Source organism: Borostomias antarcticus, assembly GCF_949987555.1.
Source record: "Borostomias antarcticus genome assembly, chromosome: 4".
In the NCBI taxonomy this organism is placed as follows: domain Eukaryota; kingdom Metazoa; phylum Chordata; class Actinopteri; order Stomiiformes; family Stomiidae; genus Borostomias; species Borostomias antarcticus.
The window spans coordinates 17,294,726-17,438,904 of record NC_140237.1 but is presented as its reverse complement, the minus strand read 5'-3'; the positions used below and the strand labels follow the sequence as shown (position 1 = coordinate 17,438,904).

The following is a 144,179-nucleotide window of genomic DNA, read 5'->3' as shown; positions in this document are numbered from 1 at the left end:
CTAATAAAAAACATACAAATCTAGTCAAAAAAGAAAACGGCAAAACACCACCTACAATTTGTCTGCCTATCATTATACAAATTTGGATCCAGTCCTTGACACCGTCACCAGAACAGAGGATTGAAGGATCTCCCAAAACATATAATCTAGGAACCAATGCAAATTGAACTCCTGAGATCTCCTGCAGGTGCTCATGAACCCCTCTCCAAAATTCTTGAATCTTAGGACAGGACCACAGCGCATGTACTGTACCAAGTCCCCTTCATCACTCTCACACCGCCAGCTTTTAAGACCATTCTGTATAATCTGCTCGGCTTCCATTAAAATCGGTGTAGGATCTTAAACTGTATAAGGCGTACTCTAAGATCCCTTGACATTGCTTTAGAATTTTGACAGATTTTATCCCATTAACCTTCCTCAAAGGTTACATTCAAGTCTTTTTCCCACACCTTTTTAAGAGCGGTGTTTGGTCATGGTTCAAAAGTCTTGCATAGTAAATTGCCAAACTGTAAATATCTCCAGAACTGTGACCTAGCAATACCAAACTGCTGAATCAATTGATCAAAGGATTTTAATATGTCATGGTCATAAAGATCTCCTAGCGTAAGAATGTTATTTCCAAGCCATTCTTTCCATAAGAAGGGGGATATCCCAATACACAATTTTGGATTTGACCAAATACTGGATGCCGTGTTTGTATAAGGGTTTAGGTTAAACAAGCATGCTATTTTTTTCCACACATTATGTAGATGAGATATAATGGGGTGGGTCTTAACTTCTCGGGATAGCTTAATAGACAGAGGGTGGGAGCGGAGCAAGAGCAGTAGACTCAATACAATACCATGGTGGGGCTCTTTCAGGGGGAAGTGGCCAGTGTGCCAAGTGTCTTAGGCTAAAAGCGTAGTAATAATATAAGAGTTAAGGTAATCCTAGGCTGGTCGCTGTAATTTCCCTAGATGCATGCGTGGGCGTTTACCACTCCAAATAAAGGATCTTGTTATCCCATCAAATTGCTTAAAATAGGAAGGAATGTCTAATGGGAGTGATTGGCGCAGATAATTAATTTTCGGGATACAGTTCATCTTGAAAACATTTATCTTTCTCCACTTAGATAAGTAAAGGGTGGACCACCTGCCTACATCACTCAACATTTTTTCCAACAACAGAGCAAAATTTGCCCTAACTAGTTCCTTCAATTGCGGGGGAAGAGAATACCAAGATACCGTATACCCTGTTTAGGCCATTGGAATGGGCCAGGTAGAAAGAAAGAGGCTGGGCAATATGTAGACATCTGAAGAGCTTCCGATTTGGTCCAATTGACCTTATACCCTGAACATTTAGAAAATGAGTCAATGATTCTTAGTAAGCAAGGCACCGATGTATGTGGTTCTGATACAAACAATGAAAAAACAACAATAGATTAGCTACTCCAGTGCTAGACAGAACAGTAGCGGGGAGAGTGGAGATCCTTGCAGTGTTCCTCGCCCAAGGGTAAAATAAGATGAAATCAGGCCATTGGTTTGCCACTTCGGGTCTGTGATATAATAAGTGGATCCACGAAAGTCTTTCCAAACCCAAAAGCTTCTAGTATTTCAAACAGGCAGCCCCATTCCACTCGATCGAATACCTTTTCGGCGACTAATGAAATGGCAGCAACTGGAGAATTTTTATCAGCGACTGACCACATGTTGATAAAGCGCCTAATATTGTCAGATGAACTACGACCACGGATAAATCAAACCTGGTCAGTGTGTATTAAAGTCACACAGAAATGAAAAAAGCATTCTGTCCCATTTTGGTTCACATAATTGGTCATAGTGTTCACCTATTCAACGATGTATGCTAAAAAATTTTTAAACAAAATTCTACTTTTGTTGTAATCTTATATCAAAGTATATAATTTCTTACTTCCTGGAAAATGGTAGGTCACATGCAATTATGACAACAGGTACCTTCGATTTTAGGCCAATAATCTCATGACATCCACCCGTCAATCAACGCTATCCTTCTATCGAATCTGTCTAAAGTTCTTAAAACCCGTCCACTTGTCAATGTTCCAATCAAATTCCTCTAAACATTATGTACCACCCTCATAGCTTGTTTGCGTCGGAAATACGTCAAACTACGGAAGTTAGATGATCTCAAACGTCCGTTTCTGTGCGACTTACACTATCCAATCTATTTGCCAAGATCTTAGAAAGTATTTTAACATCCATTGGGATCAAAGAGATTGGGCAATAGCTCCTGCAATCACTCGAGTCTTTATCTTTCTTTACTTTATTTTTCAGAATTAAAGTGATCAAGGCTTGTGATAAGGTGGGGGGTAATTCCCCATTCTCAACTACTTCTAAGTACTGTACATGTTAAGGAGAAGTGGCGCCAATTCAGCAGTGTAACATTTAAAAAATTCTGCAGTGAAACCGTCTGGTCCAGGCACTTTACCCGTGGGCAAGGCCTCCATTAGATATTTGATCTCATCCAGTGTTATAGGAGAGTCAAGAGCCTGTTTTTGTTCTTCCTTCAGTCTGGGTAGACCTAACGGCGCCAATAATTCCCCCATTCCCTCTTCCCTGGAGTCTGAAGATAATGCATATAGATCCACATAAAACTCCTTAAATGTATCATTGATGGCTTTAGATCCAGTCAGTGTTGCCCCGCCAGGACCTCTGAAGGCAGGAATAATGGTGGATAGTTATCTTTGTTTAATATACCATGCCAAAAGCCTGCCTGCCTTGTCCCTAGATTCGAAATATCTTTGTCTGGCCCTAAATAACCCAAACTCAACTTTCTGTGACAGTAGCGCATTGTATTTATAATTCAATTGGGTTAATATCTTCAAGCCAGCATTTGATATGTTTTGTTTAATTTCCGTTTCAACCCTCTTCATTTCCCCTTCCAAATCTGACATTTCCTTTGCATTCCGTTTTTTTTATATATGAGGCATGCTGAATAACATAGCCCCACAAAACCGCCTTAAGGGCCTCCCAAGCCACTCCTGCTGAGGGCACTGTAGGTAAGTTGGTCTCCACATAGACATTCATTTGAGTTCTTCTTAAGACTTAACGCTTCCCTAAAACCAGGTTCCTGTAGAAGTGATGAATTAAATCTATGTGAGCTTATTATATCTCTATGGGGAACCAACTCTAAACCTACCCAAGCATGATCTGATACTATAATACTCCCAATGGAGCATGTGGAGCAAGGAATGAGTGATTTTGATATCAGGAAAAAGTCAATCTGAGAAAATGTCCTATGCATAGAGGTGTAAAAGGTGTAATCTCTCCCTGATGGGTTTAGCAAACGCCAAATATCTACAAGCCCTAACGCTTTGCACAGTTTCTTTACTGACAGGCCTTTGGGGTACTAACCTTAGTTGAACTGCTGCGGTCAAGTGCTGAGTCCAAAACCAGGTTAAAATCCCCTCCTAGGATAATATCATATGCCCCCATTTCTTGTATTTTACCCTCAAGATCCGCAAAGAAGGTTGGTTCATCCCCATTTGGTGCATAAATATTGGCTAAAATAAAATTGTGTACCTGTATTTCAGCTAAAATAATGATCATTCTTCCTGCCCTATCTTTGATCTGTTTGAGAAGCTTATATTGCACCTGTTTATTTACCAAAGGTATTACCCCCCTACTGTTGCTTGTGCCTGTACTATGGAACACATGACCAACCCAGTCCCTGCAAAGTTGATCTGACTCCTCTGGGGACAGGTGCGTTTCTTGGAGAAAAACCACATCATAATTTTTAGCCCAGAAACTAGACATAACTTTCTTTCTTTTTACTGGGTGACCCAGCCCGTTCACATTCCATGTGGCGAAACACATATTGCTTAAACTATAAGATGCCATAACCTACTATGTGAATTAGAATTTCCAAGCCCTTGATGTTAAAATCAACACCGTATTCTGACACTGACACAATAACCCGCCCAAGAACAAAATAACAAAAAAGGTGCGCCTGAACGATAACACTACGCACTACATCCCCCTCCGCCCCTGGCGGTCCACGACTCCCAGATGCTGCGTGACATCACCACCCAGCTACATCCAACAGTCCAATATCTATATATATCCATTGGTACAACACAAAACAGTATAATTAACAAAAACAAATGACTGATTAACTAAACAATAAGTAGGCTACGTTTTCCAGTATTCAAGCTTTACATACCACTTAGATCGGATTCCATCACCTTTTCAATTAGCTACAGAAGTCAATCAAACGGTAAATAGTGTGACATGTCAGGGCAGTCCGCAAAGAAGTCCGACTTCAAGCTGTTCCCTCCGCACCTGTGACGTTCTTTTTCTCCAACGTCCCAATGTATCTCAAGGCCTCCTTTGGGTTGTCAAAACTCCTGGGACCCTCCCAGAACTCCACTCTCAGGGTCGCGGGATACATCATTTCAAACTTCACTTTCCGCGCATGCAGCTCTTTCTTGCATTCTCTGAACCTCTCGCTTCATTTGCGTTGCTCTCGAAAAGTCCGGGAAAATCATGATGCGAGAGTCGCCCCAATACAGCTCACTCTTCTCTCTTGCAGTGTGCATCACAAAGTCCTTGTCCCCTGATCTCAGATATTTTACCAGTATGGGTCTGGCTCTCTCTCCAGGGTTAGGCCGTGGACCAAGTGCTCTGTGGGCTCGTTCAACCTCCAGCTGCCTATCCGACGTGTCGATGAGAGCAGGGATCAGTTCTCCCATAAACCCAATCATGTCCTGTCCCTCTTTCCCCTCAGGAACACTGACAATCCGAAGGTTGTTGCGCCGATTGCGATTCTCCATGTCCTCTATTTTCTCCCGCAGCAGTTCTACATCTGCCTTAGTTGCAGGTGCATTAGCTTGTTGCTCCTTGTCTGCTGCTTCGAGATATTCCACCCGTTGCTCGACGTCAGTAATTCTTGTGACCATAGATGAGAGTTTGGCCTCCATAGAAGCTGTGTTATGGCGTACGACATGTTCACCACAAACGTTCACGGAATTTTAATTCAGCCCTGGTTGCCGTCGATGGTCCACATACCACGCATGCATGGAGGCAAACGGGCAGTGATCATACTGCAATTCCTATGCAGAGGCATCCACATAGCGCTGTCCAAGTATGGCAAGTAAAACAACATCCCGTCTCGCTGGGGAAGAGCAACATGAGAGACTGAGAGAGGCCGTAGCCTGGCTGGCCTCAGCTGGCTATGCAAATGAGCTGGCAGGGCTCCAGTTTTCTGTTGTGTGTGACGTCATTGCTTGGACAGTGACACTGTTTTGAATGGCAGTGCACTCACTGTCTCTCACGGAGTGCATGAGTCGGCTAGTTTACGTAACGTAGCTTCTCTGCACAGTGACTGTGAAAATCTGCATGCTGGTAGGACATGGGCAAGGTTTGCCTTTTTGGAACTCGATTGCTCCTGGTCCCCATTTTGTTTCACCGATGCCAGCAGTGGCGGCTGCCTTTCCGGCTTCAGTTGCATATGCAAACGAGGTGACAAGACTCCCTGTTTCCACAATGCATGATGTCAGGGGTCTGCATCTGTCTCGAGGCACCGCCACTGAGTTTGAATGGACAAATTTGTGGAAGATTGCCTGTGATGTGAAGGCGGCTGGTTCACTTCCTCTTCTTATGAATGAAGTGGTTCCCGGCCGGAATGTCATTCACTCTTGCTCAGAGGCACAATCCTCCGAGATGGAGCTGTTCACTTCGAGAATGCAAAGTGTCCCTTGTGGTTTTCCCTGAATCAGCGGGATCAGCTTCCATTAGGGGTGGATGCGTTCGCTGGCCCCCTGGCCAAAGGCGCCAGGCCGATGGCACTATTGTACGCTTTCCCACCAGTCGGCCTAATCTCACTGTTGTTGGCCAAGGTGCGGTGGTCAGAGGGCTTATCAGTGATTCTGATAGCGCCAGACTGGCACTGGGTGCGGTGGTATGGGGGTTAGGGTTAGGAGGAGGTGGCTGAACGCGCTGTCCCAGGTGGAGGGCTCAATTCGTGTGCCCCTGACACCGGGGAGGCCGCTGGTGGCTCAATGGTATCAACTGAACAGCTGAGACTGTCTAGTAGAGGCCTCTCTCCAGCGGTGATCAGGACTATTCAGAGCGCGCGAGCAGTCTCCACTGCTGAGGTTTACTCCGGCAAGTGGACCACTTTTTCGGCCTGGTGTTGAGAGAGGGATGTTGCTCCCGAGTCTGGAGTTTCTCCAACACTTGGTGTATTATGAGAGTGGTTTAGCAGCATGCACTATAAAGTGTATATGCTATTTCCGCATGTCATGAAGGGTTCACTAGGATTACGATCTATGGGCAATTCGTCTGTGCTGGGCAACGCTGGCCTGGGACGGGACTGTCGGGTTAGCGGCGGTCTGCCTCTGTCCCTTTTGGGTTTGGGTGAGGATTTGACTGGTTGTTACAGTGCGTAACCGCTCCCGGTCCGGCTCTCCCCTATCATGCCTTTCCTTGCCCTCAGCTGGTTTAAGTTTAGTGTGGCGGGTAAGGGCCAGTGCTTGGGTTGTGCCAACCTTCGGTATGGTCATTACCTTGGAGCCCTGGCTTACGACCTGGTTGGACGGTTTTTGTTAAAAGGCTCAGCAAGAGTGTATGGTACGGTCGTGTAGCTGTGCTTATGCCAATAAGCTCCACGAAATAGAACAATGGTGATGCATCATAACCCTAGTTGAGCGGAGCAAAGCCGCACAGGGCGCAGAATTGCTGACCCCGAGTCTGCTCGCTGAGCATTTTGGGTAAGAGCAGATGAACGGGCTTGGTTCCCTTTTTAAGAGGTGCACTTGTTCTGAAAGGTTGCAGGTTTTTTTCTTCAGTCAATGTACAGGTTAGCTATGATTGGTTAAGCCAATAAGGAGTTTGCCCTGTGGGGCTTTGCTCCACTTATAGAACTAGGGTTACGATGCGTAACAATCGTTAGCAAGTTGCTAGTAACACGGTGTTGTTGTTAGTTAGTTTTGCTAGCTAGTTTTGCACTCAGTGTTGTCTCGTCAAGTTGTTTGACCCACCCTACACACCATCAAACACACTCGCAAATATATACCCCTCTTGAATCATGTGTTTCCAGGTGAACAGCCAACCACATAATGTTTTCAGTGTAAAATAGAAGCTCTAGCAGCGGAGGCAGGCTGGATCTCTGGAACCGGAACCATCCAAATGAATGTAGGTGAATGGGCGGCCATGTTTGGGCGGCTCTGTGGCGCCTCCCTCGGGTTGGAGCCGGTGGGGGGAGGGGGGGCAGTTTGCTGCACTCAGGGCTCTCCCCCTGCACATCTCAGTCCAAACCCTGTGTCTCTAGCCCCCCCACACGGGGAGCTGGCTTGACTCAAAGTTTTGTTTTGGCTGTGTACGTGTACATGTGCGTGCGAGCGTGACATGTTTGGTGTTGCTGCATTGGTTACCTCGAGAGCTTTCTGTCAGTCCAAACCGTGTGTCTTCCCACGTGGAGTGCCTAGTCGACCCTACATACCCCTACCCCTACATACCCCTACCCCTACACACCCCTACCACTAAGCTTTGAAGCGAGGTAGTCGTTGCTGCACTGGTGGTCGGTCAGAGGTATTAATAAATCCTATACACATAATGAAAGAGAAAAATTATTTGTGGATCTTCCCCGTAATTTGGATCCACTCCAAAATCTAATCAGGTCCAGGGTACTTACTGTAGGGTGGAATGGACATATGAACGTCATAGGGTTATTTGTTTTTGAGTTATGATGCAAACAATTCCCATCCAGCCACATACCCACATACATAAATACACACAGACAGCAGTGAACACCCTGCTGGGCACCTTGCAGCACAAGTAACAAGACAGTAAGGTCAGAGCTATACTTTCAGTAAAATGTGCTTAGTAAGCAACTCTGGATGCCTCTGCGCTGCCTGGCCCCATTCTATTTTTAATAGACAAAGCAGTCAGTCAGCTTTTCCCACCTCTCAGCTCCAAATAATGACAGGAAGCAGTGCACTGTGGATCTGTTTGTGGTGGAGTGACAGCTCTGGCAGAGGCATCACCGGGGGTTAGAGGGCCGCGCTCCCCAAACCAAGCGGGGAGCTGCACGTCAGCCTTTTTGATGTTGCCGCAACACACAGGAAACAAACAACAACCACTGCTGTGCGTGGCAACTGAGGACACTCCCACTCATCAAAGCTGCAGAGCTAGTAACCATACCAACCGGACCTCCAGAGCACCTGCTCAAGCGTCCTAATGGCACCAGGAGTCACTGGGGAATGCCGACACCCGCACTCTAATTGATTTCCTCTTTTTTTCTCTGACTTAATGAAATCAGCACTAGGTCTGGAAGGCTCAGTGTCTCCCTCTCCTTCCTCCAGCCCCTCTCTCTCTCTCTCTCTGGCTGGTTGCTTTGAAGTGCAAATCAGATTCTACTGATGTATGAAGGCAGAGAGCTTCTTCGACTGCACAGCAGAGACCTTTTAAAGCGCAGAGGGCACCTAGGGTGGTCAGCAGATGTCAGAGTGTATCTATTCCACCAGAAGAATAGGTCACAGAGTCGACAATGCACCATCAGCAGAGCACCAACGAGACACATGCTGCTGTCAAACATGTTACTTCCACTAAACACTAAACCTCATCCAGAAGGCCTTACTAAAGATCTGCTATAATTGCTTGAGTTTAGTCTCTCAATATGGATAGTTAACAATTTACAAGCAATGCTGAGGGAATTACATAAATATAAGCTGGTATTTACTTATATTTTTTATGAAGTCATATAAGGCAGTGTACACTGAGCTGCACATAATGCAAACCTCTGTCCCTGATATTCATGAGACATACGGTAGGTAATTATTCTGCAGAGCAAAACTTTCAAGTCAACAGCCCTGCAGGTCTCCTCCTGCTGTGGCAACTTATAAACATCAGCAGAGGACTGAGATGAACTTGCAGATGACAGAGACGTCGTCACAAGAAACCCTCTGTGGCAACTACATGGGAGCTATCAATAATTCCTGGTTGCGTTGTATTGTTCCATCTGGTAACACACACACGCACCCTTGCACACACTCACAAACACACGTATGCACACACACACACACACACATACACACACACACACATACACACACACACACACACATACACACACACAGAGTAAACACACTGACATCTGCATGCTGAGTGACAGGAATCCCCATCTGACTGATAGGTAAACATGAAGCTCTGTGACATCGCCAAACATCAATCCGCACTGGTGAGCTCCTTCAATCCCCGGAGAGGGGCACGTCACTACCAGTTATCCATTCACAATCTGGCCTGATTTAGATTTCTCTCAGGCCTAACACCTGCTGATACGTCTGATCCACTGATCCCTCCTGACAAACCCATCAGCACGTATCGAGTTCTACTGCTATGGACATGCTGGGAAGGTGTTCTAGATCACACACCGGATCTGTTCCTAATGACTAGTTAAAGGGGAAGGCTCTTTTTTCGACAACCTGGACCTTATTTACGGCATATTATAAGACGTTTGACTCACCGAGATAACTTTGGTGTAATTCGGAGGCTTGTAGAACAAATGTAAAATCCAGTGCGAACCAAGTATATCCATGTAATGGCGGCGGACGGGGCACCGAGAATGTAGCTTCTATAAAATGTGTTTTCTGCGGCGAAACGGTTGTTTTCATCAATCTATTTTTATGAATCACTAGTTGAGCTAGGGCTTGTTGTGGTTTTCACATGCCTCTGTAATATGATCTTTAGAAACGAAATAAAGCTTTCCCACTTGCTCCAGCACGCATGCGCAGAGCAGAGTGCGCAGACTGGCTATTCTCCGTCTGTAGGCTACACTCGCGGCTCACATTCTCTATGCTACGATCGTTGCCAGGAATATTGTGTGCAATATAGGTGAATATTTATCAGATTTTGAGGATATAGAAGATGACTTAGAATATGATGGAAGCCGATCGTAGCGTAGAGAATGTGAGCCGCGAGTGTAGCCCCGTCCGCCGCCATTACATGGATATAATTGGCTCGCGCTGGATTTTAAATTTCTTCTACAGGCCACCGAATTACACCAAAGTTATCTCGGTGAGTCAAACATCTTATAATATGCCGTAAATAAGGTCCAGGTTGTCAAAAAAGAGCCTTCCCCTTTAACTAGTCACTGATGTTCCTATGTTGAGTCTGTTCCTGTGACCTTTTGACCTTTAGCCCCCAAACAACCGTCTACCCATATGGAAGAACGCTGTCTTCATTAGTAACTGTCCGATGTCTCCTGGGCTTTGCCTTTAGCTTCACGCTGAGCCATATTATTGCGTGACCTCAATTTGCACCGGTCAGGTACACACTCCCTCTCTGTGCCTGGGGGGATTTGGTCTAAATAGGTTTGACATTTTAAAGTCAAAAACCTGTGTTAGTTCCCTCAAAAGGGACCTTGTGGAATGGCTGGGTGAACGCCTCCAAACGAAACTAATGTTGACTTACATAACGGCCAGATGGACATTTGGCTTTAGAGGTTACTGGCGATGACTGAGATTGTTAATGTATTCATGCATGCAGCCAATCATTCTCCAGTGTCTGCCTCTATTTGAAAAAATATTTGAATGCTAATTGAGCACATAATACATAGCAGAATCACCATGCTTGGAGACATTGTGTCGTGCACCTTCTATCGATCATGTTTAGGATTTGGTGCCACAAGTGTGCGAGTGTAAGACTCTTCTGCCATGAGTCAAAAGACTAATCATGTATCTCATATTACTGTACAGCCATGCTCGTGCATCTGTCGTCATGATGTTAAAAATGCCCGAGTATAAATCTGGTAGAAGGCTAGATGTAGGAAGAGGTAAAGAGAGATGAAGATGAGGTAAGAGATAGTATTAGAGATAGTATTACAGAGGGTAGAGCAGCATGGGTGCCCCATGCCATCTGGGATTAGCCATGAGCATGACACTGTCCTGGTCAAGTGGGTCAGGTTGGTCACAGCTATGAGAAAGAATAATAGTATCAATATAACACAAAAGAAACGTGTTCCCCACTGTGTGCTCTAAATAAGATGATTGCCTCCAGAACTGCTTCTACTGTAGCACAGGCTCATTACTGGGTGTTGAGCCCAAAGACGGACCGTTCTCTCTACACAGCCATTTGTAAATGCCCCACTTCAGGTACATCATTTCTTCTTGATACCCTTGCTTCCGCTGGCCAGTGAGAACATGGATATATATTAAAGGAGAAAGCTCTTTTTCGACAACCTGGACCTTATTTACGGCATATTAAAAGACGTTTGACTCACCGAGTTAACTTTAGTGTAATTTGTAGGCCTGTAGAAGAAATTTGAAATCCAGCGCTAGCCAAGTCCATGTAATGGCGGGGCACCGAGAATGCAGCTTCTAAAAAATGTATTTTCTGCCGCGAAACGGTTGTTTTCATCAATCTATTTTTAGGAATCGCTAGTTGTGCTTCCATAGAGCGAGAGCTTGTTGTGGTTTTCACATGCCTCTGTAATATGATCTTTAGAAACGTCTTTAGAAACAGAATAAAGCTTCCCCACTTGCTCCAGCACGCATGCGCACAGCGCGAAGACTGGCTATTCTCCGTCTGTAGGCTACACTCGCAGCTCACATTCTCTACGCTACGATCGGCTTCCATCATATTCTAAGTCTTCCTCTATATCCTCAAAATCTGATAAATATTCAGCCATATTGCACACAATATTCCTGGCACCAACAAGCCGATCATATGTGTCTATGGATATCATGCGTTTTTTAGCTCAATGATATCATTGCGGAGGTCAGAAAACCGAAGGGAAACATCAGGAGGAAGCCAGAAAAACAAAAAGACAATCTGATAACTTTACGACAGTGCACTTACTCGCAGAGCCTGTGGGGGCGCAGTTCCGAGAAAATCGGCGAAAACGCTATGTATTGCTTTAAGTGACAGCAACAAATTGGAGTGAGAGATGGAACGGGCGACGGGGGGCAGACACACTCTGGGGAGCCAGGTCTCTATAACCCTGACCCTAACCCTAACCCGTCTGGGGACCAGGCCCGGCAGGGCAGTCGTTTTTCTGGAGGCAGTCATTTCCCGGTGGGGCAGTCAGCGTTCCATAGAAATACATGGGCTAAAGTTTCGTCCAGTCCAGAGTGAAATTGTTATGAAATTCGCTCTGTGTATAGCGATTCAATAGATTACATTTCGTTTTTGCTGGAACGAAAAGTTGTGATATACACACACACACACACACACAAGACTCATAACAGCTGCGCAGATGAATCGTCACCTATAGCGGCTGTATGTAGAACGTATGTAGAACGGCGAACCGTGCGATACGAATCTCAAAAGCTCAGTGACCGAAGAAGGAGCAAAAGTCGGATAAATATCGGGCCAGCCTTTGCCGTTGGACGGAGTTTATGGAGTTTCATGGGATAAAGTCGCATGGTGACATGGCTACTTTTCTACTAGACCGGTAAGCTAGCTGACTAGCTATCGTTATCTTTCTTGGAATCTGCATAGCCAGACCTAACGTTATCTCCACACTACAGCATCTAACGTAACTTATTACATGGCACTCTGAAATACTTGATTGTGATTACTGATTAGTTTAACGTTATATTCCTCTCGGAGTGAAGATCTTATCACAGTATGACTGAAACAGTGCATCCTTTGGCATTTTGACAACCAATATGTTGTGTTGTTGCAGTTCTTATCTTTAGACACTAGATGGGGGAAATAATCCACATACTACATATTATACCTTTAAGACACGTAAGAAAACAGCATCTGTAATGCTGTCAAAATCATTTAGAGGGATATGCTAAGTGTCCTTTAATCACATGCTCGGTTATACTGTTGGGTTCAGGAACGATCAAGATTGAAATTAAAGTTCAACTGAGCAGGAAGTTGTTCACGGACTTGTCAGCAACGACAGTGAGGGTTGGCCTACAGAGGATTGAGGGTTAACCTACAGAGGGATAGGAAATAATTGGACCTGATCCCTGAGCACACCTGTCTGAAGGTTTAGACCTGAAAATGTTGAAATGGTACATCTCTAGCTACACCGAGGACAGTTAGGTCCAGAGAGGCCCGGGAGACACAGATTGTTTGGAGAGGTTACTTGTCAAAGCTCTACAGGCCTGGTCAGGTCCAGAGTAGCTCTACAGGCCTGGTCAGGTCCAGAGTAGCTCTACAGGCCTGGTCAGGTCCAGAGTAGCCTTGCCCTTGTTACATTCCATTCCAGTCATTGGGCAGATGCTAAATGGATAATGCATCTAAAGGACAATGCATCTGGACAGTGCATCTGCGTGATCTGTGTTACCAAAGGCTTGCTCACCACCCACTCAAAGAGAGCAACAGTACAGGGAGGAGCACGTTCATTCCGGGGGCCTCATTGATAAAACTGTGCAGAGAATCCACGCTATTAAGCTTGCTTACTTAAGCAGGTTTGAAAAATATGCACAAAGAAATCTGATTTATAACAGTGCATATCACGCCCCACATCGACTTACGCCAGACAACGTCCACGATTGCCTATAATCCGTCAGTGAACCGCCCTGTTCATCCATTCATAAATAGTGACTGCATGGCGGCAACGAGGGTGATTTCAGTGTAAAATAGAAGCTCTAGCAGCGGAGGCAGGCTGGATATCTGGATCTCTGGAACCAGCCTGGGGGTCCCCCTCCGGGGCAGGATCCTCCCTGGATGTCCCCCTCCGGGGCAGGACGCTCCCTGGATGTCCACCTCCGGGGCAGGACCCTCCCTGGATGTCCACCTCCGGGGCAGGACCCTCCCTGGATGTCCAACTCCGGGGCCCGCATGGAAAACCAGACTGGATGGAAGACCAGCCAATACCTCCTCTAGCCTGGTGTTGCCATTCTGATCACGTCAGTTCACATTTTGCTCTCCACAGACCAGTCTGGACTTGATTGGACTTGATCCATATCAATTTACAGAAATTACATTTTAACCGGACCAATCAGGGACTGCATTTTAAATGATGTTCTGTCCCCCAGTGGGGAGGCAGCCACTAATTGGTTCCCATACAGTTGATAACGTTAAAATGTAAATGTAAATGCATTAAAATACAAACCGTTGGCAAAACAGTCTCCCGAAGCAACGAGTGGTAAGTTAACTAGTAGAATAAACACAGCCATAAATTAAGTTATTGCGGAAATAACTTCATTTAGAACAACAACAATTAAACAAGAGCAAGAGTAGTAGTACTAGCGGAGTTTCTTGGAGTAAAAGACATTTTTGCCATTTTTTCGACTGGATTTGGCATAAGTTTTGCTATGCTGATTGGCTGATGGAGTCTGTCAAGGCAAGTACTCCCACCCACTGAAATCGTTATAGGCCGCTAGAAATCGAGACTGCATTTCAAAAGAGATGAGGAAGTCTGGCTTCCATCAATACCTCCCCTTTCTAGCCTGGATGTTTCAAACCCGTTCCTATCATGTTAAGTGAAGAGTGGGCAGTGTACCACCATCATCCCCTCTATTTCTTTTTATCTTGTCCTTAACAGTTCGCTTTCCAAAGCTGAGCTTTGTTTGATGAAATCTTTTCGTCTCCCTCTCTCTTTCTCTCTCTCTCTCTCGCTCTCTCTCTGTCAGTGAAGAAAGCAAACACATGGTCAATTGATATGTGAATAACGGCCTCTGCTATAGTTGCAATGGAAAAGAGGGGACTTTACACTTTCAACAGGAATTTCAACCATTTACACATTTCATTGACAGCTTATCAGTCTACCATTGGAATTAATAATGAAAGCCCATCCTGCCCCTAACCCTCCCATCCAATCACCGGAGCCGTGCTCCAAAACTCGTTCCATGCCCTCTGATCCAATCATACCAATCGGCGCAAAATTGCATAGTTGGTCCTCATAAAGCAAAATATAGCTAGTTAACAAAGAAAGGGTTCATATCTCGGTTACCACAGTAAGTCAGCCAACTTTAGTTATATAACGTTAGCACTAGACTACTTAGATAGCTATTTTAACCAAGCTAGTTTACCTAAGCAGCCTGGAAGATGGCCAGTACCACATCTAACGAACTGTCTTGCAGTTATCTAAAACCAACTGGTTGCCTGATAGTTAGCTGGTAAGCCTGGAAGACAACCCCTAATATTATCATAACAATGAACAACAACCTACAATCACTACCTACCTACCATCATGTCTACTTGCATGAAATGTATCAAAAACTAAGCTACGTTTCATGGCAAGTCAAATGGCTATCTGATGTGAAGTGCTCAACATTAACGTTAGCGAGCAGCTGGATTTAATTTGTTTTAACCAGATTAGTTAGGTTGACTGCATTACTTTGCAGTAAACTAGCTTGGTTTAAATAGTTAGCTAACGTTAACTAGATTACATTAGCTAGCAATATATGACGTTATATAGCTAGCACGCGGACAATGTTTGAATTAACTACATTAGCTTTAGCTAGCAACCGTAATGCTCACTTAGGCTTGTTCATTCATTGTAACGTTACTTCATGCAAGTACAGCCGCTGCCTCTTGTTAATAATAATCTCGGGGATGAATGACATAGAATTACAAGAAGCAAGCAAGCAGCCCACACTGAAATTATTTAGTAGTTTATAAGTTACCTGGCTCGTCCGCTGACCTCCTCCACGCTTGCTTCAGCCTGTAGCAGGTGCTTGACTTTGGTCGGCCCACAAAACACAGCGCGTGCGTGAGTGCGTCAATCAAATATCGTCTATGTGGAGAAGAGAGGAGTCACTCCATCACCTTCCCTCGGTCCTCCCACGTAATTTCACCACACAAATGAAATGGTTTATTTTTATTTTAGGTCAGAAAAAATACCGAGGTCATGACCTTGGTGTCCTCAATGGTAGTTACAGCCATGGTCTTGTTGCCTGGACACATCAGTTCCAATGCTTCCATTGCTAATCCAGCACAATAAGAGCGGGATAGCCAGTTAGCTCATGAGCTCATAACAACTAGCAGCAGCTTCCATAACATTAATGGTAGCGGTCAGTGGCTAAAGCAGTTACACTGATGATAACATAAAGTCATCCCCACTGGGTCTTGAACCCCGATCTCCTGTGTGGGAGTCCAATGCTTTCACCGCTACTCTACTTGTGCAGTGGAGATCGGCAGGCTGATTTTGGTGTCCTTTATTTTGGTGTGCTGGGGATACTGCCTCTTGTGGTTCCAACAGCGAAATGCAGGCCAACATTGTCCGGAGTGACAGAGTAAGGGAGGGAAGGAGGGAAGGAGGGAGTGATAACCTGATAAACGCTATCCTAGGTGCGCTGGCTTACAGCCACACACAAAAACAGAAAAAACTAAAATGTAGGCTATTGCTGTTTCTTGTATTTGGTGCTTTATTAACTAAATATCCTAATTTATGTAAATGGTTGGATTTTGTTACAATATAGGCCTACATGTATTTTTTTATTTCAAATGAGCTAACTGGAGCCACTTTTTGACCAATTTTGAATTTTCACTTGTTTCATTAAATATGTTATTAATGATTATGCTAATAAAGGCAACAATGAGGCTAGAAATATTTTTGTCACAGATATCTGGGTAAATCTGTGACAATTTTCCATTTTCTTCATTTATTTACCTGATAATTAGCTAATTATGCTAACTGCGCAAATTGCATGCAACTCTTAGCAACTAAGTTGAATTCCATGCACTAGGCCTAATAAATGACAATGATAAAAGTTCATAAGAAAGAGAATTTCTGTGTCGAAGAAATTTCCAGTAGACTAGCCTTCTATTATAGTGATATTATTGTATTGTCATTATTATTGATATTATAGTGATATTACTTCTCCCATTTTACAGGGAGAGTGGACCAGAATTTTAACATTTGTGAATGCAAATGGTTGGGTCATAGAGGGCCTTACAGACTGTACAATACTGCAATATCAGTGACAAACAGCTATGCTTGATAAACCCTATCCTATCCTATATTCCTTAGGCACTTAGCCACCACTTCATATATCTCCTTCCCCATATACCACTAGCTGTTTTTTGTCAGGATTCCATATACCAGCAGCAACAACAACAACAAAATAAACATTGCCCCCAATAAAGTTTTGCCTTTAATGTACTGTATAAGTCTTGTGTTCAACTCAACCATATCTCCAACTAAGTTTAACTCTAGAGGATACATGTGTTTTCAAAACAATCTGCTGTTCTGTTCCATTGGAGGACATGCTGTGGTTCAGTAACTCAGAAGAGTCAGCCTGGCGTCACGTTGGCAGCATTCTCCCTGGCTCTGGCACATCACGGCAGCTACTGTACCCCCCTCTCTCTCTCTCTCTCTCTCTCTCTCTCTCTCTCTCTCTCTTTATCACTGGCTCTGTCACATCACGGCAGCTACTGTACCCCCCTCTCTCTCTCTCTCTCTCTCTCTCTCTCTCTCCCTCCCTCTCTCTATCACTGGCTCTGGCACATCACAGCAGCTATCCTCTCTCTACCCCCCCCACTCACTCTCTCTCTCTCTCTCTCTCTCTATATATATATATATCACTGGCTCTGTCACATCACGGCAGCTATCCTCTCTCTACCCCCCCACCACTCACTCTCTCTCTCTCTCTCTCTCCCTCCCTCTCTCTATCACTGGCTCTGTCACATCACGGCTATCCTCTCTCTACCCCCCCACCACTCTCTCTCTCTCTCTCTCCCTCCCTCTCTCTATCACTGGCTCTGTCACATCACGGCTATCCTCTCTACCATCTCACATCACAACAGCTACGGTGTCCTCTCCTCTTCCCTTGTCCCTGTTTCCGTAGTCTCAGCGAGGTATTCAAAACTGTTCAACCAATTCAAGTCCTAATATACTCCACAACATTGCTGACTATCGAAGGCACGGGGACTACCAGGCAGCAAAGACCAAGCTCTCCACTGTTGTTCTACTGTGCCCAAAAAGATGATGTTTCCTGTTATTTTCCAGAATCTGCACGGTTATTAAAGGGGTAGTGCGCTATTTTGGAAATTTAGCCCTATTTGTAGTGTGCCTATCATGAACCAGAAACATAAAGACCATAATTTCATTGATCATTCCAGTATTGAGTTAGTTTTCATGCAGGCTCTCACTGGGCTACAATGGAAGTCAATGTGGCATAGTTAAATGCATTGGAAAAAACAATGGTTAAGTGGTTTTACAAGACAGGAAAAACAGGGTTTAATCTTACCAGTCTCAGTATGCTCTCATGTGAAATGTATCGTAATCTGAATGCTTTTACATGTTTGGCATGACTTGGACATGTTCCCACAGAGGATTATGTACAAATATTCGGATTGCGATACCTTTCACAGGAGAGCATACTGAGACTGGTAAGATTACACTTCCCATCTCAGAAAAGCACATTCATCATAGTTTTTTAACACATATTCTTATGCTCCATTGACTTTCATTGTAGCCCAGTGAAAGCCTGCATAAAATGTTCTTAGCCAATAACCCCGCTGGCCACAGGGTTAAACAGTTTTTCTGCTTCCCTCTGGAATATGTAGGAGTGGGACCTATGCCCACCCTCCCATTGCTTCCTGTAAACCACATTGTGTTGACTCTGTGTATAACATGTGCCATACAAATAAAAGTTTGATTTCATTGATTTAAAAACTGCAGCTAGCTCAATACTGGGACTATCGGTAAGATGATGGTCTCTATGTTTCAGGTTCATGGTAGACGTGAGTAAATGGCACACTACCCCTTTAACCTGCATAGTTATTTTCCAGAATCGAAAAGAAAATCATTCCAAGAGGCTCACATCTGGCCCCTCCGTGTCTCCCTGTGGCGCATGAAGAGAAAATGATGTCACCGGCTGACTCCTCCTCACCGATGACCGACAGTGTCTGCTCTCCCCCGTCTGCTCTTCCCCGTCTGCTCTCCCCCGTCTGCTCTCCCCCGTCTGCTCTCCCCCGTCTGCTCTTCCCCGTCTGCTCTCCCCCGTCTGCTCTCCCCCGTCTGCTCTCCCTCGTCTGCTCTCCCTCACCTGCTCTCCCCCGTCTGCTCCTGCTCTCCCCCACCTGCTCTCCCCCGTCTGCTCCTGCTCTCCCCACCTGCTCTCCCCTGCCTGCTCTCCCCCGTCTGCTCTCCCTCACCTGCTCCTGCTCTCCCCCGTCTGCTCCTGCTCTCCCCCACCTGGTCCACTCCATTCTCTGGGATCATTTACTCCGCACTAATCTGATGCCAGTTAAATTAGGAGAGCCCAGCCAGGGGCAGGGAGTTTAATATCCCTGTTCCACCTTAATCTCATCTGTGATCACCCATCTGATGGGTCAGCAGAAAGTGGCATGGCCTGTAATGAAAAACAAACAGGCCCTCCCAGCTTGGTCCATTTCCAGCACGGCAGAGGGTGAAGTGCTGTTAGTTCACACCTCTGATCTGATCACAGAGAGTTATGACATCTCGGTGCTTCAGGAAATGCACCGTGAAAACCTTTTATACAGCAGGTTTTTCAAAACATTGCAGTGGTGAAGAAGTATGTCACACCTCCAAAATAGCACCCACACACACACACACACACACACACACACACACACACACACACCACATTTACAAATACCTCACAATTCTTCATATTCATGCTGGAAATCTCAATTCACTGCACCACAGATGGATGACTAATGTCATGCAGCTTTTAACTAAGGAATCAAAATGATTTATGGCAACATAATGTGTAATTGATAACTACTGTATAGCCTACACATTTTCAAACACATCAAATTATACAAACTCATAGGGTTGATAACATATTGAAACCAAAACAATTATAAGGCTACTTGTGCTGATAAGCAAGTCCAGTTGAAAACATGAAAACATATTTGAAACGTCAATGTTAGGGTTGATCCGTCCGTGCTTTGTTTATTGGCCGTTCTTCAGGTAACCGTGTTTCACGTCACAATGATATGAACTGTGGATAATTCCCTTAGGCAACGTTTGCATAAGTGCAGACTTACACTCTATTTCGTGGAGGTCCGCCCCACTAGTGAAACCAGCTACAATGGACTGAAGAAAAAAAAACATACACGCACCTGTGTCCAACCAGGTCCACTGCGCCACTGTATAAGTGTGCTTCTCCTGCACATCTGCTCCTAGAAACGTTCAGCTCGCTAGAAGACTGCAAGTGATAAGAAGAGAGAAGATGACTTTGCAGTGACAAACCGGGACACTGGTTCCAACTTCCGACTGCCAGGCCTGCGCTCGCCTCGACCCTGGAGAGGCTCCTTCGAGCACACTTCCTTGAGCGTCCGCCACCGCCGCTGAGAGGCGAAGATCCTACTCCCATGGAGGGTGACTCAGACAGGGGTGAGGAAGTTGACGTGCCCTTCCACCAGTCAGCGCTGATGTTGTCCCTCCCGCCGTCTGACGAAGAAGACGATGGCTCTGGGGCAGATGAAGTTTCAGCCTCAGAAGCTCCAGATGCTAGCGGTTCTTCGTCCAGTGGGCTCTGGCACGGGTCCTTTGACTGTGACCTCCCCACCTGCTGGAGAGAGCAGCGCATCACCTCCCGGAGCCTGGAGCTGTGACGGGGCTGCAAACTTAGCGGTGAGTAAAGAGGGGTTGTTCGGTTCGGCCGTGTGTGATATCCTGGAGCAAGACCGGCTGCTCTGAGGGGAAGAGGGAATGTTTCCATGCGAGGTGACGATAAAAATGCAGTTGATTGGTATTTCGGTTGTCCTGCGCTTGCTTGTGTTAATGTACAGTCTGCACCTCATGTTGTGCTTAGTGTAGCTAGCACACGGAAGAGCCGTGTTGTAGCTCCTTTGCACAGAGAGAGAGATGGGGGAAATGGTTGTGAGTACAACAAGACCGGCTCGTTCAGAGCTTTCGGTTCCCATCGGAAAACTTTGATGCGTCCGGCATCATGTGATTTGATGTGACAACCGCCGGCACCACCGGCAATGTAGGAACGTGGCGTTCAACAGGACTCGTTGGCCCGCCGTTGCCCTGTTTGAATGTGTCACATCCCTCACTGTGGCCACCGGCGGGATTTAGCATTGCGCTCACGCGTCCGGCACCGGTCAGTGACTGGACTCTAGTGGTTGAGCCCTTCCCTGTTGTTCCAACAGGCTACACGCCCAGCGAGCACGGAACGTACTTTTGGGGCTTCTGGGTCCTCGGTTCGAGTGGCGTCATGTTTTTCTGTTTCTACAGAAGTTGAAAGTGTGAGAAGGGTGCTGTTAACGCTCTGCGTTCATTTACCGGTAAGTCTGTTGTGTACAGCGGTGTTCGTACTCTGTCTCACGACAGGCATGAGTCAACTCGCTGACGCCTGTTTACTATGCATGGCGTTGTTGACACTCTGTCTGGTTCTCATGCAAATGAGATGTCAAGTTTCCCCAAGAATGTTGAGAGTGAACGTGTCTGGTAGAGGACTCTCTGGCAGTGATCAGTACTATTCAGACTGCACGCACGGCATCCACTGATACAGTTTACTCTGGCAAGTGGGACGCTTTTGCACAATGGTGTGGGGAAAGAGACATCGCTCCCGAGTCCTGCTCGGTTGAGATGATTCTGGGATTCCTACAACACCTGGTTGATCATGAGGACGGTCTAGCGGCATCCACAAAGTACATGCGCTATTCTGCGTGTCATGAGGGCTTTGCCAAAACCACGGTTTATGGGCATCCCCTGGTTAAGCGTTTCCTGATCGGCGTGCGCCGTCTGTGCGCAAGGCTATGGCGCCGCCTTGGGATTCTCTATCAAGACCGGGTGATAGGAAGGTGATGGGAGCCAGGCTGCTTTGTGCACGGATCCATCTTTCATTCCCAAAGTGGTCCGGGACGTGTTCAGCGCACATTATTTGGAGCTGAGAGCCTCCTATCCTCCGCCACATGTGAGCGAGGAAGAGGCCCGCTTACATTTATTGTGTCCTGTGTGTGTGTGCTGACTTATTATGTTCAGCGCACGGCTACGGTCCGAACTACTCCGCAGTTGTTGGTTTGTCACGGCCCGGGGAAGGTGGGTGCAGCGCTAATCAAACAGAGTCACTCCCAGTGGATTTGTGCGGGCACCTCCCAGTCTTATGAGACGACAGGTTGCCCTCTGCCTGGGGCTGTTCGGGCACACTCTACGAAGGGGTGTGGTCACGTCGGTTGCCCTGTTCAATGGTGTGTCTGTGGAGGACATTTGTGCGGTAGCGACTTAAGTCACCGTCTCCTTTAGTCCGTTATTATATTTTGTCCATGTCGTCTGTCTCTGTGGCGTCGTCTCTGCTGGGCACAGCTGCCAGCGGGAGTCAGCGCTAGACATGTTGTTCTAGGGCAGGACCGTCTGGTGAGTGGCGGTCTGCTCATACGGGCTGTGTTACAATGTAACCACTTCCGGTCCAGCTCTCCCTTCACGTACCTCTCCTTGCTTGTGGCATGGAGGGGTCAATGCTTGGGTTGGGCCAACTTTGGTATGGTCTCACCTTGGACCACTTATTGACACAGAACTCTGTACTGCACAAAGCAGAAATATTTTAACCTGTACTAGTCAGATACATGCCAAGGAAGCCAGGAATAGGGCTAAACTTACGTACTTATACTTTAAGGGCTCAAAAGTCTGCCAGAGAGCCCTTGTGCACTTGATGATTTGACAGTTGGACAGCCGTAAGCCCACATGCACATATGTAGTTGGAACGTGCCTCAAAGTGTGTGAGTCCATAAAATTGGGACTGGGCCTCTGTCTTCCCAACAGGCTTGCTATATAAAAATGTGCAGTGTGAAAAGCCAGTGGGTCTAATAAAACTTTTCAAATGCCCGCAAATCTCTCTAAAGGTGCTAGGGATATCAAATGAATGTGTTATTATCCCAAACACAAAGCCTTAATCCCCACAGATGCACAAAAGGGAGAACGAGCAAGCTGCCGGCTTGCTTTTAGGTTTTACACACAGTAATAACCTGCTGGCTCATTAACGGAGCTGTGTGTTTGTGTTTACTATAAGGAGCATCCCATTTCAGATCTCCAACACCCCACCCCCCATCCGCCCTGTCCACTCTCAATAATTAATATGTACCCTCGATGGGAAATATAGCCCATGGAGGCAATCTGAAAAAAAGACTCAACGGTATTTAGAATCTAGGGTTTGTTAAATCTCTCAGCGCCTGTGGCATGTAAACTAGACGGACAAGCATGCATGCAGAGAGAGGATTATGAGCATGAGAGCCATGATTTATTCCATGAATTACTGCTGAACATTCTCTGGGAATCAATGGCTTGATTACTGCAGAGTCTCACGGGACCCAGGAGGACAGTCTGGTCTCTGCCCTTCTCCGTAATCAGCCCACTGTAAGAGAGGGGCTGTGCTTTCCAGTAGCCTATCGATCACAGGGATTGGCCAACGCTGAACATCATCTGTCTTGGCGACTGACTGTGTCCACAGGGGCTTGAGAGCTAATATGAGTGTCTGTTGTTTTTTGTGTTTTTTTTCTTTGTGTGTGTGTGGGGGGGGGGGGGGGTTGTTGTGAATTCTTTAAAAGGGTAAGAACTTCAAAAACACACCGGTGAATTTTGGAGTAAGAAGATAACTTAATTAACAGTGCTGCAGGGCCCAGAAGGCAATTCAGAACAGACACCAGATTGTATCTGAGGAGAAGTGTGATGACCAGTTTTCAATGATAGCCTTCTATACAGTATTTCACATGACGTTTGAAAATCAAGCATGCAGGTGTCTTTGCTCTAATGAGAAATGCCCATCTACAAAAGCAACAACAGGAAAATGGTACCATATATGGGCAGCCCCGCTTTAAGAAATTAAACTCATCTCATTAAAATCAAACATGGTGAAGTCTGTCTAAAACACAATGCTCTTTCATCAGGCTATGAGCAGGGGGCAACTGCACATTCACTGTTAAAAGGAATAAAGAATAAAGTATTATTAAGTATAAAACAATGTCATGAACACAATTTCCCTCACAGGGCTATGGGCTGTTTATTTTCCAAAAGCAATGTCAGATAGCTAACAAACAAACAAACAAACAAACATATTTATCACAACAGAAGTAAACCCAGCAGTTGTCAGTTGGATAATTCAAATACAATACTGTAGGCCAATATTCAGAGGCCTTTTCCTTCATACTAGAAAATAAACAAGGTGTGAGGTCATGCATTGCCTTATCTTGGTGAATAAGCAGCCCATTCACAGATTTCTGGGCATACTGCCAACTTAGCCTTTCTGCTCTTTATTTTTTTTTTTTTTTTTAATTTCTTTATTGAGTTCCAGGCATCAAAGCAAAATAAACAGTACAATGATCCTGGGCAAAGTTGTTTTGTTTGTTTTTTTTACCACAAACTGGAAACAAACCAACACAGACATGAAATCATATGTTTCGAAATACTCTTTGTAAAATAAAAAATATTAATATACTAAAATAACATTTAAATAGAATTGACCTAAAACCAACAGGAAAAACAACAACAAACCACACAAAAAAGACAAGTGTATGTGTGGGTTCAGTTTCCTTAACTTCTGTGGCAAAGCATCAAACAGAATACAATTTCACAGCAAGGCAAGCAAATATATAAAAAGGGTTGCCATACACTGGTGAAATTATCCTTTGGCCTTTGTAGGGCAAATCTGATATCTTCTAGCTTTAAGAATTGTAGTGTATCTCTTACCCAATGTTTAAAAGAAGGAAGCGTAGCCTGCTTCCAGCTAAGCAAGATACAGTAAGCTGTCTGCCGAGAAGGGTGAGATATGCAATACAATTAGACTGTGTCTTAGGTAAATTATCATCCTCACATCGGACACTAAAAAGGGCTGTAAGAGCGTTCGGATAAACTAGCCTTCCAAATATATCGGACAGGGTCTTATAATAGAAGACCAGTAACCTGATAGCCTTGAGCAAAACCAGAATGTATGAGGTAATGTTGCAGGTTAGTGTTTACATCTATTACAAGAATCATCAACTGCAGGGTACATCATTGAGATCCAGGCCTTAGACAGATGAAGCCAGTGGTAGCGCAGGCTGCCACCTCGTCCACCTTGTTCTGAATCAAGCTGTCTGGCCCATATTGATGAGGATAGTCTTGAAGCTATATGTGACCATTCAGTATCAGTGAACTGTTCATTTAGATCAGCCTGCCATGCCTCTCTCCCTGCATCTACAGATGTTGTGTGCGTGGATGAGAGCTTAATATATATGCTAGATATTGCACCTTTGATAGACGGACCCGATGGGGATAACATATCTACAGGTTGCTGTTGGGGAATTGTAGAAATGTTCCTGCATTGTTAGGAGCCCAATCCCGAACCTGTAGACATCTAAAGGAGTGCGTTCTAGGAAGATACCATTTTCCTCTCAGTTGATCAAATGAAGCAAAAACACTCGGCCATAAAAAACGCTAGGCCATAAAGAGGTCATCCTGGGTGAGGGGGGACACCAGTGATTTGTGGCATTTGGGGACCAGACCAAGCCAGCATGCCATCTGAAATATCTCCACATCTGAGCCCACAATCATAGAGAGTAACGAGCTGGAGGGCCGACTGAAGTGTGGTGTGATGCAATAGGCAATGCTCAGCACAGCACAGCTGGGGGGGATGATGGCGAGCAGGTTTGAGCCTGAATTTGTACCCAGTCAGGGACCTCTGTTCCCATGGACTGAGCACGGTGGCTCAGTGGTTAGCACTGTCGCCTGACAGCAAGAAGATCCTGGGTTCGAATCCCGGTCGTTCCAGGTCCTTTCTGTGTGGAGTTTGCATGTTCTCCCCGTGCCTGCGTGGGTTCCCTCTGGGTCCCGCTGATTGGCAGCCATGCTTCTGTCAGTCTGCCCCAGGGCAATTGTGGCTACAGATGTAGCTTACCACCACCGTTATGACTGTGTCTGAATGAATACTGGACTCTGTAAAGCGCTCTGGGTATCATGAAGGGCGCTATATAAATGCAAGTCATAACAATAATAATAATCGTTGGTGTCTGAAGCCAGTATGCCATAGCACTCAGATTGGCTGCCCAGTAATATAATTGAAAATGGGGTAAAGCCAAACCCCCAACTGATCTAGGTCTTTGAAAGAATTATTCATGGATAGGAGGTGGTTTCTTATTCCAAATTAAATTCCAAATTTGGGCAACGTAATTATTTTAATTAAATTAGTTCTGCCTACTAATGAGACAGGAAGCATTTTGTGGTTAATTTGTGGAGGACTACCTTAGTACGCTCTGAGAGGAGCCAAATTAAGCTTGAAGAGGTCAGAGAAAACACCTAGCTAAATAAAATTATCAGCGGCCACCTTAAAAGGATAGGACTGAAATGAGAGCGATTTGGCAGCAGAATTAACCGGAAAGAGCTCACACTTTGACATATTGATCTTATACCCAGAGAGTTCGCTAAAATGACGTAGTAGGGTCATGATATGGGACAAGGTATTCTTGGATCAGTTATGTATAATAACAAATCGTTAGCATATAAAGATAACAGGTTCCCTCCCACCTATGCCACTCAGGCAGCGCCGTTGTTTAGCGGTGAAAGGTGATGATGATTCTAAGGGCCCACAAGCAAGCAGGGCCCACAAAAAAAACAAGAGGTCCCTCTTTCTATGATGAAATTATTCTGCATGTAGATCAGTCACACTAATGCTGAATCAGAATTCAAATGAAGCCACAAATAATGCAATACAGATGAAAAAAGTTTTAATTTACTGAGCAATATCCCCCTTCTTAAATGGTTTGGTCCATGCCATGGTTCATGCTAGCAAGTCTCACCTCTTTTGACATTAACATCACTATACCGGCTGGCTGTCAAATACTAGCACTTATAGCCTAACGTTAAATCATAAACATCAAGCCCATACATAAATCCGGGCACCAGAAAAGAGTGGAGAGAGAGGCCAGGAGAAAAGGCAGCAGACTGGGAGCCCATCATAAGCATTTTTTTCCACAAGAAAGCTGAGAGTAGCTATGTTAAGACGGTCGGTCAGTTGCCCGCCGTCTCACATTAACCATGACAACGAGAGCCATTAGCCTAGTGTGTGAAGAAAGTGCTAAGCTAGGTAGCTAACGTTAGCTAGTAAGCTTATGTTCTGGTAACAACTCGATCTGGTTAGCTAGCTGCTAGCTAACGTTAGCTACCATTAACTAGACAGCTACATGCTAGCTACAGTTCTAGCAACCAGCCAACTGCTGTAGGTAAGCTAGCTGCTAGATAACGTTAGCTACCATTAACTAGACAGCTAGCTATGCTAGCAACCAGCCAATTACTGTTCTGGTAAGCTAGCTGCAAGATAACGTTACCTATCATAAACTATACAGCTAGGAGCTCCAGTGCTAGCAACCAGCCAACTACTGTTCTGGTAAGCTGCTAGATAACATTACGCTACCATTATCTAGACAGCTACTACAGTTCTAGTAAGCTAGCTTTCACTAGCCAGCCTCAACCACTGCACTGTTCTAGTGAGGTGGCTACTGTTAGCTAGCTTGCCAGCTGGCACACTTGCAAATACTTCCTGTCCAAATAAATACATAAAAATCCAGTAGCAGCAGCCAGTACACATGTTTCCACTCGCATGAATGCTTAAATTATAATGTGCTATGCTAGCTAGCCGGTCCTGTTGACATGTCTTTTTAAAACCTTTATGTGCTGCTACTCACAGAATCAGCTGTGCCCCCCTCTGATCTAGACACCCACTCCCAGCCCCAAGAAGATCCTTTAGTCTGGTGAGTGAGTGACTCGTAGACACTGGTTGGCTATTAAACTTATTACTAAACTACTGTACTGCTATGAATAGCAAAATGTAGATGTAAGTTAACCCAGGTTAAGATAGCCTACATATGAAACAGTTACATAAAGAAATCCATGGTTAATAAATAAATAGTGTTAATTAATAGAAATTCATATAGAGTTTATTTCTTTTTAAATCCTTTATGTCCTGCTACTCACAGAATCAGCTGTGGTCTTGTCTGACCTAGACACCCACCCCCAGCCCCCAGAAGATGCTTAGACGGTGAGTGAGTGAGGTAGACACTGGTTGGCTAGTTAAACTTATTACTGAACTACTGTACTGAATAGCAACATGTAGATGTAATCCAGGTTAAGATAGCCTATATATGAATGCTCTTAAAATAAGAGAGGCGTTTATTAGCTAATCAACAGCCGCCTAGCCAGCTTCCTGTAAACTCTACAGTGCAAAATGGATTTATTCACAAGTCTTAAGAAGACACTGTTCTGGTCTTACTGTCTACAGAGCCAGGTCCTAGCCAGTTAGAAACAGAGAGTGAAGGGAGTGAAGAGGCTCATAGTAGTTCCAGTCATGAAACTGCTACAGACAGAGACAGTCCAAGCACAGGAGGTACACAAGTAAATGTCTATGGAGAGGTAAATTGGAAAAAGAACATAGAGAAACAGACAAATTAATACAAAATGATACATAATAAAAAATAAATAAAGGGAAAAAAGTGTTGACGAAAAGTGGGAGGGGTAGGGGCCCACACCAATATTCTTTAAGGGGGCCCAAAATTCCTAGCAACGGCCCTGCACTCAGGTGAGGAACGCAATAAGATTGCTAAAGGCTCAATAGCTATAGCAAAGAGGAGTGGGCTGAGGGGCATCCTTGATAAAGATAACCCCATTCAGTTCTATCAATGCTTTCTCAGCATCTAGGGAGATAATCACCTCAGGTAATGGCTGATTGGGCTCTGCGGAATAAATTATATTTAGAAGCCGTCTGAAAGTAAAAGAAAAAAAAAGAGGCTTATTTTAATAAAACCAGTCTGGTCTGGAGAAATTATAGATGGCAGGGTGGATTCTAAGCGATGAGCTAAGACCTTAGCTAATAATTTACAATTCACATCAAGAAGCTATATAGGATGAAATGACCCACAACACGGAGGGTCCTTATCCTTCTTCAGAAGAACAGATCTAGAAGTCTGACAGAACGTTGGTGGAAGGCGGCCTGCGACAGAGGACTCCTCAAGGACAACGGGCAAGACTGGCAGCAGTTTATCAACTTTTTTTTAATTCAGAGGTAAACCCATCAGGCCCTGGAGCTTTCCAGTTATGTTGTAAAGTGCAGATCTGATCCACTAGTGATAAAGGTTCTTCAAATTCTTCCATGAATGATTCACTTATTCGGGGTAAAGTTATGCCCTGAAAGAATGAATCAGGTTTTGAAGGGTCGTAGACCACTTCAGAGGCATAGAGACAGAAGTAAAATCTCTTAAACTGATGGTCATGAAAAATCTGACCATCATGCTTACGGACACTTGTGATCAGAGTAGAGGCTGTGGACTGTCTAATCTGTTGGGCAATAACCCTACCTGCCTTGTCTGAGTGTTCATATTGTCTAGAGCCAGAACAGAGTAGCTGTTCTGTATGGCGGGTGGTCAACAAGTCAAACTCTGTCTGCTAGGTTGTCCTCTCCTTAAGAAAGTCATGAGGGGGGAAGATGAGTAGCTGTAGTCTAATTGTCAAATTTGGTTAAAGGGGTCCTTAAGGTGTTTCTTCCTAGCCCTGCTCTCCCAAGAGGTGTATGAAATAATCTCTCCCCTCAGAAAAGCTTTAAGAGATTCCCAAAGGGTGGATCTGCTGATGTCTGGAGTGTCATTTATGGACAAGAAGAAATCTATTTTGTATTAATACAATTAACAAATGTCTCATCAGAAAGTAATGCATTGTCAAATGCCCATGGGCGATGAGTAGGTTTCTTTTGGAAAGATATTTGCAATAACACAGGCCCGTGATCAGAAATGGCAATGCCCTCATCTGCAATCTCAAACCAAGGCCAGTAGTTGGTTCAGTTGGTTCTATCAGTTATAAAATAATCAATGCATGAGTAGGAATGATGCTCAGAGGAGAAAAATGAATACTGTCTCAAATCAGGATATAAAATGTAAGGGATCTGACATAGTATACATTTGTAGGAAGGAGTTAATAGTCTTTGCAGATTTGGTTATATTATAAGGGACGTTAGAAGAGCGATCCAACACTGGGTCTAACCCACAATTGAAATATCCACATAGAATTACTGTAGCCTGTGTGTGTATTTAAATTAGGTAGTGAGGATATAATTGTTAATAAATTGAGGATCATCCCAATTTGGGGCATAAACATTAGCCTGTGACCACAAGAGATATCCCCCTGTGGTCTGAAGTAACACTTTAGAACAAGGAGAATGCGCGCACTACTCCAAAAGTTTATAAACAACTTGATATCTTTTACCGGGTCACTGCCAGAACATGTCTGTAAAAGGAAGCGATGTCCAGCTCTCAAGGATAGTATCAAAAATATATTTATTCAAGTTATTTGCACAGGCATGCTGCGGCGGCTAACAAACGTTTCGGCCAGGGGCCTCCTTCAGTGGGCCAGGAGCCTACTTCAGTCAGCCAGGGGCCTCCTTCAGTGGGCCAAGGGCCTTCTTCAGAGGGCCAGGGGCCTCCTTCAGTGGGCCAGGGGCCTCCTTCAGTGGGCCAGGGGCCTCCTTCAGTGGGCCAGGGGCCTCCTTCAGTGGGCCAGGGGCCTCCTTCAGTGGGCCAGGGGCCTCCTTCAGTGGGCCAGGGGCCTCCTTCAGTGGGCCAGGGGCCTCCTTCAGTGTTACCAAACGTTTGTTGCCTGTGCAAAGCTTGAATAAATATATTTTTGATACTATCCGTGAGTGCTGGACATCGCTTCCTTTTACTGAAGTAACTCTTTGCATAATGAACGGAGTATTAATATTGATCAGAATAGCAGCTCCTCTAAATTTGTCCTGGTAATTAGAATGGTACCTGTCCCACCCAGCCATTGCCATCTACCATGATGGGAGGTCTCTTTGAAGCTTCAAAGCACCGCCACCACCACAGAAGAAGACTAAAATAAATAAGAAATAAATTCACTCGGACAGAACGCGTCTAAATAAGTTATTTAATGGTAGCGCCGAGGCTTCAAAACCCAGCATTTGTTTAAATAGACCCTTTTGCTTAGGTAAGTGAAGTTTCATGTTTATCTGACACTTGTAAATATGAGCGCCTCTCCTAAATAGGCCGACACCTATTTATTTTGACGGGGAAGTGAATGGAGCGGGAAAGGACTGTTGTCTGGCATGAGCGAGCATGCGACAACAGGACTGAGAGGGGCTAGCTAGCTACCTACCTTTCGGGAAGCAAGAGCCTGGAGATAAACTTCACTAAAAAACAGTGATGAGCCTACCAACCTAGCTGACCAGCATGCACCTTTAAACTGTTAATAAAAGTATAATGGTGGCTGATATATCAGAAAACATAGCTACCTTGGCCATTAATGTTCAGGACAGCTGTTGGAGTAGGCTGATCTCTCTCTTTTCTCTGCGAAAAGCTTCTCGAAAATCCTCTCTTGTGATTGGTCAAGCATTGCACTCAATCACTCACTACACCCGCCCACCACCTCTACGCTTTCAACAACGAGCTTACAGTTAGTTTTGCACCATACGTATCGCAAGGTTGGGAGCAAAAGTCACACCTGCGTGGAACTTGCGATTTGTGACTCGTAGCGGGGGATTCAAGTGGTTGTAGTTAATAGGGAGGGAAAGTGAAAACATGCACCCCTAGCGGATTTGTTCCTATCGGAGAGGAGTTTCAATGTAAACTCCCATAGACTGGATTTTCTAATATTTACTACGAAACCATTTCGGCGAAGTTATCAAAACAAAAACGTGTGAGTGTTTTTACATTAATAATCTACCAACTGTGAGAATGTCAAACAGTAGGCTATTTCGCCTTCTTTCAAATTTTCGAAATTGCTCCATTCCTCCAGTCAAAGTCAATGGAATTTAAGAAAAATAAAAAATAAAAAAAACTGACTAAACAACAAGTCCTCAAATATGTCCATAGTTAAGTAACCTAACCTATAACCTATAGAGGCCATCTTTTATCCTAGTCATTATAACATTTGTCTATGACCTCTGTCAAGGTAGAAACACGCTCTATCCTGAGGGTGGATCACCAACTGTTCATAGGATTGAGTAATTACAACCTGAGGCTGTAGGTTTGTCAATGGAATTTAAGAAAAATATCTTCATAATTCGGATTGTGATTGAAAATCAACTATGATCACCAGAATCAATAAAGTTTGTCTCCAAGTATTTGCCGTTTAAGGCATTCTTCTTACTTTTCGGTGTCGACCAAGATATCATTTTTCAAAAGACGTGTCTATGAGAAATCCCATTCATTCTCTCGGCATTAGGAACGCTACCACTAGTGGGCGATGAGATTATTTTCCCTCCCTATGACTTGTGTTTGCGCAAATTTTTCTATTTGTGAGAAAATATTCTACAGGTGTGCAACTTTTCCTCTGTGAGTACGAATTTACTGTTACACATGTGTGGCTATTTTCTACAACTACAAATTTACTGTTACACACGTGTGGCTACAGTATTTTCTACAACTACAAATTTACTGCTAAACATGTGTAGCTATTTTCTACAAGTACAAATTCACAGGTGAATTACAGGTTACAGGTGTTCAGCTATTTTGCACCAAATATACCTTCATAATCTTAAAATGTGTATTAATCTGTTCTCATAACAAGAGAAAATTAGATCTAAACTGAGAGCACTATTTCAATGAGTCATGGCCACATTTCAAACATTTCAGCTTGGTAGTTAAACAATACTGTAGGTATACAACTTCCCATGGACCTTTCATTATAATTACTGTATGTGTCCTTTCTGCCATGTAAAGGCCATGCTGGCTCTATAAATACAGCCTTCTGCAGTGTTGTGGGTTGATTAATGGAGCTTGTCTCAAGACTGGGGAACTTTGTGATGTCTTTGTCTCCCATACCTCATGGTTATGAGAGAGCCACTCCCACCCCACTAATCAGCGCAGGATAGGTCAACGCTCTCAGCCCAAATTAGACAGCCGATTGGCTGATCCAATCACTCATAGAGTGTGGACGTCATAGCATAGTGCTGTGACAACATCCTGCTTAGTCGTGGTTACTACGGCAGCGAGGTCTCTATGGACGACACTGTCCTCCAGGCCGATCAGAGTTTCAAGGACATTCAAATGTGTTCTTGACGTCACAAGACTGACATGTGAGGTGTTCTTATATCTGGGGACATTCATTCACAATATTTGGAAATTAGGGCCCTTGAAAGGTCTAGGTAATGGACTAAAAAAACAGACTAAACAACAAGTCCTCAAATATGTCCATAGTTAAGTAACCTAACCTATAACCTATAGAGGCCATCTTTTATCCTAGTGATTATAACATTTGTCTATGACCTCTGTCAAGGTAGAAACACGCTCTATCCTGAGGGTGGATCACCAACTGTTCATAGGATTGAGTAATTACAACCTGAGGCTGTAGGTTTGCTGTTTAAGCCAGGTATCTGAAGATCGATCTGTTGTAGTGTACTGTAGCTCGATATACTGTGAGATGTACAGAGTTGAAACTCCCCACACTTGACTAGGTAGATAGATAAATCATAGATCCCACCAGTGGTTTAGGGTGAGGGGATTGAGATTGATTCTGACGTAGGCTACTGAAAGGGAAAATGAACGAAAGCCTGCAGAAAATAAGCTCTGTATTCCACATGACACCCACATAGCTCGGCAAACGTCTGCCTCCGCACGCTGTAAATCACGTCTGCCTGCGCACGCTGTAAACCACGGTGTCATGAGTGTCAGGCACACCTGCTAGCTCGGAGGAATGAGCCACACACTGCTGCATCCATCATGTGACGGCCCTGGCTCATTCCCTCATAAGTGACTGCAGCCGAGGAGATGGAACATCAGAGGTGACCAGAGGCAGTCTGTCACACAAGCTCTGGGTTACAGTGGAAATTGAACAATGGAGAAGAAGCCGTTGTCTGGTAACAGAGGACAGACATGCTGCTCACATGTAATGTGCCTTCAATGGGACTATATGGGAGTGCATGGATTTGAATGCGTGATAGCATTTTAATTTCTTAATTCGCACAAATTTTCCATCCTATAATTCCCATCTGATACCCAGAGAAGGCTGTGGTAGACTGCGTCAGTGTCCCCTGCTGATGTCTCCCAATCTAATCAAGCTTAAGATTGGGGCCAGCCACCCGGACGACCAGACTGAGACTCAGGACACCCCACTGAGATGGCTGAGACCAGGGCCGTCGCTAGCCTCCTGCTGTGGAACAGATATGTTTGGTCATACTTCAACATCAACACAAATCTGCATTAGGTAATTGGTGAGTTGATATTTACTGTATACCTACAGCAGAGTATTCACAAGACCTCAGGGAGGAAGAAGATAGGAAATGTACAGTATGCCATGCAGCAATTTCTAATAGCCAACAGACATGTAACAATATGACTAGAGAGAGATTCATATGGCTACACTGCACAAACTGAGCTGTTAGTTACTCTTGACAACAAAAGCATGTTTTCTGCTGCTGGTCTGAGAGCTGCTCTTTGGGTGAGCCTGTGTCTCTGTGGACAGCCAACACAAAAGAACCAATCAAAATGGGTTTTGGGGAGACAATTATTTTTGTCAGCAGCTGGCTCACAGGCATCACTCAGAGGGCCCTCTCTACCATACATATTCTACCCCAGCTGACATGAGAATTAGTGCACGCTGCTTTGGACAGAATCCTCTCCACTCTGATTACTGTACGTTGAGTAGAATAAGAGCGTCTTTCTGCATTTCGTCCTAATTGAGTCTCCATTCTCTCTCTCAGCTCTAGAGCACTTGGAACCGGCAAGGATTGGGACCACAGCCATTCATAAAAGGCCCTCGCTCTGGGCGGACGCAAAATGCCAATTCTCTAAATCAAAGTTGCGTATGACTAGCCAATTTTAAATCTATTAACGGTCCTTTGAATGAAAAGGGTGGCCTCCAGAGGCGGGTATTGTGCAGTGGCTGTAGCACTGCCGGAGCAGAGGAGAGAGCAGCTGCTGGATATGAGTGAGTCTCAGTGATCTGAACCTGTCAGGGCCCCGCTCACTCCACAGTGATCTGAACCTGTCAGGGCCCCGGTCACTCCACAGTGATCTGAACCTGTCAGGGCCCCGCTCACTCCACAGTGATCTGAACCTGTCAGGGCCCCGCTCACTCCACAGTGATCTGAACCTGTCAGGGCCCCGCTCACTCCACAGTGATCTGAACCTGTCAGGGCCCCGCTCACTCCACAGTGATCTGAACCTGTCAGGGCCCCGCTCACTCCACAGTGATCTGAACCTGTCAGGGCCCCGCTCACTCCACAGTGATCTGAACCTGTCAGGGCCCCGCTCACTCCACAGTGACACACCGGCACAGACCAGCTGACCACTGTCCATGGCGGGAGCCTGTTAGTGTTTGATGCAGTAACACAGGCATTGGTTTTATCACCTTGCATGACACATTTTTATTTCTAGACCCAGGGGTAGATTCGACAATGAAAAATAATGCAATTCATCTCACAATCTGCCACAGGTCATGTGCTGGATATCAATCTTGCCTTGTAGAAAAGAGTAGACTTCTTTCTCAGAGGAAAGGAAATTAATGACTGCACTGGGAAATCTGCATCTCTTCCAGGCGTACAACCAGTCTCAGTATTCCAGTGAACTGGCATCAAAGATCAATAGCCTCCACCGCCTCCATGCTGTAGCGCATTTCCATCTGTCCTGCTGCCCCCTGCTGAGTGCTTATTAAGGTCCTTAGAGGCCTGAGGTTCTGCTGAGTGCTTATTAAGGTCCTTTGAGGCCTGAGGTTCTGCTGAGTGCTTATTAAGGTCCCTTTGAGGCCTGAGGTTCTGCAGTTTCTCACTAGCAGTGGGGCAGCAGGAGAGGCAGAGCCATGGCGGGGTAGGAGCCAGGGTTCAAAGGGCAGTTCTGATGTTCTGTACACGGCACGAGAGGCGGAGCTCACTGTGTTCCCCTGCAGGAACCAGCGCTCCGCCTGCTGAGGTACCAGGAACGAACAGAACATGTTTGATAAACATCACAGAGTTCTCCACAGGTTGGCAGTGGGGGGGATGAACATGTGCGCACACAAGCGTCATTATAAGCACAGAGAATAGCCACCCATTGACCCCCATTTCCCCATTCATTCTCTATGGTAAATCTCTCTATCTTACGGCTTGATGAAGTATTGCAAGTGCTCTTGGGATCTACTGTACCTGCCTGCTGGGTCGTCTGTGTGTTGTACTGTAGCCTACAATCTACAGTTATAGACCGCGCAGAACAGCCACGATAGGCATATAATCAACTATGTTGTGGCAAGTGCATTTTGGTCAGACATACTGTAAATAAAGCTAAATCGTATCTACAGTATCTTGATATCAAGCTGGCTAGCATGGAAATGTTAATTTTTCAGAGTGTAGGCTAATTTAGTTCAAGTTCAAGGCTTTTATTGTCATGTGTATTATAAAATACAATGAAATGCACTGTGCCCGGCACTCTCAGACATCCATTCATCTGCAGACTGTAACCCATGTCCTAGCCTGGGCTGTATTGCTGGAGGGGGTGTCATGGCATGGGGGGTTATAATTGCCTTTCAATTTAAACAAGTAAGAAAATCAACTCTCTTAAAGGGGCCATGCCATCAAAATGCAGATAGATAAAATCATTCATTTTGATCGCCTTCCAATCATTCATTTTGATCGCCATATTGTACTTGGACAATACAATATTTAATATACATACAGTATTACAGAAAACATTGTAGCATTAGCTCCTCATTCAGTCCTTTTGAGATGGTCCCTGTCCCCTCCTCTTCTCCCTGGAGGAGTCAGTGGTCCCTGTCCCCTCCTCTTCTCTCTGTCCCCTCCTCTTCTCCCTGTCCCCTCCTCTTCTCCCTGTCACCTCCTCTTCTCCCTGTCCCCTCCTCTTCTCCCTGGAGGAGTCAGTGGTCCCTGTCCCCTCCTCTTCTCTCTGGAGGAGTAAGTGGTCCCTGTCCCCTCCTCTTCTCCCTGTCCCCTCTTCTTCTCCCTGTCCCCTCCTCTTCTCCCTGTCCCCTCCTCTTCTCCCTGTCCCCTCCTCTTCTCCCTGTCCCCTCCTCTTCTCTCTGGAGGAGTAAGTGGTCTCTGTCCCCTCCTCTTCTCTCTGTCCCCTCCTCTTCTCCCTGTCCCCTCCTCTTCTCTCTGGAGGAGTCAGTGGTCCCTGTCCCCTCCTCTTCTCTCTGGAGGAGTCAGTGGTCCCTGTCCCCTCCTCTTCTCTCTGGAGGTGTAAGTGGTCACTGTCCCCTCCTCTTCTCTCTGGAGGAGTAAGTGGTCCCTGTCCCCTCCTCTTCTCTCTGGAGGAGTAAGTGGTCCCTGTCCCCTCCTCTTCTCTCTGGAGGTGTAAGTGGTCCCTGTCCCCTCCTCTTCTCCCTGGAGGAGTAAGTGGTCCCTGTCCCCTCCTCTTCTCCCTGTCCCCTCCTCTTCTCTCTGGAGGAGTAAGTGGTCCCTGTCCCCTCCTCTTCTCTCTGGAGGAGTAAGTGGTCACTGTCCCCTCCTCTTCTCTCTGGAGGAGTAAGTGGTCCCTGTCCCCTCCTCTTCTCTCTGCAGGAGTAAGTGGTCCCTGTCCCCTCCTCTTCTCTCTGGAGGAGTCAGTGGTCCCTGTCCCCTCCTCTTCTCTCTGGAGGTGTAAGTGGTCCCTGTCCCCTCCTCTTCTCTCTGGAGGAGTCAGTGGTCCCTGTCCCCTCCTCTTCTCTCTGGAGGTGTAAGTGGTCACTGTCCCCTCCTCTTCTCCCTGGAGGAGTAAGTGGTCCCTGTCCCCTCCTCTTCTCTCTGGAGGTGTAAGTGGTCCCTGTCCCCTCCTCTTCTCCCTGGAGGAGTAAGTGGTCCCTGTCCCCTCCTCTTCTCTCTGCAGGAGTAAGTGGTCCCTGTCCCCTCCTCTTCTCTCTGGAGGTGTAAGTGGTCCCTGTCCCCTCCTCTTCTCCCTGGAGGAGTAAGTGGTCCCTGTCCCCTCCTCTTCTCCCTGTCCCCTCCTCTTCTCTCTGGAGGAGTCAGTGGTCCCTGTCCCCTCCTCTTCTCTCTGCAGGAGTAAGTGGTCCCTGTCCCCTCCTCTTCTCTCTGCAGGAGTAAGTGGTCCCTGTCCCCTCCTCTTCTCTCTGGAGGAGTAAGTGGTCCCTGTCCCCTCCTCTTCTCTCTGGAGGAGTAAGTGGTCCCTGTCCCCTCCTCTTCTCTCTGGAGGAGTCAGTGATCCCTGTCCCCTCCTCTTCTCCCTGGAGGAGTAAGTGGTCCCTGTCCCCTCCTCTTCTCCCTGTCCCCTCCTCTTCTCTCTGGAGGAGTAAGTGGTCCCTGTCCCCTCCTCTTCTCTCTGGAGGAGTAAGTGGTCCCTGTCCCCTCCTCTTCTCCCTGTCCCCTCCTCTTCTCTCTGCAGGAGTAAGTGGTCCCTTTCCCCTCCTCTTCTCCCTGTCCCCTCCTCTTCTCTCTGGAGGAGTCAGTGGTCCCTGTCCCCTCCTCTTCTCTCTGCAGGAGTAAGTGGTCCCTGTCCCCTCCTCTTATGAAGGGTCTCACTAATTCAAGGCCCTGAAACCTCAGTCTACAGATCTCATGTCCTGTGGTACTGAACTGCCTGGCTACAGGAGACTTCTCCTCATGGTTCTGGATGTTACTCTGGTGCTCAGATATTCAGGTCTTGAATTCTTTCTTGGTTTTACCAACATTAAATCCACATGGGCATTTCAACAGATAGATGACATGTTTAGTTCTACATGTGACCCTTCCCCTCACCTGGATGTTATTGTCTGTGTGAGGGTGAAGGAAACAGACAGTCATTGCAGGCAAAGTTACCTGGGGGCAAGGTGGCCAAGAAGTGTTGGGGTTGTATGTATAGTATGTGTCATTTCTCACCAATGTATCTCTCAGGTTTGAGAACATTTAGCAGAAATAGGCAGAGTGGAGAACGCCTGTCCCACTGGGTCATTTACATGGGATACATTCATCCCACCTTTTAATGTTCATTCTAGCAGTGAATTGAATACATGGATTTCTCAAAACTGCCCACAGATGGCACAATCCTTCCCAAACAGATCAACATGCTGAAAGCGCCATCACATATTGTCACTCTCCAATAGTGGAGAGAGGGGTGTGAGTGGCAAGTCTCGGAAAACAGGTTAGTGCTTTACTCTGTGTCGGGAAATATGGAATCTAGGCCCTCAAACAGCAGAGAAATCCCCCCAAAACTTAATGACAAGATCAGTAGGCTTGGTATCAATCAGCGGAAATAGTTCAAACGAGTCAGAGGGAGGCAATAGAAATAGCCACTGACAATGGAGCAGCACTCTGGAGGAAGCGCAACGAGAGAAAAAAACTGAAAAAAGCCACTGAACAGCCTACACATAATGTTATGAAAGAGATGATAATAATAATCATAATAATAATACTTAATAATAACAATAAATTATTGATAATAAAAGAAAGAAAGATAGACAGACAGACAGACAGATAGATAGATAGAGTATAGTGCAATTTTGCACTATACGGACTACGGTCTCTTTTGTAGACCAAATGCACTGCTAGTTTTTGTGTGTTTGTTTGCACTATGTTTGACCTTTGCCCTGTCCTGTCCTTGCACTGGTCCATTGTTGTGTTGATGTTGGCTCCACGGTGTTGAAAAAATTCCTATGTATGTTAAGTACAATGTCAATAAAAGTCTTCTGATTCTGAGATAGACAGACAGACAGTAGTAGTTGTAGTAGTAGTAGATCTGTGTGTACAGTAGTAGCCTACAATTTACAGACAGAGGCACAACACATACTGTATGCTTCACTCTTTCAGCAACAGGTGTCCAGCAGAGTAACCTGTCTGACCTATTTCCAACATACTTTTCCAATGTCTTGACTGCCCCATTGACTTCCATTGTAGCCGAGTGCGCACCTGTAGAACAACAGCTAGCTCAATACTGAGGTGATCAGGAAATTATAGTCTCTACATTTCTAGGTAAAACAGACCAAGAATAGGTCCTAAAGTCTGAAATAGTTAACTTATCCTCTGTGCATTAGGGCCGGCCAAACCCAATAAATAAAGTGAACATATATTAAGGGCCCTGGGAGTTTAGGGGCCCCGCCCCCCAATTTGCTTAATTATTTTTTTGGGGGGGCAATCAATACTAAGTAGTAAACACAACTGTGTTAATGAAATGTATGATTTGTCATATATGTTTCTAAATTTCTTAAACCTAATTATGGAACTAGGAAGGAGGAATTGAAATTGTGACAATACAGCTACACCAAATGTATCATTTCTATGGTTACATGCACATGAAAAAAGCTGCTCACCTGGTCCTTCTCAGTGAGTAAGACTGTCTTGACGGAGAGAGAGATGGAGAGGTCTGAGACTGTGCTCAAGTGAGATCTTAAAATACACCTTTTTAACATTGCTTTACCATGTAGTTTGACTTGTATCTTAGTGTTCTTAATTTGCATTCTGTTTTATCGTTTTTATTGTACTTTACACTATCTTTTAATTTTTAATCCTTTTACTTTTATTGTTTCTTTTAAATCTGTTCTCACTGTGTTTGTATGATTTAGGTTTTTATTCTTCTCCTTTTATGTAAAGCACTATGTGCTACATTGATTTGTATGAATGGTGCTATAGAAATAAAATGACATTGACATTGACAGTTCGAAGAGAGAAATACTCATGTAAATGTCAGACGTCCTGGAAAGAAGAATTCCCATTTCTTATGGAATGTTTTAAAGGAAAGGGGCATGTGTTTTGTCAGAGAGAAAGGGTCAATAATAAGAGAACCATCCGTTTGAAGTACAATGTTTTATTCTGCTCCTATGATGGCCTATGTGTCTTTTGGCATGGGGTTATAAATTGCATGATAACACAGAAAGCTACCATCACTGCTATGTTATCACATATTGTCTATAAATCACTGAGAATTATTCCTCCCCGGATGGTAGTAACATAAATGTAATAAAATCAGACAAGGTTTGGTGATAACAATGTAGCTTACTTACACTACAAGATGTCCTCTAAATGATTCTGGTTTTCAAATCTAACGGCGTTATATTGGTTTTAAACTATGTTGCTAATTTTGACGATAGCGCTGCAGTTTGGAATCCTCTGAGAGGGGATCTATTAATGCCTCCGAATGTACAGTAATGGATACTGAAGCAATAACTCATGAGAGGGTTGTGTTATATGGCCTATATACCACAGGTTGAGCTGCGGTCATATAGGCACGAGGCGCAGCAGAGTGCCGTCGACCAGCACAACCCGTGGTATATTGGCCATATACCACAACCCTCGAGTTGCTTTTATACGACGGTTACATCATTGGGAAACATTTATGAGATAAATACCTACTATTTCAGTGTCTTAATATCGATTTTAGTGAACTCAGCCAAGAAAGGTATAGCTGCTAAAACTATACTATGCTACGAACAATGAGTCCGATGTAGCAACCAAAACTAATACTCCTGACCAACCTAGCTAGCCATATACGAAGTGTAGCCTACCTTTGCTGTGCAACTGCAAGTTGCAAAGTGGTGATGATAAACCAGAGTGGTAGGCTACAGGGCGGATAGAACAACTCAAATTGAGTTGAGTTCAACTGACATTGAATGTTTCCATTTTTCTTGAGGAAAAACCGTAATATAACCAACAGACGGTTACGCAATGGAACTAACGTTTTTACAGGCAGTAGCCTAATAATTGACGCAGTAATATTTCACAAAGAATGGTAAAGAGGCTTTGCCCGGTAGGCTATGGCATATACAACGGCTCTTAACCAATCAGATTGTGAGGTTGGAACTGTTGTATAAAGTCATATACATTATGAATGGAATTCTCACACAATGACACAGCAATGCCAAGCAACATTTTCAGGGTGAGACTTAACAGAATTAATAGTGATGATTCGGGGTTATTTTTATACAACTAAATAAGCACAAAAAGGTGAAAATATGAATGTAGACTATGATATGTAATTGTAGGAGAGTCGGTTACTTTTCTGTTGCAGTTTAAAATGTAGGCACTACAAGGCAGAAATTAGTCTTGTCGCAGCGTAGGGGCATTAATAGCTACCTCTCCAGCGGAGGGCGTTAATAGATAGGCTACCCCTAGGCTACCTTATTTCCCCCGGATGGTACCAGTAGCCCAAATTTGGGGTTCTGGCTCATAGACTAAGAGGGGTGAATTATTCTTTGTCCTGTCCAAAGATTCCTAAAACTAAGTATCTAACACAAAAATGCTGTTACAGTGTACTGTACTTATTATTTTTTAGTTTTTAAGTTAAAAGTCACCAGAATGGAGTAAACAAAGTCTCTGAAACTCTTTTTTTTCTGGGGAATGCTTTGGTTGAGCAATCCTCCCTATTTATGAGATCTGAAAGTTAACTAGTATGTGCATAACCCCCATACCAACGTGGTTTGTTTTTACCAAAACAGAGGGCCCCATATAGCCTTTTTGTTTAGTGCCCCCGCATAAATCTTGGGCCGGCCCTGCTGTGCATCTTGCATGCATACTGCAACAAAATCATTCCCCTTCGGGGATAAATAAAGTTTAATATCTTATCTCATGTTAAATGCATGACAGTGGCCTTTTTAGTTGAGAAAATGCAAACAATTACATTTTTCCTTTAATATTTAATGACATTTGTGCCCTATGCTGTGACCATTCTAAACAAGGATCGTTTATGCTCTTTAGTTGTTTGTATTGTCTGTGTTTCCAGGGCCAAAACAAATTGCCATTGTTTAATGTACAATAAAGTTTTCTTATCTTATCTCATCTTATCTTATGTAAGGTGTAGGCTCAGCACTTTGAGATTGTCTCACAATGACAAGTGCTTTATAAATACAATTTATTATTATGATTTATTCTTAGGTTAAGGCCATTGATAGTTATAGAAAGTGACAACATTAGACCCGCCCACGACTGGCTCACTGTGCAAGTGAATGCATAGCCTACATTACTGTACAACTCCAATATCGCACCTCATTGGCTACAGCTGCTGAACGCCTGTTCTAGGTCCGTGGAATTTCAACTGGTGCTGATTTGCCATGGATCGAAACAGTAGGGAGCGATCGGCGCCGACACACAAAGGTTTACTTTTCAACGTTTGAGATGTTCGGGGATTTTAATTCAAGAGACTTACTAACCTTCATGGACTAAAGGCGGAGGCGCTGGTAACCCGCGCTAAAAGCACCGAAGCGTTGATTTCTAACCAGGTTGCTCTCAAGTGACGCGCGCAGCACATTCCAGGATTTCGGTGGGAGACAGTGGCACTTGTCCTCCGGTGAACGGGACTGTGTGTAGGCTACTGCATGGAGGGATGTCGGCATGGCTTGCACAAGGAGAACCAAAACTTTAGTGTCTACATGCGTGATCTTGAGTGGCATGACCAACATCGTGTGTCTCCTGTATGTTGGATGGGTCACTAATTATATCGCGAATGTATACATTAAAGTCCCTATGCCTGTCCCAGAGAAAAAGTTGGAGAGCGATAAAAAAGGCGAGACTCTGCGGATCATAGAAAGACTTGATCGACTCGAGAATGTTGTCAACCAGCACATACAAGGTAGATAATATTACTAAGTTGTTGTGATGATAGGCTGATCATAAATTACAGTTTCCCTACCCCATCTCATTTTGAGCATTTGCAAATGCCGTGGTCGGTGTAGCCTATTACAGTGTATTAATCACGACATAGCCTATTTACTGTTTTAGATTATAACTTTGTTGATTTATATTCGAAGTTGACTCAATGGGTTCCATTTTCTTCTTCTTTAGCTGAGGATACTTTATTAGCACCCTTCACGTTTTAATGGGCTGCTTGTGTGAAGGATGTGTCGGAGGGCATAGGGTACCGGCGCTTTGCAAAGGCCATTCAAGTGATAAAGGCGCGTCCTGGGACAGTATTGTAACTGGACAAATGTTGACCTCGATGGTATGTCCCCATCTAATGAACGAGCCTATAAATGCGCTTATTTGCTCTTAAATCCTCGCCTTTTCTTACAGTTTTATGAATGCCCTTTTATAGGTTTCTGTTGCTGCCTTGGGAATGGACCGATCCTCATTCTGTCTCAGTAATTCCGTAGAATTGGTACAGTACGTGTTTCAATGTGCTGTGTTGCAGACTAGTGTAACCCAGCACGCGCTCCTGTCTATTATGAGCCATACCTGCAATGTATTTAGCAGGCTACAGTGCATTTGGGGGGTATGTAGACTAAGTAAGCAGGTGTTTGGTTACAACAGTGGGATGCCTGTTTGCAGAGAGAATTTACAGCTAATCCCTTTTCAATGCTATATCCTTCTCAAGGTTTGTTCCTGCATATTTCAGTCAAATTATGTGATTAAGGAAATTAATCTAATGAGGAAAAATAATCCTTTGTTACTGTGCATTGCATGTTATTCGATGTGGATTATTCAGCGTTCTTGCGAATGTTTGGAATTCCCTTCTCAAATTCCTCAAGCCCCCCTCTCTCCCCCCCTCCGTTTGCAAACATTTTCTCAGTAGCTCTTTATTCACTTCACTAATACGCTTATTTACCTCAGTAACACTTCTCTCCTCACTGCATTGCAATGTTGCTGCTTCACACGGGCTGGAATTCCAACAGTCTCTCTCCCGCCTGTGCCTGGTGCTTTTCTGTTCTGGTGTTCTGTTCTGGTGCTGTTCTGGTCATGTTCTGGTGCTGTTCTATTCTGGTGCTGTTCTGGTACTGTTCTAGTCCTGTTCTGATGCTGTTCTAGTCCTGTTCTGGTCCTGTTCTGGTACTGTTCTGGTACTGTTCTGGTCCTGTTCTGGTACTGTTCTGGTACTGTTCTGGCCCTGTTCTGGTCCTGTTCTGGTACTGTTCTGGTGCTGTTCTGGCCCTGTTCTGGCCCTGTTCTGGTCCTGTTCTGGTCCTGTTCTGGTGCTGTTCTGGTCCTGTTCTGGTCCTGTTCTAGTCCTGTTCTGGTGCTGTTCTGGCCCTGTTCTGGTCCTGTTCTGGTACTGTTCTGGTGCTGTTCTGGCCCTGTTCTGGTCCTGTTCTGGTACTGTTCTGGTGCTGTTCTGGCCCTGTTCTGGTCCTGTTCTGGTCCTGTTCTGGTGCTGTTCTGGCGCTGTTCTGGTCCTGTTCTGGTGCTGTTCTGGCCTTGTTCTGGCGCTGTTCTGGTCCTGTCCTGGTCCTGTCACTAGAGCAGTGCTCTTGTCATCACCAGACGCCCAGTGTCAGTCAGCTCCTAATTTTCCATGTAGGTGCAGTAAAGTGTGGGTTACCAGCCTGGTCCATCTAGAAATGACGTTTGGAGGCGATGGACAAACGTCGAATTCTGAAGTCTGCCAAGTGAGACCAGGTTGGGGTTACAGGCAGACACAGAGATTATCCCCAGGTGAGGGGGGGGGGGGGGACCTCGCTGAGCCCTAGGTGAGGGGGGGGGGGGGGGACCTCGCTGAGCCCCAGGTGAGGGGCGGGAGGGGACCTCGCTGAGTCCCAGGTGAGGGGGGGGGGGGGGGCGGGACCTCGCTGAGCCCCCAGGTGAGGGGCGGGAGGGGACCTCGCTGAGCCCCAGGTGGGGAGCGATGCAGCTCTGGAGCTCCACTTGGCTGGTCACTCCAGTAGACATTTCTCCTGGAGCCAGGTGTACATTTCCCTGTTTGGCGCAGACCAGCGTCTCCTGAGGGAGCTGAGGGAGCCGTGCCTCTTCCTAGCTGCTAGGAACATGGTGAGTCTATTTGTGTTGCTCCAAGAGGGAAAAAATGATGGCATTAGGTCAGATCTGCACCGTCCAGAGCACTGAACTGACCGGTGTGTCAGTAAGATGTGTTTACAGGTTAGTTATCAGTCAGCCTCTTACTGAGAGAAGTGTTCCTCTCAAGCTGAAGGAAATGTTAAGGAGTTATGTAAGTTAAACATCTAGTAGGTCTACAAAATGTGGATATGTAGACTACTGGTAAGGACTGGTAACCTACTGAAGAGACTGTGGTGCAGAGGTGAGCTGTTCTCTGCTCCCTGCTCCACACAAACACACACACGCAAACACACAAGCAAATAGCTTTACACTGAGTTGAAGTGCTGCTTGGAAGCGTGATTTCCCACAGTGCATTGCTGCGTGAGGGGATTCAACATGTCTGAGGCCCACAGCAGACCTGGCACCACCGCCGCAGATGCAGGCTGTGCTGGGAGAGACGGACCTGGTGTCAGCCTGCTACTGTGTGACTGTTGACTGTCAGCCTGCTACTGTGTGACTGTTGACTGTCAGCCTGCTACTGTGTGACTGTTGACTGTGTCAGCCTTGTCCTGTGCTGCTGTTGACTGTGTCAGCCTTGTCCTGTGCTGCTGTTGACTGTGTCAGCCTTGTCCTGTGCTGCTGTTGACTGTGTCAGCCTTGTCCTGTGCTGCTGTTGACTGTGTCAGCCTTGTCCTGTGCTGCTGTTGACTGTGGTCTGATAATTTAGAGCAGTGGTCAGGAAGACCAGCACACTGGCCCAGTCCTGCTGAGCTCTGTCATGTAGTAGAGTCGATGAGTGAGGCATGGCTGGATAGCTGACGAGACAAGTTCCCACACGCCCACTGTGAATCTCTGTGGCTGCGTCTCTGGCTCGCCCGCTGGTTCCCAAAGCCTTCACAAATACCAATGTGAGAGTGCGTCGGCAGGCTACTGTGTGAAGCAGATGACAAGTTCAAGTGCTCTCTTAATTAAATATGTTTCACTTAATTAACCTGAATATACCCCTACATCCTATGCCAGATAGTACGGTTGATAAACCAAGAACGAGCTGCGAGCTGTTTCCTAGGACTGCCCCCAACTAAAAATGTTCCTGCTTGACTGGTACTGTAGTCCTTAGCTCAAGCGATTAGTCGACTAGTTGCTCCTTTATATATAAAAAATAAAATGATAAAAAACATAATACGTTTTACAAGCGCCCGCACGGAGCGAGCTGCAGCAACCTTATAAGGGCATCAGCGGTGGACTGACTGAATGTCTAAGAACAACCAGCAAGGACACTGAACATTGTGTTTATTTCTGCACAGTAGGCCGATAGCAGGCCGATCTCAGTCTTCTAGGAGAAAGGAATTCAAGTCTGTCCACGTTTGTCGGGGAGAAGTGTGCTCCGTGTCTTTCTCACTATGAGGCCGGCCAAGGCTAAGCAAGGTCATTTAGCTTGCAGTCATCACGAACACTTGCATGCAACTTAGCAACATTTTGTTAATGTTAAATTAAAATTGTTCCATTAATTATTTTGCATAATGGAATAATCAAATATGTCTTAATAGCCCATAAGCCTAGGCTATCTAGAGCAGCCATGCTAGGAGGCTTGCAGCCATTAGCCACCTAGCATGGCCGTTCTATTTAAACAGGATAAAGTTAGGCTAGTTACGATCATGTCATGTTTGAGGTCATTGCAGGGTTTGCATATCACCTTCTTGCGGTCATTATTCACACATTCAAAATGAACACTCACATTGGATGATTTATTGCCCAACAGTTAATAATTCTGCAGCTCCCAGATGGATTTTGAGGTTGTTGTTTTTTCTTGCAACTACACTAATGAAAACTTGTTCGGCTAAGACTCTTCTCTCTCTTCTTCTAAGACTCTTCTCCTCGACTTTTGGGCGGCAGCAGTTTCCCTCGAACATTAAACAATTAGTCTTTTCCCACAGGAATAATGAGGTATAGAAATGATAGAGTTGTCGTGTCTGGGAGTGTGCAGCTGTTCTGGGTTCTGGTTGAATGGCCGGCCTTCGGTTCAGGTGGAGATGATCCCGCTAGTTCACTGAATGGGCTCAATCAAATCAACCTGTCAAATCAATTGAAAATCCCACTTAATCACCATTATTGTTTGCTCTTGATGAAGAAAAGAATTGTGTGTGTGTGTGTGTGTGTGTGTGTGTGTGTGTGTGTGTGTGTGTGTGTGTGTGTGTGTGTGTCAAGGTTATAATAGTTTTGCTTTTGTCATTAGTTTTTATTTGTATATCGTTTTAACTTTTTGTTTTCAATTTCAGTTTAGTTTTGATTAGTTTTAAAGCAGGTTTGCTAGTTTAGTTTAGTTTTTATTTTTTGGAAAATGCTTAGTTTTAGTTTAGTTTTTATTAGTTTCAGTATTAGTTTTCGTTTTTTTTTCTTCTGCGCTAGCCTCATGAGACTATCCTGATCTCGCGAGCTCACGTTGTTTCACTCCGTGTGAAACAAGCCATCTGGCGCACGTCAGGTTACTTCTGCGCAGGGGCACAGCTAAGAAAAAATGGAGGATAGATTTCATATCCACCCAAAATACTAGGCTTATGTATGAAATGAAAAAGACTAAAACTAAGGAAATTTTCTCAATAATTTTAGTTTATTTTAGTTATTTTTGTAAACACAATACAGTTTTAGTTAGTTATCGTTTTTTTGTAAAGTCAAGTTTTTATTTTTATTTCAGTTAACTAAAATGTTTTTTCACACCTAGTTTTAGTTTTTTAGTTAGTTTTCGTTAACTATAATAACCTTGGTGTGTGTGTGTGTGTGTGTGTGTGTGTCTGTGTGTGTGTGTGTGTGTGTGTGTGTATGTGTGTGTGTGTGTGTGTGTGTGCGCGCGTTTACTCCTATAAGGAAGTAAAAAAGAACAGCCAATGGGTTTTAGATGTCTAACAACCATCCGCTTAGATGTTTTAGACGTTTATCTGCCATAATGCTTGGGAATAAAATCTCCCCTCCCTACTTTGCAACGTGAAGTCAGTTTGTTCTCTCACATCATTTTAATAATACATTGACTGACAAAAGGCTGCAAGATGCTTAAAACTAAACTGTCTGTCAAGGGCCTAGATGCATAAACTGTGTCAGGGGGCCTAGATGTGTTGAGCAGTTAAAATGTTTATTGCAAAGAAGTGGATCACTTGATCTAATACCAGGGCTACAAATTCCATAGTAATTACTATTGGATTATCACTAAAAATACTCCTGAAACTCCAGATGACAGATGACTTGCCATCTTACCAGACAGAGGGCAAGGCTGTCAGAAAACTGTTTCATTTGACATTTACAGCAACTAGTGCAGTGCTGTTCAAAACAGCCTGTTCAGAACGTGCGATGGCTAGGCCTCACACTCGACACTTCCTTGGGTCCTGAGCAACACACCTGCCAAATTTCAACACCATACTGTGAAAATTGAAATACAGACAAAATATAGAGACTCCTTCCATTATAGTATGTATATTTATTTATATATATATATAGATATATATTATATATTTTAACTGCGGTGCATGTGCAGGAAGGCTGTCTTCTCATAGGCTAATCTTTATTCTGCTGCCACCTGTTGGACTGAGAGCAAATTAACATTCGCCAAGTGACTGCGGAATGTCCAGACATCATTCCGTACCTCGCAGTTCATCTGTGCTTGTTTCTGGTTCAGTTATTATAGTTGTGGTGGTAGTAGTGTGTGTGTGTGTGTGTGTGTGTGTGTGTATGTGTGTGTGTGTGTGTGTGTGTGTGTGTGTGTGTGTGTGTGTGTGTGTGCTTGCGTGCGTGCGTGCGTGCGTGTGTGTGTGTGTGTGTGTGTGTGTGTGCATTTGTGTTTTCTTGTTCTTGTATCGCACACCTAAATGTCTTTGATTATTGTGATAATCAAAGTGATTATTCAATGTTTGGGATGTCTCCTCATGAACCCGACCTGTAAAGAGGTGGGTTGAGTGGGGAGTGGGAGGTAGATGGAGTACTTTAAGCCTGGAGAACATCGATCTGCTCCTGAGTCTAATAAATAAGAAGAATATTGAATCACAGGGACATGAATGCGCTGGAGAACAGTTGGTAATGATAGTTAATTAGTGTGGATCGAGAGGGCAAAGCCATCATGTGGAACATCTGAATACATCAGGCAGTTTAACTCCTCTGTGCCCTGACGATTTACACTCAACACTAGAAGCCTACAGGCTGTCCCCTGACGATTTACACTCAACACTAGAAGCCTACAGGCTGTCCCCTGACGATTTACAGTCAACACTAGAAGCCTACAGGCTGTGTCCTGACTATTTATACTCAATACTAGAAGCCTACAGGCTGTGTCCTGACTATTTACACTCAACACTAGAAGCCTACAGGCTGTGTCCTGACTATTTACACTCAACACTAGAAGCCTACAGGCTGTCCCCTGACGATTTACACTCAACACTAGAAGCCTACAGGCTGTCCCCTGACGATTTACACTCAACACTAGAAGCTTACAGGCTGTGCCCTGACGATTTACACTCAACACTAGAAGCCTACAGGCTGTCCCCTGACGATTTACACTCAACACTAGAAGCTTACAGGCTGTCCCCTGACGATTTACACTCAACACTAGAAGCCTACAGGCTGTCCCCTGACGATTTACACTCAACACTAGAAGCCTACAGGCTGTCCCCTGACGATTTACACTCAACACCAGGAGCCCACAGTGTCAGTCTGACCCTAGTCTGGCTTAACGGATGTTTTGGCAATAAACCTTGTCATTCGTTGTCACACTGCCCAATCAGTGGTGAGTCTGGCGACACAAATTAATCTGATTCGGCCGAGAGATACTCTCGGAACCAATCAGATTCGATCCAGACTATTTTGCGGACTGTGATTGGTTTAAAGAAATACTGCGTTTCCCCCCCCCCCCCCCTATTGCAGAATGGTAATATGTCCAGCCAGACCTAAACCAAGTGTGGAGATGGAGATCTGGCTATGAGAGACTAGTCTGACCCTGACCCAAACACTCAACACCAACACAGTATTTTCCCCTGATGATCTAAGCCCTAGTTATACTGCCCATGTCCACAAGTACGTGACGGTCGGCATGGCGTGAGTGTCATCATCAGAGGGCGTTTGCGGAGGCTCATCTCGTTTTTCGTGACCACACAGAGGCGACTGGTCACCGCGCCCTCTACGCAATGAGAGCACCGACTGCCACGTCCTCCATGGGGATACAGAAGCAGTATAAACAGAACCCCTACGCGCCAGCAGGGTCCATCTGTCTGAGAACGCATCTGTTTGGGAGGATAAACAAGGCTTTACACTCAACAGGAACATAGTTTGTCCCCACGATTTACACTCAACAGAAACACATTTATTGCAGGTTTCTTTTTCACACACATGAACTTCTGCTAACATTCTACAAAATGTGTACTTTTGTGCTGCCAAAATGATGTTTACTAGATAATTCAGAACAGCCTTCGGGACTGCTTCCTTCTGAAAGCCAAGTATTTATGACAGTCCTGCAGTCAGCAGAGCCCAGTACTTCACACATCCTCCTCCGCCATCTATCTCAGGTCACTCATGTCTGTGTACGCTCCTCACATGGTCTCTGAGAGAGGGTCCGCTCCTCACATGGTCTCTGAGAGAGGGTCCGCTCCTCACATGGGCTCTGAGAGAGGGTCCGCTCCTCACATGGGCTCTGAGAGAGGGTCCGCTCCTCACATGGGCTCTGAGAGAGGGTCCGCTCCTCACATGGGCTCTGAGAGGGGGTACGCTCCTCACATGGGCTCTGAGAGGGGGTACACTCCTCACATGGGCTCTGAGAGAGGGTCCGCTCCTCACATGGGCTCTGAGAGAGGGTCCGCTCCTCACATGGGCTCTGAGAGAGGGTCCGCTCCTCACATGGGCTCTGAGAGAGGGTCCGCTCCTCACATGGGCTCTGAGAGAGGGTCCGCTCCTCACATGGGCTCTGAGAGAGGGTCCGCTCATCACATAGGCTCTGAGAGAGGGTCCGCTCCTCACATGGGCTCTGAGAGAGGGTCCGCTCCTCACATGGGCTCTGAGAGAGGGTCCGCTCCTCACATGGGCTCTGAGAGAGGGTCCACTCCTCCAGCAGGCCTCCTTAGCGACCGCTCTCCTCTCTTCACGTGGCGAGAGAGCGTTTGACTGACGCTGGCGGCTCCCTGGACTAATTGGAGTGCTTTGTCTCTACATGCGCTCAAGATCGCCCACCAACTTAACCGCTCCCTCTATTATTCATAACGCAGGCCTCTTAGTGAGGAAGGAACATTTTGGACTGAACAGGCCCTTACATCTAGGCTCTCTTTCTCCCTCCCTCTCTCTCTCCCTCTCTCTCTCTCTGTTCTCTATCCATATCACTCTCTCTCTCTCTCTTCTCTATTCATATCACTCTCTCTCTCCCTCTCTCTCTCTCCCTCTCTCTCTCTCTCTTCTCTATCCATATCTCTCTCCCTCTCTCTCTCTCTCTCTCTTTTCTCTATCCATATCTCTCTCTCCCTCTCTTCTCTATCCATATCACTCTTTTTCTCTCTCTCTCTCTCTCTTCTCTATCCATATCACTCTCTCTCTCTCTCTTCTCTATCCCTATCACTCTCTTTCTCTCTCTCGAACATGAACCTTTGATGTACAGTATTCATCTATGAGCCTTTGCAACAATATCCATAGCATTCATACAGCACATCTTGGTCATACTGATATCGACTGATATCACAGCAGCATGTAGCCTACAGTACCACACAGGGGAAAAGCACTGGCACATTTCTTATTCAGGAATTCATGTAGAAACTCCTGAAGGAGAAGGGAGGAAGGAATCCTTGATACTCAGCACAGTGGTGCAAATGGAGGTCATACCGCTGCAGAGAGGCACAGTTGATGGCTGCATTCCCAAGCCAGCCTGAACATCTTTAATTAACACCACTTATTCCAGGAAGAGCCATGATGGGACGGATGTATGCCATGTGGTTTATTTCCAGGATAAAAGTCATACTGTATAATCTGACTCAGAGTTAATGTGAACCCAGGATTGACGACCCAGTGGTCAAATGGTGGTAGATGGAGAGAGAGGGGGAGAGAGAGAGGGGGGGGGGAGAGGGAGAGAGGGGGGGAGGGAGAGAGAGAGGGGGGTGGGAAGAGAGAGAGGGAGAGAGGGGGAGAAAGAGAGAGAGGGAGGGGGAGAGAGAGGGGGAGAGAGAGAAGGGGAGAGAGGGAGGGGGAGAGAGAAAGAGAGATGGAGAGAGAGAGGGAGGGAGGGAGAGAGTGAGAAAGAGGGAGGGAGGGAGGGGAGACCCTCAGTGGAGATTATCCTGGAAACACCCTCACCTCTGACCCTAAAATGCCTTAATTGAAATGTTGATCTGAATGCACGTCTCATCACACGTGTTCCTGACTCCTTCACACTGCTCAAATATTAATAACCCATCATTGATCCGCAAGTGAACAGTTAACAGCACCATAGATCTGCTACTCTGATCCTACAGTATTCTCAGTGTTGTATTGTGATGCAGTGTCTGCCTTGTTGATTTGTCAGTTAAATATCTCCCTGCTGCATTGGTGATCCTATTTTGCAGAGTGCAGAGTCTTTTAAACTTGTATAAGCAATGGATACGAAGCAACTAATTACAGACAAGCCGCATCCCTCCCAGATCTGGAGCTGGGGAGTCTAATTAGATGCAATGGGACATAATTGCTTATTAATTAGAGAGAGTGGTGGGGACCTGAGAGAAATGATAAGTAAGCCAAGGCATCTACCCTGAACCTGACAGGAAGTAGCTCTCTCCATGCAGACAGATGGGCCTGTGTTGGTGAGTTGGGAGGAAGTCATAATGGCATTTTAACTCCCACTGGATGCTAAAACCTAAGCCTCAATTATCAATGTGTCTTGTCTGATTATTCTTTCTCGGGAACTTCATTACCATGTGTGTGCAAAGTCTCTTGTTATTGAATATAGTTGTTTTTCCTTCTTTGCTTCAAAGGAAAAACACCTGAAGGACAATAAGCGTCACATCTTACATATGATCTATGATCAGATTTTTATTAAGATCGCCATAGCAACCAGCATCTAGACAACTCTGGGCCGGTCGGCAGGCCGAGACCCTGCCGTTCTCTGTCGCTGTCACACGGTTGTCTGTCTCATGTACCGGCCATGGAGACGACCAGGCCAGTGACCCGCCTGGACACGCCCCCGTCACATGGCTGTGTCTCCAAATCCTGTTCATTAGCCAGCCTATAAGCTCTAGTAGTTTAATCTCCCATGTAATTATCAGTGTTTATTTATCATTATCTTCATCCATCCCCATCTGTCACAGGGCATTAGTGACTCATGTAATTGGAGACGTTTTCTCCTTTCTAAAATGGCAACCTCCCCTCAGATGTATCCTGTACATGTCAGTAGGCTAGAGTTCTCTATAGTTCTCTGAAAAGAAGGTCCTAAAGATACCCTCAAAACATACAGAACAAACATTTAACTGCCCGTGAATCATGTTGGACCTTGTGTGAATTACTCAATAGCTGTTAACAGTAGATTGTTGTATTGTCTTGAGAGCACAGAAGCATGCCACTCCGCAGCTGGTGAGTGATGAGTGGACGTCCTCGTAGGCAGGTAGGTCACACTTTATTGATCCCCGAGGGGGAATTATGGACATTGATTGCAGTGTAGACCTGCGGTTGTGTTCAACTGAAGAGGTGAATTAAAGCCTGCATCTCTCCCTGTGTCTGTTTGAGGGCCAACCCAGAGGGCTGTGTCTAGGTGCACACTGAGAGACACCTTGGCCCCATTGTGTCAGAAGAAGTCCTTAGTTCGGGTCAGAAACCTTTGCCCGGCCATGGTGTCCTTTGAAAATGTTGTTGCTGTGTTTAAAAACATGCATGCAGTACTACGCCTCGAGGTTTGTTTGGGAGGCAGTGAAGTGTGCATAATGGGCCACTGGGCCCATTGAATGTCCTTGGAAGTCCCAATACTGACTCTTTTCATGTGGTCAGCCGCAAACAGATATGACAATGAGCGATGAGCATCTATGACTGGGCTCGTTATTACTGGGAAGCCAACCATGGCTGTGCCGTTGAATAGCTTGTTAGAAAAAGGGCGGCGACTTAGTCATCTCTGTCTCATACTGTAGTTTTACTAATCTCACAAGAAAAAAAACACAATACAAAAACACATTGGTCTAGCCACACACAGAGTCCATAAAATAATAACGTCAAACTGTTAAATTGTTCTCTCCTGGTGTACTCAGGCAAACAGACGATGGTTTATTAATGTTGACATGACTGGTCTGGTTCTGGGTCTGGTCTTGGTCTGGGTCTTGGTCTTGGTCTTGGTCTTGGTCTTGGTCTGGTCTGGGTCTGGTCTGGTCTGGTCTGGTCTGGTCTGGTCTGTCTTAGTCTTAGTCTTAGTCTTAGTCTTAGTCTTAGTCTGGTCTGGTCTGGGTCTGGTCTGGTCTGGTCTGGTCTTGGTCTGGTCTGGTCTGGTCTGGTCTGGTCTGGTCTGGTCTGGTCTGGTCTTGGTCTTGGTCTGGTCTGGTCTGGTCTGGTCTGGTCTGGTCTGGTCTGGTCTGGTCTGGGTCTTGTCTGGGTCTGGTCTGGTCTGCTCTGGGTCTGGTTCTAACTATTCTCTCTGAACAATCAGCAGTCTGCAGTGTTTACACGACCTCGCTACAGCTCACTAGGAACCTTGACGGAGCAGGTCCTAAAAAAGTAATGTCTCACCTCGCCTCTACTTGCCTTTTTTGCGGTGGAAAGACCCAGAAAGCAAGTTGAGTAGAGTTGAGTAGATCATTTTTGGTGTGGTGGAAGTGGGGCTTATTAGGGGCTGTCTCCTTTTGAATCATGGGGAGAAAAGTTGCAAAGAAAATCCATCCCGCTTCATTGCATTCTCTCTGAGCGTTTCATTGTAGATGCTACCTTCATCTTGTACATACAACACATAATGGCCGGGTTTCCCGAACGAGTCAAGAAGCACTTAACTCCAAAGTACTTCTTAACTCCCATGCAAAGGGTTGCTTAAGAAGGATTCCTTGAGAAGGTTCTTTATCGGGAAACCCGGCCAATAAAAGTAATTGAACTTGACATTTTCTCTTTTTATTAAACCTTTGCCGACGGATCACAGTGGAAGGCTCTCTACAGTAGTTCACCTTGATAGAATGGATCAGTTGTTAGATTATTCTGAACGGATCAGTTGTTAGATTACTCTGTCGCCAGAGACAACCTGAAGCACTGGGGCTTGTTTCATAGTCGTGATGAAATGTGTTTAACCCCAAACTCAGTGGTGGACCTGCATACTGCAGTGAACACACACTTTGTCCTTCTTCAGCTGGACCTGCATACCTCAGTGCACACACACTTCATCCTTCTTTAGCTCTCAAGTTGAAATTCAAAGCCTCCACCCGCCTTGCTGACCTCCCTTTACCATGGTCCTCCTCTGCTGTGTCTGTGAGAGCTCACTCAGACCTGGAGCGCTGGTGTCACATGCCTCATGCAGGTGAACACATAGTCTGGAGTAGAGGACTGAGTAGAGTAGAGGACTGAGTAGAGTAGAGGACTGGAGGAGAGTAGAGGACTGGAGGAGAGTAGAGGACTGAGTAAAGTAGAGGACTGAGTAGAGTAGAGGACTGGAGGAGAGTAGAGGACTGAGTAGAGTAGAGGACTGGAGGAGAGTAGAGGACTGGAGGAGAGTAGAGGACTGGAGGAGAGTAGAGGACTGAGTAGAGTAGAGGACTGAGTAGAGTAGAGGACTGAGGAGAGTAGAGGGCTGAGTAGAGTAGAGGACTGAGTAGAGTAGAGGACTGAGGAGAGTAGAGGACTGAGTAGAGTAGAGGACTGAGGAGAGTAGAGGACTGAGTAGAGTAGAGGACTGAGTAGAGTAGAGGACTGAGGAGAGTAGAGGACTGAGTAGAGTAGAGGACTGAGGAGAGTAGAGGACTGAGGAGAGTAGAGGACTGAGTAGAGTAGAGGACTGAGTAGAGTAGAGGACTGGAGGAGAGTAGAGGACTGAGTAGAGGACTGTAGGAGAGTAGAGGACTGAGGAGAGTAGAGGACTGAGTAGAGTAGAGGACTGAGGAGAGTAGAGGACTGAGTAGAGTAGAGGACTGAGGAGAGTAGAGGACTGAGTAGAGTAGAGGGCTGAGTAGAGTAGAGGGCTGAGTAGAGTAGAGGGCTGAGTAGAGTAGAGGGCTGAGTAGAGTAGAGGACTGAGGAGAGTAGAGGACTGGAGGAGAGTAGAGGACTGAGTAGAGGACTGGGGAGAGTAGAGGACTGAGTAGAGTAGAGGACTGAGTAGAGTAGAGGACTGAGGAGAGTAGAGGACTGAGTAGAGTAGAGGGCTGAGTAGAGTAGAGGGCTGAGTAGAGTAGAGGGCTGAGGAGAGTAGAGGACTGGAGGAGAGTAGAGGACTGAGTAGAGTAGAGGACTGAGTAGAGGACTGGAGGAGAGTAGAGGACTGAGTAGAGTAGAGGACTGGAGGAGAGTAGAGGACTGAGGAGAGTAGAGGACTGAGGAGAGTAGAGGACTGAGTAGAGTAGAGGACTGGAGGAGAGTAGAGGACTGAGTAGAGTAGAGGGCTGAGTAGAGTAGAGGGCTGAGTAGAGTAGAGGACTGAGGAGAGTAGAGGGCTGAGTAGAGTAGAGGGCTGAGTAGAGTAGAGGACTGAGTAGAGTAGAGGACTGAGTAGAGTAGAGGGCTGAGTAGAGTAGAGGGCTGAGTAGAGTAGAGGACTGAGGAGAGTAGAGGGCTGAGTAGAGTAGAGGACTGAGTAGAGGACTGAGGAGAGTAGAGGACTGGAGGAGAGTAGAGGACTGAGTAGAGTAGAGGACTGAGGAGAGTAGAGGACTGAGGAGAGTAGAGGACTGAGGAGAGTAGAGGACTGAGTAGAGGACTGAGTAGAGTAGAGGGCTGAGTAGAGTAGAGGACTGAGTAGAGTAGAGGACTGAGTAGAGTAGAGGACTGAGGAGAGTAGAGGACTGAGGAGAGTAGAGGACTGAGTAGAGTAGAGGGCTGAGTAGAGTAGAGGACTGAGTAGAGTAGACGACTGAGTAGAGTAGAGGGCTGAGTAGAGTAGAGGACTGAGTAGAGTAGAGGACTGAGTAGAGTAGAGGACTGAGTAGAGAAGAGGACTGAGGAGAGTAGAGGACTGAGTAGAGTAGAGGACTGAGGAGAGTAGAGGACTGAGTAGAGTAGAGGACTGGAGGAGAGTAGAGGACTGAGTAGAGTAGAGGACTGAGGAGAGTAGAGGACTGGGGTAGAGTAGAGGACTGAGGAGAGTAGAGGACTGGGAGGTATTCCAGAAAGCGGGATGAGTGAAAAAAGATTAAGATCAGTTTGCTAACCCTGAAATGAGGGAAAGCCTGGATTTTCTCTTCCAGGAAGAGAGACAACTAGAGAGGCAACTCAAACCCGTTCCAGAAAGATAAGAGTTAACTAAAAGTGTGGGTCGGTTACCATGGTAACTCATTCTGTGAAACTAGCCTGCTGTAACAAACCCAATAGTGATAGTGGCGAGTTTTAAGCAGCTGTTGCACATTTCCTAATTTGCCTACCTGATTGAAGTTGATGCCCAGTTAATCGTTATCTAAGGCCCTGTCCACACCAATACGTTTATTTTATAAAAGTTTTTCGTATATAAAAATATTCCCGTCCACACAAGCATTTTTATGAAAATATCAGTATCCACATGCATGCGTATGAACGCAAAATAAACACTGCCATTGAGCATTCCACACCAGTAGTCGGCGATACAGTCATTTTGGATGTCCTCAACAGCCCACTTCTTTCCTTACGTTTCTTTCAACAGTTAAATCATAGTGAAAATTTTTAAAATGACACAAAAAATGAATATGATGAGTGAAAAATAAGTAGATGCGTGCAAAGGTAAACAAGAAGACAGAAACCACTTGCCTACTCAAATTCAAATTTGATGATTTAAAAATAAAGTTGTCATCTGCAGAGCGGGGGGGTGGTGGAGGGCCCAAAAAGCATAATAGGCTACAATTGGCAACTGTTTTGACAGTCATTTGGGATTTCTGCAACAGCCCACAGGCGTATTTAAAGGTCAAATACAAACAGTTCGGCGGCCATTTGGAATATTGTCAATAACTCTTTCCTGTTTAAGATTTGTTTCTGCAACCCTTTTAGAATGTCTTAGCATCACCTAAAGGACATGCATGTCAAATTATATGCTTTTACTGTATTTGATTCTTTAGGTGTGTTTTGGTTGCCTGTCAACAGTTAAGGTGTCCATTTTGAATATTGTCAATAACTCACTTCCTGTTTGAGGTTTGTTTGGGCACACCGTCTAGAATGTTTAATGATTACCTAAGGGGCACGTGTGTCCAATTTTATGCTTTTATGAGATTCATTAGGTGTCTTAAGGTGTCTATTGAGTCTATTGCCAACAGTTTAGGTCACCATTTTTAATATTGTCAATAACTCACTTCCTGTTAAAGATAGCTTTGGGCACCCCGTCTAAGATGTCTTAGGGTCACCCAAGGGACATCTGTACCAAATTTGGTGCTTTTATCCGCCACATAACACTTTTTCACATAATCCCTCCTACTAATAGAGGGGATGGGAGGGGTTGTCTAGAACACCGTTTTTCAAACTTTTCAAGCTCAGGGCACCCCTATACATATTTTTTTCATCCACGGCACCCCTAAATTGTCTTCTTAGTTTTCACTCTCAGCACCTTATATTTATGCCATGTTTTACTGACGTTTAGCATAATAGTAGGCTCTGGCTTACTATAACTATTTATTATTATTATTATTATTATTATTATTATTATTATTATTATAAAGATGATAGTGGCCACAACATTCAAATGAATTTGTTTTTTTTATTCAGGGAATCAGATATCAAGTGTAACGGTGTCCTGGGCATGTAGTAGCACCACTCCAGCTAAAACAATACTGGAGGTAGCAGTCCCTCAGTTTGGGCTGTTTTGCTGCTCCTGGCTGGTCTGGCACAGTCTCCAGTATAAGTTGCTAATGGGTGCAATGTTATTTGTTCTCCTAAGAGACATATCCATATTTCAACGTTAGCAAATGCGTACGATGTCACCCCTCAACCGGAAGTAGTGCCTATCAATTTTTTGTCAAGATATACAGGCTACCAAGGAAAACTCTGTTTCGGTTAGGACTGATTGAACATCATTTTGTGCTTCACGTTTAAACATAATTATATAAGTGACACTGTTAAATTCCAAATATTATCAAAAGATTCCGTGGCACCCCTGGGCCCACGTCACAGCACCCACTTTGAGAAACCCTGGTCTAGACTAGACCCAGGCCCGCATTAAGGCACCCATGGGCCCCGGGGCTAGGCATTTTCCTAGCCCCCCCCCCCCCCCCTCCCAGTAACAGTACCCTCACCACCACCAGCAACACCACCCCCGCCACTGCTACCAACACACACAAAGAATTTCACTATATTGTAACAATCTCTGCAACTCAGCATATTGTATTATTAATTTGCTTATTATTTGAGCCAAGTTTCATATTTATAAGTCAAAATTTACAATTCTACTCTTAAGCCAGGCGCACACACTCCGGTCCAGCAACATCCACACTCTAGCGCCAACATCACTCTGAACTAATGACGCAGGCAAGCTCCCTTTAACCCCCCTCCCTCACCAACACAAGCCCTGAGCATCAATAACAAAAACCTATTCATCACATACAACCTGGCTGCACGCATCATTCTGTCCACTCACAATTAGAGCAAGCATAAGATAGCCTACTGATCAATAGAAACACGCAGGTAGGCTAATAATGCCTTAGGTTTAAATTTGATTTGCATTCAATGCATTCTTACCTTTAAAAAGGCTTCTTCCTGGCTTTACGCCTGGCAAAGTTCTTAATTAGAGCGGTAAAGTGCTCTCAGAATGTCATTTTCCAAAGACATCAATGTCAAGTGGTCGAGTCTTTCTTGTCCCATTGTAGAGTGCAGTCTGTTTTTGAGGTCTGAGTTTTGAAAAGGAGTGCTCTCGAGAGGCATTGGATACAGGCAGAGTTAAGTAAATCCTTAAGGCTATATCCATCTTTGGAAATACTGAAGACAGGTCCATCTTTCTTATTAATCTGAATGGTATTTCTTATGAAGCATTGCAGCAGCTGAATTTAGCTAAAGCTTTCGCTACATTTTCAAAAACGAGTAAAGCTATGCTAGCTATAGAGCATAGCCCTGTTGCACAGCCAGGCAGGTAGCTAGCTACTTTGACAGGGCATCCATCGTAGGCGTAGCCTACATCGGTGTAATTAATAGCTTTGATTACGGCCCTGTTACAATGGAGTAGAACGTTAATCAACCTTATTAATTAAACTTGTCATTCTTGTTTACAAGCTCAAAATATCTGGTGTGCAAAAGGCCTAGCCTGCTTGTGGCTGATGTTGCCCGTCTCCTCAGCTCTAACTGCCGGCGACTCATCGGCCAATGTTGACGCAGGGTCTTCATCCTCAGGCCCAGCACTTGCAGCTACTTTGAAATACCCCGTTAACTTTGGGATTTTTGTCAGTAAATTTGTTTCCTCTTAGTTTTTTTACGTTTAGTCGACCCACTTTCACTTTTCTTTGAGTTTCCATTGACATCTTTGGCTATATTATGTTGTCTCTCAAGTCGAAGTCGCTCACAAAACTTCACTCAAGCAGCCAGTCAAATCACCAGCTAATCAAATCACGGTATGTAAATACTCCAGTCACAGAGCCAATCAAATCGGCAATCGAATCGCGCTTATATTAGCGGAGCTTTGAACTTGAGCCACTTCGAGTCCGCTCCAAGGAACGCAGGACGCCCGTAGCGGACTGTGCAGCGGAAAGGGCCCACAGCGGGCTGTGGGCCCTTTACGCCGTTGGGCCCCGGGGCTGAAGCCCCGGTAAGCCCGTGCATTAAATCGGGCTTGACTAGACCTCAGTTTGTCAATCAATCAATCAATCAAAGCTTTATTTGTATAGCGCATTTCATACTCCAGCTTTATTTGTATAGCGCATTTGTCCCTCATCCTCCTCTCTACCTCAGACAGGCTGTCCAGTTGTTGTCTCACAACAGAGCCGGCCCTCATCGCCAGCTTGTTCAGCTAGTTTGACTGCCCGGTCTTGAATGCTGTCTCCCCAGCAGGCAATGGCAAAGAACAGTGTGCTGGCTACAACAGACTGGTAGAACATCCTCAGTAGCCTGCTACACACATCAAAGGACCTGAGCCTCCTGAGGAAGAACAGTCTGCTCTGTCCTTTCCTGTAGAGGGCCTCAGTGTTGTCAGTCCAGTTTGTTGTTCAGTTACACTCGTCACTTGGCAGGGACTTGTATGAGTCGACCATCTCAACTTCCTCCCCCTGGATGGTGATGAGGGTTGGAGGCCTCTTTTTCCTTCTGAAGTCTACTACCAGTTCCTTGATCTTGCTGGTGTTGAGTTGGAGCTGGTTCTCCTCAGACCATTCAACGAATCTCCTGACCACGTCCCTGTACTCCTCCTCATCGTCTGCCCTGATGCAGTCCCACCCAGAGTTTATAGAGGTTTTTTTTCTCAGCGGTTGCCATGGTGAATCATGGTATCTGCGCTCTATTGCTGATGGCTTGTTATAGTCCTCATGCACGCGTTGAACTCAAGCTGTACATGAAGGGCTACCTATTCAGTGTTGATAGAGCTAACTCGGATCAGCCAGGATCTGCATTTCTGGAACTGAAAACTCATCGTTTTTCAATCCCAGCACAAATTAATGACTGACTTAATTTCTAAATTTCTGAATTTAGAATTAATTTCTGAATTTAGAATTAATTTCTGACTTCAGGGCTAGATTCAGACTTTATTGAACTCGCTTTTTGGAATACCCCCTGGAGTAGAAGTGTAGACTCCTGATCTGCATATCTACTGTATGTAGTTAACCAATAGAGAAAAGAGTGAATGTTTATGTTTGGTGATGCCAGGCGAAGGTCCCAGAACTGTTTGAAGCGCAGCAGTGGCAGCTGAATTACATCAGTGTCACAGGGGCATGTGCCCTTTGAAGCAGGTCAATTGACAGCAGCAAAGCACAACTGGGCGTCTGCAGATATTCAGTGGCACAATATGTATATGGTTTCAAGTTCTGCTCTCTGCTTTGGATTCAGTGAGAATAAAGTATATCACCGTCTTTGGAAAAACCAAACCAAGGTGTTGAGCTCTGTGCACCTGAACACATCTGTTCCTCTCCTAGAACATTGGGACTGCAAGATGCACCCAAGGGATGAGTCCCAGAGATGGACAGCTGCTGAAAACGAGGGACTAGTCCCAGACATGGACAGCTGCCGAGGGACTACTTTCAGATATGGACAGCTGCCGAGGGACTAGTCCCAGAGATGGGACAGCTGCCGAGGGACTAGTCCCAGAGATGGTCAGCTGCCGAGGGACTAGTCCCAGAGATGGTCAGCTGCTGAAAAAGATCATGTCGTCTTCAAGCCCAGAGCTCTGTTTGGTCTGCTGCACTGACAGACGAGCAGATGTGGTCAAATGAGTTGTCACCGGAGGCTTAAGACAAAACACTTATTCGTGTTTAACTCTGTATGTGATGCGACATTGTATGTTCACTGATTATTTTACATGAGTTGTCCTGTTCATCATCAAATTGAGAACAGTGTAGTATCAAATATTTTGTTTTATGCGACAACGACCTTCTCAAGTGTCAAAGTTACAGTATAGATTTTGTTTACTCTTCCAAAATCTAATCTAGTGAAGCTCGAGCCGACGCTTCGCCCTTTATCGACCTTGATCTGCCTTGTTGTTTATCACGGCCTTCAGTATAAGAACAGCAGCAGCTCCACCAGTCAGGAGCGGCCGGGCACCCTCTTCTGAGGTTCTGCTCTTTTTAGGAATTATTTTCCTGGAGTGCTCACTCTCTCAACCTCTCTCTCTCTCTCTCTCTCTCTCTCTCTCTCTCTCTCTCTCTCTCTCTCTCTCTCCCACCCACTCTCTCTCCCACCCTCTCTCTCTCTCTCTTTCTCTCTCTCTCTCCCTATCTCATTCTCTCTCCCACCCACTCTCTCTCTCCCACCCTCTCTCTCTCTCTCTCTCTCTCTCTCTCTCCCACCCACTCTCTCTCTCTCTCCCACCCTCTCTCTCTCTCTCCTTATCTCACTCTCTCTCCCACCCTCTCTCTCTCTCTCTCCCCCTCTATCTCTTTCTCTCTCTCTCTCTCCCTATCTCACTCTCTCCCACCCTCTCTCTCTCTCTCACCCTCTCTCTCTCTCACTCTCTCTCTCTCTCTCTGCCTGTTCCACCTCTCCACTGCACGAGTGCAAGCCATCAAATATTCACTGCTTAGAATGCAAATGCACAGAGTAAAAATAGATTAAATCCATGTTAAGGGGTGGATACTTGGAGAAATTAAGTCATTACACATTCTCATAATGCTGTTTGTAAACAGGTGCATCTCGTTGTGCACGCAGTGAAAATGAACACAGTTTTTTCATTATAACACCAGTAATGTTTTCTTGACACACTTTCTCTGCCAGAGCCACAATAGCCCTCTGAAAAGGCTGGCGCTGGCAGTCATAGAAACAAGGACAGCATGAGGCGTCAGCACTGCTGGATCTGTCTGCCGTGTCAGTGGTCCTCAGGTTCAGACTGTCCCCTGAAATCATCATATTAATTAATCCTATTCCTCCCTTGTGATGGAATCAAAACTCTCATTATTTGCTGGAAGATAATTCTTGTGAAAACCAAGGGCGCTTGGCCGTGTGAGGGGCATCTCCTTCCTCACTGTGCGCTGCTGGGGGAATGTCAACAACAATATGCCGTCCGTGTTGTTCTTTGAGAGATTATTTGATAGACAAACAGATGAGACTGTGTTTTGGCACAACTCTCGTTAGAGGGTAATATCAACTCTGCAGACAATTTCCTACACCTGTATATTGAGGATATTGCTTCTCAGTATGTCAACAGAGAAATGCTAATAACATGGTTATATCCCTGCCCTTGGATCAACATAATATTATATTGTATTCTAAATGGTGAGGGAATCTCTAATCAAAGATATTACAAGTTATTGTAGATATATAAACTGAAATGAACATACAGCACTCATTGTGCGAGCGGCCAAAATGGAAAGCATGGCAACTCAACAGCTCAACATTTTCTGCCTCAGTTTTATATGGTTTGTCTTGGTCAGGAATATTGTCCTGCCATTAAGCCATTTGGGGACAACAGAGGAGAGAATGGGCTCGTACTGAAAGGCTACAGGGAATTTTGCGTTACTTCTGAAAGATCTAAATGGATGTTTAAGATATTCAAACTTAGTTTGAAGCTTTAGAAAAAATTATATTCTGACAAAATACGATAGAGGGATATAGCAACTAGGCACTGTTTTCTCCGTCTGGCACAGAGGGCATGGCTACCATCAGCAGACAAGCAGGCCTCGCTCCCTGCCTGACCCGCGCTGCTAAAGACACCCGTCAGAAGACAAGTCTCCTCCCATGTGCTGGAGCAGGCCTTCTGCAGGGCTGTGATAAGGACTACACTGTTTCAGCTTCTTTCACCAGTGCAGACAGTTTTGAGTCAATTAAATCTCTCACAGCAGCACTTTTTGGATGGTATTTAAGTTGGAAAAGCCTTCGCTTCAGAACTGAATTTACAGGAGCCGTTGTGTCAGTGCGCACATCATGTCAAATGAAAGCTGTTTTGATTTTAGCTTCATTCAAGTTTCCCTTTTCATTCCTTGGTCTAAACTCTAAAACGTAAGAGCAGGCTAGACTTGCTTTACCCAGACTAAAAATCATTAGAACTACTACAGTTCCCGTTCTGCGAGTTGCCATTCATACCCGTTGGGGCCCGTGGGCGTTCCCTATGAAGGCTATTGCTATGCATTATTACATTTTTCTTGAATGCACTAAATGAAATGAATTTACTCATAGTAAAGGTTACTTTAAATAACGTCCCTTAGTCTTTGGAGTAATTAACACATTCTACCCACTGTCCTGAGAAATACACCTGCCGCATATCAACTTCATACAGCGCAGGGTTTCCCAGATAATGGTGAGACGTATGGGCATACTGTACAGAGTAATGGTGAGACAATGGGCATACTGTACAGAGTAATGGTGAGACGTATAGGCATACTGTACAGAGAAATGGTGAGACGTATGGGCATACTGTACAGAGTAATGGTGAGACGTATGGGCATACTGTACAGAGTAATGGTGAGACGTATGGGCATACTGTACAGAGTAATGGTGAGACGTATGGGCATACTGTACAGAGGTCACAGCCTTTATTGAAAATCTAAGCAACGATTCCAGTCAGGACTGCTGTTCATGCCAAGCAACTGTGCATCACCAACTCAATTTCAACTCTATTCGATCGTCTGTGAGCATCAGTGTCACTGACCCATAGCCAAGTCCACTCCCCATTGTCAATATCAGTTAATCTCGTCCCAATTAGATTGGAATCTTAGTTCTCTTGGGGATGTGTAAAGGCACATTCTGTAAAATGATCTGCTTGTGATGAATAAATAAAAAAGATTTGCACTGATAGATGTCTTGTGTGGATTGATGTTATATTATGTAGCCTACCATTTCACAAACTCATCACATCCTTCAGCCTCACCTCATCTTAACATCATCTGAGATGACCTCTGCACAGATACAGGTTAGGTGAATAGAATTCAATTAAATAGCTATGGATCCAATCAACTAGCCTGGTGAGACCATCCTGATCTCGTAAACTCAGACTGCTTCACTCCGTAGATCAGTCCTTCCATAGACTTTTTGAAAGTGCTTGTCCTTTTCCAAACACTCTCCAATGGAGAATTCCCAAAAGGTTGTGCAAAGCAAGCCATCTGGCACGTCAGGTTACCAATCAACAACTTTTCTGTTGAAATATCCTGGTTCTGGGTTAACAGGCGAACGTTGATCTCAGCTCTCTCGTTTAGAGGCCAAGCTGTTAAGCTTTTACAGTAACGGAAGCATCCTGCTGTACCAAGATGAGATCATTACAATAGCTTATGTGGCCTTAAATATTTAGTGAGGGAATTAGCATTGATGAAATAATGATAAGCCGTGTGAATGCCCATCGTTGTAGCCGCCGCGCTGTGGTGGACATGCAGAGACAGGTGAGCAGCGTCTCCCTCAGGGAGGAGCCTGAAGATCCCCACTGGACGTCTCTCCGGCTGAGCACGCTCACTAGGACAGTGCCCCCTACCGAGCATGCTCACTAGGACAGTGCCCCCTACCGAGCACGCTCTCTAGGACAGAGCCCCCTACCGTGCACGCTCATTGTCACAGGGCCTGGGCCCTTCACTGAGCACGCTCACTAGGACAGCGCCCCCCACTGAGCACGCTCATTATCACAGGGCCCGCTGCGTCCCTCACATGAGATCCCCATGGTTCTTTAAAGCATCATCCAGCTAACGCCACGCCAGACCTCCCTGTGCCTCCTCCAGCCCTGCCTCCTCTGATCAGGGAGCTGACGCTTTCTGAGGCTCTGAGGCTCACTGAGAAGGATAAGGCGTTTCATTAGAGGAACTGGAAGTGCCCATGGGTCCCATCAAAGAACTCCACAGGGTGCTGAGTGATCCAGCAGAGAGGTGGGGGTAGCAGGGTCATGTTGAGAAGAATGTGTGCGGGGGTGGGGGGTGGGGTGGGGTGGGGTGGGGGGGGGGCATTACCATCCAGCTTTCATCACACTTTCTACATCCCTCACAGAGAGAGGGCGACAGAGAGGGAGGGAGAACCCTATGCTCAGCGTGATCAAAGTGAAGAGCATGGGGGTGAGAATCACCAGAACGCCGCTCTGCCTGCAGACTAGAGCTGTGCTCCAAACCCTTCCCTATTCTACTGCACAATATCGTGTGTCCGCCATTTTTTTTTCTAGTTTTCGAACTCTCAACGGTTAATTTCATCCACTACAATGTTTTAGGCCTACATGTTTTACCGAAGGAGAAGACGAGACGAAGAAGAATATGGTAGCTATGGCAGCAGGTTGAAATGTCAGGTACAGTAGTATTCAGTTTCTACTTTATGTTCAGTTTTGAATGTTAAATCCCAAATAAATTGTTGAAATTCTAATGATTTGCAAGTGTGGTTTTGTCAACTATGGTGCTGTCTGCTAGCAAGCTTTAAAGTTGCACAATAAGACGGTGATAGCCAGTTAGCTCACAAGCTCACGTCTATAGCAGCAGCTTCCATCACATTAACGGTGGCTCTCAGTGGCTAAAGCAGTTAGCTAACGCTACAATGATTCCTTGCTGCTAATGCGAGTTTGAGTTTGCTCTGTTTATGCCTGAGAAACAGAAGCTGAACCAACAGCATCGCTACAGGAATCATCGTTGTAACATTCGACCTGAACATACATTAGAAACTGAATACTACTGTACCTGACATTTCAACCTGCTGCCATCAGTGCTCGGTTTGTTTACATGATACTGGGCGCGTAGGCTACTGCTTGCTTCATGTATAGTTCACTATATGACAAACACTACATAGGGAATAGTGAGTGAGTGAACGGTTGTGAACATAGTGTAGGAGTGTTTCTGAGGAGTAATGCAACGGGGAGTGGAATGAACGACATCGATGGCCCGGATAACGGCGTTTGTATTCACCTGTTCTTTGTGATTTTGCAGTTCCCACCTGCGTACAAATATGAGAGAGGGTTTGGGCTGAGTCGGGATGGTGTTACCAGAGAGATAAAGATACATTCCTCGCTGTGTGCATGTGAGATTATGCATGTAATTCATCTTATGAAGAGACAATTGCGATTGCTTTTGATTTTATTCTTGTTTTTCTGTTGAGTAAGGCCTCTGGCTGGCAGCCGGTTTTCATCACACAGCGCCAGTCTCATTGCGGGAGACTTGTACTCCAGGTTTCTTTACCTTGAATGGATGGTGTGGGAGGCATGTAGAGGTGCTTTCTGTCGGCTGGTTGAGTTAGGGAGCCTTTTCTTTCAGCCGTTAAACAAGCCACCGCACCCCCCCGGGCTGTGTCCTTCTCCATCTCTCTATGAAGCAACAGGCCATTTCACGCAGGCATGGGCACGGCTGCTTCACCACAGCGGGACAAAGCAAAAACCATATGCCAGACAAACACAGCCACATGCTCGCTCAATCCACCGCGCATCGGAGAAATAAGAGGGTAACAGGGTTGTGTGATCCTAGCCTCTGCCACACACAGCAGTACTTCCATCAGGAGAGGCCAGCAGCCCCCCCCCCCTGTGACTGGGGTGGCTGTGACTGGGGTGTCGGTGACCGGGGGGGGCTGTGACTGGGGGGGCTGTGACTGGGGTGTCGGTGACCGGGGGGGGCTGTGACTGGGGGGGCTGTGACTGGGGTGTCGGTGACCGGGGGGGGCTGTGACTGGGGGGGCTGTGACTGGGGTGTCGGTGACCGGGGGGGGCTGTGACTGGGGGGGCTGTGACTGGGGTGTCGGTGCCATATTTCCCTCAGTTGGCTCATCAGACCACTCCTGGCATGACTATTTCATGCGAGCCGAACACCAGTTGGATGAACTGTTATGCTCTGATGAGAGATCCCAGAGTTTGGGTCTGCCATCCAAATCCATGTGGATGTTGTGCTGTAGGCCAGCCTAGTCTCTTTCAGACCCAGAGAGTGAGGAACATCTCAAATCCAGGCAGCAACACAAGTGTTTTGCTATTACTGTACTGTACATCTTGTGCCAAACCTTACTACTGAAATATTGAACCAATCACAGGTCCTCTTTCTCTACTCCACCAATCACAGGTCCTCTTTCTCTACTCCACCAATCACAGGTCCTCTCTCTCTACTCCACCAATCACAGGTCCTCTCTCTCTACTCCACCAATCACAGGTCCTCTCTCTCTACTCCCCCAATCACAGGTCCTCTTTCTCTACTCCACCAATCACAGGTCCTCTTTCTCTACTCCACCAATCACAGGTCCTCTTTCTCTACTCCACCAATCACAGGTCCTCTCTCTCTACTCCACCAATCACAGGTCCTCTCTCTCTACTCCACCAATCACAGGTCCTCTCTCTCTACTCCACCAATCACATGTCCTCTCTCTCTACTCCACCAATCACAGTTCCTCTCTCTCTACTCCACCAATCACAGGTCCTTTCTCTCTATTCCACCAATCACAGGTCCTCTCTCTCTATTCCACCAATCACAGGTCCTCTCTCTCTACTCCACCAATCACAGGTCCTCTCTCTCTACTCCACCAATCACATGTCCTCTCTCTCTACTCCACAATCACAGTTCCTCTCTCTCTACTCCACCAATCACAGGTCCTTTCTCTCTATTCCACCAATCACAGGTCCTCTCTCTCTACTCCACCAATCACAGGTCCTCTCTCACTACTCCACCAATCACATGTCCTCTCTCTCTACTCCACCAATCACAGGTCCTCTCTCTCTACTCCACCAATCACAGGTCCTTTCTCTCTACTCCACCAATCACAGGTCCTCTCTCTCTGCTCCACCAATCACAGGTCCTCTCTCTCTACTCCACCAATCACAGGTCCTCTTTCTCTACTCCACCAAAGCATCACTTTATGGATTGGCAGAGCTGGAGAAGTACTAGGTTAGGGGGAAGCATGACTTGAATTGTAGTATGTTTAATTGTAGACAGGAGTTTCTATCTTGGGTCTGCTTTCCTTTTGTTTGTATAAAATGTGTACAATTTTAGAGTGTAAAAGATGTATCGCAGCTTGATTCAGACAGTAAAGTTCTAGTTTATAATATGGTCATGATAGAAATAAGATATTTCTGGACCTTGAGGGGTCTTTATTGGCCACATGTGAGTGAGGGCAACAGCACCCACAACATACAGTACACACACATATCTTTGGTGATTGCCTGTGGAAATTGTTCCCTGCATTATTGCCATCCAAGCTGTCCTCCTCCAGGGCCAGACATCGTTCATGGCGCCCGGAGACCAAGTCCAAGTGCTCAGTCCAAGTCTCGATCAGGGACAGGACTGAAGAGCATCTGTTCTTCAGCATGTTTTTCGTATTGGGTTCTTTTGGGAGGAACATGCAACATGGGAAGAACATGCAACTCCACATGGAAAGGCCCAGATACTTTTTTGCTGTGAGGCGACAGTACTACAGGGTACTGCGCCACGGTGCCACATGTGAGCGATTTTGGAGTTCACTGTCTTGCGCAAGGACGCTTCGGCACAATGCCGGGAGCCGGGACCGAACCGAGGACCTTGCGATCCCAGCCGGCTGCTCTACCCCCCGAGTTACGTGCCACTTTTACAAGAGTACACAATGTTTCAGTGAGAGAACAGTACATCATGTTTCTGAACGTATGAACGGGCTGTGGAACAGCCGAACATTGGCTGATTAGGTTCCTGTGTGAAATCCCTGTAGCCTTGTACTGTACGTTATCTCAGGATCTCCTCTGCAGTGATGATACACAAGGAGCTGGTGGTGGACTTCTGAAGGAACAAGAGGCCCCCAATCCCTATTAACATCCAGGGGGAAGAAGTTGACTCATACAAGTTCCTGGGAGTGCACCTGAACAACAAACTGGACTGGACGGACGACACTGAGGCCCTCTATAGGAAAGGACAGAGCAGACTCTAGAGTGTGTAGCAGGCTGCTGTGGAGGTTCTACCAGGCTGTGGTAGCAGCAAACTGTTCCTTGCCATGGCCTGCTGGGGAGGCAACATCAGGTCTGGGGAGACAAGCTGAACAAGCTGGTGAGGAAGACCAGCTCTGTCGTGGGTCAACAGCTGGACAGTCTGGAGTCTGTGGTGGAGAGGGGGATGAGGGACAAACTGAAGTCCATCCTGAACAACCCCTCCCATCCCCTCTATGATGAGCTGTGGCAGATGGGGAGCACCTTCAGACACAGGCTCCTCCCACCCAGGTGAATTACAGAGCGGTTCAGACGTTCCTTTGTGCCAGCGGCCATCAGACTGTATAACAGTACCCCCATTTCATGTCACCATACGCTTTACGTCACTTCACAATATATATATATACAGAGAGAGAGAGAGATTGTATGTATATATTCTTTATTTTATACATTTGTGTGCTCTTCTATGTATATTCTTTACTCTGATCTATATACTCTGTACATTAATGGCCATCCCTGTTCACCTGTAATGACTATAATCAAACATCTCATTGAGAAACACTTTATCTGAAGTGGTGTGCAGACTGTGAGACAGTCATGGCGCTAAGGGGTGTGCATAAGCCTGACATGACCCTTTCTGTTGCGCGCGTGCATGTGGCAAAACACGTACACACATGAATCATGCCCACAACAGCTCAAGAATGTGACCAGTTGCAACAGTTGCACGGTTGCATATGCAACCAGTACTTTTGAAAGGTAAAATCTAATGTTGTTGCAGTCATGCGAGTGCATGATGATCAAGGCTGTTTTGGTGCACGCATTAACACACATTAACACTAACATATACGATTCATATCACAGATATTGCCCCGTAATATGCCTGTGGAAGAAATCCTCAGATGAATAAGCAGCTTTAGTTGCCTAGATCTTGTTTCATTTGGCTCCACTGAGTATCTATTTCATGAACAGTGTTACAGTATGCCCCTCCAGCACCAGAATGTTACTGAGATACAGACACACACACACACACACACACACACACACACACAGACACACTCACACACTCAGCACATACAAATATTCACATTGACTGTTAAGCATTTAACACTATCAAGTCAAGCACAGTATTAAGGGAACATTTACAGCCCCCAGCCAAGCCTGCGTCCATCTCACACTGATGGCCTATCACAGCCTGCCCCCAGCCAAGCCTGCGTCCATCTCACACTGATGGCCTATCACAGCCTGCCCCCAGCCAAGCCTGCGTCCACCTCACACTGATGGCCTATCACAGCCTGCCCCCAGCCAAGCCTGCGTCCACCTCACACTGATGGCCTATCACAGCTCGCCCCCAGCCAAGCCTGCGTCCATCTGATGGCCTATCACAGCCTGCCCCCAGCCAAGCCTGCGTCCATCTCACACTGATGGCCTATCACAGCTCGCCCCCAGCCAAGCCTGCGTCCACCTCACACTGATGGCCTATCACAGCTTGCCCCCAGCCAAGCCTGCGTCCATCTGATGGCCTATCACAGCCCGCCCCCAACCAAGCCTGCGTCCACCTCACACTGATGGCCTATCACAGCTCGCCCCCAGCCAAGCCTGCGTCCACCTCACACTGATGGCCTATCACAGCCCGCCCCAAGCCAAGCCTGCGTCCACCTCACACTGATGCCTTTTGTTTCCAGAAGGGCTCACCTTTGTTGTTTTCCATTCAAAACATTGATCAAGGGGTTTTGAAGTGCGTTTGAAGTGTGAAATATTGCCAAATAAAAGCTGGTTTATCAGAGCTGAGGGAGATGAGGGATCTGCGCATGGATCCACAGTGTTTTCATGTCGGTCTCCGGCCCGTGCGTGTGTCTCTGAAGCGAACATATGGTGGAGAGAGTTCCCAACCACCGTCTAAACGCTCTGGGTATTATAAACATGTAAAGTCAAACCGGAAAGTCTCCACATCCCTTTAACCTTCTCCATGTTTTATTAAGTTACAGACTTATTCTACAATATATTGAATTTTTTTGTCTGAAAATTCTACACAAAATAGCCCATAATTACAAAGTGTTTTTTTTTTCTGGACATTTGTGCTAATTTATTTAAAATCAAAATGTGAAATATCATATGTACGCAAGTGTGCACACCCTTTGATATGACACCCAAAAGTGAGCTGACATGCATTTGTTTACAATGATACTACTTGAGATGTTTGTACAACTTAATTGGAGTCCACCTGTCATAAATTCAAATGATTGTACATGATTGGGAATTGGTAACCTCTGCCTATAGGTCCCATAGTTGACAGTGCATGTCAGAGCAAACTCCAAGCCATGTGGTCAAAAGAATTATCAGCAGACCTCAGAAACAGGATTGTTTCAAGGCATAGATCCGGAGATAAGAAGGGTACAGATAAAAATTCTGCAGCTTTACAGGTCCCAAAGAGTGGCCACCATCATTCATAAATGGAAGAAGTTTGGAATCACCAAGACTCTTCCTAGACCTGGCCGCCCAGGCAAACTGAGCAATCGGGGAAGACGGGCCTTAGCCAGGGAGGTGAGCAGAAACCCAAGGGTCACTCTGACAGAGCTCAAGGAGATGGGAGAACCTTTCAGAAGATCAACCATCCAGGCAGCACTCCACCAATCAGGCCTTTATGATAGAGTGGCCAGACGGAAGCTACTCCTTAATAAAAGGTACATGACAGCCCACTTGGAGTTTGCCAAAAGGCACCTAGAGGACTCTCAAACCATGAGAATCAAGATTCTCTGGTCTGATGAAACCAAAATTTCACTGGGCTAATACCATCACTGGGCTAATACCATCCCTACAGTGAAGCATGGAGGTATCATCACCTGGCTAATACCATCCCTACAGTAAAGCATGGAGGTATCATCACCTGGCTAATACCATCCCTACAGTGAAGCATGGTGGTGGCAGCATCATGATGTGAGGATGCTTTTCAGCAGCGGGAACAGGGCGACTAGTCCTGATAGAGGGAAAGATGGATGCAGCTAAGTACACCGAGATCCTTGAAGAAAACCTGCTCCAGAGCGCTCTGGACCTCAGACTGGGGCGAAGTTCACCTTCCAACATGACAACAACCCGAAGCACACAGCCAAGAGAACAAAGGAGTTGTTGAGGAGGCTTCTGAGAAAGTCTGTGAAGTCTGTGAGTGGCCCAGCCAGAGCCCAGAACTGAATCCAATGGAACATCTGTGGAAAGAGCTGAAAATGTCTGTGTACCGACGCTCCCCATCCCCAAAATTTACCATACTGTAGGTGGACCAAAATTTACCACAGGAAGTCTGTAACGTAATAAAACATGATGAAAGGGCTGTGGAGACTTTCTGGCTTGACTCAGTGCTCAGGGAGTCACATCCACATCACAGGAGGCTATAAGAGCATCAACTGACTTGATTCAAATGGACAGATTTAGTCTTTGGTGTTCAAAAGCAGGAACCAGGCTAAAATAATGCCCTAGTGTCAATTTCATAGTTGTGATAGTTCAATATGTACCAGGGAATACTGAGGTGAAAAAAAGTATTCTAGAATATTTCTGATAGCTTCTGGCAGTATTGCTATTTTTTAGGCTTGTTGAACTAGGCGTGTAACATCCTTGACCCGCCCAGTGTATTCGTAGAGAGAATGTAATGGAAATGTCCTTTCCTTCCTGAAGGGCGTAGTGATTGTATTATTTTAATGAGACGGAATGGACAAAGGGAGTGGAGTCAACAAGTGACTGTGTACACCCAAACGCTAACATAGTATTCCCCTTTGTGTCTCCCACTTAGGAGTGGGAAAAGGAAAGAATACGGTAGTAGTGGACTCTACAGATATGAAACAGAACCATAGTAGAGCTGCTTAGAGTTTGGTGGAGGACGCCACAGTAACAGTGGTGCCACGGCAACAGGGTAGAAAGTCTTTTTAACTGCGGTGCATGTGCAGGATGGCTGTCTTCTCATAGGCTGATCCTTATTCTGCTGCCACCTGTTGGACTGAGAGCAAATTAACATTCGCCAAGTGACTGCGTAATGTCTAGACATCATTCCGTACCTCGCAGTTCATCTGTGCTTGGTTCTGGTTCAGTTATTATAGTTGTGGTGGTAGTAGTGTGTGTGTGTGTGCATGTGTGTGTGTGTGTGTGTGCGTGTGTGTGTGTGTATACACGCTCCATACTTTCAGAGAGGGAGCAATGTCAGGCAGACATGTCATCCACTGATGTGTTCTAATGAGAAGGTGAGCCTGCCTCTAGGACCCAGCCAGAGAGCTTCCTCAGCCTCCAGCGGTCCTTCCTGCTGCCACGCAGGCCTCAACCTGGAAGAAGCACTAATTGGCTATCTGCTATATTATGAGTTGTCAAGCCAGCATGCGCTGGCTGGCACAATCCTACAGTAGATTTAGAGAGGGAGCAGTGATACAGACCTCTGCGTTACCAGGGTGAGCCTTGTGTTGGGATAATTATACACTTAAACCCACAGGAGAAGTCTGTTCCTGTACGCCTGCGTGACAAGGCCCTTAGTCGAGGCAGTGTTGATTGATGGGGATTATGTAACATGGTAGCTTACTGCAGGTGCAGGAATGTTGGAGGCGTAGGTATGACACACCTCGTTTTTTTTGTTATATCACCACAGTGGTTCTCTGTTTTCAGAGGTGATTTGGGGGAGTTTTGTTGAAGGTGATGTTTGCGTTCTGGCCTGGGTATTTCATGCACGGGTAATCATTCTTGGCAGTGTGCGGGGGGACACGTTCCAACTCTGCGGTGGTAAACTGAGGTTGCTGAACGAACCAGCTGTCTCCCCCTCCTCTCTCTCACTCTCCCTCTCTCCCCCTCCTCTCCCTCTCCCTCTCTCTCTCCCCCTCCTCCCTCTCTCCCTCTCTCTCACTCTCCTCCCTCTCTCTCCCCCTCTCTCTCTCTCTCTCTCTCTTCCTCTCTCTCTCTCCCTCTCCTCCCTCTCCCTCTCCCATCCTCTCTCTCTCTCCCTCTCTCTCCCTCTCTCCCTCTCTCTCACTCTCCTCCCTCTTTCTCCCCCTCTCTCTCTCTTCCTCTCTCTCTCTCCCTCTCCTCCCTCTCTCTCTCCCTCTCCCATCCTCTCTCTCTCCCTCTCTCTCCTTCTCTCTCTCTCTCTCCCTCTCCTCCCTCCCTCTCTCTCTCGCTCCCTCTCCGCTCTCTCTCTCTCCCTCTCATCTTTCTCTCTCCCTCTCCTCTCTCTCTCTCCCTCTCCTCCCTCTCTCTCTCTTTCTCTCTCTCGTCTGTACACCACAGCAGCAGCACACTGGTCTATTCAACCCTTCAGCTCACCTGTACAGCTGCCCAGTCACATTAGAGCCACGCAGGTCTGGAGCTGCCCAGGTGTTTGATGGGTAATAAAGCATATTTGTGCAGTATGAGTGGAATTCATGGAGCCTAAGGTGGCGCTGAGGGGTCCACGCTGTAAAAACATTGATATTTTTCTTACTTCAGGTACAGCTTCATGTTAGCTCCATCGGCTGCCTGTATCCTGGCCTCAGTGAGTTGCCATGTACAGTTATCTACTGTACTTATCTTATGAAGAATGAGGGGGTTCTGTCTTAATAATAATAGATTGTACAGTATAGTGTCTTTGCAGATGCTGGATGTGGGAAAGCGTTTCCCCCGGCTGACGATGCATGTCCCTCTGCTCTCCGGAGCAGATAATCCTGCCTGATGTAAACTGCGCCAACCTGCTGACAGCCAAGGTGGCACACAATACAACACTGATGAGAGCCATTCAGAATTAATGACCTGTTTGAACAAGAGACTTGATTTATGCCTGTGATCCCTGCCGAGGACAGCAGAGTCGGGGAAGTGCCACACTTCAGTGTAATGTTTTTCATCGAGCCGAGGAAGTCCTTCCTATGGCTCCCCAGAGCAGCGGCAGAACTCAACATGCATGTGTGTGATCTGTCATGGAGGTTAGCACAAGGAGCACATGCTACTCAACGGTGTCTCTGCAGGGGACATCCTTCCCCAACCACCACTCATGTGTTCAGTCCTTAGTTCCCCCCCTTGGTGGATGTGCCAGGGGGAGCGTTAAGGCTTCCCCAGGCTGGGGCACAGCTGATGAGCTCAAGGCTGTGGTGCCCTGTGTCCAGACGCCAGCCATCATTGTTTACAGACCATGATTGGTTGATTGATTGATTGATTTTTATTTTGGGTAAAACTGAAAACATACATCAACGATGCAAGTATTGCCCAGAGAATAGCACATTCAAGTATTAAAAACACTTATTTCCAATGTGGTCCTTGGTCGCATATAACAATACATCGAATTCATTCAGGACAATACAGAACAATACATATAAAAACACATTAATGTACAAAATAAATCAAAAATGTACTATAAAAACAAAAATAAACCACATCATCAATGTAACAACATTTTAGACAGCCACTGACCTCCATAGGTGCTGCTTTACTGGCTTCTTAAAAATATTTATACTCTTGCATTGCTATTCACTCGGGGGATTTTGCAGGACCTGACACTTGCTCAAGTGTTATGGTTATGCTGATCACCTACCGTTTCACGGAATGTTCATATTCAAAACAATAATACCACAGTACTTGTCGTTCCCCTGGTGACCGAGAGTTCCATTAGGCACTTTCAGACCCAGAAAGCCCCCTGTACTGTTCCCCTGGGGGAAATCCCCTAGAACTCCCCATGCAGATGGCGTTCAGACAGAGGGGCGTTACAGACTCGCCTGCTATGCTATGGCCTGATATATCAAGGCATGTATGGTATTCATTCAGTTTAGGTTCAGTTCATTATTTAGAATGAGGTGTCACTGGAGGGCTCAGAAATAAAAATGCATGACCCTCCCTCTGACAGAAATATATTTTTCTTTGACCCTCCCCGAGTGATTGAAAAAAAGACTACATTTTAATATGGTGTGATACTAGAAATAAGAAGAAAACAACTTAAAATTTAGTCATGCATGCAGTTTGTGGCCGTGTGAGGCAGTGCTCAGCAACTCCAACACTCATTTGATTCCTCTCACTTTATAGTATCTTCCATTTTCGGGTCCGCACCAGGCCCAAGTTGGTCCTTATTATACATGGCAATGTCACTCAGTAGTGAATGAAAGAAGTGAAAGCACGCAGCTTTAAAAGCGTCCAGCAACAGTGAATTGCACTGCACAGCTGACCCCCGATTTAAATAATGTATTTGGAAATCAGGCTGCCTATTTGACCAAATCTGGTGTCAGAGCAGCTTGGATGGATGAAAACCTCATCAGTGTTTTTTTTGCACTAATTTGCATGTAAATACTGTTTTTAGCTACAGATCAGATGATACCTGAATAAACGATTTTATTTTGATCAATTCCAATTTGTATGATCCTCCCATGGCCTCAGAATAAATAAATAAACAGTAACCCTCCCTTGGTCTAAATGGCAAATTAAAAAACCCAAATATGTATGACCCTCTTCTGTTTTCCTCCAGTGAACCACTGCCATGAATTTCAAAAGGTCCCTTAGTTTGAGAAATCCTCACCATGCTCTGCAGTGTTTTGGTTGTCACGGACTTACAGTACAGTAAGTATCTGTGGGAAAAAACCTTACCCTACTCAGCCAATCAGAAATGTTCAGCGTTTCCAGTAGGTTCCCTACTCAGCCAATCAGAAATGTCCAGCATTGCTGCCCCACCCACAAAGTACAGTCCCCTGGCAAGAGCACTACCTGGCAAGCAGGGGCTTTTGGGGGGTATAAAGTCCCCTGCGAACCCTCCCGTAGACCCCGGACACTGTGGTGTGAACACGGCGAGTTACCCCCAAAGGTCCCTAGTTCAGGGGGGAAAGTACAGCGGAGAGAAAGGACTTATTGGTTCCCATTGAGAGGGTCTATAGGCAGAGTCCCACTGGGCGTCCCTCCCCCTTCTAGGTCTCTAGAGCCCCCTCCTACACACACACACACACACACACACACACACACACACACACACACACACACACACACACAAACAACCTCCTGCTGAGACACAGGGTCGATGCACACACACATACACACACACACACACTCCCATGTCGAGGAAGACAGCCAGGGTATTCCAACACCTATTATAGGAGATGCAGTTGTAGTATAATGGGATAGTTCACATGTATTGACTCCAGTATTTCCTTCTCCTCTCCTGCTGTGCAATGCCTGATAGTCTTGTTGTTCAGAGCGTTGGGTATTCTCTCTCAACATGTTCAAAGGCAGGTAGAGTTCAGCATGCTGCCGCTCTGGGATTCAGATGAGACACAGGCTGGATATGTAGATTTCTAGTGATAGTCCTGCCAAAACAGAGGTTCATTCCATATACTTTGAGATTGTCTCTCAATGAAAAGTGCTTTCTAAATATAATTAATAATAATAATAATAATTATTATTATTATTATTATTATTATTATTATTATTATTATTATTGTTGTTGTTATTATTATACTGTAATAAATATTGCCAGTGTTGTGTTGCCAGACATTTGTGGTCCTTTTGTGGACAATAAGTGTACCATGTCTGTGAAATGTGTGAACATGTTGCAGCTCAGTGGTCTCCTTGCTGGGTGGAATAGGCCTAGGGGCTCAACTCCACGTTTCACAAGCTTCCAGAATGTTCATGAAACAAAAGAGCTTTTGGGAGGAAAGTCAAAGCGGCCTGAGCCGGTACACGGCGCCTCAGCTACCTTGTCTTCAAACCAGCAACCCACGACCCGGCTGGTGCTTCAACAGCTCACTCCTGAGAACAGCGTCTCAGTAGGCCTAATTAATGAGCAGCACAGGCGAAGAAAATGAAGGAGCCCCCCAGACATATCTTTTGGAACCGGGATGTCCTCCCATTCTTCTCTTCAGAGCTTTGTGCTGGATGTGTTGGCGGTGTCAGGTACACACTGCCTCAGTGAGAACTATACTTTAGGTGAACCCAAAATGTCGACTCATTGTTAGTCTGTTGGTCGGCTGTTATGCTGTCATTAATGAGCCATATGGCACGTTTTGTTCCATTAGGACTCATTATTTTTGATGGAAGAGGATAATTAGATAATTGTACTGGATTATCTCGAGAGTGCTTCAAGCATACTGCTTCTGTTCGTTTTCAGTCCTTTGTTTCTGTTTGTCTCCCTTTGTACCTGGGCTGCGCCCCGGGCTGATGTAACAGTTGGTTGGGGGGCACATTATAAATAAAAATTAACATAACATAACTGCTTCAAGCATAAATAATCACAGACAGGTAGACAGACAGGCAGACAGACAGGCAGGACATCACAACAGGCAGCAGCACCTGACGCGTTGTCGACCGTCTTGACTAGCTAACTCAACTCTTTCTCTAAGTGTTGCCTTCGTCCTGTTTCACGCCACCTCAGCTTTCGTACCTGCGATCACTGGTTGGCTGCTCCCTGCCTGTGTGTGTGTACCGCTGAAGCAGATGAAATGTCATCCTTCATCAGCGTAGCGTGCGGCTGGCGGGCCGGAGACATGGGGCTGATTTATGAGGCAGCGCCATGTTCCGGGGTGAGATCAGGGTGACCTCCGGGGAGGAGAGACCACTCTTCTGTTTCCTCTCTGTCACACAGGCAGACAATACCATTAGACCCCAGGTAAACAGTATTAAAGCCTGTTCGCTGTATGCATTTAAAGTTTGGCTGTAGTCAGACCCGTCGCCAGGGCTCAGTCTTAAGGCGGGCATATGAACTGCATGGGGGGGCACAATTATTATTTTTGATAATCCAATACGCTATTGTATCTGTGCAGTATTCGTGCAGCACTGACACGCATACTAATTGAGCTTTACTGAGGTCTCATACTAAACAAATTGGTCTCAGATAGATAGATTTAATGTACCAATGTAGGATAGGCCTAGTATGACTCAACGGATATAGGTTTTGGCAATAAACCTTGTAATTCGTTGTCACACTGCCCAATCAGTGGCGAGACTGGCGACGCAAATTAATCTGATTCGGCCGAGAGATTCTCTCGGCACCAATCAGATTCGATCCAGACTATTTTGCAAGAGCACCGTCGCTGCGTCCGGGGCTGGCTCCGCCCAAGACGACTGTGATTGGTTTAAAGAAATACTGCGTCCCCCCCCCCACCCCCTATTGCAGAATGGTAATATGTCCAGCCAGACCTGTCTCCGCGCTGGCACAGCGTAAACCAAGTGTGGAGATTGATCTGGCTATGAGAGACTAGGATAGGCCTAATATTATTAGAATGCAGCAAGTTGCATTATAACGTGGGGAGGCAAAGTTGGTGCAATGCAGACATTCACTGATTAATCGGGGGCACTTACAAGGCCTGGTCAACCTAATTTAGGCCTAAAATTATTATTTGAATGCAAGTTACATTATAGCCCAACATGGAGAGGCAAAGTTGACGCATCAAATGTAGATATTCACTGACTGGACAATAATCGGTAGCAATCAGGTGCACTTCCAAGACCTTGTCAACAACTGACTTTAGAAAATGAATATTTGTCATAGCCTAGGCTACATGGCTACATGACTAAAATGGGGAGACTGACAGTGGCACGCTATCAGTACACTTGCAAATTATATACAGTATGACGATGTGATCATCACATTAAACCATCCCTCAACAGCAAGTACGACCAGCCAGTCATCCTCACCATTTAACATGTTATGACCAGCCAGTCATCCTCACCATTTAACATGTTATGACCAGCCAGTCATCCTCATCATTTAACATGTTATGACCAGCCAGTCATCCTCATCATTTAACATGTTATGCACCAAGCACATTAAATATAACCGTGCAAGCAGCCCACATCTCTGCAATTGAAAAAGCACCACGGAAGATGCTGACACAAATACAGAAGGCTACTAGCAACTAAGTGCAAAGCTGCCGTAGCCTACACTCTTTAAACACACACACACACACAATGAACCTACTGTACGCTCTCTCGTTCTCCCCCTGGCTCGGTAAAGTTGAAGGCGGTATTTCTCAGTGTTGAATCTTCTCATCAAAATGTCCTTACACTCATCCTTGAACTTGGTAGGTCTAAACTAAATAAGCTGAGCCTCGCGTTTGTGCAAAGGCCTAGGTCTACTACGCCAATGCTCGGAGAGAACATTTTTAAAGGAGTAGTAAAGGGAAATGCATGTTAAGCCCTGTTTTAAGGTTACTTATGATCATATACAATGGTTCAGATCAAAACGTTGACAAAACTAGCACTTCATTCAATCATTCAAAAACATGTTAAACTCTCGATTTCAAAGACAAGAAGCTCACCGAGGGGGTAATTGGTGTCCGTAGGTGTTCTGACATCAAATTCGTCGCAAAGTATGAATCCTGTAGGGTTTTATTGATCATTTTATGAAATCCATTGACTTGTATTGAAGCGACCGTTGTAGATGTGTAGATCAATCCGCAGAGGGGATTCAGGAAGTCCTTTTTCAGGCTCAAGAGATTGATTGTTGGTTGTTGCTAGAACCTCGTCAAACAAAATTAAAAACACACCATTGTGTCTCTGTTTTAATGTCTTCATTTATAAGAAATATAAAGTCAGTATTTTTTAATTATTTAGATGACCTTTTTTCCCATTTTCTGTGTGCCAGTTGGGGGGGGGCACTAGCACTTTTGTGGGCGGGCGCGGCCCCCTAAGGCCCGCCCATAGCGACGGGTCTGGCTGTAGTCTTAAGAGACACAGCTTAGTCTTTTCGGGGGGGTTTTCTACACCCTGGATTCGTTGGACGTGAGGAAACATTCTAGGTGGCTCGTCAAAATGTTAGCGAAAGGCTGCTGAATCAGGAAACAAAAAGCAGTCCACACTTGCTGCCCCCATGATGTTTTGTTCAATTGAATGTTAATGAGCTATACAATAAGTAATTATAATTGCTTATAAGTTGTTCATTATTATTCATAGTATAATCACGATTATATAATCACTGGTTTATAGCAAGATTAGAATAGCATTTCTTACACTAGCTAGACGTATCACTATCTGTTACCTTCATGTAGTAGCCTAATAGCAGAGAAGTCACTCATGTTTTTCTCACTGTATTTTTCTGTAGAAAGGTTCTGCTCTACTGAAATCCATTAAACCATCTGGATTGATAAACCAGGGGACTGCAAATGTCCTCTGTCATGCCCCAAACTTGATCCCCCTTTATGCCCTGGGTAATTTGATGAAATTACATTCAATATTTGCACAAATGTATTAGGTCTTTCCTCCTTATTACATTACATTACATTACAGTCATTTAGCAGACGCTTTTATCCAAAGCGACTAACGATAATTGCATTTAACATAAGAAAAGCCAATGTACTACTACTTGCCAGAACTAACAAGTGCATCTTCTTTCTAAAACAAGTGACTAAGAGCATAATCAAGTGCTGAAGGCAAAGTGCAAGAATAGCAATCTAAAATACAATAGGTGCTTAAGAGGGTGGATCGTTGTAGTACTTCTTGAAGAGATGAGTTTTGAGCCTGTGGCGAAAGATGGGCAGCGACTCTACTGTCCTGACGTCAGTGGGCAGTTCGTTCCACCACTGTGGGGCCAGGACAGAGAAGAGCCGTGACCGTGTCGATCGACCGCAGGGGCCTCAGAGTGACGGGGCAACCAGTCGCCCCGAGGTAGCAGAGCGTAGTGGTTGGGAGGGGGTGTAGGGTTTGACCATGGCCTAGAGGTAGGAGGGGGCTGTTCCTTTCATTGCCCTGTAGGCTAGTACCAGAAATTAAAACTGGATGTGAGCCGCTTAAAATAAAATTAAAAAGTGACTGCTCTAAGCTTTTTTTTTGTTTGTTTTTAATGCTGTAATAATAATAATAATTGCTGAAGCAGAGCCAAACAGTCTCAGTCTACAACGATGTGGTTTAATCACTTATCCATCTTGATTTATCATAGCAACATATCAATTTATTTTTTTATTTTTTTAAATCTTACGAAAATTGTACATGCTGCAGCTTTAAGTTACATAGAAATCTCCTCCTATAGGTGTGTGGTATAAAAAGACACTGTGTGAACTACATTATCAGAATTCTAGTGAATCACAGCAGCGCTGCTTCCACTCCTGCATTCTTGTTGAGTTTCCACTGCGTGTTTTCCGGCAGGTCACTCTGACCTTGTTTTCCCAGTCAGTGTGGCTGGCCCCCATGCTAATATATCCACACTGTTTTTCTTCCTCCTCTCATGCCCACAGAGGCCCCGGTGAAAGGAGAGGACTCTCAAGCAGATAGGTCTTTCGGCGACTCGTCGCTGTTCGCCCACTGGGGTCAGGACCTCGGTCCAGACAGCCGGCGGGTGGCGCTGAAGATGTTCCAGTACTACGGCTACAACGGCTACCTCAGTGACCGGCTCTCTCTGGACAGGCCTATCCCAGACCTCAGACCTGACGGGTGAGCTCTGGCTGTCATAAAACACACTACTGTTCCACACGTCAAACTGCGTTGCTCCAAAAAAGTATAGTACAGTAGGAAGTACAAGTGATTTGACTCAACTGACCAATTTTAAAAGCTATTCCACTCGATTTCTAACATCTCTCTGACTTGAGCCTCCCTGTGACTCTTTAGGATGCAGAGAGCACACAGAAGCTCCCATCTTTATTCAGTCGTTTCCCTCTGAGGTGTATTTAGAGTGTGTCCTTGTGTTGAGGATGGTACTCGAGCCCTGGCTGTTGTGATAGGCAGAGCTTGAGGAGAGTGGCCCCTCTAGAGAGATGCAGTTCCATCTACGGTACTACCTGTCTAGCTACTGTAGCAGGGGTATGAAAGATCGTATCCCTTGTCCTCATCACTCGTTGTGAAGCTCTCACAATACATAGATAGATTCAGAAAAAGGAATAATTGATGCTTTTAACTGCTAAGTATAAACTGAAACACTAGTGTCCCGGCCGAGAGCATGAGTCCATCAACCCGTTCCACATCAGAATCACTGCTAGCTCTGGTATTATATAGACCCAGCGGTTTCACTGATCCTCACACAGAATGCTCTTGTATTGCACATGGCACATGCCACACACACACACACACACACACACACACACACACACAGTCACTATGTCTTTCTGTCTCCCCTGCCGCAGCTGTCGGAACATCTCCTACCCCTCCAACCTGCCCCAAGTGAGCATCGTGTTTATCTTTGTGAACGAAGCCTTATCCGTCATCCTCCGCTCCATCCACTCGGCCATGAACAGGACGCCCCCCCACCTCCTGAAGGAGATCATCCTGGTGGACGACAACAGCAGCAGCGGTGAGAGAACGCACCATAACACTGTGAGGAGAGACACAGTTAGCCTGTAACACTGTGAGGAGAGAACAGAGGTAGCCTGTAACACTGTGAGGAGAAACACAGTTAGCTTGTAACACTGTGAGGAGAGACACAGTTAGCCTGTAACACTGTGAGGAGAGACACAGTTAGCCTGTAACACTGTGAGGAGAGACACAGTTAGCCTGTAACACTGTGAGGAGAGAACAGAGTTAGCCTGTAACACTGTGAGGAGAGACACAGTTAGCTTGTAACACTGTGAGGAGAGACACAGTTAGCCTGTAACACTGTGAGGAGAGACACAGTTAGCCTGTAACACTGTGAGGAGAGAACAGAGTTAGCCTGTAACACTGTGAGGAGAGAACAGGGTTAGCCTGTAACACTGTGAGGAGAGACACAGTTAGCCTGTAACACTGTGAGGAGAGAACAGAGTTAGCCTGTAACACTGTGAGGAGAGAACAGAGTTAGCCTGTAACACTGTGAGGAGAGACACAGTTAGCCTGTAACACTGTGAGGAGAGAACAGGGTTAGCCTGCTTCAAAGGGTTCGAGAAGAGCTTTCAATTTACTTTGGCCAACATTATGCTAAAAATCCTGAAGTAGTTTACTTCAGGTTTCATTTATATATTGGTAGCTAGTTGCCATGCAAATCGCTAGTTGTGCTTACATAGAGCATGCCTGTTGTGGTTTTCACATGCCATGATCTTTAGAAACGTCTTTCGAAACGAAATAGCTTCCTCACTTGCTCCAGCACTAATGCGCACAGCGCGCAATCGTTGCTCCAGCACGCTGTGCGCATGCGTGCTGGAGCAAGTGAGGAAGCTATTTCGTGTCTAAAGACGTTTCTAAAGATCATATTACAGAGGCATGTGAAATACCACAACAGGCCTATGCTCTCTATGTAAGCACAACTAGCGATTCATCAAGACAGATTGATGAAAACACCCGTTTCGCGGCAGAAAATAGATTTTTAGAAACTGCATTCTAAGTGCCCCGACCACCGCCATTACATGGATATACTGGCTCGCGCTGGATTTTAAATTACTTCTACATGCCTCCGAACTACACCAAAGTGATCTCGGTGAGTCAAACGTCTTATAATATGTCGTAAATAAGGTCCAGGTTGTCAAAAACGAGCATTGTCCTTTAATTGTAACATACTGGAATGATACAATGCTTAATGCTAATCTGTGAAGTGCCCCTTTAATAGCGGGATCTTAACATCTTGGTAATTACAGTACGCCTCTGTTGCTTGTCAACTTTCTTTCTTTAATCTGTCTCTTTAATGTTCTTAATTAGAGTCTTTTCTCGTTGGATGGGATAGATAGTGGAACGAATACTAATTAGTAGGGAATGCCAGGAAATGTGCTGTGGGGTGGAGGCCCATCCAGTAATGCGCTAGCCTATTTGGAGAGTGTCTTGTCGGTGCTTCTTTCTGGGGGAGTGGGGGCTGAATGAACCAGGCCCAGTATTAACAAAGCTGTGGAGTTTCAGCGAGGCTGTTTTTACCACAGCATAGCCGCAATATAGAGCGTACTGTCACCCAGTGCTGGTAGTGGCTGTAGCTCAGTTGGTAAAGCGGGTCGTTCAATGATCGAAAGGTCAGTGGTTCGAATCCCAGCTTTGACTGTCCACATGTCGAAGTGTCCTTGAGCAAGACACCTAGCCCCAAATTGCTCCCAATGAGCAGGTTAGCACCTTGCATGGCAGCTACCAACATTGGTGTGTGAATGTGTGAATGAGAGGCCATTGTAAAGCACTTTGAGTGCCGCTAAGGTGGAAAAGCGCTATATAAGTGCAGTCCATTTACCATTTAATTATGGCTACAGTCCATATATGGACGCTAGGGATATGTCCATACCTAAGCCACACAAACACAAATTGCAGTTTTAATATTATAATTACGGATACAAGCGGCCAAAATTAATTTTCTCCGGAGGGTGGCTGGGGTCTCCCTGAGAGATCGGGTGAGAAGTTCAGTCATCCGGGAGAGACTCGGAGTAGAGCTGCTGCTCCCTTGCGTCGAAAGGAGCCAGTTGAGGTGGTTCGGGCATCTAGTGAGGATGCCTCCTGGGCGCCTCCCTAGGGAGGTGTTCCAGGCATATCCAGCTGGGAGGAGGCCGCGGGGTAGACCCAGGACTAGGTGGCGGGATTACATCTCCGCACTGGCCTGTGAGCGGCTAAAGATTCCCCAGGCAGAGCTGGTTGATGCTGCTAGGGAAAGGGATGTCTGGGGCCCCCTGCTGGAACTGCTGCCTCCGCGACCCGACCCCGGATAAGTGGATGAAGATGGATGGATTGATGGAATATTATAATTAACAACATTGCCAAACAAGCCTCCTACGAAACCTGACCTACAAAAGTAGGTCTTGTTGACAGCTGCATCAAAATCAAGAAGCTGTCCAGTTAACAACCTGGCTCTTTCCTGCCTCCCTCCACCCGAGCTCAGTAACGTTACTCCCTCATCAGTGGTTAATCCACAATGTCAGAGGGAATTTTGATTTAGCAGCAAGATGGAAGATCTCAAACGATAGGGAATATGTTGGACCGCAAATGTGTTCAGTCTCCACCTCGCACTATTTTACTATTTAAAATGCTTCAGATCGTATTAAATGAGCTGCGCCCAGCGTGGTGATTCACTCAGTTACTCTCTCCCTCGCTCCCGAAACCCTCTCCCACTCCACGGCCACGTCTGCAGCACTCTAGGCACTCAAAACATGGATGAGTGTCGAAGACAGCAGAATCAATCTGAAGAACTGGGATGGCTGGTGAACACCTCTGCACACCTCTGCACACTGAACACTGAGGCAGTTAGTTAACTGTGCTGGTCAATCTCTGAGACAATCTCTGGGACAAACTGTTCAATATGTTTCTTTCCCCCTTGCTGCAGTGATGTATGGGGGCCATTTCAAATGTTATCAAGTTTCACGTGTTGCCAGAAGCATCTCATCTCTACTGAACAACGAGTAGACAGCTTGCAACACGAGACAGAGAGAGGGGGAGAGGCACAAAAAGAGTGACTGTTGTTTACAAAAGTTCATAATAATATAGGCAATAATAAATGATAAGCAATTTTATATTTATCTTTTTCCCCCCTTACTGTACCAAATATGATTTTTGGGGGTGACCCAATTTGCAAAAAAGAAACATCAAGATAATCTGATCTGTAGCTCTATTTGCGTGCGAATTACTGTAAAAAAGTATTTTTTGACTTGTGCTTTTATTACAAGGGGCCGTACCAAACCTCAGATCAGAACTACGCCCCTGCCACAGTCCCGGGTGTTAGGAGGGCTGACTGCAGACGAGGATCTCAGCTGTGATATGGAGGCAATCAGCCCTCAGCAGGTTGGTCTCAGTCAGGCAGAGAGGCCCGCTACTCTAGGCTGCTGGGTCCAGAGCTGTCAGGTGGGTGAGTGGACCGGGTCAGAACCCACCCAGATGCCCCTCTGGTGCTTTTCTTCCTCCCGGTTGTTCTCTATCCGTCATGCCGTGGACTTGTCCACCCTCGCCCCGGTCCCAGGATTCCCCCAGACCCCCTGTCCCCCCTCAGAGAGAGTTGGGCCAAGCAGGCCGTGCTCCTATCTGGTGACGCCGTCCCTTCCTGTCCTGGAAGAGGGCAACACTCAAAAGGCTGCCCCCGTCTCCCAACAGCCCAAGTGGATTATCAAGTCCCGCCAAGGCTCTGATCTGATCCCCTAATTGGGAGGCAGTGTGCAGTCTCTCTCTGTCCCTCAGCAACCCCCGTCACGCGCTGACATTCTGCTAATGACATTCTGCCAGGTTCACCTCTGATAGGTTTAACCTTATCCTTATTGCCATGATTGCTAATCTTATCTCTGCTAAGCATTGTCAGCCCGCTGACCCATAGCCCGGCACAGGTTGTGTCAGGGGGTCACCGTTTCCTGTCCCCCCTCCTGGCATAAAGGCCCTGGTGATGGGCATGTGTCGCTGGGCTCACCCCTGCCTGTCATCAGCATGCATGCGAGGGAGAGTGTGAGTGAACAGGGGAAGAAGGGACAGATTGACCCGGCTGATTCCCCTCCTAATTGGACGGTGTCCCCTGCCCTGAGGACGCTGTCTCCGGCTCTGACAGGGACGCAGCCTCCAGACATGCAGGCGGATGAGGGACGATGCTCAACGGCCAGCTCAGCAACATTTCACATTTTTAGCAGACACTTTTATCCAAAGTAGCTCACAATTATGAGCTAGTGTTGGGATTAAGTGCCTTCCTCAAGGGCACAACTGTCAATGATTGATGGGAAAGGTGTGTACAAAGCGCAGTGTGGTGTGTTAACACTAAGCTAAGCAACACTTCCGTGTTTTACCTTGATTGTAGACAGAGCAAGCGAGGGGGGTTAGGCGTCCTGTTGTTTCAATCAAACCTGTCACCTCGCGTCTGCGTCTGCTTCAGGAGGCCCATCTGTCAGGGGGGTGTGTGTGTGTGTTATCCCAGAGTAAGAGGACCCCCTGGGGACATCCTACCAGACGAGGAGGAGGATGTCTGAGAGGATGTCACGCCTTGTTATGCAGCGCTGCTCCTCGGTGGAGGAAAGGGTCGTATATCACGACGGCCGAGCGAGAACGAGGGATGATCTGTCTCCGTCCACCTACCCACTCTCCCTCTGTCACCCTCTCACTGCCTCAGGGGCCCTCATTTTCACCTCATCTTTCCTTGACTCACCCCTCATATATCAGTCTACTCCTCCCTCCCTCCCTCTCTCGTTCTCTCTCTATCCCTCCCTCTCCTCCCTCTGTCAGTCTCGGCAGAAGGAAAGGGGGTTTGTGTTTGTATTACATCCACAGCTCTGACAGAGTTGCCACCCAGGTTCAGGCTGTGTTTGTCTCTCTCTGCCCACCCTGGGCTGCAGCCTAGCGTACACACCGACGAGACTACACAACCAGGAACCAGTCCCTCATCCTCCCACGCAGTACAAGCTGCTCAGCTGGGCCAGATTTAGAAAGAACACAATTAGAATAATAGAAGAACACTCAATGGTGTGTCATCATTTATCCAAAAGAGGTCGCGAAGACTGTACTGCAACAACCCTGCCTCAGTCTGTGGTCTAAAAATCTGGATCAGAATCAGTTTATTGCCATGGTAGTTTACACATACGAGGAATTTGTTTAGGTCGATGGTGTGCAACACTGATTGAGACAGCGTTAGACAGGGTGCAAGGGACAGGGCAAAGACAGGACAGTGCAAACCGTACTGCAGGCATACTGTACCATACTGTAAGCACACTGCCTCAGCCAGCAGTCCACAAGGGTTTACTTTTGGTAGCAATATACAGCTTTACAATAGGTCTACCATTTTCTGGTTAATTAATGTACTTTTTCATAGTATCTTATGTACTTACTTCAATAAGCACTTTGAATCTTCACGCTATGAATAAACACTTTTTGTATTCAACGCCTGTGCACAATAATGTGGGATGCTGTTGTTTACTTGGCCGCCTGTTATTTCTAATCAAACCGCATTACTGAGCCTGTTAGTTCCCAGGCGTAACGTCGGTCATAAAAGATGGATGCTCCCGGTCGTCGGCCGTTGTGGAGGTAATGAACCTGTTTCTCAACATGCTGCTTTATGATTAATTATCCACCATTACACTTCCTCATTCTCACTCTCCATTCAAGTACGTCTGGATCCCTCAATTATTAATCATCTAAAACACATTACAAATAAGTTAATGTGCGAGATGTAAATGAATCAACAGGTTCTCATGTGGAGTCGGGGATGCTTGTTTCCTTAGGATGGGCAGAAGCAGGACGAGTAGAACAGAGAGGTTTCATTAGGCTTCCAGTGCAGGGGAAGCATCTGCTCAATTTGTAAAACATTTATCAGCTGAACATCTGTTCTCTGAAACGGAACAACGCAGGCGTCCTTGCATGTCTGTGGACGAGGGACAGGTTTCTCTCAAAGATAATCATAGTGTGTTGGGCCAAACGTTGCAACTACAAGGTTAAGGCATTGTGCTACAAGGCCGCAAATCAAGCTTCCTCAGAGATCTACCGTATCTAGACCTGATCTGCACCTGAAGCAAACAATACAAATACTGCAAACAATACAAATACTGCGGATATGAATACAACACAAGTCACCTGAGTCTAGTAGACGGGCTGTTCCTCAGTCAGATTGGGTGGCGTGTCCCTGTCCCTCACCCCAGGCCTGGTATGCTGCTGTTGTCTATGACAGAAACAGAGGATTAACGTGGAGACTGACTACTGGGGGGAACTGCAGCAGCGGCAGCATATGAACACAATGAGAAAACAAAATGGTTAATATTAGCGTGTGTGTGTGTGTGTGTGGGGGGGGGGGTGGTACTGTGTGTGAGTGTGTGTGTTTGTGGGAGGGGGGGGGGGGGGTTACTGCATGTGTGTGTGTGTGTGTGTGTGTGTGTGTGTGTGTGTGTGTGTGTGTGTGTGTGTGTGTGTGTGTAAGTGCAATGATACTCATTTTTTCAGAAGGAAATGTCCGTGTCTCCACCAGGAGCCGAGCAGATGGGCGCAGTAATAGGTTGCGTAGCTTATCTAGCTATGCTGTTTCAGCACTTACCGCGGAGGTAAGCCTGGAGACAGGAAGGCACAACTCTCCTGTCCTCAACTATTTGTTTCTATCGTGTTACATCTGTGTTGAGGAATATTAATGTTACAAATAGCTGCAGTGTTTGGAACGGTGCTGCAACATCGCACAAGGTGTGTCATTAGATTGTGCTGCCAGCTCGTCCCAGCCGGGTGGAGCTGTTCAGGATCCTCCTGCTTGTAGCCTGCTGTCCTCACCATCTGGCAAGCGCTGTGAGAGATGACTGATGGAATGTCACATCCAAACAGGCATGAGCCCGATGGGGGTGATCAAAGTCACTTACTGCTACCCTCTACCGCATACTGATGTCTGTTTAGGAGACGTGAACAAGGGCGCTTTGGGAGAGCCTGGTATAGCTCCAAAAATGATGAAACACAATTCACTGTTCACAACGGTACACTTACATAAAGTAGTCATATTTTTTTTAGACATCAGACTCTCACACTGTGAGGAACATAACACTTCCATGTCTTGTGGAATTACTCGCAATGGTCGCAAAAATGTTAATGACACCTCGGAGTTCCAAGCAGAACATTCAGCTGCCAACATCAGTTATGTTTTAGATGGTTGACCTCCTTTTTCTTTCAGCCAACATGGATGTATGTATGTAGGTAATGTGAAGCGCAGAGCGGATGCATTAAGTTAGAGCCAGGTGAGAACTACATCACAACTACATCACATCTACATCACATCCCATTAGGCCAGAGCCAGGTGAGAACTACATCACAACTACATCACATCTACATCACATCCCATTAGGCCAGAGCCAGGTGAGAACTACATCACAACTACATCACATCTACATCACATCCCATTAGGCCAGAGCCAGGTGAGAACGACATCACAACTACATCACATCCCATTAGGCCAGAGCCAGGTGAGATCAGATCTACATCACATCCCATTAGACCAGAGCCAGGTGAGATCAGATCTACATCACATCCCATTAGGCCAGAGCCAGGTGAGAACTACATCACAACTACATCACATCTACATCACATCCCATTAGGCCAGAGCCAGGTGAGAACTACATCACAACTATATCACATCTACATCACATCCCATTAGGCCAGAGCCAGGTGAGAACTACATCACATCCCATTAGGCCAGAGCCAGGTGAGAACTACATCACAACTACATCACATCCCATTAGGCCAGAGCCAGGTGAGAACTACATCACAACTACATCACATCTACATCACATCCCATTAGGCCAGAGCCAGGTGAGAACTACATTACAACTACATCACATCTACATCACATCCCATTAGGCCAGAGCCAGGTGAGAACTACATCACAACTACATCACATCTACATCACATCCCATTAGGTCAGAGCCAGGTGAGAACTTCATCACATCCACATCTGTCTTCTGTCTGGAGTGATCAGGGAAGCGAGGAAGTGAAATATGAGTGAAACACTAAGGCAAGGTTCCACCATCCTCACTTACTCAACCATACCGTTTAACACAGTTTCCATGACTCAAGAAGCATAATATTCACCCCTACCTTTAATAGATTTAGAGGCAGATGTACTAAAGCGTGTAGGTTTTTGGCTCCGCCCAGCGACCGCTGGAGGAGGGTATATTTTCAGTCATGTGTGATATTTTGTTCGTTCGTTCGTCACATAGCAGGATTATACAAAAACTACCAGAGTGATTTTCATGAAACTCGGTGGAGAGGTGGAGCATGGGCCAAGGTAGAACCCAAGACCGCCAGAGTTGCCAGGTGGGAAATTATGAAGTATCATACCAGAGGCGTAAATGTGTAATAAAAAAAACACGTAGGCTATGTATTGAGAAACAACTTAGCCTCATAAAACTTGTGAGCTCATGTGACTACATCTAGCCATGACTGGAAGCCTGTTCATAAGCTGCATGATAACAGTTTTGGCCACTAGCTAGGCTAATTAAATAACTGTGTTTACCTTAAAGTTCAAGCTCCACATCTGAGTCACTGTTTGTCTGTGATGTTGATGAGTAGCCTACATATTTGATGCTGTCCTAGAGTGCAGTGCTTTGTGCTATTTTCGACATTCAGCTATGTATGTCTGACATGAACATGAAACATAGAGACCATAATTTCACTGTTCGCTCAAGTACTGAGCTAGATTGACATTTACCTCCAACTCAAATCTTTACAATGGTAGAAAAGTGAACGGGGAACCGGAAAACATGTAAATGTGTAGCCTTTTCCAGGATGGGAAGCTCATGGTTTAATCTTACTTGGTCTCAGTCTGCTGGGAAATGTAGGCTATTTGCAAAGTAAACCTGCTGAAACCATAGTAACATTTGAACTGGAACTATTTCGCTCAAACCACTAAAACTGTAAACTTACATGTCACAAAATGTCAAATTTTATTGGATTTTTGGCATTATTGATCATATAAAGGGCTAAATTATCATAGAAATATAATTATCGTACATCTGGCATTGCTGCGAAGGACAAGTTGTACTTTTTCTACTCATGAATATGCATTATCCATGGTGGGTATGAACGCACACAAAATAGGGAAGAGATGCGCAAGGAGAGACTGATTGATGTTGCGTTCCATTTGGCTGGGAAGTGGTGAGGTGGGAGTTGGGAGAGACTGAGAACGACGTCAACCACGAGGTAACCACGTTAGGCCATAGAAACGCGCCTCCAGTGAAACCATTGTTTTCCTCTGGCCTGGCGTGCAATCCTCTCTTTTGCCGCCTGCCTCGTTTTTCCAGAGGTTTTTAGATGCGGGTAAAAAATACAAATATTCTCAGTGTAGCACTGCTCACTGACCCAGGCATTCAATCAAATCATTGCCTCTACAACTGTTAATGTGTCACTTTATACAATTTTCAGGCGAGAAAGTAAGCATGTAGCTTCCCGTAGAGTTTGGGGAACCTGGCTATCTAGCTAGCACCACAGACGCACCACGCTATTTTGCCTGAACTGCTTTGTTTAAGAGCGGTTTAGGAGCGGTTTAGGAGCGGTTTAGGAGCGGTTTAGGAGCAGTTTAGGAGCGGTTTAGGAGCGGTTTAGGAGCGGCCGAGTCTCTAGTGACGCATCTTTGTGTGATCACGGCCTTACAGTAGACACTAACAACAGCTTGGAACAAAGATGGACGTTAGCTAGCTTTGTTTGCCAAACCAGTAAATAACAACACACTACGTGGAATTTTGCGCATACAAAGGAGGTAGTGAACATATCCTCAGATAAGACAGTTGGGGAATACTGTGTGTAGCCTACGACTGATTTAATGAGACACAAATAAGACAGAAATGCTAATGAAACAGTATTATTAAAGTTGTACTTAGTTACACAGGGAAGCTTCCATCTTGTTCACGACCTCCAGAGGGAACTGGGGGTTGGGTCAAGTGGTATGAGTTCACGAGTGGAGAAAACAAGTTGAAAGGGGCGTGTATTGTAATGGTCCTATTTTGTTTCTATGCTGTGCATCGCACATTGATACATCCCTTGGTAACGTGTGAGGTGGTTTGATACAGTTCTGTCAGTTGCCGAAATAGGTGTTGTAGCCTAACATTAAGATAGATGCGTGTCTATCTGCAAAGATAATTAAACATTTGTTCAATCGGAAACCGTTGTTAGTGTCAGTTAATAACACTACATGGTGTCAGAAGACTGGGAAGAATGGCAACGTTTTCACCACCTGAAAGTTTTGATTTTTCTCGCCCTCAACTGTGGCCCAAATGATGCCACCCTTTCAATCTCTACCATATAGCTACAGTACCAAGTTGGACCAGGAACACGGAGAAGTACAGGTAGCTACACTATATTGCCAAAAGTATTCGCTCATCTGCCTTTACACGCATATGAATTTAAGTGACATCCCATTCTTAATCCATAGGGTTTAATATGACGTCGGCCCACCCTTTGCAGCTACAATAGCTTCAACTCTTCTGGGAAGGCATTCCACAAGGTTTAGGGGTGTGTTTATGGGAATTTTTGACCATTCTTCCAGAAGCGCATTTGTGAGGTCAGACACTGATGTTGGACGAGAAGGCCTGGCTCGCAGTCTCCGTTCTAATTCATCCCAAAGGTGTTCTATCGGGTTGAGGTCAGGACTCTGTGCAGGCCAGTCAAGTTCTTCCACACCAAACTCGCTCATCCATGTCTTTATGGACCTTACTTTGTGCACAGGAAGGGGCCATCCCCAAACTGTTCCCACAAAGTTGGGAGCATGGAATTGTCCAGAATCACTTGGTATGCTGAAGCGTTCAGAGTTCCTTTCACTGGAACTAAGGGGCCAAGCCCAGCTCCTAAAAAACAACCCCACACTATAATCCCCCCTCCACCAAACTTCACACTTGGCACAATGCAGTCAGACAAGTACCGTTCTCCTTGCAACCGCCAAACCCAGACTCGTCCATCAATTTGCCAGATGGAGAAGTGTGATTCGTCACTCCAGAGAACGCGTCTCCACTGCTCTAGAGTCCAGTGGCGGCGTGCTTTACACCACTGCATCCAACACTTTGCATTGCACTTGGTGATGTATGGCTTGGATGCAGCTGCTCGGCCATGGAAACCCATTCCATGAAGCTCTCTACGCACTGTTCTTGAGCTAATCTGAAGGCCATATGAAGTTTGGAGGTCTGTAGCGATTGACTCTGAAGATGCCGACCTCTGCGCACTATGCCCCTCAGCATCCGCTGACCCCGCTCTGTCATCTGTTGGAGTGAATACTTTTGGCAATATAGTGTATGTTGCTTTATGCTCTGGGCAAAGAGTCAGAACAGATTTCCAAGACCTTCCAATTTGATGAACACGAGGAAGAGGATGATTATGAGACTGTATTGGCCAAGCTGGACTATTACTTTGTGTCTAAAGTTAATGTAATACATGAGCAGGCCCGCTTCCACAAGCGAATTCAGAAGCCCAGGGGCAGTACAGAAGAGTATATAAGAAGCCTGCATGAATTGGCTGGTACATGCTCCTTTGCGGGAGCAAAACAGGAGAACATTCGTGACCGGTTGGTAATCGGCATATTAGACAAAGAACTGTCTGAAAAGCTACAGCTAACACCCGATCTCACAAAGCAGTGGAACTAGTACGGCAGTCAGAACAAGTAAAGGGACGTGTCAGTGAGCAGGGCGCGAGCAGCAGCAACCGGCTGAATGAAGTGGCCAATCACGTATAGCAGCACCTGGCTGAATTAACTGGCCAATCACGTATAGCAGCACCCGGCTGAATGAAGTGGCCAAACACGTGCAGCAGCACCCGGCTGAATGAAGTGGCCAATCACGTGCAGCATCCAGAGAGGCCCGGGCGCAGCCACAGCCAGGTTGGGCAGAACAGGAGCGATAGAGACACGCAACAACACTGGGAGAGAAGGGGAAGTTGTCACCGGTGAGGGAGAACTCATGCTGTGGAACTCATTATTAACTCATTAACTTATTGTGTGGAAACTGTAACAGGATGGGACATTTTGCAACTGTCTGCCACTCACGTGTCGTGAACGAGGTCAGCGCCCAGGCAGGACTGTGAATCTGCCGATGCTAGGAAGCCTGGTGAATGTTTTAATTGATACTAGCATCATATCTGCATCATATCTGAAAAGACCTTTAACAAGCTAGAGAATAAACCAGCACTGAAGAAAGTGGAGACGAAGCCAGATAGTCCAGATGGGAGACTAAGTGGTATAGGTTACTTCATCGCCAGTACTGAGTAGAGCCAGAGAGAATTCAGGTTCAAAGTACATGTCATTAGAGGGGAGGGCAGCCACCTCCTTTGGAGAAACGTAGCCGTGGCTATGGGCCTAGTCAAGCGCATAGAAGAAATAAAGAGCTCTGAGAAAGATAACATCTTCTACCCAGCCGACACAGGACGTCTTAACATAAAACCTGTGAAAAGCACTGAAAGAAAGGGCGGTCCCATATAGTGTTTCAACCGCCAGACGTGTATCCGTGCCCATGCTCCCGAAAGTGAAAGAAGAGCTGGAACGCATGGTAGCCACTTGTGTAATCACAGAAATCAAGGAACCTACAGAATGGTGTGCACCAATGGTGCCAGTGCCAAAGAAAAACAAGGAACAGGTCAGGATATGTGTAGATCTTAAGAACCTCAACAAAGCGGTTAAAAGGGAGAAATATATGCTTCCCACAATTGATGACATCCTGCCTAAGCTGGCCAACGCCAAGGTGTTTTACCTGCTAGATGCAGCGAGCGGTTTCTGGCAGGTACCCCTAGACCCAGACTGCCAAATTGACCACATTTATCACACCATTTGGGAGGCATTATTTTAATAGGCTCCCTTTTGGAATCACGAGCGCTCCCAACATTTTCCAGCACAAAATGACAGAGCTCCTGAAGGACCAGGAGGGTGTGGTCGCATCAAGGGCGTAGGTTTGTTTTCAACATTGGTAGGGACCGTATAACAGTGTAGCCTGCATACACAATTTTTGCTGGGGATGAGAGGTTAAATCTCTTAAATATGCATATATTTATGAAATTGAATAATACTAATACAATCTTCTTAGTGTATCACATCCTGCCTGCTGCTGCGTCCCTCCACTCTCTCTCGACTTTTGCTGCCTCTGCGTCCCTCCAGTCCACTCTCCCTCTCTCGGCTGCTGCTGTGTCCCTCCACTCTCCCTCACTCTCGACTTTTGCTGTGTTTCATATATAAAAATGATTTGATAAACATTTTGATTTTCATTGGATTTTTATACTGACATTCAACTCATAAATGGATATATCTGTCCATTATGGGAGTCACAAAATACCAGACATTTAGTAGGCAATATAGCCTACCAATTGAGAAATTCCACAATCCTGGATACTCAATTCGATACCATAGATAAAAAATAAATCCCCTGTACTTCAACATACACTACTTTATTTAAAACACCCTCCGGCCAATATAGTGAGAGGAATTATGAGATTCCAGTTAGCAAGTATACGTTAGCTAATAACTGTAAGAAAACAGGCTACACAGGGACGGGCTTGTATAAAGAAAAACAGACCTGAGCCCTCATAAAAGTAGCTAATGTTAACGGTTCTCACGGGCTGGCTAACCTCTAGATAACGTTACCGTATGAGTATTCAGTTTCCCCTATAATTGTAACAAGAACCCCTGTCAGGCTAAAACAACCCAGCTGGCACACGACCGACCTTCAACTTTGAAATATAGTTGGATTAATGTCAGTCGTCGTTTCAACCTTGACACAATATTGAATGCTCAATGGTTGAAAAAGGTTGATAAAATACGTATAAATCAACGTTGAAATTCTGTTGAAGATCTGTACGTTGATGTACAACAACGTCAACATGATGTCTTCAACCTGACTTATAGCCCTTAAATGCACAATATGGGTAAAAAGTGGCCCAACGAAGGTTTTGCTTTATATATCTTTGCAATAAATTAATTTTATTGGTCACAAATCCTTATTTTGCGCTTGCACAAAGACGTAAATGAGATTTGAATTTCCTTTCGTGGACATCCGAGGATGTCCTATTATGGACATCGTAGTTTCTTTGGAAATTTTGGTGCGGTGCATCGTGTGTAATGTTTGTCTCGCACTAGCTGGACGTAGCTAGTATCTACTTATATACAAGCTGAGCAATGTGCCAGTCATTCCCTTGTTGTCCAACTTTTGCCGCTATTTGTAGATTGTAAGGTTAATATATTGTTTAGCTTGCTAACTAAGTTGGTTTTGCTTTCGCGTTTTAACATAGGCTACATCCTGGGTCGTATTGTGCTGCAGAGGTTGTCTGTTTAGAAAGCTAAAAGCTGTTACCAGCCGGCAGATTGACTGTGAATGCCTTTTTCTGTAGCATTGCTGTATAGAAGTATGTCACAAAATGTGTTTGTGTGTGTGCATGCCAGTGCCACAAACACTTATTTTTCACATTATTGTTGGATTGATGTTGTTGCTATTTGCACAGTTGTCAGTGATGCAACCCCATTCACTACTGTTGTAGGCCTACATGTGCATCTTGATTATAATGTAAAATAAAATTGTTCTCTGTGGCTACATGATTGAAAAGTAAGAAGTTGAAACAAAGTTGCAGTTTCAACAGTGATGCAAAGTTGACTCAAAGACCTTAATTTACCCATGTTGAAAAGTAAGCCGTTGAAACAAAGTTGGGAATTCAAAGTTGATTCACCTTTCAAATTCAACACATATTCAGCAGTGATTGTAAGACCTTAATTCACCCATGTTGAAGATTAAGATGTTGGAACAACGTCGCAATATCAACGTTAATTCACCTTTTAAAATCAAAACCTAATCCAACGTTGATTCACATAGTCACATGACGTTGAATCACCCGTGAATCAACGTTGAAATGCCAGCTGGGAATGTATTTATTTTTACATCAAAACTTACGACTTTAATATCACTGACGTTTTTTAGCATAAGTTAATGGGAATTTAATATGGCGAAAATTAGCATCACGTCTAGCACAGACTGGGTTTGACAAAGCTATAGCCCATCGGCTAGTATGCTGATACCAATAGTCGTTGTGAGGACGCCGTGATGTCCCGTTCAATTAAATCTCTGGTGGGCAGCTAATGTATAATAATGTAATGGCTGCTGCTATCCTAATGTTACAGGATGATGGCTAGAAGCCATCTTAACAGTTCGCTAGCTAGCCAGCATATCACCAGTTGATAATTTACCACAATGGAAAAACAAGTGATGTTAGTTTAGGTAACGTTAGCCAGCCCCAACCTAGCTGATTTTTATGTGGCTAATGCCTAACGTTAGCTACTTAGTTTACCAGTAGCTAGTTAACCTAGCTAACGTTAACATTAACGTTACTTACAGTTGCAGAGAAAAAGCTCCTGATATCCCTCATCCTCTTCGGAGGGGGAGGCGACATTGTGGTGGTGGATGTACCTAAACAGCTGTTAGAATCACAACTGTATGGCTTGCTGTCAGCGTCTGTCTGTAAGGCTGTTTGTCTTCAGATTCAGCGAAAATGCAACAAGCTATCTCAGCCAAATGAGCCAATCAAACGGTCTAATGTAACTCTGAACATAATGCAAACTTACTCACTCAAAATGGTACGGTCAATTCTGTCCTTCCAAACTCTGGGAAGGCCATCTAAATGATCTAATATAACTGCACTCCAAAGATAATGCAAACAACATTGCTTAAAAGTTGGTAGGGACAATTTGGGCCTCCCAAAATGTTGGTAGGGACATGTTCCGACCGTCCATACGCAAACCTACGCCCTTGGGTCGCATATATAGACGACATCTTGGTGTATTCTGAGAACATGGAGCAGCACGAAGAGCAGCTCCAGAACACACTGGGAGCTCTGAAAAGAGCGGGGCTAAAACTAAACCACCACAGGCGCGTGCTGCATCAGCGGCGGATCACCTACCTGGGCCAGTGTATCGACGAGCAGGGAATCCACCCAGACCAGGCCAAAGGTCAGGTCATCACTCAACTCCAACCACCAAACAATGTGCCTGCGCTCAGAAGAGTATTGGGCATGGTTCACTACTTTGGGAGATATCTCACACACTTATCTGAGGTCACAAAGCCCATGACCGACCTGCTTAAGTCTGATGCAGTGTGGACCTGGAAAACAACAAAATATGTTATCATACTGTAGCTACGCAGATCACACAAATTTATATCACCAGGGAACTATACTCCCATACAAGCGCTGAGTAAGTGCACTGAACAAATCAACGATTGGATGTGCCAGAACTTTCTTCAACTAAACAAAAATAAAACTGAAGTAATTGTCTTTGGAGCCAAAGAAGAATGATTAAAAGTCAGCGCTCAGCTCCAATCAGTAATGCTAAAAACCACAAACAAAGCCAGAAGTCTTGGCGTAGTCGTGGACTCAGACTTGAATTTCAACAGTCACATTAAGACAATTACAAAGTCAGCCTACTATTACCTGAAGAATATATCAAGGATTAAAGGATTTATGTCTCAGCAGGATGTGGAAAAACTTGTCCATGCCTTTATCTTCAGTAGACTCGACTGTAACAGTGTGTTTACAGGCCTCTCTAAAAAATCGATCAACAGCTGCAGCTAATTCTGAATGCTGTTGCTCGAGTCCTCACTAAGACTAAGAAAGTGGATCACATCACTCCAGTTCTGAGGTCTTTACACTGGCTTCCTGTCTGTCAAATACTTGACTTTAAAATACTGCTGTTGGTTTATAAAGCACTGACTGCTTTAGGGCCAAAATATATTTCTGATCTGCTGCTACTTATGAGCCATCCAGACCTCTCAGGTTGTCTGGCACAGGCCTGCTTTCTGTCCCCAGAGTTAAAACAAAACCTGGAGAAGCAGCATTCAGTTTTTATGCTCCACATATCTGGAACAAACTTCCAGAAAACTGGTCTGCTGCAACTCTCAGTTTTTTTAAATCAAGACTTAAGACTTTTCTTTTTGCCACTGCTAACAACCATTGTTGTTAGTGTCAATCAATAACACTACAGGGTGTTCCAGTTAAAACTGTGGGTCACGACCTCCTGGGCCAAATGGAACGCAGCATAATACCCCATTGTATGAAAGCTGTGGTGTAAAGCGCAGGCCTGTTTTGCGGTGAAATTTCTCTGCCTTTGAAAAGCAGGTGTGCAGGTAGTTGCGCATAACCCACCAGCCTACATTTAACCATATCCCTTGTTAATTATGAACATACATGCATGGGGGGAGTACATAATGATTATTCAATATTTTTGAAAATCTGATATTCATGGAAACACTGATATTTACAAGGTTGCATTGGCTACTACATTTAACCAAATTGGTCTCAGATAGATTCAATATCCGATGACTTGAAAGGCCTGAAATTCTTCAAAGGCAGTTATTACGATTATAACGTGGATTAACTGGATCAGTCCCTTTAGCTGTAGTAAATGAATAGATGCCAGGGATAACCTACATGATCACTTGCAAATAAGATATATGGCCGATGGGATCATCGCATTAAACCATCAACGGCAATTTTGACCAGCTGAAAGATAGCCACATATCAGTCCTCATAATTTAACGCAGTCAGTTAAACAGAGGTAGCCTAATGGACAAAGCAAAGCTTGCATACTGCAAGTCACTATATTTACCATACGCACATTATGGTTTGAGGGCGGTGATATGCGCTGATTGCGCAATAAGCTGCAACTTTGTTCTTTTGAATGTTGAATGTTTGAATGTTGAATGTCATATTGATGCTTTAACAAAAAAACGGTCTAAATATACTGCTGTTTTTTAAGTTGAGACACTTCCTTACACTCTCTGCACTTCTCACTCTATATAAAACTGTATTTGAGCCTCACTTACATTACTGTAATATCATATGGTGTAACACATTTCCAACCTATTTACAAAGCTAAAGATTCTCCAAAAGAAAGTAATACGTGCCATATCATGGTCTGAATATAATTCTCCAACCAAAACACTCTTCTACCGCTACAATCTGCTGAGGCTTGCTGAGTACAACCATTATCAGAATGCTTGCATAATGTACCAGATTGCTCATAAACTAAACCATAAATTATGTGACCTCATTCCAGTCTTCTTTCATCACCATACCTATAGCACCAGAAATAAGACCCTAATCACAGGGGAAAAAATGAAATTAAAATGTACCTGTTTCAGTATTGCATACAGAGGACCACAGATCTGGAATGAGTTTGAAGATAGTCTAAAAATGTCACATTCTATCTCCATCTTTAAGAAAAAACAGAAAACACAACTTCTATCAACTTAAATCCACTGATTACTGTATATCAAGAATCTTGTTTATATTGTCCTGTACTCCAATGTTATTCTTATTTTATTTATTTTATTCATTTACACTAATGTTGAAACCTATTGTAATAATGAAAGCATAATACTGGGATTGTCTCTATTGTCTGTTATATGTCTGTTATGTGTCTGTTATATATGTTGTTGTACACTGTTGTTGACTATTGCCACTGTGTTTGTGGGAGACTGGGCCCCCTACTAAAAGCTTTAAATAGCTTCCTTGGGGTGACCCTTTCATACATCCATGTACTGTACAAATTCATAGAGTTTGCTCCATGATGATGTATGAATGAATAAACCATGAAACCATGAATGTTAAATATACGCACAGCGCACACTTTCTGTGGACTGCCCAAGGCGCTGTTGGCGCTGCGCTCGCAAACATTAGTACATCGGCCCCTGCTCAGAACAAAGGACAATATCTGTCAGAAGTCAGAAGAAGTACCTAACTACACCTATTTCCTGCATTTGCTGTCCTGGTTTCAATAGAACGGCAGCCTGAGTCCCCGGTATTCCCTGGATGACATTCTGTAGGAAGCTCCTTGAAGCCTCCTGAGGCCGCTGATGCGTCATTAGAGACGCGGACGCTTCAAAACTGCCTGAAACAAAGCAGCTCTGGCAACAGCGTGGTGCGTCTGTGGAACCAGCTAGAATAGTTGGCCAGGTTGATTGGCTGCCTGGGCCAGTGAGCAGTGCAACACGCGTCTTGAGTTGAAAAGTTGAGAATATTTTAAATATTAACCCGCGTCTAAAAATCACTAGAAAAACGCGGCTGGCGGCAGAAGAGAGAAACACTGTACTACAGGAAAACGATGGTTTTGCTGGAGGCGCATTTCTAGTGACGTGTCTCGGTGTGATCACAGCCTACTAGGTTAGTAACTCTGGCTCTTTTGGTCTAGTGATCAAAGTAGCAGAACAGGAAGCTTCTGGCTCCGTCCAAGGTGCTGCCCCTAGCTCCAGCTTTATTCGATGACTGTATGCTTCCTAGCAGCAGTGTAGCCTAATAGATTATTAATGCAGTGTGTGTGCGTGTGCGTGCATGTGTGTGTGCGCGTGTGCAGACGAGCTGAAGCAGAAGCTGCGTGACTTCGTGGATGAGACCAACCGCCGGCGGCCGGGATTCATCAAGATGGTGCGCCATTCCAAACAGGAGGGTTTGATTCGCTCCCGGGTGAGTGGGTGGAGGGCAGCCACCGCTCCTATCGTGGCGCTCTTCGACGCCCACGTTGAGTTCAACACCGGCTGGTGAGTCACTGCACATGAACACATCACCGCCTCAACACACTTGTGTGCGCTCATACTGTACACCGCTTGGTCGAGCAGACAGAGGCCACATCCACATCACTATGGGCGAACTGATAAAAAAGATTTTGAGAACTGCCGCCCCCTTAAAGAGAGCGATGTTTCTGTTAGCACGGGCCTGAGGTCCATGCAGCCTGGAGAAGTGGGAGGTGTAGAGATATACTGTGTACAAGGCCAGTGTCAGGCCTACATTACCCATGATTCCCTGGGGCAGTGCAGTTCTCATAGCATGTAATTGTGCTCTCAACGGTCTGCCCCAAATCTGTCAGCGTAGGTTTGGACAACATCCAACGTATTTGTGTTTTTAATCTGTGCTGATTACACCCTCAGTGAACAAACAGCATCCCTCCGAACAGAGATGTGCACCGCTAACGGATAATTTGTCGCTTCAGTTTGAACACTTTGCTGGGTCGTCTGTATGCACGGATAGAGAACACTGTAGTCAGCTTTCAACTCAAATTGAATAACCAGGGTTTGGTATAGATATGCTTTTGCCGTCAATCCAGGCCAAATTGGATTTAGCCTACAGTCTGCTTGTTTTTTTTTCAGCTCATCCTTTTGAGAATGATGAGTCCTATACTCTCAGCCATTGTTGCATGTCTGTCTGTGTTTCACATTGCTATTTCCACACAGCATCTCACATGTCCCCATTGAGAAGTTGAGGTAATAGAGATGGAGTATATCTCACACATCATGATTAATAGCACAACACCTTGTGTTTGAAGGGCTGAGCCAGTTCTCTGGAGAATCATGGAGGACCGCACGCGCATAATCTCGCCGTCGTTCGATAACATCAAGTATGACACCTTCGAGATCGAGGAGTACCCACTGTCCGCCCAGGGCTTCGACTGGGAGCTGTGGTGTCGCTATCTCAACCCGCCCAAGTCCTGGTGGCACCAGGCCAACAACAGTGCCCCTATCAGGTACTGTACACACCGTACACACCTGATAAGCAGGAAAGAATCAATAGGGATTGTTTTATCCCAGGCGGAACGCTGTTCGTTATCCAATCAAAGCATCACTGAGCAGCTGAGAATAGCATTGACTGTGTATCTGGAAGCTGTGTCATCATCCAATGCCGCATGTTGGATCCTTCAGGAGCCCTGCTCTGATTGGCTGTTTCGTGGTGGACCGCTTTTACTTTGAGGAGATCGGTCTGCTGGACGAGGGGATGGAGGTGTACGGGGGCGAGAACGTGGAGCTGGGTGTCAGGGTGAGTAACGATGTCACTTCCTGACGCCAAAGGCCATTGTTCATTGAGGTAATGGCTTTGATCCTGGCTGTAAATTAACTATGGTAATGACACGTGCTGTTGGCAGCCAGGCCCCCTGGTTCTGGCCTCGCCTCTCTTATTTTTATGCAAAGCGGTTACTTGACTTACTGAGTAACTGTGCTTTGGCTTAAAGCAACGTGCCGCATGTAATTGGAACACATTAACAAGGTGTAGCCGGCGAATGGCGAGTTCTGCTTCCAGCTCCTCCCCTCCTGGACGCTCTGAGAACCCAGAGAGAGCACCGGGGTTGGACTGTGAGAACCCAGAGAGAGCGCCGGGGTTGGATCAGCGCTCTGAGAACCCAGAGAGAGCGCCGGGGTTGGATCAGCGCTCTTAATCCTCCGAAGGCGACACTCTTGCCTTGTCACGTCGAGCGCTTCTCCGGGCTGCGTAGCCCCGCCCTCCTCCCCCTGTGAGACTCACATGCTTGACTGAACAGCCCCGCGTCAGCACTGCCTGGGGAGCTGGGGGACATCAGCAGGCCTGGGGGGCTGGGGGGCATCAGCAGGCCTGGGGGGCTGGGGGTCATCAGCAGGCCTGGGAGGCTGGGGGGCATCAGCAGGCCTGGGGGGCTGGGGGGCATCAGCAGGCCTGGGAGGCAGCGACCTCACCGCGAGCAGATGGGCCAGAAGAGCCTCCGCTCTGTCCAGGGAGGGAGGGATAATAATAATACTAACAACTCGCACGTTATCGCACGCAAGTAGCATGTTATACATCATTTATACATCATTTATACAGCATTTATACAGCATTTATACAGCATTCATACAGCGATCAGCTGTTGCAGTGACACCCAGAGGCGGGCCACAAAAGGCTCCTCCCCCCCGGCAGTACCCTGTAGATTACTGCTGAGGGAAACTGATAGAGAGAGAGCTTGTGACGGGACGCTAGATGTGGGAAATATCCGTCCTCGCTAATGACAGATGTAATCATCAGTCACTCTTCAGGAAAGAGCGGGGAGATTAGTCCCATAAGTCATTTTCCTCCATAAATGACATGGCTTTCAGGAGTTTTGGGGCTTGATAATGGAGCCGCTGATTGCTTTTCTGTGGAAAACATTGATGATTTTATCTCAAACATAATGCATCAGTGTCTCCCACTACCCGAATGTGCTGCGTAAACTATTGACAAATCATTTTGTTTACTTCAACCCCAGATATAGATAGTGAGGTCATGTCTCTTTGGGTGGGAGCTGTGGGCCTCATTCTGTGGTCATAGCAGGAGTGCGGTAGACTGGGCAACAGTCCCACAGGAAGTGACCCCTGGATGGGAGGTGAATGTGGCCCTGGGTCCTGGCTGTGTGGCCTGATGGGAGTAGTAGTGTGACAGGGGGCTGAGAGCTGCAGGACTGGAGTCCACAGAGGCCCTGGCTCTGGAACAAGATCTGCTGCCTCACTGGGCTCCAGCTGGACCGGTCTTCCTGACTGCAGCGTATTGGTCCTGGCTGCCTCTCCACCTGTCTCTCTGCCTGCCTGCTGTATATTGGCCATGCTTGTCTCTCTGTCTGCCTCTCTGCCTGCCTGCCTGTCTGTCTGCCTGCAGTGTATTGGTTTTGGCTGACTCTAGCTGAATCCCAATCTGTGTGCGCAAACCACCCTTGCGGCCCCTAACACTTGCGGCCTGAGCACTTAAATGACGTCAGCTGGAAGGGCCAGAGGGTGCAGGGCTGTGAATTAAATGGGACAGCGCTTCCAGCTGCGCGCCAAACGATTCCCAAGCCAGTTTAGCTCAATGCCCCTCCCACTTTGTTTTCATTGGCTGCTGCGTCCCTCCGAGGCAGAGGCTGCTCTGACGCGCTCCTCAGCTCTCTGCTCGGCTCTGCAAATTGACCTACTGACGTCTGTTTTAATTTAATAATAATAAAAAAAATGATGTTGGGTGGGATATGTTTGCAGCATGTGGATTTCAAGATCAATGTTGTGTTATCGGCAAATGTCATAATTTATGTGTGATGCACTCGGATCATGACTCGGATGCACTCAAGCACCGTGTCACATGAGACGCGGTGGGCTGTGGGTATTTTCTGCTCCTAAGTCCGCGAAATTGCGGACTTTCGGTAAGTGCGGTTAAAGTGCGCAAAATGGCGGCAGTGGCGCACTTGTGGACCTAGCGATTCCGTTTTGGGACTACCCTGAGCCCTTGTGGACTTAGCGGGAACGCGCATGTAAGGCCACAAGGCCGCGAGTGCTCTGCACTTTCGCCTAAGTGCGCGATTTGGGATTCAGCTTCTGTCTCTCTGCCTGCCTCTCCACCTGCAGTATATCTGCCCTGCCTGTCTCTCTGCCTCTCCACCTGTCTCTCTGCCTGCCTGACTCATTCTCCGAGTCAGCGTTTTGGTCCTGCCTGCTTGCTTGTCTGCAGACCACCTGCCAGGACACACTCTGCTTGACACTAGAAGGACTCTCAGAGACACACACTGGACCTCAGCTGTCCAAGCCTGGGCCAAAATCTGGACACAACCACAATAACATGGTAACTAATCCCATGAATTGCAATCCAAAGCCAGAGCCATTTGAATGGGGAGATAGACTACTGTATAATGACTGATATTCATTCACACACCCTATGTGTCGGAGTTCTACCGCCGTCGTCAATGGCGTACCACTTCGGCCAGCCAAACCCGTTTAGAGAGAGGTGGATATATGGCCCTACTGGCTGGCAGTTGTAGGAGCTCCAGGGCACAACTTATTTATGTCTTTTCCTGTGAAAAACGGAGCTGTATACGGGTATGTCTGGGTGATATTTACCCCGAGGTCTTTCCTAGCGTCTGCCCTTGTCCTTTCTTTGAACTGGGACTATCGGTCTGGAGCAGTGAACCTTTGGGGCGATCACTGAAGGCTCTGAAGAAGCTGTTAAGAAAGTGTTTATGTTCATGTCAAGCTCCCTCAAAGAGTCATTTGAAACGAAAATGTCAACAGTGTGGAAAACATGCCTAGAAAGTGTATCAGCAACCATGAATGAAACATCAGATTCCAGCTGTATAGGTTTGTACAATTTGTGCTCTGTGTGCCAAGTGAACCATCTTGCAACGTGAGCAGGCTCAGCTTATGAGGTAGTTGTGTACTCTAGGGGAACAGGAGCGCACTGTTCCTCTAGACTAGCGTAGGATAGGGGGTTTGAGAGAAATCTTTCAAAGTAGAAGGTGTTTTTCATCGAGAGGGAAATTGGACGGGCAGTGAACAGTGTTTCCTCTAGATTAAGGGGTAAAGGATTTTCTTGTACCCTGGGTGGTGTGCGCGCGTAAATATCAACCAGCAATTTCAAAATATGAAATAAAATTACACTTACTACAGAATAAACTTCAGAACATATTTATTTAAGCATACCCAAAGGAGATCTCCTTTATATCACATTTAGATCGCCGAAACAAAAATGAGCACTAGTCAAGACCAAAGAGAGATTTTGTGCATTTTCTCATTCATGTTTCATAACATACATATAAAAACATGAACAAGATATCAATGTTTAGTCAAATGCATAAATACAAACTGGAAAGCACAGTGACGGTATGTGTGTGTGTGTGTGTGTGTGTGTGTGTGTGTGTGTGTACTCACGTGACGGGGTGTGTGTGTGTGTGTGTGTGTGTGTGTGTGTGTACTCACGTTAACCCACGTGGCGGGGGGATATGTGTGTGTGTACTCATATACTACTGGCAATGTACTACATTTTCTCTTCTCCTCCATTCTCATTTATATCTCCCCTCTCGCTCTCTGCTTCACTCTGCTCTCTACATGCCTCCACTACCTCTGCCTGTCTAGTCTGATATGGTTACATTTAAGAATGAGTAATGTTAGATTATTGATCACGCAACCAAAGAGCATTAAAATATTGTAGTAACGTTAGCCACCAACATCAGGCCACATATTTTACTACTAGATAGTATTTATATCTCTAGCTAAATCATCAGCTGTTACCTGACTATCTTCCTCATCCACCTTTCTCTTCTTTGAGAAATATCTCAACTCATCTGAAAAGGCAACCAGGGATATTTCAATAGCTTCTAAACATCGTTGGCAATTATTCTACCAATGTTTATTGAAGTAACGTCTGTATGATTCACTGAGTTTGCTAACGTTAGCTAGCTAGCTTACCAAGCTAACTTGGCTAAAGGGAGACGTTTGCTAGTTGGAACATTAGCTACTGATAACGAAGCTAATGACAATTAATTGCCATTGGACATCAATAGAGAATATGATGAACATTTAAACGGTAACGTTTGTATAATACCTCTGTATTCGCTCTGTAGCTAACGCTGGAGTCGGGCTCTGAGGAGAAAATGCTCTCAGTGCTGTTTATTTAGTTGTCATGACTTCACGAGTGATTGACATCTTGTCAGTGTTCCATTTGCTCGTCCTCCTCAAAGTGGAGAGAGAGCAGAGCGACGACCATTCGTTCCGCGGAGCTTACAGCCGTATCTACCGCTGCGCAGTAAAATAAAAATAATAAAAAAAAGAATCATTCTGAAGTAGCGGCGCCAGTAATTTAGATCTGAATGCATATAGCGGAAACCCTGGTGAATGTGTGTGAAAGTGTGTGTGTGTGTGTGTGTGTGTGTGTGTGTGTGTGTGTGTGTGTGTGTGTGTGTGTGTGTGTGCGTGCGTGCATGCGTGTGTGCGTGCGTGCGTGCGTGAGTGTGTCTAAGGCCTGATTCATAGTCGACATAAACAACGCAAGCTACGTTGTGAACGCAAGCTCCAACATGACTCGAGAGCTTGCGTTCTGTGTTTTGTTTTGTGGAAACGCAAGGAATTGCACTATTGCTTGCGTCAAGTGACAAATTTCAGCATGACACACGCAAGGACGCAACGAGATCTTGCGTGGCCTTGCGAAGCTTGTGTTGCTTGCGCTTATGTAGTTTGCGTCGACTATGAATCCGGCCTAAGTCCAACATGTCCGTGCTCCATCCTGTGTGATGAGGGCTGAGTACAGATGATGATGATGATGATGACCCACAGTACTGTCTCTTCAATCAGATGCTCTGGGTGATTCATGTTTGTTCACTGCAGCATGTGTAAAGCTATGCGCTCCACTGGCTGAGGTCAAGGAGGTGTGTTGACGGACGTGACTTTCTCCCAGATAGCTTCCCCCTGGCCCCCACCTCTGTTAGATCAGCCAGGAACTCCAAACGAGGCAGTCTCAAGATGTTGACATTGCCAGTTGGTTAGTTTGCTACAGAGAAATGAACACAACAAATATAGAGATGTGACTGGAATACCAAGACTGAACGCCTGTGAGGGGCAGTCACAGAGCTTTTTTCTCTTGAATCATGTAACTGCTGTACTCTCTCTCTCTCTCTCTCTCTCTCTCTCTCTCTCTCTCTCATTCATTCATTCATTCAAACCTTTATTTATTCTCGAAAAGACAATTGATGTTTCCCTCATTTACAATGTTGCCGAGATTACAAATACAATAAAACATATGAACACATTAAAACATAAACCAGAAGAACACATTAAACATACAAACAAAATAACAATAAATAAGGTGAGAGAAAAACCAAGAAATTTAAATAATTTAAAACTGTAACAAGTAGAAACACAAAGGCCAGTGATAATAGAGCTAAACCTAGCAAAGGGTGAAAGAGCTTCCAGTTTCACTGTGTTTTGGAGGATATTCCATGATTGGGGAGCAGCAACAAAGAATGCAGTCTTCCCAAGTTCAGAGCAAGCTCGGGGAACCAAAAGAAGCATCAAGTCATTATAGCGGGACCCATAGTGTCTATTGATCCATTGCAGCAAGGATGAAATGTAAGGAGGTTGCTTACCAGTAAGGGCTTTAAAAAATAAACTGGTACAAATGTTTGTTGCGCCTATCAGTGAGCGATGGCCAGCCAACCTTGTCATAAAGAACACATTGATGAGTATTGTAATTGTCTCCAGTGATGAATCTACGGGTGGAGTGATAAACGGAGTCCAGGGGCCTCATTTATCATTATGGATACACCCCATTTCATTTAAACCTGATTTTTGTACTTGCTTTTGTCCACAAATAATGTGATGTATCATGACAAAACTCGATGGGAAATATTGTGTATATATCTTACAATATAGCATATAGTTAAAATTCACTGCACTTCAACATTTGGCTGGATTAGAATAAGTGCTTTTAACTAGCTCCAAGTAATAAACAGGTTTAGCTTTTCTAACAGCATTAGTCCATTTATTTCTAATCTGTCTAAAGGTAAGCCAATGCTGTGGATCACCAGAACGCCTGGCACGAGACCAAGCTGAGTGTCTGTCCTTAAACAGTGTTGATAGCCCCTGCGTAAACCAGGGTGAAACCCTGTCCTTAATACGAAACCTCTTAAGGGGCGCGTGTTTATCCACTAATAAATTAAATTAATTTACAAAAGAGTCCAGAGCTACCTGGACATCAGTGGTCTCAACATTGAAGTGGATATTCCTTCCAATGTCATCAATAAAGGCAGGAGCATCAAAAGATCTGCAGTTCCTCCTCATAACTGTGTGAGATTTAGATTTTATCAGACACATACGTCTCACACAGGCTATTGGACAGGGGTCACTTATACCCTGGTCAAAGATACCACAAGCAGAACTCCCATCACATTTATTACTAAATATTAAATCAATGAGAGTGGATCGTGAATAATTATTAGGATTAGGCCTGGTGGGCTCAGTAACCAACTGAGATAGGCTAAGGTTCCTACCAAGGTTATAATAGTTTTGCTTTTGTCATTAGTTTTTATTTTTATATCGTTTTAACTTTTTGTTTTCAATTTCAGTTTAGTTTTGATTAGTTTTAAAGCAGGTTTGCTAGTTTAGTTTAGTTTTTATTTTTTGGAAAATGCTTAGTTTTAGTTTAGTTTTTATTAGTTTCAGTATTAGTTTTCGTTTTTTTTTCTTCTGCGCTAGCCTCATGAGACCATCCTGATCTCGCGAGCTCACATTGTTTCACTCCGTGTGAAACAAGCCACCTGGCGCACGTCAAGTTACTTCTGCGCAGGGGCACAGCTAAGAAAAAGTGGAGGATAGATTTCATATCCACCCAAAATACTAGGCTTATGTATGAAATGAAAAAGACTAAAACTAAGGAAATTTTCTCAATAATTTTAGTTTAGTTTAGTTAGTTTTGTAAACACACAATACTGTTTTAGTTAGTTATCGTTTTTTTGTAAAGTCTAGTTTTTATTTTTATTTCAGTTAACTAAAATGTTTTTTCACACCTAGTTTTAGTTTTTTAGTTAGTTTTCGTTAACTATAATAACCTTGGTTCCTACTAACTTCTTTAAAGGAGTAGTAAAGGGAAAATGCATGTTTAGCCCTGTTTTAAGGTTACTTATGATCATATACAATGATTCAGATCAAAACGTTGACAAAACTAGCACTTTTGAGAAAGTCTGATAATTGCTCTACCACCGTTTAGGTCATACAATGGATGTGGGTGGGCATCTTGAAAAATCATTCAAAAACATGTTAAACTCTCAATTTCAAAGACAAGAAGCTCACAAGGGGGTAATTGGTGTGCATTGGTGTTCTGACATCAAATTTGCCGCAAAGTATGAATCCTGTAGGGGTTTATTGGTCATTTTATGAAATCCATTGACTTGTATTGAAGCGACCGTTGTAGATGTGTAGATCAATCCGCAGAGGGGATTCAGGAAGCGGAACTACTTACGGTAGCTATTGTTATTGTTTATGTTGCTAGGCTACCTAGTTTGCGAAAGTTTACACACGTATGTGCTGCGACTAAATAGTTCTATGCTAAATATTTAAAAAAGCTTTTCCAGATAAATTAGAATCTTACTTTATGGCGAATTATATGTCAGAACGCCAACTAACACCTCGGTGAGTTTCTTGTCTTTAAAATTGAGAGTTTAACATGTTTTTTGAATGATTTTTCAAGGTGCCCCTACATCCATTGTATGACCAAAACGGTGGTAGAGCAATTATCAGACTTTCTCAAAAGTGCTAGTTTTTTCAACGTTTTGATCTGAACCATTGTATATGATCATAAGTAACCTTAAAACAGGGCTAAACATGCATTTTCCCTTTACTACTCCTTTAAGGTAATTTGAGCTACTGCTAAGCCAGTCTAGATTAAAATCACCCAATAGAATCATTTAATCTCTCTCTCTCTCTCTCTCTCTCTCTCTCTCCCTGTGCCTGGTGCCTGGTGTGTGGATGGGTGTGGTAGAGTCCTGGACTCCTCGTACGCAGCAGTAACAGCTGTGTGTATCTCTGTGCCAATCCAGACGCTGCACAGGGCTGTGGGCAGCCATGGAAAAAAACAACACAGAATGAGTGCGACAGCTCCCTGTGCCATAGCTTGTCCTTTGAAGTGTGAGTTACTTCACTGGCACAGGCTTAGGTGGAAGGGAAACATTGTCACGGTAGACTATTCTTTAGAGCTCAGTTTTCAGGCTCCTGACTGGAGTCAAGTAGATCTTCAGGGTGGAGCAGTGACATGAAAGCAGGCAGCTTCATCTACACAGAGCCAAAGGGAAAAAGAGACATTGTAATAAAGCCAAAGGGAAAAAGAGACATTATTGTAATAAAACAGTGACTTCATGCGCTCCCATTTCATCAGATGAAACTCAGAGGAAGAGAGACCTCAGAGACAAACCTTCTTGAAGTGTTACTGATCTCTGCCCCTTGGCTTCTCCAGTCCAGCAACTAGTAGCTTTATAGAAAAGATGAATAACCCCCCCCCCTCTCTCTCTCTCACACACACACACACTCTCTCTCTCTCTTATCGAAATAAAGCTGTTGGTGTGTTCTCTAGACTTTAGTGCAGTATTTGACCTAGTAGATCATGAGATACTATTAACAAAACATATTCAATATATTTTTCATCAGAAAGGCAGGAAGTGGATGACATCCTTTCTGTCTCAGAGAACACGATACTAATGGGGCATTTTCTCCACCTTTCCTACTTCACTGTGGAGTGCCTCAGGGCAGGTGTTTGGGTCCTTTGTTGTTGTTGTTGTGCGATTTTATACATCAACGACATGTCACATGTACTATCTAAATCTGAAGACTCAAGACTCACGATCTGTTTATTGCCATGTATATGGTTTACATTCTAGGAATTTGACTAGGGTTAAGGCATACGCTGACGACATAGGACAGGGTGCAGGACAGGACAGTACAAAAAACAGTACAAATACAAAATACAAAAAAACAGTGCAACAAAATGCAGTCCAATGTACAATTGACGATATACAGTTAGAAATAAAATATGGGGGAGGCTAATTACAGTATGTGTTCTATATACAGAATGGATTGTGGTAAGTGTACAGTGTGAGTGCAGGGGTCGTGTGCAAGTGGTTCAGGGGGTATAGAGTCAGTGTAGGCTCCAGGTGCTGGAGAATGAAGTGAAGGGCCATGTTAACAAGGCGCTCGTTGCTACAGGGGTCAGGGCGACGGGTCTGCCGTCGTTGAGGCCAGTGGTCCTGGCTTTCTTCGGGATGGGGATGATTGTGAGGGTTTTGAAGCAGGCTGGAACGGGGCATAGCTACGTAGAACGCAACTACCATATTTACAGATGACAGAAGTGTATGCTGCAGGAAACACTTTCAAAGAGTGAAATCGAGGGAGCATTGAAGCTGGATTCTGAGGGACTCAGAGTGGGTCAGATTGAATAGACTTGTGCTTAACATGAGGAAAACCAAAGTGATGGTAGTTGATTCAGGAGGAATAGACTCCTTGAATCCGCTCTACAACTCAGCAGCACAGATGGAGAAACAACTGGGGATACAGCTGGATCAATGTTTGTCTTAGACGCTCATCTTTCTCATTTATGCAAGAAAATAACGGGAACTGCATGTTACATACAGTGTACAGTAGTGTCAAAATATCTTCCATGAACTATTTTAAAACAAGTAGCCCAAGCACTAATAGGGAGCCAAGTGTCTTACTGTGCAGAGGCTTGAGGAAGTGCTAGGAAGGGTGAAATTAAGAGGCTGCAGAAAACAAGGCAGCTGGAATCATACTGATGCTCATATGATGCTCCTGTCATAAAGCCCTTGGCTGCTCATCAGTTAGGGATACAATTGATAGGTCTGCACTCAATCTTTTTTATTATGCAAACAAAGAGGCCAAAATCGATCAATTCTAGGTTCCACTTGGTGAGGAATAGACATTCAATCAATACTAGAACTGCACAGACATCTGATGTTACTCCAAATTTTAAATTTAAAGTAGTAAGCGTAAATTCTTCCATCAAGTAATAATTTTATGGAATAGTCTACTTACATCTATCAGAATTGTACGAGTTGTGAGGTAGTGGCTGTCATAGGATGGCTGATATTATGACAAGTGCGTATTGTGTTTGCTTGTAATAATTTATTGTAGATGTTACTTACCTTACGTTTTTTTCTTATATTTTGCATTGCTATGGAATTTCAACATGATATACACTATGTTTAATGTCTTATTGGATTGATATATGTATTGATGTGTATTAATGTTATATACGTTATATTGACATGTTTTAATGTTCAGGACTTGTTAATCTCTTACTGCACTGCACTGTATTGCATCGCACTTTGTATGTCATTGTACTTGTACTTTGCTTATTGTTTTGAATCTGCCTTTTTAATCCCTGTGCAGCACTCTGTGCATCCGTGCTGTGAAGAGCGCTATACAAATAAAGTTTTCCTTACTTACTTACTTACTTAGGACTCTTGGAAGAGTAGCCATTGGCTAAAAGAGGCCCTAATAAAAACTCCCTCTCTGTAATACCAGGTGTGGCAGTGTGGGGGCAGCGTAGAGGTTCTGCCCTGTGCCCGTATCGCCCATATAGAGCGCGCCCACAAGCCCTACACCGACGACCTAACATCTCATGTCAGACGCAATGCGCTGAGGGTGGCGGAGGTCTGGATGGACGAGTTCAAGAGCCATGTCTACATGGCCTGGAACATTCCACAGGAGGTGAGTGGGGGGGGGGTGAACCATGTCCGGCTCGGGAAGGGATTTCATAGATGGTCGGTTGGAGTCTATAAAGAATGAGTGGGGGTCCTAGCACTGTGTGTTTTTAAGAACCACTGTCATTTTGCAGATCCCTTGAATTCAGCATCGAGGCGCTGAGTTCACCTTTTGGACTCAAAGAACTTGAGGTTTAATTTAACCTCCAGGATCGGCCTTGTGAATTACCTTTGTCCAAAAGTATTAAGATATCCACCTTCTTCATTTAAATCCACAGCTGTTTCTGTTGTGTCTATTAAATGGCCATTAGGCCCTCAGTGTGGTGCCGCTGGCCTCGGAGGGGGAATCTATCAGGCCTGTCTCGCTGTGCTCAGTTGTGTGAGGCAGGCAGCAATTAGGGTAATTAGAAGCCAGTGGACAGGACGGGCAGAGTGCTGCACAGTGTCAGAACGTGACTGCGCTGCTCGGGGCAGGGGGGGCAGGGGGGGCAGGGGGGGGGCAGTGGCAGATGGTGGTGGACTCCTGTGGTTCTTTGTACATAAGGAACCTGAAGGGCTCACCAGGGACTGTCACATAGAATTGTAGGGGAATGTATTTCCTCAGTGGCCTCCTTTATCATTTGCTTCAAAGAAAACTGAGAATCCGTTCGGAGGCTTGTCTCATATCTGTTTCCACTACAGGGACTGGCACATATATAATACACCCCTTCCTGTACTTGATGTGTTTCTCTCTGTGTGTGTGTGTGTGTGTGTGTGTGTGTGTGTGTGTGTGTGTGTGTGTGTGTGTGTGTGTGTGTGTCCAGGACTCAGGAATAGACATCGGGGACATATCTGAAAGGAAGGCCCTGAGGAAGAGGCTGCAGTGTAAGACCTTCCGATGGTACCTCGTTAACATCTACCCTGAGATGAGAATGTACACAGACACCATCGCGTACGGACTAGTAAGTCCTTCCCCTCTGTCTAGACTTTGAGAACAAACATCTTTAGAATTCGAGAACAGAATAAACCACACCTGAATAAATCATCCTTCCATCCATTGAGCAGTTGGGAACACTTCACAGAGAGATGAGCTTCTGCCCAGGCCCAACCTCTGACTCCCTAAACCCCTGGAACTTTTTTTTATTATTATTATTATTATTATTGTTGTTGTTGTTGTTATTGTTGTTGTGGTTATTGTTATTATTGGCTTTATTAGTAATAGTAGTAGTAGTAGTAGTATTGTTGTTGTTATTGTTATTATTGGCATTATTATTATTATTAATAATAATAATATTATTATTGGTATTATCATTATTATTATAGTAATAATATAGTTAGTTAGGTAGGTAGGTAGGTAGGTAGGTAGGTAGGTAGGTAGGTAGGTAGGTAGGTAGGTAGGTAGGTAGATAGATGTGTGTTAATTAAGATTATGCTCGATACATATCAACTCTAATACTCAATTACAAATACAATATAACACAAATTACACAAGTATTCTTTCTGTATACAGTATTAGATGGATTATGTACGTGCCATAAATGGATATGAATAAATAATGAAGGGGGGGGTGAGTTACGCAGTAGCGAGCATTGTGGGGGGCGAGTAACTGTAATATTACTGACATGTTATTAGTAACTCATTACACCCCTCGTTTCTGGGGAAAGTAATATTATGACTAGTAACGCATTACTGCCCACCACTGCTGCCTACCTACCTAAAGCCCAGGAGATGTGGAGGAGAAATAAACTGAGCGGAAATTCTAACTCCTGGAAGAAAACTAAAGACTCTCCCAAAATGTTAAAGCTTTAATTACTGTTCTAGGTCTTGTTTGTGTGCATGTGGGAAGATGTGGGTTCACATCAACTATGCAGATGCCCAAAGTAGATTAATTGTATACGCAGGTATAGGGAGTTATTTTATTTCTGCACATAAAGAGCAAGGAATTGTGTTTTCCATATGGGGCTGTGTATGCTGCTCCTGCACATACAGTCCAGTACTGTTTTATATGCACATATATTGTTGAGGAGTGGAGTAGAGCTGGTGGCAGCTGCTTCCTGCTCCTTCCACTAACAGACCTGCCTGTGTGTCTGAACGGGACTCCCAGGCACGGCAGAGAAAACGCCCTAGTATTTGCATGCTAGTCAAAGCACGCCACAGGCATGCGGTATTTATGGTATTCATGTTGGGCCCAAGCAGCGTTGTTTTTATGGGCTGTACATGCGGGCGTCGACGGTGACGTGCAGAAGCTCATTGCCGAGTCTTCTTCATTTTACACTTGACTGCCTGCCGTGTTTCATAAAAGCACCAAATAGGATGGATGGATGCAGAGAGAAAATAGGTCATCCTTATTAAAATTAATTCAACGAGCTCTGAAATAATGGGTCCTCATTACTTAGTATTTGCCAGGTGTGTGTGATGGACACAATGCTGTCTGGGGGTCTAACAACCACAAGTCACTACAGGGAGTAGCAGGCAGAGCATGTTCAGACTAGCAGCTCAGGTGAGCATCCGGGGTCCGACGGCCAAGCTCAGTCGTCCTCGTCTGACACTCGGACTGAGTCGCCACTTGGCTTCACTTCGTTATTCAGTCTGAACAGGCTCCCATTGCAGCAGTTTGGGCATTGCCGAACGAGTCCTCAGCGATTGGTTCATTCCCTATTCAATCACCTTGCGCAGTTTAATTCCGTCTTCACATTCAAAGGACGCTGATTGGCCTGGTTGGAATTCCCTCTGAATGAGAGCCTCTCCAGACCCTAAATCATTTCATATTCAGATGCAGGGGCTGGAGCCCTCCGCTCTGGTTATATAGATCACAAGTCATCCACATCATTATTTATCACTACACTGGAGCCTTGAATTACATTTTTATGTTTTCTGCCCGACTTGATTACATCACAGTATTAGGGCAGCCGACAGGGCTGTCTGTGTAAAACCTGCTGTCTTAGTGAGCAGCTTATAGAAAGAGATTTCTCCTGAGCCAATGGGGAGTCTATCAGGCTGTGTGCTTGTGATTCCTTTACCCAGTCTAGGTTAGGTAGATCTTCTGCTTGGCTTCGTACCCTGGAATAAGAACGTAACAGTATTATAATCATCTCACTGACTCATCGTCTCTTTGCTCACCCTGGACAGCTTTGACTGATGGATCAGTCACGTTCTGTCTCTGTGCTTGTGTCTCACTGTGTCCACCCCCCAGCTGAAGAACTCTCTGAAGAGTGACCTGTGTCTGGACCAGGGGCCTGACACCGACAACATCCCTATTCTGTACCTCTGCCATGGGCTGACCCCTCAGGTGAGTGTCCCCCCCCCTCCCTGCTGAGCCCTCCTCCCCCAGCCCGCCAGATCACTCCATCAGTGTTACACACGTCTGACATCTCCTCCTCACGCTCTGGAGGTCTGCTCCTCCTGTCCCATCTCCTCCTCACGCTCTGGAGGTCTGCTCCTCCTGTCCCATCTCCTCCTCACGCTCTGGAGGTCTGCTCCTCCTGTCCCATCTCCTCCTCACGCTCTGGAGGTCTGCTCCTCCTGTCCCATCTCCTCCTCACGCTCTGGAGGTCTGCTCCTCCTGTTCTGTCTCCTCCTCACGCTCTGGAGGTCTGCTCCTCCTGTTCTGTCTCCTCCTCACGCTCTGGAGGTCTGCTCCTCCTGTCCCGTCTCCTCCTCACGCTCTGGAGGTCTGCTCCTCCTGTCCCGTCTCCTCCTCACGCTCTGGAGGTCTGCTCCTCCTGTCCCATCTCCTCCTCACGCTCTGGAGGTCTGCTCCTCCTGTCCCATCTCCTCCTCACGCTCTGGAGGTCTGCTCCTCCTGTCCCATCTCCTCCTCACGCTCTGGAGGTCTGCTCCTCCTGTTCTGTCTCCTCCTCACGCTCTGGAGGTCTGCTCCTCCTGTCCCGTCTCCACTGTTTCAACCAGGGAGGCTCTGTGTCTCTTGTCATGACTTGACTGGATCCAGGATGAAACGGCTGTCTGCCTGGTCTCCTTTACACCTCCACGAATCACACCAGCTCCCCTCATCATTAACAGAGATGAACAACAGAACCTATATCTTCATTTACATCCCTGTCCAGGTCCTCTCTTCACCGCTGGCTTTGCCTCCGGCTGCGTTGACAGCCAGCAAAGTGGGATCCATTAACTGTTAATGTGTCAACTTTGGAATCAGCAAGCTTCCTCTGAGATAACTCTGAACTTGCTTTTTCCCTCACATCAGTTTTGTTGAGGGGAGATAAAGAGAGAGTCAGGGAGCGTGTATGAAAGGTATGATTCTTCCTGTCTCTAGACAGATAAGTAGATAATTCCAGGAGTGCGCTCTACAGCTCTGGGATCTGGGTCAGGCTGCCAGCCTAACACCACCTTATCTCCGCACAACTGCTGGCTCGGCACTATCCCAGATGTCACCAGGAATCTCCATACTGCTTTTGACAAGTGGAGTAGCTTTGCTTTTGTATGGTAATATTGAAAACCAGGCAACACGTCAAACTCAAAATGAAAGACAGTTCTGATAACTTTCTATGACTGTTGCCGCGAGTTGTTTATCATTTTCTCTCCGAATTGTCAGTTGCAACCCATATTGATCTTTTTTGTCCTATTATTTCTGAAGGCCATTCACTTGGGTTTTCAGTGGATTTTCCCCAACCCTATCCTCCATCTGACAAGTGAAAAATAGTCTAATCCTTTGTTGCGCGACTACAAAGTTTACTGCTCTTCCAACAACCAAATCTAAAAAGCAAAGTAGGGAGAAGTACATTTCTCTCTATAGGTGGGGAGGAGAGGAATAAAACCCAAAATGTAATTAAATCTGCCCTTACTCTGAATAGTAAAAAATAAAAGAAGAAGAAAAAAAGGATGGTGAGTAAATTAGTAGTCAAACATTTTTTCTAGGAGTGTGGACTAGCTTCTGAATTTTTGTTGTTTATTATTTTTCATGATTGTATAATAATTATGTTTCTAGTAACCACACTGTAGTGTTTTAGTGTGGTTTTAGTAGATGTTTTTAGTATGGTGTTTTAGTATACAAATGGGTCAGTGGAATATCACTCAATTTTTCTGCCTGCCTCCTAGACTTTTAGGACAGATATGGAAATAAAGTTGACGTTATTGCAATATCCTGATGAATTTTAGTACTGAATGCACATTTTGTGTATTTTATTTTTTGTCAAAAAAATCAATCACTCAATCAATCAATCAATCCTGGCCTATCCAGATAACTGTGTGGGAGCGGCTCATGCTGGTTGCACCTGTATTAAGGTTTATATCCCTTTTACAAATGGAAGCGCTGGAGAAATCTCAGAGAGATCAATAAGCTGTGATCTCTAAGAGGAAAGAAAGACGCCAGCGCTGATCATTCTCTTGAGGCTTCTTAAGAAACCGTCAATGTTAAAAATGTCCAGAGGAGGGTGGAGCTTGTGACCTCCCAGGCAGGGATGGACACGCTCCTGGGGCAGCCTCATGCCAGCCGACAACACAAGCTACAGCGCTGTCACTGTAGAGAAGGGTAGAGCTACAGCGCTGTTACTGTAGAGAAGGGTAGAGCTACAGCGCTGTTACTGTAGAGAAGGGTAGAGCTACAGCGTTACTCTAGAGGAGGGTAGAGCTACAGTGTTACTCTAGAGAAGGGTAGAGCTACAGCGCTGTTACTCTAGAGGAGGGTAGAGCTCCAGCGTTACTCTAGAGGAGGGTAGAGCTACAGTGTTACTCTAGAGGAGGGTAGAGCTACAGTGTTACTCTAGAGGAGGGTAGAGCTACAGTGTTACTCTAGAGAAGGGTAGAGCTACAGCGCTGTTACTCTAGAGAAGGGTAGAGCTACAGCGCTGTTACTCTAGAGGAGGGTAGAGCTACAGTGTTACTCTAGAGGAGGGTAGAGCTACAGCATTACTCTAGAGGAGGGTAGAGCCACAGCGTTACTCTAGAGGAGGTTAGAGCTACAGCTTTACTCTAGAGGAGGGTAGAGCTACAGTGTTACTCTAGAGGAGGGTAGAGTTACAGCGTTACTCTAGAGGAGGGTAGAGCTACAGCGTTACTCTAGAGGAGGGTAGAGTTACAGCGTTACTCTAGAGGAGGGTAGAGCCACAGCGTTACTCTAGAGGAGGTTAGAGCTACAGCGTTACTCTAGAGAAGGGTAGAGCTACAGCGCTGTTACTCTAGAGGAGGGTAGAGATACAGCGTTACTCTAGAGAAGGGTAGAGCTACAGCGCTGTTACTCTAGAGAAGGGTAGAGCTACATTGTTACTCTAGAGGAGGGTAGAGCCACAGCGTTACTCTAGAGGAGGTTAGAGCTACAGTGTTACTCTAGAGGAGGGTAGAGCTACAGTGTTACTCTAGAGAAGGGTAGAGCTACAGCGTTACTCTAGAGGAGGGTAGAGCTACAGTGTTACTCTAGAGAAGGGTAGAGCTACAGTGCTGTTACTGTAGAGAAGGGTAGAGCTACAGCGTTACTCTAGAGAAGGGTAGAGCTACAGCGTTACTCTAGAGAAGGGTAGAGCTACAGTGCTGTTACTCTAGAGGAGGGTAGAGCTACAGCGTTACTGTAGAGAAGGGTAGAGCTACAGTGCTGTTACTCTAGAGGAGGTTAGAGCTACAGTGTTACTCTAGAGAAGGGTAGAGCTACAGCGTTACTCTAGAGAAGGGTAGAGCTACAGTGCTGTTACTCTAGAGGAGGGTAGAGCTACAGCGTTACTCTAGAGAAGGGTAGAGCTACAGTGCTGTTACTCTAGAGAAGGGTAGAGCTACAGCGTTACTCTAGAGAAGGGTAGAGCTACAGTGCTGTTACTCTAGAGAAGGGTAGAGCTACAGTGCTGGTCCTTTTTTGGGGGTGCGGGGGTTATTTGAACTTGACGTCTGCTGATGTTGCTTCATATAGTATTTTATCTCCTCTATGATAGAGAGGAACTTTAAATAGATTGCACTGTGTAACTGTATTAAATGTTGGCCAAGTAGCATGCCTCCTAACACAATAACATTTCATGTTCCATGCCGCCTCCACACTCGCGCCTCTCCAGCTGGTGGGCTACACATTCACCACTACCCTCCAGGTCTCCCTCCCCCCACCTGCACACGCACGCCTACACAGCCTCACCATTCAGCAGTCTGGAGTACAAGCAGACGCAGCTGCCTTCCGTGAGACACACACATGCGCACACACACACACCACTACCACTCACTTCAAACAGATGCTTTTCCCTGCTCCTGGTGTTAACAGCCTGTTAGCTGAGTACGGCACACAAGTGCCCTTGGAAAGAGATGGCCGTGTGGCCCTGGTGGCTCATCCAGTTACGGTGCGTTCCATGTAAAGGCTGGTTATCGCAGCGGGCCGGGTTCTAATCCAGCCCAGGCCCTGTGCTCCATGTCCTCCCGTCTCTCTCTCCCACCTCTCCTGTCTGCCTGTGTGTGTGTGTGTCTTCTCAAATCAGACACTCTTCTCCATAAACAGTAAACAGCTGTTTACACTGCCGTGCCCGGTCCTTCTCTGAGCCGGGACGGTCCGTTAAGACGCACGGTTCCAGCAGAAACACACCGAATGAACGGTGCCGGCCAGGGTCGGTCTTATCAGACACTATCTTATCTAAATGCCTTTGCCTATACAAACGTATGTATTGATCTATATGGTATTGTGCAGGTCATATATCAATGCTCTGTTGGTTAGGGTGTTATTATGCCTGATTTAGCGGTTAAACACTGCAAGACGATGGGTGAAAGATTTGCGCTGTTCTGGGCAAGGCAAATTTATTTGTATAGCACATTTCAGAAACAAGGCAGTTCAAAGTGCTTTACATGAGACATTCAAAGCATCAAGACAAAGTGCAACACATAAAAGGTCATATAAAACGAAATGCAAAAAAAGACACTTATTTATCACATTCTGAAACCCTCTCTCTCTCCACTCACTTACGTACAATGTCCTTCTGTATAGCTGCTCGCTGGCTTTTCACCAGTGCCTCAAACATCTTTTCTGAGCAAGGGACCACATTAGCTGTCATTGGCCCACTGTTGTGTCACTAGGTACACCTTGCACCAAAAATCCAACTTCTCCATTTCCAACATAGATTTCCTTCTTTCTCCTCCTCCCTCAAGTTGTTCTACTAACATTCTCTTGTACTTTGCAGACAATGCAGGAAAAATAAAATACAGGAATAAAAGTCACAGTGCAGTGTATGAATTAATAATTATTTGATTTAATAAAAAGCAGTGGCAAAAAGAAAAGTCTTCAGTCTTGATTTAAAAGAACTGAGAGTTGCAGCAGACCTGCAGTTTTCTGGAAGTTTGTTCCAGATATGTGGAACATAAAAACTGAATGCTGCTTCTCCATGTTTTGTTTTAACTCTGGGGACAGAAAGCAGGCCTGTGCCAGACGACCTGAGAGGTCTGGATGGTTCATAATGTATCAGCAGATCAGAAATATATTTTGGACCTAAACCATTCAGTGCTTTATAAACCAACAGCAATAGTTTAAAGTCAATTCTTTGACAGACAGGAAGCCAGTGTAAAGACCTCAGAACTGGAGTGATGTGATCCACTTTCTTGGTGAGGACTCGAGCAGCAGCGTTCAGAATCAGCTGCAGCTGTCTGATTGATTTTTTAGAGAGACCTGTAAACACACCGTTACAGTAGTCGAGCCTACTGAAGATAAATGCATGGACAAGATTTTCCAGATCCTCATGAGACATAAATCCTTTAATCCTTGATATATTCTTCAGGTGATAGTAGGCTAACTTTGTAATTGTCTTAATGTGACTGTTGAAATTCACGTCTGAGTCCACGACTACACCAAGATTTCTGGCTTTGTTTGTGGTTTTTAGCATTACTGATTACTGACTGACTTTTAATCATTCTTCTTTGGCTCCAAAGACAATAACTTCAGTTTTATTTTTGTTTAGTTGAAGAAAGTTCTGGCACATCCAATCGTTGATTTGTTCAATGCACTTACTCAGTGCTTGTATGGGATTATAGTCCCCTGGTGATATGGTGATATAAATTTGTGTCTGCATAGATATGGTAGCATATTTTGTTGTTTTCCATAATTTGAGCTAGTGGGAGCATGTAAATGTAGAGCAGAAGATAAACCCATGACTGTGTTTCCTCCTGCGCTCCCAGAACGTGTACTACACCAGCAGCCAGCAGCTGCACGTGGGCGTGCTCAGCCCCACCATCGACGACGACGACAACAAGTGCCTGGTGGACGTGAACGGCAGGCCACGCCTCCTCGAGTGCAGCTACGCCTCCGCCAAGCGCATGAAGCTCCACTGGATCTTCACTCAGGTGAACACACACACACATGCACACACAGACATACCCACACACACACACGCACACATGCGCACACACACACGGACACACATATGTTCATAGTTCACAGTTCATTTTTTCTTTTAGCGTGTTCATGCACAACACTGCCCACACACACACACACACAAACACCCACACACACACACGCACACACGCACAACCCCCCCCCACCCACACACACACACAGAAACAAACCGTGACCAATTAGTGTAAAAAGTAGGGTCACAGGTCAAAGTCATAATTTGTAGCTATTGAGTGAGGTCATTAATAACCATGGCAGTGAGGGCGATGGAGGAGGAAGTGAGGGTCCACGCTGAGGGCATTAATACGAGCTCAGACCCGCAGACAGCTGCTCTCAGCAGTGGAGGTACAGCCTCATTAAGAGGAGTCAGAGGGCTGGAGGACCACTTCATTAAGAGGAGTCAGAGGGCTGGAGGTACAGCCTCATTAAGAGGAGTCAGAGGGCAGGAGGACCACCTCTATAAGAGGAGTCAGAAGGCTGGAGGTACAGCCTCATTAAGAGGAGTCAGAGGGCTGGAGGACCACCTCATTAAGAGGAGTCAGAGGGCTGGAGGACCACCTCATTAAGAGGAGTCAGAGGGCGGGAGGACCACCTCATTAAGAGGAGTCAGAGGGCGGGAGGACCACCTCATTAAGAGGAGTCAGAGGGCTGGAGGACCACCTCATTAAGAGGAGTCAGAGGGCTGGAGGACCACCTCATTAAGAGGAGTCAGAGGGCACCCGGATAGAACGGCTCTCACCGTTCACAGAACACCCCACATTCCTTCAAGCCATTTAGACGTGAACAGTGAATACATAATAATACTGTAGCTCTTTCTGTCTTCATTACTGGGGCATGCTCTCTGGGCACGTCTCCCCATAATGAGGAACAAACAACGGTCTTCAGAGGTCCGGAAACATGCATGCTTTAAAGGCACAATTAAAAGTGTTCCTGAGCTCTTGTACATGTTCACCTGTCATTAATACACTACACTATACCGTACATGTTCACCTGTCATTAATACACTATACCGTACATGTTCACCTGTCATTAATACACTATACCGTACATGTTCACCTGTCATTAATACACTATACTGTACATGTTCACCTGTCATTAATACACTATACTGTACATGTTCACCTGTCATTAATACACTATACCGTACATGTTCACCTGTCATTAATACACTACTGTATACTGTACATGTTCACCTGTCATTAATACACTATACCGTACATGTTCACCTGTCATTAATACACTATACCGTACATGTTCACCTGTCATTAATACACTATACTGTACATGTTCACCTGTCATTAATACACTACTGTATACTGTACATGTTCACCTGTCATTAATACACGATACCGTACATGTTCACCTGTCATTAATACACTATACCGTACATGTTCACCTGTCATTAATACACTATACTGTACATGTTCACCTGTCATTAATACACTATACTGTACATGTTCACCTGTCATTAATACACTATACCGTACATGTTCACCTGTCATTAATACACTATACCGTACATGTTCACCTGTCATTAATACACTATACTGTACATGTTCACCTGTCATTCATACACTACTGTATACTGTACATGTTCACCTGTCATTAATACACTATACCGTACATGTTCACCTGTCATTAATACACTATACTGTACATGTTCACCTGTCATTAATACACTATACCGTACATGTTCACCTGTCATTAATACACTATACCGTACATGTTCACCTGTCATTAATACACTATACCGTACATGTTCACCTGTCATTAATACACTATACCGTACATGTTCACCTGTCATTAATACACTATACCGTACATGTAGCACTCTGCATTCCCCACTCTGGAGGGTCTATAGACAAAATTAGAAAGAAAACATTCTCATATCAAATGTATGAATATGCAATGCAACCGAGTTCAAGGAATTGTGTTACAGATCGTTCAGACCTCATATTCTATTCATTGTCATTTTTGGATCAATTATTAATGTGCAGGGATGATATTTAAGGGTCTGAAGCTATATGTGAACTTAATAGCAGCATTGTGGTGTGTGGCTTGAGTTTCATGGAGAGAGGCGATGTGCTGCTGAGAACTTGATACGCCGCACAATACTGTACCTGCCCCATACTGACTGAGCCTCCTAACTCTCTCAATACTGTACCTGCCCCATACTGACTGAGCCTCCTAACTCTCTCAATACTGTACCTGCCCCATACTGACTGAGCCTCCTAACTCTCTCAATACTGTACCTGCCCCATACTGACTGAGCCTCCTAACTCTCTCAATACTGTACCTGCCCCATACTGACTGAGCCTCCTAACTCTCTCAATACTGTACCTGCCCCATACTGACTGAGCCTCCTAACTCTCTCAATACTGTACCTGCCCCATACTGACTGAGCCTCCTAACTCTCTCAATACTGTACCTGCCCCATACTGACTGAGCCTCCTAACTCTCTCAATACTGTACCTGCCCCATACTGACTGAGCCTCCTAACTCTCTCAATACTGTACCTGCCCCATACTGACTGAGCCTCCTAACTCTCTCAATACTGTACCTGCCCCATACTGACTGAGCCTCCTAACTCTCTCAATACTGTACCTGCCCCATACTGACTGAGCCTCCTAACTCTCTCAATACTGTACTGACTGAGCCTCCTAACTCTCTCAGTCAGCTATGGATTCAATATTCAGAACCCTAGTTCATCAGCCTGTCCCTCCAATCTGCTCATCTGCTAGTCCTGATACTCCTCAGATCAATCAGTAATTGGTAGGGCTGGGTTTAAAACATCGATTCATCGATTCTGAATCGATTCTGAATCAAATGATTCTGAATCGATTCATGAATCCCAAAATCGATCTTTTATTTAATGAATGAATGAATAAATGAAGTAATGAATAGTTCATTAATTCATTCAATGATTCATTCATTAATTTTTGGAAATCGGTATCGATACCCAGCCCTAGTATTGATGTGTTGCATCACTTGGCAGTCATGTAATTTAGGTTACAGCTAAAAAAAAACAGGTTTTAGTAACACTAACTGAATCGATATTGAATCGAATCGAATCGAATTTAATCGTGATAATCGATTCTGAACCTTGTGAATCGGAATTGAATCGATTCTTGAAATTCGCCCTAGTAATTGTCCATTTAGTCCATGATATGACCTCTCAAGAATAAAGCAGACATGTTGTGTTTGGCAAGATATACTGTATAAACATGCTCCGCACAGGTTACAAACACCATAATATTTTGAGAACATGACTAATGACAAAAATGTCCATACCTGCTGGGGGAAATACAGCAATGTTCAAACACAGCAGCAAGATCTGTGAGCGGTTGTGACAAGAAAGGGACGTCCAGTGGAACACAGCCACCGTAAAGACTGTCCATCAGTATCCCTGAACACCACACTAATCACACTTTACACACAAACTGAAAAGTTACTTTCTCTCTCTCTCTCTCTCACACACACACACACACACACACACACACACACACTAGCTCATATATTGTTCATCAAAAAAGATCAATTAAATGACAGGACACAGCCAGGTTGGTTGAGCTTTCACCACTGCTGCTGAACCCAGAGCCATTATCATTCTGGCTTGTGGTTCATTCTGTCCGGCGGATCGATGTGTGGGTTTGGCAGCAGCCCACGGGATCAAGCCAGACCTGGGGCAGCCAGCGTAGCGGCTTACTCTGGCCCTGGAGCAGTAATGTGCCCTCACCTTTATCGGAGGCATGCGTTCTCAAACTCTCTGAAGGGGCTTATTGTGGTTATTGATGCTCTGTCTGCGTATGACCTTTTGATGTTGAATGGTTTCATTCAGATGCAAGGATCTCTGTGGATATTCATTTTTAATATGAAATTGCACTAACGTTTCCAGCTGACCCACAGGAATTTGCCTTGTTCACAGAATATTTCCATTCATCCCCAGAATGCCCTGATGAGCTGCTGAGACTGTATGCTCGTCCCCGCAAGGCTCTCTGACTGCATGCTGGGCTGGCAATGCAAATAAAAAATGAAATCAGGTTGAATTTCTGAGCATCGTCACTGAATAAATATGTGCCAGTGGAGTTTTTTTAGTCAAACTGTAAATATTTCAGACTCTCTGGCAAAGTATGCTAATGAACAAACAATAAATGAAAGTATTCTTGTTTTTTCTGTCAATTGCAGCTTAAATTTGATAATAGATGAGTGGTGACAAATACTTCAGCAATAATATGAACCAAATATATTTGGACGTGTGAAGGTCACAGAGAGGTCTTGGACTCAAGCTCTGGACCTAACGACGGCAGCAGTACCAGACATGTCGTGCTTGCATGCACCTGCGTGTGCCAGAGCCACACAATCCATTCATGAGTGGAGGTCTTCCTTTACATTCACTCCTTGTCATATCTAATTGAAGGCCAATTAATTTATACAGTGTTACCAATGAGCTGCACCTACAGTAATAACTACTGGTCTTTAACTGGTTAGAAAATGTTGGATCCACCATGCTCCATTTCATGTTACGTCTGACAAACATTACTACAACATTAAATACTGATGAAAACCAATCACAAGGAATATGTAAACAGTTCCCCTCCTCCACGTGTTTCACACAACGCACTCAAGCAGATCCTAGTTTAATTCCATAGCTTGTAAGCATGGCAGGACTGACAGACATTCAGACTAAACGACTGGAATGATATCAGAATTGCAATTAGGCAGTAACATCCACCTCACTTGTTATAGTCATTTGGATTAGTTGAGTGCCAAATGAATCTGATCAGTCTGCTGCCTAAAGCAGGCTCTACTCCTGACTCCTGCTACCTGAGTCATCTATAGACCGATTGGTGATCGATTGGTGAAAACAACACTCAGTTGAGCTGAATTTCACTGCATGGGTCAGACCATATAGAAATACCACATAAGCATCGCTGCTTGACCTGCCACTTTCTCTATGGGAGATCTGTTGGAGATCCCTCTCTGAGGCCTGTCCCAGGACACACCAGACACACACAGACACACCAGACACACACAGACCTCACCAGACACACACAGACCACACCAGACACACACAGAGCACACCAGACACACACAGACCACACCAGACACACACAGACCACACCAGACACACACAGACCACACCAGACACACACAGACCACACCTCACCAGACACACACAGACCACACCAGACACACACAGACACACCAGACACACACAGACCACACCACACCAGACACACACAGACCACACCTCACCAGACACACACAGACCACACCAGACACACACAGACCACACCAGACACACACAGACACACCAGACACACACAGACCACACCAGACACACACAGACCACACCTCACCAGACACACACAGACACACCAGACACACACAGACCACACCAGACACACACAGACCACACCAGACACACACAGACCACACCAGACACACACAGACCACACCTCACCAGACACACACAGACACACCAGACACACACAGACCACACCAGACACACACAGACCACACCTCACCAGACACACACAGAGCACACCAGACACACACAGACACACCAGACACACACAGACCACACCAGACACACACAGACAACACCAGACACACACAGACCACACCACACACACACAGACCACAACAGACACACACAGACCACACCAGACACACACAGACAACACCAGACACACACAGACCACACCACACACACACAGACCACAACAGACACACACAGACCACACCAGACACACACAGACCAGCTCCCAGCTCTCTCTGCTCAATGTGAGACATTCTAAACTCTGAGTAGAAAGGAAGTCAATTGGGACAAAAAAGGGAAAAGGCCATGAGATTCAGAGAGCCACTGTGGAGGACAAGCATTTTAACCTGACGCACCAGATGGTTTGCTTTGCATAACCATGTGGGAACTATCAGTTGGAAACGGTTTGGAAAAGGACAGGCACTTTTAAAACCACTTGGCAGGTGATTGGATGAACCATCTGTGTATCGCCGTCTATCACGCGTTAACTTCAACCACTCCTCGCTGTCGTTGCACCTGAATCCGCCCTGCGTAGCTGTTTGTATTTCCTCTTAGAGCGCTGATTGGCTAGATCGTTTTGCAATCTGGCACAAATGGATCTCTATGGAGACTATCCAAACTGATTTGCTAGAGAAACAGAATGTGAACTTGCGAGATCAGGGTGGTCTCATGAGGCTAAGGCATTTATATGTCAGTGATAAATCATGCATTTCTCAGTTTGTCAGGGTGTTGAATAAGGGTCATTTTTTAAAGCTAATGTCAATTGTTTTTAGCATTGATTTATCACTGAACCTTGGCTTCCATTCCTAATGAGAGAGCTACTGTGAAATAGTGCGTGTGTGTGTGTGTCATTGAGCAACACACACTTCTATCCATCCATTCACAGCTCTGTGGGGTTGTGGAGATGGAGCAGCAGCAGCTTGCTCACGGCTGGTCGCTGTGTAGCCTGCTACAATTTGATTCGTCTGCTTGTGTCTTCCAGGGAGGATCCCTTCAGAACAGGAAATCAAAACGATGCCTGGAGCTAGTGGCAAGCAACGACAACGAGTTTGGGTACCAGCTGGCCCTCCAACAATGCACTGGACAGAAATGGTCCATCACAAACACGCTGCCTGGCAACTCACTGTGATGGAGAGAACACTGGGCTGTCACACACTGGGCTGTCACACACTGGGCTGTCACACACTGGGCTGTCACACACTGTAGCCCTCTGGAGCTGACGGGAGGGGAAGAGATGCTGGTGCAGGGTTAATACACCCTGGAGCTCCATGATGTCTTCACCAGTTGACATCACATAATAAATGTTAAACATTTTCTTTCGCCTATGGGATCAGCCATAGTTGATTGGTTGATATTGTTAATTAGAAGGTTCTACGGTGTAATGGAGTACATTTTGTGGACGGCAGGCTATAAAGGTTTTTGTTGTTGTTGGGTCCAGTATGTTCATAATTGCTACTGTGTAGCAGGCATTAGGAGCTGTTCCCTGCTGTAATGGTTTTATTCTAGTGTCTCAGGTTTGTAGGTTAAGTTTATTATGAGATTCAGCTGTACAGTTTTGGGGAAATGCCAACATGTTGGAATATATCTGGAAATAATGGACTATTTTCTAAGAGTAAATATTCAAAATATTTATATGACAGTAAAATGTGCTAATCTGAATGTGTGGAAATGTGTTTTGTTTTTCCTACAATGTTACAAGGTAAGTAGGTGATATTTGCTCCACCATGTCCCTTTTGTGCTGTACGTTCTATGTAACTCTCTGAAAATGTCATGTAACAGGATGTCTGAGCTCCCTGTGCCCTGAAGCCTATGACTACATGTTAATGTTGCGTAGAAATTACAGTTCATCAACATCTCAGGTCTCTGCCCACGCGGTTTGCTGTTTGTCTGTTAATGCACTAAAGGTGGCGTTGGCATGTCTCCGGGTGGAGGCGGGGGGTAGTAGAGTTGGCGTTGGAGGCGGGAGGGAAGCGGTGGTAGTAGAGCTGGCGTTGGAGGCGGGAGGGAAGCGGTGGTAGTAGAGTTGGCGTTGGAGGCGAGAGGGAAGCGGTGGTAGTAGAGTTGGCGTTGGAGGCGGGAGGGAAGCGGTGGTAGTAGAGTTGGCGTTGGAGGCGGGGAGGTGGTGTTGGAGGCGGAGAGCGCGGAGTTTGTTCCTCTCTGCTGACAGCTGTGTGTACCAGGGGAGCTGAGATGGGGCACTGTTCTCAACACGGCGGTCCTCATTAGCTTCCATACTGGGCCACGCAAGGCGTGACATTAAATATACATGGGAAAATCACTTTCATCAACCCCCCACCCGCCCGCCGCCAAAACATCAGAATATACGCACCGTGGACCCGCAGCGTTCGCTCAAATCTGCACTGATTCTGTTTGAGGTGGGGAATATGCATGAAGGTATCCATGTTTGGGAAACAGTATTTATATGCACCACTTGTTCAAAGTAGTTGTATTGTTTGCTTTCCGCACACACACACACACACAGACACACACACGCACACTGTGTGAAGTCAAATTGATCTTGGTGTTGCTGTGCCTGTCTTGAGCATTGCCAGGGCATAGGGAAATGTATCCTGCACTCAACAACCCTCCCTCTCTACAACCATGTCAGCTGTCAGAACTTATGAAAGCAGTGGTGTCGCCGTGATGTTTAGAGGTTTGTAACTTCACAGCTCTCCTCACTGGAGGCCTTGGCATATTGCTTATTATTGTAATAATTTGGGCCAGTCAGATTAGAATAATGGCAGATACATAGAGTCCTAGACTGGTGCAGGAGAAAAGACTCATACACTCACATTAAAGATACATGTGTGAATCGTGGTTGTCATTTTTATCTAAAGATTAGACAGAGCTGTGTGGGTTTTACTGCATATACACTGAACACAGAGTTCTCAGAGACAGATGGAATAACCAGCTCAAATGAAGCATGGCTGTCTTCGTGTGTGTGTGTGTGTGTGTGTGTGTGTGTTTTAGTGCTGTGCTCTACGTGAGAGGATCTCATTGCCTTTGCCTACATCTATAATTCAGGTGTCTCATGGGAGAGGAGCGTTGAGAGAGGCCATGTCTCTGTGATCACGCGCGGTCCCCGGCCCCCCGGCCCCTGACTCTGTGAAGCTGAGAGGACACGTGTCTTCTCAGCAGTCAACAAGCCGGGTATGATCAGGGGGATCGGAAGAGGTTGGGAGAGCTTATGGATGGAGTCAGCTGTTCATTCACTTCTGTATTGAGATGGTATGGAGGTCCCACAGGAACCATACATGAACAGGAGTCTCTCCCCCCACCCCCTCTCTCTTTCTCTCTCTCTCTCCTCCCCTCTCTCTCTCTCTCTCTCTTTCTCTCTCTCCCCCCCCCTCTCTCCTCCCCTCTCTCTCTCTCCTCCCCTCTCTCCCCCCACCTCTCTCTCTCTCTCTTTCTCCCCCCCCCCCCCCCCCCCCCCCCCTCCCCTCCTGGAGGTGAGCGAGGTGGCAGAGGTAGGCTGTGAATGCTCACTGGAGACCCCAGCAGGCGGGACAGCAGGCGACTACACTCAACCGTACAATCGAATCCTGACGATGACTCTCATTTCTCATCCCTGTATCCGCGTCCTGCTAGCCCCGCAGTGGTGAAACCACGGGCTTAGCACTACCCTGTTGTGTTAACCACAAAGCTTAAGTGTGCCACCATTAGTTTTTATAATAGTGGAACAGGGAAGCACGTGGTCTGTGATGTGCTTTCTCACATCGCCGTGGTAAAGAGGCTCAGACCCAGGAGATGTGGCATAGGTGAACATACAAACACAACGCGGCTGACTAAAACACATTTCCTGCAGATGCAAGATTAATCTCTGACCTTTTAATATCACGCTCTAAAGCACCAGGCTGCGCAAAGGGACTGTGTGACAAACGCATCATATCTGCTTGCGTGCATTTTAGTATTTCAGAACCAGACCGAATGGGGATACAAAATTGAATATAGATGCGACGCAGCCTCCACATCCACATATATATTTAGAGTTTCGTACAGCGAGCCAAGAACAAACATGACTTAGTGAGCCTTCCCTCAGCCGTGACTCATCCCAACTCATCCCAACTCATCCATGAACTCTGGGAGTGTTATTTCTGCTCCTCTCCTGTTTATTTTCTGCTTTGACAATGTATTTTGAAGCGTGAACTCGCTGGTGAAAGGTCCGAGCGTCTCCACGGCGCTGGCGGGCCCGGCTGTCTCCCAGCTCGGGATTCATTCAGCGGGTTATTGAGGCGGTCAGTGTGATTCTGGACTACGGCCGGACCGGCGAGGCTGAGTGTTTCAGCATCAGAGAGGCGGGAGGAGACAGGAGATCGGTCATAACACTCATTTCCTGGCAGGTTCCTGTACCAGCGTTCCATAGGAGCCCACCGACCTGTAAACTCATTTCCTAGCCGTCTGACAGAGGTATGATGAATGGTGGTCTAAAACACCAATTACACTATACAAGGACAGATCTGGACAGCTTGATTTTTCCCCAACAGCCATCTGACTGAATTATCTCATTTCATAGTGACATGGGGATACTCTGATACTCTGCTAAACCCAAACAATCATTTTCAACTTAGCAAGCCCGTTGTTTTTTTCTCTTTTCTTTTGCCACTTCTTTCAGTGGACAGGTGTGTTGACAGTGAACAGGTGTGTTGACAGTGGACAGCCCCCACACCAGCCCACACACACCAGCCCCCACACACCAACCCACACACACCAGCCAACACACACCAGCCCACACACACCAGCCCACACACACCAGCCCACACACACCAGCCCCCACACACCAACCCACACACACCAGCCAACACACACCAGCCCACACACACCAGCCCCCACACACCAGCCCACACACACCAGCCCACACACACCAGCGCACACACACACCAGCCCCCACACACCAGCCCACACACACCAGCGCACACACACACCAGCACACACACACCAGCACACACACACCAGCACACACACACCAGCCCACACGTTCCTCCCTATTATCCTCTATATGCTTGAACACACTACACAAACACACTATCAAATTAATGCAATAATTAATTGGCCACAAATGGCTGTGTGCTTGTTATTAGGGCCCGAGCACTGGCGGTGCGAGGCCCTATTAAAATTGGAAGGATTATTATTCTCCTACCTTCTTCTTCTTCTCCCCAAATAAATGCCTTTTTGGCAGCCTAAACATTGGTGAAAACGCATGAAACTTTGCAGATACGTCAGTCCCGGTGAAAAATTTGATATTTCAAATGTATTATTTTCATTATTGGAAAAATGTAAATGGCGAGCCCCACCTTTCAGTTTGATGTAGGTGAACGAAATCCGGTGGGCATATGTAGTTCATTGAGACACACTAAAATGTCTCTTGGAGCTATACCCAACATCCAACAGGAAGTCAGCCATTTTGCTCTTAATGTGCCATTTTGTCCTTGTTTTTACCATTTCCATGCCTCGTACTTTAACTCCTCCTCCTACAGATTTCATCCAATCAACTTCATATTCGGTCAGCTTCATCTTAAGACATTTGTGATCAAAAGTTATTAAAAAAAATAGTTTTCACCAAACACTCTTGCCGTGACGGCCCGTCAAATTTTGACATTTCGCCATAAAACAGGAAGTCCTCATAACTCTTACATACATTATCCGATTTGCACCTAATTGCTCACGCTTCATGAAGGTCGCATCTATGCATCGGTATTGAGTCAAACTTATAGCGCCACCTACTGGTGAAACCACAAATGCCTTTTTGGCGGCCTAAACATCCATGAAAACGCTTGAAACAGATACGTCAGTCCCGGTAAAAAAATAAATAAAATCCCGGCCCACCTGGGGACCAGCCCACCCCGGCCAACCTGGGAACCAGCCCACCCCGGCCCACCTGGGGACCAGCCCACCCCGGCCCACCTGGGGACCAGCCCGTCATGTCCCCAGGGCCAGTCCGCCAGTGGAATAGGACCATTTTGTTCGTCGTCCATCTAATATCAGTCTGGTGTATAATGGCTGTACAATAACAGACAGTGCTGTCCATTACTCTGCTATACCCTCTAGGAAGCTGTGTGATTCATGAGCTGGAACCATTAATATGGGTACAGCCTGCTGGTCAACAGCCTGCTGGTCAACAGAACCCAGGCGCTTTGGAGGAGGTCTGGAAATAAGGTCATCGCACATTGAGGGGTGAGAGCGCTATGAGGAGTCAACACTTCTCTGGTCATCTTCTGCTGGGAGGCAAGAGAGAGAGTTCTTTAAAATAGTGTGGACCTCTTTATTCAAATAAATACACACACACATGTACACACACACAACTCAACAGAATTTATATTATATATATAAATATATATTATAGTCAAACTGAATATTTTATATGCAGAATACCTCCTGAGAGGTTTATTAATAAAGTGGTGGGTTGTTTGATGTTAAAACTAACTATCAGAGACACTGTCCTAAATACAAAGTTAATCATAGGTGACCTCATTGGCAAACTGCACCTTTATGGGTCCAATGATCCACTAGTATTTACTTTACAGCGAGAAAGCCTCGTTTTATGACTCCCTGCTTGTGAGCTGCTTACAGCAGCACAGTGGGCTAAAATAAGGCCTAATCCTCTATATAGTGCAGCAAGAATTCCATCAATTCTTCTGAATGGGCCTATGACTCAATTAGATAAGCCTCATAACACCGACGGCTTACGGCATTAAAATTCACACACTGTGCGCTTTCCACTTACATTGTTGTTGTTGTTGGTACATTGTTGGGTATAGCCTTACTTTTCACAATGTTATACAAATAAATAATATAAATAGATAAAAATATAAATATTTATAAATGAGACGTCTTCTTTTTTTAAGTGTGAAACTCATCCGTGAGACACCAGGGAAGGGAGGTCACGGGAGCCAGAGAGGAATGACAGAGGGATTAGAGAGAGACTAGAGGGGGACTGCCATAGAAACATTCTAATCTGTCTTTATCTATATCCTGTCTGTTACTGCAGAACCAAAACATATATGGACAGTTTGTGAGAGCATATTTCAGATCACGCCTATCTCTGTAACCTCATAACCAAGTCATGTCAGGCCAGGGGGGACGCTCACCCAGCGTACAACTCTCCGCCAGACTGGCCTTTTGTCTGTCAGGACCATAAACAGGCCTGTGGTATCTCACTAACAGGTCAGCGTTTGGGATTTACATATTCATGAGTAGTATGGGTTGTGTCCTGCGTAGGATCAAATCTATGCTCTGTACTTTCTCATCATGGTTTCCTGGGGATCTGGCGAGGCATCATCAGCCCTCTGTGGTAGAAACCCAGGCTCTTCTGTGGTAGAAACCCAGGCTCTTCTGTGGTAGAAACCCAGGCTCTTCTGATACAAAACATATTCCATAAACTCCTGCTCTGATGATTTGAACAACCAAGGCATTTTCTCTCAATTCTTACTTGTTAGAAATAACTTAGACAGTCATTTGAAAATGACTAGAAGGTAACTAGGGAGAGACTAGAGAGAGACTAGAGAGAGAGACTAGAGAGACTAGAGAGAGACTAGAGGGAGACTAGAGAGAAAGACTAGAGACTAGAGAGAGACTAGAGACTAGAGAGAGAATAGAGAGAAAGACTAGAGACTAGAGAGACTAGAGAGAGACTAGAGGGAGACTAGAGAGAAAGACTAGAGACTAGAGAGACTAGAGGGAGACTAGAGAGAAAGACTAGAGACTAGAGAGACTAGAGAGAGACTAGAGATACTAGAGAGAGACTAGAGGGAGACTAGAGAGAAAGACTAGAGACTAGAGAGAGAGACTAGAGAGAGACTAGAGGGAGACTAGAGAGAAAGACTAGAGAGAGACTAGAGAGACTAGAGAGACTAGAAAGACTAAAGAGAGAGAAGAGAGAGAGACTAGAGAGATAGACTAGAGAGAGAGAGACTAGAGAGAGACCAGAGAGAGAGACTAGAGAGACTAGAGAGACTAGAGAGAGAGACTAGAGAGAGACTAGAGAGAGAGACTAGAGAGAGAGACTAGAGAGACTAGAGAGAGAGACTAGAGAGAGACTAGAGAGATGAGAGAGAGACTATAGAGAGACTAGAGGGAGACTAGAGAGAAAGACTAGAGACTAGAGAGAGACTAGAGACTAGAGAGAGACTAGATAGACTAGAGAGAGACTAGAGAGACTAGAGAGAAAGACTAGAGACTAGAGAGAGACTAGAGACTAGAGAGAGACTAGATAGACTAGAGAGAGACTAGAGAGAGACTAGAGACTAGAGAGAGACTAGATAGACTAGAGAGAGACTAGAGAGACTAGAGAGACTAGAGAGAAAGACTAGAGACTAGAGAGAGACTAGAGACTAGAGAGACTAGAGAGAGAGACTAGAGAGACGAGAGAGAGACTAGAGAGAGAGACCAGAGAGAGAGACTAAAGAGAGAGACTAGAGAGACTAGAGAGAGACTAGAGAGAGACTTGAGAGAGACTAGAGAGATGAGAGAGAGACTAGAGAGACTAGAGAGAGACTAGAGAGAGAGACTTGAGAGAGACTAGAGAGATGAGAGAGAGACTAGAGAGACTAGAGAGAGACTAGAGGGAAGAGAGAGAGACTAGAGAGAGAGACAGAGAGAGACTAGAGAGACTAGAAGGATATTGGGGGAGAAGGGAACTAGCGGGGGATTAGAGAGAGACTAGAGAGAGAAAAGGGTTTAGGCATGCACATCAACGATAAAATCCAGGAGCAGGACAGAGAGACATCAGCAATTGAACAGGGAACTTACAGATGAGGACTGATGACCATGCTCAACGAATGTAAACGCCTTAAAGATGAGCTGATCAAAGAAATCATCGCCTCGAAAAAGAAAAAGTTTTAGAGGGATGCATCAGACTACGAAAGCGGCAGAGCGTACCAGTGGAGCCAGGCTACACATCGGAGGGTACAAAGAACATCAGACAAGCAACGGGAACCGACAGCAGAACCAACACCGCAGTCACACACAACAATCAACAACGGACCTTGAGACCGATTGGGAATCCAGCGCCTTCTCCCACCACAGCCAATCCTCCTCATCGGTTTAGAACCAACACATCGTCCACCACGAGAGGAAAGGCAGGCGGGGGAAGGGCTCCTCCCGTAAGGGAGCCGTACGAGACCCGCCATAAGCTGAACACGTACACAATGTAAATGGTCTGCACTTATATAGCGCTTTTCCACATTAGCGGCACTCATAGCGCTTTACAATGGCCTCTCATTCACCCATTCACACACCAATGGCGGTAGCTGCCATGCAAGGTGCTAACCAGCTCATTGGGAGCAATTTGGGGTTAGGTGTCTTGCTCAAGGACACTTCGACATGTGGACAGTCGGAGCTGGGATTCAAACCACTGACCCTTCGATCATTGAACGACCCGCTCTACCAACTGAGCTACAGCCGCCCCGTTGTGTGTATGTAATTAATTTATCCAGTCAAACTCTCCCTACTGCATGTGTATCTGCGCTAATTAAAAGGTTATTGTTTGTTCCTACCACTCATTGTCATGACTTCAATACCATTGTGGATTTTCATATTTTTTCAGACTTTGAGACTCAAGGAATTGTTGAGTAATAAGAGTGGGCCTCCTGCTAACCCCTCTGCCCTTGTCAAGGCGCTAACGCCACCGCGGTGCTACGACCCGGGGGCACTCTGTCACAACATGGGCCCCACAAGAGACATGATGGGCTGCAACCAGATCAGATGGGCCCCCAATTGGGCATGATGAGCCTGCCAACCCCAGTTTGCTATCTGCACCAAGAATGAATGAATGAATTAATTTATTGATGGATTAAGACACAACAAGAATCCAAAGGATAACATGAGAAAGTGTAAACACTTTCCGTCATGGTCCTGGAGCTGTTTAGACACATCAACACGCACATTACATTGACACAAACACATCAATTTAAAAAGTAGAAAACAAAACTTCAGACTAAAACCTGAACATCACACATTAGATTATAACCGTTAGAATCCTATGCTATTTCAAGGGGGCTATTCTTCTACTCTATCCATGAGCCACTTCCTAACGCTCCTCTTAAAGCTGTGGAGGCTCAAGCTCTGCTTGATGGGGATAGGCAGCTTGTTCCAATCCTCGGCTCCACTGTATACACCATTTAGATGTCAGAAATACATTGTCAGCACACCACCCTCATGACAGTCAAGAAGGGCTCACATACTGGAACAACGAGGGGAAGAAAGAAGGCCAGCTGGGCAAGTCTTCCCACACTTCATGGCCAACAAGACACAGAAGAGGCATTGCTCTATAGCAGAAGAACTGAAGAGGCATTGCTCTATAGCAGAAGAACTGTGGAAGGGTTCATTTTCATTTATGCTTTCCCATTTGTAGAGGGGCTTTGTTTTATATATTTGTTTTATATATTTTTTAGTAATTGAGTAAGAGTAATCATCTTTGAGGAATTGCATCCACAGTGTACTGTACTGTAGCATGATATCAAACAGCATGCTCATTAATCAGACTAATGTTGTGTTTTGCACTGTCAAACAACATGGAACATTCCACAAAGCTAGGAAATTGTGCCTGGAGGCGGAATGTGCGTGTGTGCTTGCATGCGTGCATACCTGTGTGTGTGTGTGTGTGTGTATGTGTGTGTGTGTGTGTGTGTGTGTGTGTGTGTGCGTGTGTGTGTGTGCATACCTGTGTGTGTGTGTGCATACCTGTGTGTGTGCATACCTGTGTGTGTGTGTGTGTGTGTGTGTGTGTGTGTGTGTGTGTGTGTGTGTGTGTGTGTGTGTGTGTGTGTGTGTGGGTCAGTGTCAGTGTAGTATGTGTTGGTTAAATAAGCCCCCCTCCCTCCATGGCATCTCCTGGATTATCTGTCTCTTGCGTCTCAACACAATGGGACCAAACTGCAGCATTAAGCCTCACTGTGATTCCTTTCTATTGGTATTCCTGACAGGACTAAATGTGATATCAGCTCCATGGCTGGCGGATTCTATTACCTCCACAGCGCAGGCCTTATCATCCTCACCCCGCTAATGCAAATGGGCCACATACAGCTGATTAGGACGTCTGCAGTCCAGGCAAACTAGCTTCTCCCAGGTACGGCTCCAGACCACCTCCAATTACTGAGGAGGAAAACCCCCACAGGGCTGAAAACCCCCACAGGGCTGAGACAGAGCGTAACCAGCTCATTGAGATGTGAAAGGGAACAAGGAAAGACTTTATTTAATTAGGCGACAAAGGTCTGACTGGAACTTGTAAACGCAATAGGCTGACATATCTTGCATCTCTCCTGTGATTCAATAATAGATATAGTCTTATCTGTCTGTCTGTCTGTCTGTCTGTCTGTCTTTCTGTCTATCTTTCTATCTATCTATATTTTTCCCACTATTGAATCACAGGAGGAACACAATATACTAACCAATGACAAGCTTTGATCTTTTGCTTCTTGTTGATCAAACAAGATATCTGTGAGGAATATGTTTGTACATTGCTGCCTTCTGAGTGAGCCATGATACTGAATTTATTACAATAATGATGCAAGTTTTTACTCAGCTTGCCTTTTTACTGTCCTCCTGTTTGAAAGAATTGAGAGAAGTGGGAGAATTCAAACATTTAAACACAGGTCAAAAACATACAGTCACTCCATATGTCTCCCACTCCCCGTTTCTCATGGAAACGATTTACCTGAGCAAGATGAGACACACGGCTATTAACACTGAGCATCTCTGATGCTGTTTCCTTGGCTGTAACACAAGATGTAACAGATGCTGGAATCGTTTGATATGCTAATGATATCTGTCATAGAGAACAGCAAGCAGAGGCTGTTTGATACTGCAGAAAAGTGCGCAAGGTCACACACACACACACACACACACACACACACACACACACACACACACAAACACTCACTTACACCATACATACTGTACACACACCCTTACAGTCACACACAAAAACACCCACACACAGAAACACGCACACTCATTCACCAACCCTCTCTGACGTCAAACATACACAAACCCTTAGTCACAGTCAGTCACAGTCACACACAAAAAACACCCACATACAAGCACGCGCACACACACACACACACACACACACAAATCCACTCACACTACAAATAGAAAATATTGATCTGTGCCAGAACTCTCCCAAAAGAAAGAGAGAGAAAGAGAGAGACAGAGAGAGACAGAGAACAGAGAAACTGACAGAAAGGTGATTCCTGTTCTTGCCCTTGTGCCCTCAGATCAGTGTGAAGAGAGGTTGTGAAAGAGACACCTACATGTTTTTGTGCAACGACCAGTAAGGAGTTCCACAAAGGACATGAGACCCGTCCTCCTCTCTGAGTGACCTCTCTGAGCGTGCGTGTGCAGTGGCACTGCTCTTAGAAGAGCCAACCAGAGAGAGTTGCCCCTTTGGGTCTCCGTCAGCACTGTCTGTCTGGCCTGTCTGTCTGGCCTGTCTGTCTGCCCTGTCTGTCTGCCCTGTCTGTCAGAATTAGGCCACAGCCAGCGGTATGAAAGCTCCGGGGCCTGATTCCATCTGCCCGGAGCTTGTACTCC

At 45.5% G+C, this 144,179-nt stretch overlaps 1 protein-coding gene across 1 annotated transcript; it reads left to right on the top strand.

Annotated features, from left to right (window-relative positions):
* Nucleotides 1–43,021: 43,021 nt before the first annotated feature.
* galnt18b (UDP-N-acetyl-alpha-D-galactosamine:polypeptide N-acetylgalactosaminyltransferase 18b) lies at nt 43,022–132,780 on the top strand (the record flags this gene model as incomplete). Its single annotated transcript, XM_084436864.1, has 11 exons — nt 43,022–43,262; nt 84,020–84,215; nt 84,902–85,068; nt 104,434–104,617; nt 105,400–105,597; nt 105,773–105,887; nt 116,654–116,839; nt 117,636–117,773; nt 120,005–120,100; nt 125,896–126,060; nt 132,634–132,780. The coding sequence occupies exons 1-11, from the start codon at nt 43,025–43,027 to the stop codon at nt 132,778–132,780; spliced, it is 1,830 nt and encodes a 609-aa protein (XP_084292990.1). The 5' UTR covers nt 43,022–43,024.
* Nucleotides 132,781–144,179: the final 11,399 nt, after the last annotated feature.